Source organism: Lissotriton helveticus, chromosome 3_1 (genome assembly GCF_964261635.1).
Source record: "Lissotriton helveticus chromosome 3_1, aLisHel1.1, whole genome shotgun sequence".
In the NCBI taxonomy this organism is placed as follows: domain Eukaryota; kingdom Metazoa; phylum Chordata; class Amphibia; order Caudata; family Salamandridae; genus Lissotriton; species Lissotriton helveticus.
The window spans coordinates 1,949,161,218-1,949,305,396 of NC_136061.1; the positions used below are offsets into that span (position 1 = coordinate 1,949,161,218).

Sequence of the window (144,179 nt, forward strand, 5' to 3'; positions counted from 1 at the left end):
AATGTGAGGAAAATGTGTTTTTTTTTAATCAAAGTTTGAGGTTTGCAAGGGATTCTGAGTAAGAAAGAGCCATGCAAATTACCCCACTCTGGATTTCTCCAGGTGTTGAGTCTTCAAAAATGTGCAAGTTTTCTAGGTTTACCTAGGTGCTGGCTCAACTAGGGCCTAAAATCCACAGCTTCCCACTTTGCATAAAAGGGTCAGTTGTGATGCGTCCATGTTATGTTTTGGCCCGGTTCCTGCCATGGGCACAAGACCTACCCACACAAGTGAGTTACTATTTTTATCAGCAAACATGTGGGAGTATTTTTGCTGCACGTGTGCCTTCCAAATTTGAGCCAATGTTTAAGAAAGAAAATATTTTGAGAAATACCATCTAATTATTTTGCTATACAGGTACCCACAAATTTAGAGATGTACAAATAACCGCATTTATTTATTTATTTAAAGAGTTTTACATAGCGCTGGCTAGACCCGAAGGTATCAGAGCGCTTTACATGAGAATCAACAATGTAACAGAACAAATTCAACAAATTACACAGCACATCAAAAAATAAGCAATACAATTAGGATGGGAGAGAAGGACAGAGAGAAATAGTGGAGGGGGCAGGGGAGGTGAGAAAGGGAGGATAATGGAAGAGAAAATAAGGAGAGCCGAAAAAAAAGCCTGTCTACAGACCGACTGGGTAGGTGACGACCAACGAGGGAATCCACAGCCCATCTCCTCTATAGCTAAGTCAGGTAGCTCCATCGGGCGCCAGACAAAATAGTTCAGTCTCAATACATTGAGAGGGGAGAGAAGGAGAGACATAAAATAGAGGGAGGATGCGGGAGGAAAGGACAGGAGAGACGAGAGGAAGTGGAACAATGTGGTTCAGCAATATCATAGAAAAAGAATAACAATTAAACATTACATAAAGCAATCAGCAATACATTAGGAGAGGAGAGAAAAGAGAAAGGTAGTGGGGGGTAGGAGAGGTGAGAACGTGAGGATAAAGGAAGAACCAATAAGGAGAGACGAAAAGAAGTCTGTCTAAAGACTGACTGGGTAGGTGACGACCAAGGAGGGAATCCACGGCCCATCTCCCCTATAGCTAAACCAGGTAGCTCCATCGGGCATCAGACAAAATAGTTCAGTCTCAAAACATTGAGAGAGGAGAGAAGGAGAGACATACAATAGAAGAAGGATGGGGGAGGAAAGGACAGGAGAGACGAGAGGAAGTGGAACAATGTGGTTCAGCAATATCATAGAAAAAGAACAATAATTAAACATTACATAAAGCAATCAGTAATACATTAGGAGAGAAGAGAAAAGAGAGAGAAAAGTAGTGGGGGGGTAGGGGAGGTGAGAACGTGAGGATAAAGGAAGAGACAATAAGGAGAGAAGAAAAGAAGTCTGTCTAAAGACTGACTGGGTAGGTGACGACCAAGGAGGGAATCCACGGCCCATCTCCCCTATAGCTAAACCAGGTAGCTCCATCGGGCATCAGACAAAATAGTTCAGTCTCAATACATTGAGAGAGGAGAGAAGGAGAGAATAAAATGGAGGGAGGATGCGGGAGGAGAGGACAGGAGAGACGAAAGAAAGTGGAACCATGAGGTTCAACAATATAACAGAAAAAGATTGACATTTAAACATTAAAACAGATAATCAGCAACACATTAGGAGAGGAGAGAAAGGAGAGAGAGAAGTAGTGGGGGGTAGGGGAGGTGAGAAAGAGAGGATAAGGGAAGAGACAGCCATAGAGACGAAAGGAAGTCTGTCTAAAGACCGACTGGGTAGGTGACGACCAAGGAGGGAATCCATGGCCCATCTTCCCTATAGCTAAACAAGGTAGCTCCGTCGGGCGTCAGACAAAATAGTTCCGTCTCAAGTATCGAGGGATGAGGTTCACTCAGAAACAGGGTGGGGACAAGGGGCAGTGGCAAGTGATGGCTGAGGACAGTAGCTGGAAAGAGTAGGAGCGGAGAGAGGAGAGGGTAGGGGAAGAGAGAGGGGGAAGATAAGGTCAGGAGAGACACTGGAGCGTTTGCCCGAAGTCCGTCTAGGTAGGTGATAGTTCTCCGGGTAACTGTCCTGAATGGAGTGCAGGATCCAGGTTGGATGACGGCTAAGATCCAGTTCAGATCGATGGCCAGTTTTATGATTGACCAGGGTTCGCAGTACATCGTGATGAGGTCAACTGTGGCGGCCATCTTGTGGTCAGGCAAGTTCATTTTTATTTAATCCTCAGGCTGATCGGGTTTATCCCAGTGGGGGGAGGGGGGGTTCAGAGGCAGCTCCGGATTGCTGGTCCGATTTCCGGCGTTTCCCCCGAGCTCGCGGTGGCCTCCTGCAGAGTTTTTGGAAACAAGTGAGCGTTGGAGAATAGGGCAGGTCACAGTATAGCATCACACTATTATGGCATGTAAACTCTCTATCTTGTGCCCAATTCAGAAATACATAGGGTTCCTTTATATCCATTTTTCCCTCTACACATTTCACAATTTGAAATGGTCTATACTATGTGCACAATGAATAACCATTGTACTGTGAAGCTCAATTGTTGGCTTCGGGCACCTAAGGCATACCGCAACCAAAAGGGTCTAGCGGATATAATAGCATATTGCTTTTGTGAATTGGCCATTGTGACAAAAAGTTACAGATTAAAACTGCGTCACAAATGGCAGTTTTTTCCTACTCATTTGTTTAGTATTTCTTTATTTCAACAGTTCGTTTCTTTATGAAAACCTTAATGGATCTACACATATGACCCCTTTCTGAATCCGGAAGTTTGTCTACTTTTCAGACATTTATAGCTTTTCAGGATCACTCATGGGTTTCCCACGTGTTTCTACCCCAGACTGGAAGTAGGTTGTGAGCACAACAAAATAGGAAAAATGGGCAACTGCTTTGAAAAATGCCAAAAACAGTTGTAAAAAAATACTTTTCTTTTTATTCAGCTCTGCTTGGTTTTGAATGCTAGGAAGATGGTGACTTTAGCCCAGCAAACCATTTGTATATGCCATTTTTGGAAGAAAAGAACCCAGAGACTTATCCAGAGCACTTTTTCCTATTATTCCCAAAAAACATAAAACTTAGCTATATTTTGTCTATTTTCTCCATCCCTTCCCTTCCCTTCCCTGGAAATCCACAAACCATAGGTACATTTAGAATCCCCAGGAGGTTGGAAAAAAGGACACAAATTTGGTGTGGATACCTTATGTGGAAAAATGTTATAGAGGACTAAGAGTGAGCGACCCCAAATGGCCAAAAAGGGCTCTGCATTGGGGAGGAAAAGCCCCAGCAGTTAAGGGGTTAATGAATGTTGCAATGCTTTCATTAATAATGAATGCATTTGAATATCGCTATTTATTCCCTTGTTTTTAATGGTAAATCCTATCATGATTACCAGTTTATTAATGTGGTGACCCCTTGATAAATGCTATGTAATGAAAGGTGTTCCTACACTCCTTCAAATCAGATTCATTAATTTTGCTTTTAACCCAAGGTTAATCAATGTATTCATGCATATGCGTGCATCCTCTTTTTGAGAGGAGGCCCACCTCTCAACATTTAACAAATTCAAAAGGAGGGCTTAGGGATCACCTCAAACTAAAATGGTGCACAGCTATAGACAAATGATGTCTCGTTGAGTGTAATCAATTTAAACCAAAATGATTTGATCAATGACAAAACTTACTTAGTGGAAATTTTCTCTCATTAAATTTTATAATTGCAAATTGTTCAAAAGCATAAACAAAACAGTGTGTGTACAAGCTACTTGCTTCAAAAAATATTTCCAACTATTACATTATTCACTGCATTTCAAAATGTTGCCATCCATATACAATATATACATTTTCACAAAAAAGGACACTCCCAATGCATTTCGGGTTCGTGTCTGAACCCTTCGTCAGGGGATGGATGTGATGTCCAATACTTGTAGTAACTAATGGTAATATGGTCCTCCGTTGGAATCTACAACACAACAGGGTCATGATTACAAGGGTATATTAAGAGAATTTGCACTCTACTAACAAAAGTGAAAGTATAAAAGTGTGAAAAATGTAGAAATATAAAAAGAGAAGCTGTGTTCTGTCCTACGAGCGATGTAAACTAAACTGTGGACCAGTGAAATAAACAACTGTGGTAGCCAGTGAATGAAAGTCAATATTCAACTATGCAGAGTGTTCAGTATAAAGGTGATAACGGTATGTGAAGTCGTGTCATGATAAACTCAAGCTAAACATCCGTAGGCATGCTGCTGCGAACGTGCCCGTGAATGTGCTCTTGAAGGAATCAAACCATGCAACCTTTGTGTATAAAGCAACATAAATCTGGTATAAATGCTTACCCAGCTGGGCAAATAATCAGTCTAAAGAAACAAAGAAACAGGCTGTAAGGGGCAATGTGAATAATATAGATGCGCGTTATCAGCTATTAGGGGATTTCCCTTACCCGTATTCCAAAATAGAAGAACAACCAGGTGATATTTCAAAGGGACACCTGCTGGACCCAGTATTCAGCAACTGTGCAGAACTTTCAACCGACTCTCCTCTTCCCCTCCCATGGACGGATCATTCCTTGGTGCCCCTCACCTGGCTCACTGAGAAACCCATCCCTGCCACCCCCTCGATTAGATACGCGAGATCATGGGCACGGATACAAATAGACGAATGGACAAGCAAACTAGTGGAAAGTCTTCCTTCAAATAATGAAGACCCTTGTCTGGCAAACCAGGAATACGAAAGCTGGATTTTGCACTCTCTTGAGACCATTCTCCCCCTCAAAAAATCGTCTGCTAAACGTTCCCAAAAAACAGCCCCATGGTATACAGAAGCCCTTAGAGACAAAAAGCGACACTGCCGGAAAGCAGAAAGAAAATGGCGCGAGAACTACGCTATGGAAGACAAAACTCGATATCGGGAAGAAATAAAAACCTATAAAGAGCAGATAAAAACTGCCCAAACAGAATACTTCTCGAACAAAATCTTAACCTCATCTTCCAAACCCAGGGAAATCTTCCAAACTCTGCAGTCCCTGATTAAACCACCCCCCTCCAGTGTTCACGAAGACAAATCAATTGCCCAATGTAACGACCTGGCAGAATTCTTCTCGGCCAAAGTGAACAATATATATTCCTCCTTCCCTACCAGCACTGTGTCCACGCTGCCTCATAACAACAACGGAGGGCCAGACCCAGAGCTTGCCTCCCTCTCCACACTCGACCACTTCACTTGTATGGACCTAGAAGAAGTTAAATCCATAGCTCGGAAAGTGAAATCCGGCTCACCAACAGACCCGGCCCCCCCAGAGACAATGTTACTCGCATCCCAGACGGTTCTACCCATCATCATGAATCTAGTGAATGCGTCCATTGACTCTGCCACGGTTCCTCCGGCCTGGAAAAAGGCAATGGTTCGAGCACTAATAAAAAAGCCTCATCTGGATCCCTCGGACTTTGCCAATTACCGCCCGATTTCACTACTCCCCTGGGTAAGTAAAATTGCAGAGAAATATATCAATCTCCAATTGGTCAACTACCTGGAAAGCAATCTGCTGTTAGACCCTACACAGACAGGATTCAGGCCCAGGCATGGAACAGAGTCCGCCCTCCTTATGGTCGTTGAGGAGTCCAGAAGAATCATCGATCAAGGAGGATCAGTGGCAGTGGTCCTCCTTGATCTCAGTGCGGCGTTTGACACGGTCAGTCATAACATCTTATTGGACCGTATAGCAAACGTCGGCATTGTGGACAAGGCCTGGCTCTGGATAAAATCCTTCCTGAGTGACAGGTCGTTCCAGATATTCGACGGACAAGCCGTCTCTTCCAGCATACCGATGAAGTGTGGAGTCCCCCAGGGCTCCTCTTTAAGCCCTGCGCTTTTTAATATCTATATGAGGCCACTGGCTGATGTAGTTCGTCCGTATGGAGTTAAGATCATTTCCTATGCGGACGACACACAGCTGGTGGTCTCCTTAGCGCAGGAAGCCCAACACTCTCCATCGGGGGGTCTAACCAAATGTCTGGAGGAGGTGAAGTCCTGGATGACGCTGTCCTCACTGAAGCTGAATGGGGACAAAACGGAGCTCATGCTGCTAGGCCCGGCGGACCCGACCTTCTTCAAGTCATTATGGCCCACCTGCCTAGGCCCCCCCCCGGCCCCGAAAGATAACATCAAAAGCCTAGGGGTATGGCTGGACAAGAACCTTACTTTTAACACCCAGGCCACAAAGCTTTCCGCCACCTGCTTTGGACTCCTTCGGACACTGAAGAAGGTCCTACCCCTGCTCCCTATGGAGGCTAAACAAACAGCTATTCAGGGTATAATACAATCACGCCTGGACTCAAATAACGTCCTTTACTTGGGAGCCCCAGAGTACACATTAAATAGGTTGCAACTGGTGCAGAACTGTGCGGCTCGCACCCTACTGCAAATTCCACGAAGAATTTCAGTCAGAGAGGCACTGACCAGCCTTCACTGGCTGCCAGTACGGAAAAGAGTCACCTTTAAGGCAATGTGTACTGCCCATCAGGCCTTCTGGGACTCGGGCCCAAAACTCTTGCGTAGCCTAGTCAGCCAATACCATCCAGGCCGTGAACTACGTTCTAGCCAGGCTTTTATGGCAAAAGTTCCCAGAATCAAGAGGTCTAGAGCAGGTGGAAGAATGTTCACCTTCAATGCTTCAAAAACCTGGAACACCCTACCCCTTCACCTGAGATCTAACCCTAACCTTGCCTCCTTCCGTAAGCAACTTAAAACTCACTTATTCAAATCCCCGTAATCAATTCAGCCCCCCTTCTTCTTCCAGTTTCTGTCAGCCTCATTACACCCCCTCTTCTGGTTCCCTAGCGCTTGGACGCCCCAGGGCAGCAATCGCGCTGTATAAGTGTATTTTCATTCATTCATTTCATATTTCGGAGGTGTTCAAAATTTCACGTCTCCTGTAGTTAAAAAGGGCGTGATGTTATTAGCAGGACGTTAACCTGAGTATGCAATTCGATGCAACCCACCAAGGACCCACACCTCACCTCGCGTAACGACAATATCAGCTGTCTCCAGTATTGCTAAGTTGCCTCGTCTTCGTACAGTGAAACCGCTCTACAACCAAGAAATATCGTCAGACTTGATACCCAAGTTTTGTAAGATATAAAGTGTCCGCAAAAAGTGGTGTTTTAACTCACCAGTTTCTACGCAAAGCTGCCGTTCTGCCAACAATTCTATCGCTGGGTTGTTCCGCTCTGAATCCAAACTCCGCGTCTACCCAATGCTTCAATCGCTTCAGCCAAATTCTCAACTGGCACCAAAGGTCCTGGAACAACCATACTAAAAAATGTTTTGGGGGGAGGCGTGGATCTGAGGTTACGTCTTTGTCCTGCTGCCTTGTGGGCTAAGGGAGGAATCACAATGTATATGACTCAAAACTTCTTCAAAGAAAACTAACAAATATCTGCTATCCTTTTCTCATTGTTCCTTAACTGCTACTTCTGATCCGACATTCTACATCCTAAGACCAACCTTACCCATCTCCACTTTGAACGTTTTCAATTTCACATGCTTTTTTAACCACACCACTATCTCTGATCTCATTACCTTTCACCTACAAACTGTACATACCACTAGTTGGGTAACTCTTTCGATCAATCTGTGTTGCTCCATGCAACGTCCACACAGTTCATCTTCCTGCTTTTTCTATCCATATTTTCTAATCTTTGCTGCTGTGTTTATTTCTCCACAATGCCAGTTCATTTTCTTATGGAATTTATTATTGGTGGCTCTTCTATTCTCATGCAATTCATGTACTCTCAGATCATGTCTTCAATTTCTAACTGGGCACATACAGAACTAGAAGATAGAATGGGAGGTGGAAGAGGATTTGTTAACTTACCAAATCAGAGGTTTGATTGATCTATTCCTTTCAGAAAAGGCTGATAGTCTGCCCCTCAAATGTTAAGGAATGCCTTAAAGGATATGGTATAGAGTGTGCCAATTTCTAAAATGTACTTGAACCAATAAAACCATTAGGAAATTAAGATGCATTATCAAAATCATTGATACTATATACATATACAGGTCAAAGAGAATTCAGAACCAACCTGCATTGAACACTGGATAGAACTTATAAATCCAAAAACTTGTGTGAACTGACTAGGACTAGCTTTAGCAAATTACTTTAACTATAAGCACTCAGGGGGGCGCTAGTGAGCCCAGCTGCAAGATGGCTACACCCTGTTGAGTCTGTGCAGGCCTGAGGAGCTAATCCATGATTTATCCAGATTTTCTGGGGGTATCCTTCCACCCCAATTCACCTTACCTCTTCACTGGACTTGCTGCAACTGCACACAGCTTTGATTTACCGGGGGAAGAGTCCAGGTGGTGTCGCTGGGGTGGCCGTGTGATGGGGCTCCGGCACCACGGCTGCAGCCGTCACGATCTCGGGCAGCTCTAAGGACTATGCTGCTGCTGCTGCTGCAGCACCCGATCTTGACTGCTACCGCCTGCTGGGGTTGCCTTGAGGTGCAGAGAGCCGTGTGCGTCTGTCCTGTGCGGTCCTGCTGGTTGGGTTTCTGGCGCCCGACGACGGGCCTTGACTATGGATGCCATTTTGGATGCAGGGGTGCTGCAGCGGGCCAGCACTTCCCACCACACTGGCCCGCAACGACATTGAGGTGCATTTGCGCTTGCCTTAGCTCCTATCCTGAGCTCATGAAGTGCTGTTGCGGCTTCTCCCTGCCCCCGAACCCCCCCCTCTGCAGGGCCTGTGATCCATCCAGAGATTGCCGGTGAGTGACTGTAAACATGCATGACTGGAGCGGGCTGCTTGGGGCTGATGACATTGACTGCTCTGCTGCCAAGGGGCTACATTCTACACTGCTTGTTCTGTGATACCTATCTAAAGTCCTGGAGTGTCTAGTCAATAAACAACTTCTCACTTTCCTCAAATCCAATAATTTACTCAACACTTCTCGGACTGGTTTCAAGGCCAATAATAGTACCGAGGCCACCCTATTAACCATATCTGACGACATCAGATTACTTGACCTTACTGCGGCTTCCGACACTGTTTCCAAAACTAACCTATTACGAATCCTGAAAAAAAAGGGATCTGCTATAAAGCTCTGTCAGGGTTTGCATCTTTTTGAAAGATCGAACCCAAACAATCCAAATGGCAACTTGTTCCTCCACTGCTAAAAGCATTATATATGGGGTTCCACAGGAAGCCACTTTGAGCCTCACCCTTTCTAATGTATACGTCTCATCCTTGGCGGACATCAGCAGGAAATGGGGCATTGATATTTGCTCATTTGCTGATGACACGCAATTGGTGATTCCCCTTGCAAATAGGCTGACCAATGCTGACACCAAGAACAACTTAATAAACTGCCTCTTAGAACTTACAGGCTGAATGTCCAGGCACTGCCTAAAATTAAATGCCGTAAAATGACAATTTGGGACAACAGCTGGTGGCGCCAGACATTGGGCACCGCACCAGTACCAAAAGCGGGCTGCAAGAAACTTTAGCATAATTTTTGACGATACCCTTTCTCTTTAGGATCAAGGAAGCACTTTCTGCGGAAAAGGCTTTGCCACCCTAAAATTCTTCAGAAGACTTTTCCCCTAGATCCCTCTGAATTGCAGAAAAATGGTGACATAGGCCCTGTTTCTGAGCAGGCTGGACTACGGCAATGCGCTTCATATTGGCATGGCCGACTATCTCTTCTCCCGTCTCCAGGTGTTTCAGAACGCCACCACCAAACTAATCTGCAATAAAAAGAAATACAGTTCAGCTTCTCACTGCTTGAAAGAGCTACATTGGCAACCAGTGCGTCAAAGAGCCAGTTTTAAGCTCTCTGCTTTGCGCACAGAACCCTGCATAAAAAAGGCCCATACATCGTACTCAATAAAATAGAATTCCATGTTCCATCATGCAGCTTGAGATCGCGCCGTCAGGCCTTTGCCTCATTTAAACATACGACCAAGATCAGGATGGGCGATGGATCCTTCTCCAAAGCAGCCGCGGACCTCTGGAACAACCTCCTACTTGATCTACGTCTGACAGATGACTACTTACTGTTCAGAAAGAAGCTGAAAACCACTCTTTTCCCTAGATACTGACCCTGCTAATGGTTAATCCTAGATTAAACTGCACTGCATTGCATTCAGCCCTAGCGCCGTGATGTCCCTCTGGATGATTGATGCCCTTTACAAGTACCCAAAATACAAATACAAATTGCTTGAGCATCAGGATTAAGGGAACTCCCTCTGATAGAACCAGTGCTTCCTGACCTTGATAGGTTCTGGAGAACTGACTGCAACCTAACTTAAAAATATCAAAGATGGCCCCATTAATACCGTACACTTTGCACTCCCCTATTGAATTGGACATCCTGCCCCATACAATCCTGGGGTCGCATTTCTATTTCTTACACCCACGAGGCAGAGTGCATCTCTTTGCAACCTTGGCTGCACCTAAAAGAACGGAACATACGTTATAGACCTGCTTGTGCGCCCCTCTATTTTGGAGTGTGGTGCAGTCTGACCTTTTAGGGCTGTGAGCCCGGACGTTTGTGGAGCTCCATTGTACTAACACTCTGTGCACACGCCGAACAAGTGAGGGCAGTTGCTCCATAGTCATCCTAGACCTGCTTGTGCCCCCTGCGGTTGACAGGGCGTGGCGGGCCTGAATCCTACTTTGAACGTCCAGAGCAGCAAACAAACAACAAGAAGTTTCTTTCTTGTTATCTTCAATCTGGTGGTGATTGAGGTGACTCCATACTAGGTCACCTCAAATAAACTGCCATTTATGTGCTCACTGCTGCTGCACCTTTCACATTCAGCCTTAAGCGGTAGAAAGGCCCTTATCCTGGGCCAGTCACGCTATGAGGAGCGATGGGTAAAGGGTATGTCAAACAAACCAAACTTTCCTTCAACAATAGACACCAGACTCCTGCTAAGGAGCTGCTGGCAGATGACATTCAGGGGGGGACTTCTGGCATGGGTGGTGCCACCCCAGATCAAGACATCCGTTCCATGTTCATGGATTTAAAGCAGAGCTTAACAGCAATTGACACCAAAATTTAACTTCTGGCTGACAGATTCGATAGAATTAAGGAAAATGTGGACAAACACGATAACCGCCTGGACCAACTGGAACACTACACATCTAAAGCTGAGAATGAGCACCCCTTGGGTAGGGAGAAACTCCCTATAACAAGAATGAAGACCTGGAGGCCCGTTCAAAACAAAACAACTTAAGAGTTATTGACAAATAAGATGGACGACTAAGATGGACAAGATGGAGAACTTTGTAGAAGGCATGCTAAACACACTTTTCGGAACTGATCTTTTGCCCATGCTCACAGTTGAGAGGGCGCACAGATCACTTGGTCATATGTGGAAGAGGTGTGGTGCAGCGGCCAGGGTGACTAACTCCGGACTACGGGGTTCACGGTTCGATCCCCGGTGCTGGCGGTAGGTTAGCCCAGCACCATGTGACTCTGGGCAATAGCTCGCTTACTCTTCCCGAGGGTTCCCAGCACCAGAACATCACTTCGGAGGTAGCTGTGTGCTTTACAAATACTGGTATTTCATTTCATATTTCAACTCGCAACTCAGCACGGCACCTCACCCCATCATTACAAGATTGTTAAATTACAAAGAACGAGAAACTGCCTTGCGAGGGAGCGACGACCGCTGCACTACAAAGTGGTCGAACTCGCCATTTTCCTGGATTTTACTATAACTTTTCAGTCCTCACGCAGGGATTTCCTGCCTGTTAGGAGAGCCTTTCAGTGCACCAAAGCTTCATATTCACTCCTCTACCCTACCAAACTGCAGATCACTCACACTGGTAAGACACTTGTTTTCACCAATTCAGAAAAAAAGCCTCCAAGTTTACCAAGACAATCCCTTTGAAGGTGACAGAGTTGCTCAGAAGTGACTGAGAACAGCCTACTGCAATGCCTTAGCTAAACTGAGTAATCTACAGTTTTCACTCCACGCATATTGTTCTCTCCGAAGATTAACGCTGTCTGCAATACTTCTTCCTCTGGGACTAGATGACTGATTGCTGGGGGGTGACCATGTGCCGCCCCCACCTCTTGGCTCGCTACTTTTTACTGCTTCCCTGGGGCACAGTCTCCTGCCCACGTTTCAAAATACCTGACAAAGGGCTAGATGTAGGAAGCCTAATTCCGGTCGGTAAGGCCGAAATTACCGAATTTCCATCGTTACCGACCGGAATTAGGCTTTTTAGATGTAGGTGGCATTTTTGGAGGATTAGGTATTTTACCGAATCGGTAATTTAAGGATTCGGTAAAATACCGAATTCTTAACAAGTTACGGGCATATGCATCAACAATCGGTAATACATGTCGGTAATAGCGAAAAATAACGAATCGCTATTAAGGACATGCAAACCGCGATGCATCAAACTAATCGGTAAAAAATACCGATTCGGTAATATTCGCTATTAAATAGCGATTGTACGACAGCGAGAGTAGCAAATACCGAGTTAGCTAATACCGAATCGGTATTAGTGAATCCGGTATTAGCGAAATCGGTAATACCGAAAACGGGAAAATTACGCGACGCCTCGGAAGCAGGCCGATGACATCACAACCAGGAAGTAGGACAGCCACGCTGCATTCAGTGTTCGGAGTAGCACTGAGGAGGAGGCAGAGCACAGGAGCTGAGGACCCTGACAGAACCAGTAGCAAGCAGGACAAGGCAAGCAGGACAAGATGGAGAAGGAGGCCCCCCAGAAGGGAAAGGACACCGCCCGAAAGCGAAAACGCAAGTTTTCTGATAAGGAGCTGGAAATCCTAATAGAGTGTGTGACCAGCAACAATGACCGACTGTTTGGGAAGTTGTCGCTGAAGGTGCCAGAGGCAGAAAAACGAAAGATGTGGCTGCGCATCAAGGACAAGGTAAATGCCTGCGGAGTCACCCACCGCAGCATCGACGACCTAAAAAAACGCTGGTACGACCTGCGTAAGCGGGCCAAGGAGAAGATAGCGCAGAGGGTCAGGGATGCTGCTGGCACAGGAGGGGGCACATCCAATGTGACGCCTAACAGCCCTGGAGGATCTAGTGGAGTCCACCATAGAACCGGAAGCTGTTGTGGGGGTCACACGTCTGGACACCTCTGGTGCTGCGGAAGGAGGACAAGGTAAGAAGCATGGCAGCGTAACAATGCAGCGTGTACTAAGTCCCTGCCCAATCCCCCATGCCAGACCCAGTGCACATGTAGAGTTGCCCTAAACACATACCCTCACCACTGTGTTGCACCATGGGAGTTTAAGTCAATACATGAATGGGTGCATGCCAGAGCCCAGAGATGAATACAGCAGCCAAGGGCCAAATGTCAGTCAGAAAAAGTAATTTAATGTGAGATGCCACAGCTATTGTCACATACTATACCATGATAATAACTATGCACTGTTTCACACACAGATGCACCCCCCATCGATTCTGACGACAGTGCCCGCCTCGTCATCTCAGAGACGCCAGTGTTGTCAGATGCGGAGTGCTCACAGGGAGCTGAAGCCATGTCCTCCCCTTCACCACCACGGCGGACAACACCTCCACCATCCTCGCGGTCCAAGACACCACCACCACCATCCTCGCGGTCCAAGACACCACCACCACCACCATCCTCGCGGTCCAAGACACCACCACCACCACCACCAGTGCGGGCCACTCCACAGAGCCGCAGAGCAGATGTGCCCTCCCTGCCCGTGATGGAGTCGGATCACTGTTCAGCACACCCAAATGTTCCACGCAGGCTGTCGTCACTCCAACCAGCCAAACTGCAGCACGACAGCGCATCATCAAAGAGGGTTGTGCCCCCGGGTCGGGCTGCTGCAAGACCAGTCGATCTGTCCGAAGTGTACGGAGTTGTGGAGACCCGGATGCTGCGTGTCCAGCGCCTGCAGGGGAGACACATGGGTGCCATGAAACTCTCCATGACCAAACTTTGCAACAAACTAGGCAACATGACTGACGCTGTGCGTGAGCACACCTCTGCCGTATCTGCCGGCAACAATGACATCAAGCTTTGCCTGCAAGAACTGACACGTGCCGTAGTCGCAGGCCAACAGAGTGAGCGCCGGCGTCACAGGCAGATCATGCTGGCAGTGAATACAACTAACAAGGCCATTAATAAGCTGTGCAACAGCACGGCTGTGCTGTCCCGCAGGTCCGTGTCCCTGCAAGTGGACCTAGGTCATTATTGTGGGGATGTGGCAAAGGCCCTTGAGAGGGTGACCACTGCAGTGGAGCAACTGCAGCCTGGGTCAGCCAGTGTCAGCAGTCTGGGAGCGGAAGAGGGGAGTGAGGCAGCCTCCAGTGTCAGCAGCGTCTCCCTGTTGGAGACCAGCGTGAGGAGGCGCAGTGGCCGCAATGCAACTGCCACTGACTCCCATCGTGTAGAACCAGAGGAGTCACAGGACAAGAGACTGGGGGTACAACTAACAAGGCCATTAATAAGCTGTGCAACAGCACGGCTGTGCTGTCCCGCAGGTCTGTGTCCCTGCAAGTGGACCTAGGTCATTATTGTGGGGATGTGGCAAAGGCCCTTGAGAGGGTGACCACTGCAGTGGAGCAACTGCAGCCTGGGTCAGCCAGTGTCAGCAGTCTGGGAGCGGAAGAGGGGAGTGAGGCAGCCTCCAGTGTCAGCAGCGTCTCCCTGTCGGAGACCAGCGTGAGGAGGCGCAGTGGCCGCAATGCAACTGCCACTGACTCCCATCGTGTAGAACCCGAGGAGTCACAGGACAAGAGACTGGGGGTACGCGGCAAACGGAAGTGAACATGTGGCAAAGTCACACTGTCCTTGGTGAGGTAACCATGGCCAGACTAAAGTGCCGCACGCAACACCCGTTCTGAGAAGGGACATTTTTTGTTTTACTTGAACTGCAGCAGCAGCATGTTTGTGTTACGTATTTCTGCACCAGTCAGGTGTCCATGCCCATTAAACCCTTGCAAATCTGATACTGTTGTCAATTCACTCTCTTACCTGTCTCAGAAATGATTCCGTGTGATGTATGTCCGCCTCCTTTGCCCTTCAGCTGTGTTGGGCACATGAGCCTGTCGGTGTTGGGGGGGGGGTTGCTGTGCACGTAGTTCATCCTCTCTGTCCACCTCTATGGGTATCCCCCTGCGTGTGGCGATGTTGTGCAGGATGGCACACACAGCAATGATCTGGCAGCAGGTCACTGGGTCGTACTGCAAGGCACCTCCAGTCTTTTTTTTTTTTTTTTTGTAAACCTTTATTGGCATAGACAGGATATACAAATCTGGGCCTACAACCAAATTGGCCGGCCATAATACGTGAAAGCAGTCAAGAAGTCCAGAATGAAGTTACAGAATCAATCATAGAGGAACGTAAGCAATACAATCTTAAAAAGGGGGAAGGAGAGAGGATCCAACGGCCAGGAAACAGGAGCAAAGAAGGTTATTTTTTATAATAGGGCGATAAGGAGCATGACAGGCTCGGCGACAATATAGAGGAATCCGGATTCCCAAATCAAACCATTGGTAACAGAAAGGCTAAAGGGCAGCTATGCAGGAATGTCAACACGGTATATATCGGTATAAAAACAGGGCCGTGAACACAAGTCAGTATATAATTAAGAACAAATTTGCAACCCCACCACCCAGTAGCACATCGGAAACAGAACAAAGGGGCCGGAATAGCGACAACACCAAGACTAACCCGTCATACTGACCTTGGGAGAGAAGGAAAAAGGGGAGGGGGGAGGGGGGGGGGGAAAGAGGAAAGAAGAGAGGGAAAGGAAAATACAGACTGAAAGAGAAGAATGCCGCGCCTAAACAAGCGCCCCGTAGCAAGGAACACATAAAAGAGCGGTAATATCAGCAACGAGGAGGGCATGGGAGTCGCAATGGAAAGCAGCAGAACTACAAAAAAAGAACAGCGACATTACAGACCCCACCCCAATCATACCACGGAAGGCAAGGACAGACGCGGCACTCCAGTAAAGAGATACAAAAGGGCCATAGAACTGAGGAAAATAAAACATCAGATAAGACCCAACCCACCCATCCCACCCAGCACCCCTGCAGAAGGCTACGGCCTACCCTCCTAACAGCGCGCCTGTCGCCCTAAACCAGAACCCGAAATGTAGTAGAGACAAGAGAGAAGAAGAATATAGAGACAAAAAAAGGACATGAAAACAAAAGAAATAAATGGGAGGGAGGAGCAAAAGGGCAGAAACAAATACGGTCGGCTATAGCCCTCCACCCAACCATACGATCATATTACATGTGAACCAGAACGACACAATCACGAGCGCCAAAAAACGTACAGGGGGGTCTCCCACAGCACTAGAAATATGAGCAACTTCGCCACAGATCAATACACCAATAAACCACCGGGAGCCGTGCATCTCACCCCAGTCCCTTCCTAGCCACAATTACCACCCACCACAAGACAGTGTGAAGGAAGCAACACGATGCGAGGCAAGCACACAAATGAAAAAAATTACGAGCAAAACGTGTGCCAGGGAGGGCAATCAATAAGCAAGTGGGCAAAAGTTTAAATAGGCAGTTCAAATGTTCCAACAATAGCAACAAGGGCAATAATAGACAGGAGTTCAGTCTCGCCGTTAGGAAAAGCGGGGGATTCCCTGCAAAATAGAAACACGACCTCATCAAGGCAAAAACAGGCTGCGGTCCATCATTGTTCTCAGGCACCCGGGGAGGATCGGATCCCCGCACGATATCCAAGTCCCCAAACTCCAAACATCGAAAAGCAGGAGGTTCCAGATCCACCAGCCAGCAAACCCGTCGATGGATAGCGACAGTAACCCTCGTGGCGACCGAGGGAGGCGAGGCAGTGGCATCACTGAGACCAGAGGGGCCCATGAAGGAGCGTTCACCCAAGATGGCGGTGGAACGAATCGAGTCTCCCGGAGCACCGGGGGCCAGAGCCGCGCGTAAGGATCGTAGGGCATCAAGAACGTCTCTAATCGTAGGCTCACGCACACACGTCCAGGCCCCCGTGCAGTCCAGCAACCCAAGTCCGTCATCACGAGGAGACCCACAGCACAGGTCGTCGGCAGCCATTTTGTGAATTCAGCCTCCTCACCACCCTCCGCGATTCTCGGAACAGTTCACCAATGTGGGCCTTTACAGATTTCCGGGGGGTCCCAGCAATGGCAGCCTCGGTGAAAAAAGGAGATTCGCCCAAGGCGGGGGGCTGTCTGCAGTATCGCTGGCGCTCCTCTCAAACAGAGTCCGAGGACGAGGGTCCAGGGTCGATGGACGGAGCAGCGGCGGGGGGACCCCTTCACACGATCAGTCCACGGAGCACCGTGCCCCGCACCAGCCTCACGGCCGTCAAGGCGGGCCCGGATCAGGGTCACCGGGATGTTCTCATAACGGCTCTCACCAGTGGCGCAGTCTCCCGGCCGGGGCCGACGGTCACCACAACGCCAGGCCGGATCCGATAGGCGAGGCCCCGGTCTCAACACCACGAAGGCCCAGGTCCCTTCGGGGGGCACAACTTCGGAACCGCAGCACGCCGGAGTCTCCAGGCCAAACGGTGAGTAAGAGCGAAACGTTGCGTTGCTATTTCTTCGGAATTATGTCATCTCTGGGCAGGATATGCATCAGGATATACGAGTCAGGCCAGAGGGCTGACGGAGCCGAGCTACAAGGCGACCATTACGCTCGCGAGCTTGGCTCCTCCTCGGCACCTCCAGTCTTGTGCAGTATTCGGAAGCGGCTCTTGAGGATGCCGAATGTCCGCTCAACCACATTCCTGGTGCTGATGTGTGCCATGTTGTAGCGCTGCTCTTGCGGTGTTGCTGGGTTGAGATAGGGAGTGAGGAGATATTCACGCAATGCGTATGCGCTGTCACCTGCAGGATGGGGAGAGAATGGTAATCAGCATGATTGAAAATATACATGTGGGGATGGAGTGGATGGAGAGTACGATGCATCTATATGTACCTAGTAGGTGTCCTTCTCCGAATTCACCGTTGATCAGGCGCCTGTGGAGGCCACAGTGACGGAATATGTAGGCGTTGTGTGTGCTCCCGGGGAATTGGGCTACAAGGTCCGTAATGATGTACTTGGCATTGCACACCACCTGCACATTAATAGAATGATATGACTTCCGGTTGCGGAATATGTATTCGGTGGCTGATGGAGGACAGATGGGGACATGCGTGCAGTCAACACACCCTATGACATGGGGGAATTGTGCCACCTGGTAGAATTCCCGTTTGGTGCGGGTCAGCTGCTGGGGGGTTGTGGGGAAGGTGATATGGCGATTAATTAATGTCAGCATGGCCTCTAGGAACCGGTGGAAGAAGCGTGATAAAGCACTTTGCGACACGCCTCCTGTCTCAGCTATCACCCCCTGGAAGCTTCCAGACGCAAGCAGGTGCAGGCAGCATAGGACCTGCACATGGGCTGGTATGGCGTTGGTCCGACGGGTCTCGTGCTGCAGCAATGGTTCCAGGTCTGCTATTAGGCCCATTATCATGGCACGGTTGAGTCTATACTTGTCGTACACCTGTTCCTCAGTCTGCCCCAGCAAAGTGATGCGCACCCTGAAGATCCTGTCCTGTATCATCCTCCTGCGCTGGGCCTGGGCGTTGATCCTCCTCCTCCTAGCAAGCACGTAGAGGGCAGCCATTTTGGTAGACATGTGGGGTTTCCCAGGGCATTTATGAAGGGTTACTGATTGTCAGCACCTGCTGATGGGGTTAGATTTTTTTTTTTCTGTCCTTCAGTTAACTTTACCTCCTGATTGTGATTCCCCTTATTTTGCTCATGCTAAATAGCGATTTTAGGGATTTTCGGTCTTAGCGACTTTTCATGCATACCATTTCGATTCGTTAATAGCGATTCGGTATTTCCGAAGTCAGCTTTGGGGTTCGGTAATTCCGATTGTCTGTTTACCGATTTGGTAATTTACCGCGGGGGCTTTTAGCGGTTCTTTATTTTTTTCCGATTTTTTGTTTGATGCATAGCATTTTCTGGTTTTGCGTTCGGTATCGGCCTGTATTCGGTGTTTTACCGGGAGGTATTTTCGTTGATGCATCTGCCGGTTAGTGCATTCCTCAGTTAAGGATTCGTTATTTACCACCAAGTACAAGTTGGTGGTAAATAATGAAAACCTTTGAAAAAGCATTTTTTTTGCTTTTCCAACAGTGCCATGTATGTCTGCAACATGTGCACCCATACACAATTGAGGGGTGCAACAGGGTGTCAAAGTGACACCCTGCCACCCTTCAATGTTTTCCCCCTTTTACCGAATCGGTATTTACCGATTCGGTAATTGACATTCATTCCTATGGACCTGCAAGCCCATAGGAATGAATGGCAATTACCGGATCGGTAAATACCGATTCGGTAAATACCGAATTTTACAGATTCAGTCAAATTTACAGAAAAATTACCTACATACTATTTACCTATTCTTAAATACCGAATCGGTATGATTCAGTATTTAAGAATAGGTAAATAGTATTTACCTACATCTGGCCCAAAGTTACCATGGGGGCTCCCAGTATACTTTCTCATCTCCCCTCTGGCTATATATAGTTGATTCCCAAAATTGACTCAACTCACTATGTTTGGGGTTTCATGATTGGTGGGTTTGGTGCATTTGGTCCGATTGTGGGACCAAAGTGGGTGGTGGGGGTGCTTAGGTCACTGTGAGTTTTGATTACAGCCTTCTGGCTGCTTACAGTTCCTGTATTTGTTTGTTTCTGTGTCACTCTGCCTTTGCTCTCCTCACTTATTGCACATGATTCTAGGATGGACGGTCACAGCTTCCTTTCCTTACTGTTCCCTCATTATGTGGTCGGTTAAAGCTGTGACATGGAATGTCGAGGGCTTAACGATCATCGTAAGGCACGCCTGGTCCTTGCGTTCTTGCACAGACTTTCTATTGACATCTGTTTTTTGCAAGAACTACACCTCGCAGACTGCACATAGGCGCATTTACGATCTGGATAGATTGGGGAGAAGTACGTATCATGCTTCTCAAATTATGGCCACCAAGTTGCAATACTCTTCCGGAAGGGGGGTACCATGGCGCACAGGCAGTGCTCTCTGTGACACACAGGGCTGATTTGTCCTCCTCACTGGCATACTACATGATCTTCCAGTCAAGATCCTCTCCGTTTATGGTCCTAACTTAGATGATCCCCAGTTCTTTACTGAGGTCTGGAGACTCAATGAGTCAGTTGGCCCTAGAGCAACCTTATGAGGAGGGGATTTATTTCTACGTGGTACTCAACAGTGACTGTGGATGGCACCATCCCCGCGCTTCTGCTCAGCTTAAACAAATGATGTCAGATTTTGATTTGACTGACCTTTGGCGACTTCGTCATGCTGGAGCCAAGGAATGCACACGTATCACAATGGCCCATGCTTCTTGGTCATGCATAGTCTACTGGCTGGCGTCTTGGGATATGTTGACGTGGTTGACTCAGATATCACACTTGCCAAGAACACTCTTGGACCACGCTCCAGTTCTACTACAGCTCCAGCTACCTGGTAGTCCCGCCCGTGCATTTTCATGGAGCCTCTCTGCTGGAGCCCTGCGTGATCAGTTGTTTCAGGCAGATATCAGGACAGCGATAGTGGACTACTTCAAACGTAATGACAATGTCTCACGTTCCTCACTGTAGAAGGCCTTTAAAGTGGTCATCCATGTGTCATGTATTGCCAAACAGGCCTGCATTCTCCACACACTGCGTGGGGACCTGGAAAAAGAGATTAGGGAGCTCGAGCTCTGGTTCTTCGCTACCCACGAGGCTTACACACTGGGCACTGTTTGTGGCAAGGTATCAGAATTTGAGGAGGTCTCACAACGGGAAACTCACTACGTGGGTAGGGAGTCACAAACCAGACTAGGAAAGGCTCTCGCCTTACTACTGCGCAGGCAATGTGCCAGAGATTATATCACTGAGATACATGATAATCACTCACAGATACACACCGGCACAGAGGCCGTACAAACTGCCATGATTATGTTATGTTATGTTATATGTTATATATGATTTGTAACGCGCGCAACTACTCAGGAGTATCCTGGCGCGAATGGACATAGGCAGCAAGGGCACCGATTAAATTAACTGAGAGGGTTGAAAAGATGAGTTTTGAGGAGTTTCTTGAAGATACGGAGATCCTGTGTATGTCGCAGCACCCGGAAGCTTGTTCCATAGAATGGCCACTTTTACTGACCATGATTGGACGCCCATCCTGGAGCGGCGAAATCGATGAATGGCCAGTAGGCGACAAGAGGAGGAGCGGAGCGAGCAGCCAGGCTTGTAAAAGGCCACGCGCTTCCTAATGTACAAAGGTCCAGAGTCATGCAAGGCTTTATGAGCCATGGTCAAGATCTTAAATTGGAACCGCTGGGCCACTGGTAGCCAATCAAGGTCACGTAGCAGTAGCCTCGCACTGGAACGTTTGGCGATGTTGAATAGGAGTCTGGCCACCGCATTTTGAATCAGTTGGACTTTATTCATGAGGTAGCCATGGATGCCAATAAATAAGGCATTGGTGTAGTCAAGCCTGGAGAGGATAAGTGCCCGAGCCACCATTTCCTTTGCCTGCTGCGGTAACAGAGGGAAGAACTTCCTAAAGATCTTAAGAATGCCAAAGCAGATACCAGTCAGTTTTTTAATATGCTCAGCGAACCGGAGATCTTCCCCAAATCATACCCCCAAGTTCTTGGCCGGACTGCCCACCAACCTTGGGCATGGGAAGTACGGAGGCCACAAGGCCTCTCTAAACTGCGGGGGAAAGTTGCCACACAGCAGTATCTCAGATTTTTCTTCATTACACTTAAGATGCGCCTTGGCCAGACAGGTAAACACAGCAGACAAGCACCTCTGCACATACCCCGGTGCCCAATTCAGAACCTTTCCATGTGAATAAAAACTGGGTATCGTCGGCATATGCCATGATTTTGGCATATGCATATGATTGACTTCTTTTCTTCTCCTTATCAAACCTGACTGGGCCCAGCCCCTACAGACCTTACTGCTTACCTAAACTCCATACAGGTACTATGGCTGGAAGATGGCCCTAGGCATTTTTTAGATGAACCTTTCATGGTTGAGGAAATCATCGGGGTTATCGGAGTGATGCCTGCGAATAGGGCACATGATCTTGACAGACTCACCACAGAGTTCTATAAGTAGTATGCTCCTTTATTAGCCCCACACCTGTTTGCAAAGAATCAATAATCACTCTCTTCTGGGTTTGATTCTCTGTAATGGCCATTTCTCTTCACCCTATTGACAAGCCTCTGACTGAGTTCCACCTTTCTTAAACTTTTTGGCCTGCTCCTCTTGCTGCAGATGACTCGGATGCGCGTAAACACCAGAATCTTGGATCCCTTTGAGGTGAGGAGCGGTGCCCCTTGTCGCCTATACTCTTCGCGATAGCGGTGGAGCCACTGACTGCTAGACCCCGCTAACATCACACCCATCGCAGCCTTGCATTTACACCTCGTAGAAGCCTTGTTTCACTATACGTCGATGATGTCACATATGTTAGAGACCTGCAATTACCCCTCAACCCTTTCATTAAGAAATTCACCAGATGTGGGGGTTTGTTAGGCATTGAGATCAACTGGACGAAATCGCTTATTTTTCCACTAACAGATGTGACATTATCATTCGCCCCAGAATTCCCTCTCGTTGGGCTGATGGCCCTATCAAATATCTCAGGGTGTGGCTAAGTAGAGACATCGACGGTCTGTGGAAGCTCAGTTATGGCAATTGGCTCAATGATAGAGTAGAGGGCTGGAGGTGACGCCCTTTGTCCCTGACTGGCCCCTTCGGCCATTGCTAAAATGATTATACTCCTGAAAATGCTCTACCTTATCATCAACTTACAGGTTCCCCAGACACTACACTTCCATAATCAGCTTAGATCCCAACTTGTGTCATTTGTGTGGACGGGTGGGCAACCATGTATCTCCTGGGAAGTAATGCCATTCCCCTTTGAGCAGGGTGGATTAGGAGCCCCTGACTTGGACCTGTATTATTTGTGCGCTCAGGCTCAGTTCACCCATCATTGGCTCTTCCCCACTCAGTTCCTTGTCCAATCATGCCAAGCCAATCATGCAGCTCCCTGTTCACTCCCGATGGCATTGTTCATGGCCCCTAGACGCCCCCGAGCGCAGAATGACACTGTGCTGTACACTGTCTGGACGTGAAACAAGCTCAGACAGTTGAGCACCTCTCCGCCACTTTATTTTAAAACATTTTGTTTTTAATTTAGTGCGATTTTATATAGGTCCAACATTACCCGAAGGTGTCAGAGCGCTTTACAAAAGAACCAGTTGCGTTACATAAGGACTTTGGATTACATGAGTTACATAAGAGATACAAACTGAAAAAATTGCAAATGTACAAGGTGTAAAGTCACTCAAAGAAGAGATAAAAAACAGGAAACAACTGCACATGTACAAGTTGAAAGCCACTCAAGGAAGAGATACAAACAGATAAACTCTAAAATGACATAGGAATGGTAGTAAGTACAAAAGTCTACTACATATACTAGTTGTTAGAGTGCTATATATACAAATAGTAAATTCACACAGGATTACATTTTAACAGCAATTAGGCTTGGACAATTATATAATGCATATCGATCATCCCTCCTTTCCCATCACTGTGGATCCAGTCACTCGTAAACTGTGACTTACCAGGATGGTTGCAATATACCCAGACGGCACCTTTGTCTCTTCTCAGCTGGCTTTACAAGGTGAGGATGTCAACTTGTTAGACACCTTCACATATCAGCAACTCCTCTCTGGTACTCTGGAAATGCACTCCTTGTTTCCCGATGCCCCGCCCTCCTTCCAAATGCTTGAGTGGGCCTTCACTACTTAACACGGTTATATGCTGGGATGCAGAATACTGCGCCATCATGTTACTCGAGAGCTGAACCACGTGGGACACAGATGAACAGTGGCAATATTGCTGTGCCCACTTGCGAGCACTCTCCTCTAACTATAGACTCTGTCTCATTCACTTTAATTATGTACATCGCCTTTATCACACCCCTGAGAAGCTGTTCAGGATAGAACTGAGCAAAGCCGCTTGCTGCGTGCGCTGCTCTTTTCCCACTACGGAGCTCCTTCATCTTGCTTGGGACTCTCCGAGAATCTCGGATTATTGAGCTGAAATTTTTGACACGATTACAGGGATCACGGGATACCTCCCTGAGCGCACTCCCAGAGTAGCTACTGGACTTTGTTAGTGATGTGCCTGTAGTGTCGTGGGTAGCAGGGCTGCCTGAAGGAGACACGGGCACACGTGTACTGCAGTAGTGGCCAGCAACTAACTGAACCACGCCCAGAGCCCTGGGCTATTTATTTAACTACTTGCGTGCTGGCCAAGCGAACGCTGGGCCAGCCCATTATCTGCACACCCTCGGGGTCATCAGCCGCCGCCCCCCTCACAATGCGTGTCTGGTGGGCTAGTCCGTTTCATGGACAACATTACATTCCTCCTTTACCCAAAAGAGCAAAACATCACTAACAGAGTAAACACTTCAAAACTGTGAAACAACAATCATCAGTCTCTGACAACTAAAACATTTGTGGAACAGTCTTACTTGATTCGCCAGGGTTCTTCACTCGCCAGTTCACAGCGACCGGCAGCCGCCAACAAAGTCTTAGTACCTCTGGGACGGCCGTGGATGGGGCCGCATGTTGTACCGGCTCTGACTGTCTCTAGTTGGAGGGGTCAGAGACATGTCCGCCGAGCCATCCCCCTCGGGTATCTCCTGGCTGGCTTGCTCTTCCTGGTACAGACTCGGGGTGGTTCAGCTGTCTTCTCCGCTCGGGGCCAGGCGATGGTTGCTGTCTCTTTCGGACTCCTGCAGGCAGCTTGGCTCCTCAGGGTTAGGCCCACTGGGTGCTGGGAACTCTTCGACGTCGTCCAGGGGAACCTTCTTGAAGAATGATACGTTCCTGGTCACTCTTTCTGCTCCTCGGGATGCAGTGACCATGGTGCCTTTGATTCCAATCACTGTCCTTGGATCTAACTCAAAGGGCATCCGGAACCTCCCACCGGGTGGCGGTCCCGCACTAGCACTTGGTCGCCGACCACGATAGGGCTATCCTCCGCCCTCCTCCTCTTGGACGCGTCTTGGTTGGTCTTTGTTCGCCGGTCCATTGACTGATTTGGAGGGGTTGGAGAAGTTGCCCATGCCGGGTGGTGTGGGATGGTATCCGTCACGACTCTGCCGAAACAGAGGTGGCTTGGGGGTTGCCGGTGGTGCAGTGTGGTGTGAGACGATACTCCCGGATGAATTGATATAATGCCAGCTCCAGGGTTTGGCCATCGGCGATGGCTATTTGGATTGTCTTGTTTAGCATTCGCATCAGTCATTCCACCTCTGCGTTCGCTTGGGGCCACCTGGGGGTCACCTGGCGGTGCTTGATTAGGTGGGACAACAGGTACTCGGAGAGCTCGGTGCTGGTAAAGGGTGGTCCATTGTCCGTGCGGAGTTCTCTGATGAGACCGTGGGTGGCTATCACTTTTTCCAATTTGGGTATGACGTCCACCGCTGCTGTGGAAGCTAGAATCTCCACCTCCGGATACCGTGAGAAGCCATCTACGACTACCAGCATGTACCTTCCGCCTGGGAGACAACCAAAATCCGCGCTTTCTCTTTCCCACGGGGAGGTGGGGCCATCTTCAGTGATCACTGGCACAGGATGGTTTGGGAGGCTGGTGGCCAGACACACAGGCCACTGCTGGACAATAGATTCAACTTGTCGGTCTAATCCGGGGAACCAGACTTTACTCCGAAGGCGATTCTTTGACTTCACTATCCCTTGATGCGCACCGTGTGCTAGGAGAGCTGCATGATGAGGCAGGCATTCAGGTAAGACAATTCGAGGGCCTCTTAGGAGGCAACCTTCTGTGGAGACTGACAGTTTGTTGCGCACTTGGTACAGGGCTTTCAGTGTCGCTTGTGCTTCCGTGGTGCGAAATGGCGTCAGACTTTGGAAGGGCTTCCAATCTCCTGAGGAGAGTGCTTGGATAGCGATCTGGAGGCAGTCGTCGTCTTTCATAGCCTGTACCACTTCATCCAGGGAAATGGGGAGGGGTCTGGATCTCTCGATAATCATCCTGACGTACTCTTCTGTGGCCGTGGCTTCCGCCGCTTCTGGCTCTGAAACTGGGCAGGCATGCCGCGATAGGAAGTCGGCTGGGTTGCGGGTGCATGGTCTGTATTCCACCGTGAACTGGAATTCTTGGAGCTGTAACACCCACTTCTCTATCCAAGGGGGAGGACGTGATGAGGATCCTTGTAATAGCGGGATAAGGGGTTTGTGATCAGTTATTACTACAAACGGGTGTCCATACAGGTAGATGTGGAAATGACGGCACCCCCACAGGATCGCAATGGCTTCCTTCTCAATTTGTGAGTAGCGTTGCTCCGTGGGTGTGAGGGTTCTGCTCGCGTAGGTGACTGGGGCCCACTCACCACAGGCTTGCTGTTGAGCCAGAACAGCCTCTAGGCCAGTTGGGCTGGCATCCACCACCAGCTGCGACTTGTGCCGAGGGTCAAAGTACGCCAGGGTCGTATCGGCTGAGAGGGCGGCCTTGGTTCTCTGGAACGCCTCCTCCTGCTCCGCTTCCTACATCCTGTTGCTAGTGGACTTGGTGAGGTCACGCAGGTGACCAGTCAGATCCGACAGGTTTTTGATGAAACGCCCGCAGTACGTGACCATACCCAGGAAACTGCGGACTCCAGTCACTGATGTTGGTGCAGGGGCGTCCTGGATATCCTTAACCTTGTCCGGGTCTGGGCCTATCCCGTGGTCCGAGAACGGTATCCAAAGAAGCTGATGTCCCTGCGCAGGAATTTGCACTTCTCACGGTGGAGGGTGAGGCCGTTGTCTTGGAGCCAAGAGAACACAGCGTGGAGGCGTAGGACGTGCTCTTCGAGTGTGAGCGCATGTACGAGAATGTCATCACTGACGTTTAGGACGCCTTCTAGTCCTTGAAGAATGTTCTTGATGATGTTTTGGAACACTTCTGCAGCTCTCGATACTCCGAAATTGAGGCGAGTGTAGCGCCAGAGCCCGGCGTGTGTGGAGAATGTTGTGATGGGGCACGAATCCGGCTGGAGCGGAACTTGGTGGTACCCTGAACGAAAGTCCATTTTCGAGAACCATTTTGAGCCGTACAACTCTCCGATAATGTCGTCCACCGGAGTCAGGTGGCGCTCGCGTTTGATGGCGAGGTTGGGGATTCTCATGTCCACACAGATGCGGACAGCATCGGGTTGCTTGGGCGTCTTTGCGACGACGATGGGCGACACCCATGGGGTGGGGCCGCTCACTTTCTCAATGATTCCTGCTTGCTCCAGGAGGCGCAGTTCCACTTCTACCTTGGGCCGAAGATGGAAGTCGATTGTTGGGACGGGAAGTCTCCTGCATGTCTCTGGAGGGAGTGCTTCCCCTGCCTTATGCTAATCTCCAGGCAAGTCACTCAAAAGCTACTGTATAGTTTCTAGATCCCTAACTCAGTGAGCATGACAATCATACATGTCCACTGAGGGTCTTCCTGTTTACATGGATTGAAACCCTAGAGCTTGGCTCTGAGGTCGAGGCAGCATGCCTAGTGCACCCCTATTTTTCAGAGAGTGGCTACTGCCCTCTCTATTAAGGCTGTGGTAGACTGACAGTGGCAGCAATAAATCTATAGTCAGGAGGGGTGAGTCCCTAGGCACCCTCCTGACCAAGTCTGTGCAGTTTGCCATGCCTGTGGGCCTGTTGCCTTTGTCCGCCTGATGTATGTTTGAGAGCCCGTAGGTGTACAGGGGAAGAATGGTGATTTGAGCCAGTGTGAGGAATGCAAGCTGTTCTGCTGGACATCCCAGTTCCCCCGTGCCCTTCCCTATTTCCTTGGAAAGGCCTGGTGGGCTGGGGGAGACACTCAGCTCTTATCTGGGTTTAGCTGCACTAACTTTGTGGAGAGGACCCTCCCCTACTGGTCAGGGCCTCCTGGGCTGGAGTTAATTAAAATTCCTCTCTAGGGAGTTGCACAGCCTGATACCAGGAAGAGACCTGGTGCATGCTTTACCCATGCATTGAACACGCCGTGAATGGTTTGTGATTGGAGGTGTATTCAGGATGCAAAAGTAGCAGACTCTCTGATTGGATGAGCCTATCAATCAGAGGTGATAAAAGTCTGGCCTGAGTGGTCAGCTGTTGTTCATAGACTGGTCTATGACGGAAGAGGTGGCCAAATCAGGCCCTCTGAAGATAGCCAGGCGCAGACCCGCAGTGTGAAGGCAGGAGATAAGACTCTGTTCACTGCGTCTGGAAGGAAGGCATCAGCAACATTAAGGACCAGCTGTTCTGTGAGGCTTGGGGGAGCCTGCGCTTTGTACCAAGGAAATTACAGACAGCTGCCCAAGGTGTGGAAAGGAAGCTTGCGGCACATCACCCAAGGTGTGGAAAGAAGCTTGTGGCACATGACGAGAGCCAAAAAGGAGTAAGCTTGATTCTAGTCTTTGAAGGTGAGATCAAATCCCCTCTAGGCTCCTCCCTTGCGCTGTGGGAGCCTGTACAAGCAGTAACTGGGAATAGAGGCCAGTGAAGCAGGCCCCCACCTTTCTTTTGTGATCTCTGAGGGTATCAGGTTGAACTGGCACTCTGTCCAGCCACTACCCTCCTACATCTAGACAGTGGCTACTGGACTAGTGGGACTACAGTAAACTGTGCCAAGACATCAGGCACCTGTGATCAGATCCTTGACACCACTAGAGCGGTGTCCTCACTCACGACGGGAGGGCACTTCTGTTGCTTTGGGTGGGGGGTTATGGAGCTGATAAAGAACATTTGACTTCACATCATATGCTGAAACTATATCCTTTCTATCCAAAGTTTGGTATCAAGGCTCTAGTGAATGAGAGCAGCCCTTTGTAACATGAGCTGTAATATGCAATGCTTACTGTGTGTTTTCATGTTAACTGTGTTTTTATAGTGCTTGGCGTCTAGGCGCTATAATACTGTTTGAGGTCAGAACTCTGACCCAGAGGGTTGTAGAGACTTCTGGTTTTCACTGTTTATCCTAGTTTTATGTGTAGTATAATTATCTTGTGTGTATTAAAGTACTTTTCTTTTATAAAAAGTAAAGCACTGACTGGACATTGAGGTTATCAGCTGGTGGTACGGTTTACACTGTATTCTGAATGTCTAACCCCACCTCACCTCCTTGAGTAAGCCTTGGACTGCTCTGTCTCGCTACCCTGAGAGAGTCAAGTGCTGGAGGGGAGTACTTGGTTATCCAGTTTTGGGTCCACTAGTACTGAGGCCCCGGGACACCAGTGAGGGAACACTCCAGTTGATGCGATTGGAGCGCAGTTACCCCTGAGTGCCCTGGTGCCCAGGAAGCCGGGTCTAACAGCGATCCTCCGGTAGCGGAGGGCAACCGGGGCGACTGACTTGTCAATATGAAGCCGAATAGCAGGGCCTCTTAGGCATCCAATCCCATCAAAGACGTTCGCGAACCCTTGTAACAGGTGGTTATGGTCGTTGGCCTGGACTGTGAGAGCAAAGTGGATCAGGCTGAGGTCTTGCGGCGTCCTGCACCCTAGCAGGAATCCCAAGCCTTCTTCTGAGACATACACCTTGGCTCGCAGGTGGACTGCGTCGTGGGAGAGGTCCGCCTGGAATACCCCACACAGTCGGAACGGGCACCGGTGCCGTAGGCGTAGACTTGCACTCTGGTGGGGAGAAGTGTCGTAGGATTCGGCAGGGTTCTGTATACGCTGGCAGCCATGACGTTAATGGTGGCTCCTGTGTCGATGAGGGCTGCAACTGCTTGGTCTTGCATATTGACAGTGCACATGGGTGCCGCAGGCTGGGCAGCTGAAAGAGTTTTCAGCATCCTGACTACATGGACGGTAGTGGCGTCAGCTTCGTCGTCGTCCATGTCACTTCTAGCTGGGCTGTCGTGGGACGGTTCTATCGCTCGCACTCTCCCGGGCGGGCCGTTCTGCTTCTTTCTCGGCATTGATCGACACACCTTTAAGAAGTGGTTCACTTTCCCACAAGCACTGCAGGTTTTGCCTTGCACCGGGCAGGCTCCATCATGAGGGGTAGGGCCGCCACACCACCCAAATGGGTGGTTGCGAGACGATTGTGTGGGCCTGGAGGTCGCTTGCCGGGTAGTTCTGGGACGCGGCTCTGTGTAATCGATCCGAACGGCACACACTGGTTCCATCTTGACAGAGGTGGCAGGTTTAGGGTCCATATGCGCAGCTCTGGCCTTCGACAGTTCTTTGGAGCGGCCGAGTGTTAGGATGTCCTTCATTGGCATATTGTTTTCTTGCAGGACCCGCTCCCGTAGTTTTGAGGATGCGCAGCCCTGGATGAATTGGGCGCGGACCTCGTAGTCCACATCCGGGAGGGTGCATGTACTTGCTAGCTCCTTCAACCTGGTGTAGAACACATCTACCGACTCCTCCGGGAGTTGGCGAGCTTGGCGGAGTAGGAACCGCTCATAGTCGGGGCTGGCGAAGGGCTCAAAGTAGGCGGTGATGGCGTCACGCATTGTGGCGTAGTTTCTGGGTGGGCCTGCCTCTCTGATCCGCTTCGAGATCTTGTGAATGTCTGCCCCGCCCAAATGGAGCAGCATGGACCGTCGCCGCGGAGCCGCGATCTCGGCGGCCTTGAAGAAGTTCTCCAATCGCTCCACCCACTCTTTCCAGGGATGGCGGGGGTCCGGAGACCGCGAACGGCTCCAGCGGGGGAACCGTCATCATGGTGACGTGCAACCAGACAGGACCAGGCTGGTGGAGACAGGACGGGTAGCAGTGATCTTCAAGATCAGGCACAGGGCCAACAGGATGCCAAGTAGCAGTCAAACTGGTGGTGCAGTCACCAGAGCTGTGTCGGGCGTAGCCGCAGGGCGTGTGCCGGGAGGAGCGTGGGGCACTGCGTGGCCGCACCTAGCAGGCAAATGGTAGGGCTGGGCGAGACTTCATAGGCACCGGGGGAGGCAAAGCACCATGTACCTACACCCCTGATTGCCACGCTGCAGCAGCACTGGTGCAGAATGTGGCTCCAGCAGGAGGGTCAAGAACAGCAGTGCCTCTCAGGCTTGAGGTATCCTTGGTGGGCGTGTGGGGGCGGGGACTCACCGGCATGTAGCAGGGATGCACGGAGAAACCAGAGTTCAGACGGGGCATTCAGGCACATGTGCGCATGCGCGTCCGGCTTGAATCGGCTCAGCGGCAGCAGCGGGATACACGCGGCTCAGCTCCGCACCAGGCAGACGTGGGGGGCCTCAGCCACGGGAGCCGCCAGAAACAAAGTTGCAGTGCAAGGCACGCGTGCGGCCGCATGCTACCTCTCGACCACCACGAGGCTGTAAGCACCGAGGCCAGGCGCCGAGGACAACGTAGACCGGGCGAGAGACGTGGCTGGGGCGTTCTCCGAGGGATGAGCTGGCAGCAGGCACAGCAACAGCAGCGAGGGTCGGCGGGGTGGCGAGACCACCTCGTCGCCAGTGTAGTGTGGTGGGTAGCAGGGCTGCCTGAAGGAGACACGGGCACACGTGTACTGCAGTAGTGGCCAGCAACTAACTGAACCACGCCCAGAGCCCTGGGCTATTTATTTAACTACTTGCGTGCTGGCCGAGCGGACGCTGGGCCAGCCCATAATCTGCACGCCCTCGGTGTCATCAGCCGTCGCCCCCCTCACAATGTGTGTCTGGTGATCTAGTCCGTTTCACGGACAGCATTACAGTGCCCTCGGCATGAAGTAAACTGACGGCAATTCTCCTGCTTGCAAAGCGTAGGGTTGCGATGCAATGGAGCAGACGCACTTGCAGCTGACTTGCTTATGGATGCAGCATACTGTCATAAACAATTTACTGCCTACTGGGAACGTATTCCTGTTAAGCTGCAGACCTCAGGATATCTGGCAACCCCTTGTGAGGTACCTTCTCGCTCATGCCAATGTTGTTGATTGTGGGCAAGATGCCCCTTGAGGGGGTGAGGCGTGCTTTTTAGCCCCAACCTGCCAGCATTTGCTACCCATTCTGGTTGGCAGATCTAACAGAGTAACTCATAACTTCATTTATCTCAGCTCAACTTTGTGAGGAATAGGTATGTCAGCGACAACACTTGACTGTTTCGCCATTTTAGCCAAAGCCTAACACATTAATATACGTTGAGTGCAATAGCAGTGGATGCATGCAAGGCACTTAAGGGCTTGTGGACTTTTTTCCACTGCTGGATTATATAAAAATAAATCTGTGGATTTTGTTTTGGCCCTTTAACAACCACCAATAAGCCAGGTTCAGAATAGAATTCATTTAATCTGAGGCAAGAAACAAGACCAGACGTTCAAAGTCATAGATCTTATTCATACACACATGAACCACAGCCACTCTCCAGATGGAAATCTGGTACAACTAAAGGTACTGAAATATATAAAGCTACAGCATGAGTAGTCAATATCACTTTGAATGAAGAAGGAAAATGTCACTTACCCTGTAAGCATCTGTTTGTGGCATGTAGTGCTCTAGATTCACATTCCCTGCATACTCCTGCCATTTAGAGTTGGGCTCGGACGTGTACAACTTGTTTTTCTTTGAAGGAGTCTTTCGAGTAATGATGCATAGTGAATCCCCTGATGAACGGTAATGCGCATGAGCATTGGTTCAGTCATTAGATTGTTTTCCCAAAAGGTGGGTGAGGATGGAGATGAAGCACGGAAAGTACAGGAAGATGACCTTGCAAGTAAATTTAGAAAAGAAGAAAAGTAAAAGCAAAGACATTTGCAACAATCAAAGGCTTCAGAGGAGGGTGGTTAGCACATGTGAATCTACAGCACTGCATGCCACAAATAGATGCACACTGAGTAAGTAACATTTTCTGTTTGTGTAGCTGCATAGACTATAACAGTTTGCCTGTAAGCGGTGACTAGCCAGAGGATGTTTCAGAACACTGAAAAAGTTTACATAGTACAGTCAGGCCTACCTGAGCTTGTTGGTGAGGTAGCACATTCATACAGTAGTGTTTGGTGAATGTGTGTGATATGGACAAGGTAGCTGCCCTACAGATATCAGGTATGGGGAGGTTGCCTAGAAAGGCCATGGAGGCTGCCTGGAGGCTGCCTTCTTGTGTGTAGAGTGCGACATAGGTGGTGCAGCGATATGTTGTTTAACTTTGGCATAGCATGTTTAGATGCAGTTGACCAACCATCGTGTTATCCCTGCTTTTGAAATGGCACTAACTTTGTGCGGCTTAAGTGTGGGTGACAAAGTCGCTAAGTTTTACGAAATGTTTTGTCCTATCAACGTAATACATGAGGGCCCTTTATATGTCTAGAGTATGATAGGCTCTCTCTGGTACCGAGTTTGTGTGTGGAAAGATTACCGGGAGCTCAATGGTTTGATTGAAGTGGAAAGGAGGGACTACCTGGGGTAGGAATCTTCGGTTCGTTCTAAGAACTATGTTGTCAATGTGAACTTGGAAAAAAGGCTCTTCCAGTGTGAAAGCCAGAAGTTCGCTCACATTCCTAAGAGAGATGATAGCGACAAGAAACGCTACTTTCCAAGATAGAAACTGTAAAGGGGAAGAGTGAAGAGATACAAGAGGGGCCCCTTGAGCCTAGTGAGCACTAAGTTAAGATTCCAGGAAGGGACTGGTGGATAACCCTTTCAAGTCCTTCCATACAAGCTTTAATAACGGGCACTCTAAAAGTTAAGTGTGTTCCCTATTCTGTAGGTCTGCTGTAACTGCAGCCAAATATAAACGTATGGATGTCTAAGCTAGTCCTGAGCATTGAAACATTTAACTAACAATCTATTGTACTTTTGGATTCAGTGTATCAATGCATTTAGGTAGGTAGTAGTGAACAAACCTTTTTGACTGCCACATAGGAGGCACGAGTATTTGAGGATGGACATACATTCAGGAGGCTACTTGAGGTAGCCGAACTAGAGCCAAATTGCAAGGATGAGCTACTTGTAGTTGGGGTGCCTGGCTATGCCAAGATGTTGAGTGAGGAGATCCCACTGGTTCAGGAGCTTCTTATGAGGGGCTGCAGACAACATGAGGCTGACTGCCAGAAGTGGGGGCCACCAGGATGAGGGTGAGAGAAGTTTGTCAAAGCCACCAAATCTTATGTAGGGTTGTTCCGAAGGGGAAGCTTGTATTTCTTAGCATCCCTGGGAGTAACCACCCTAGTTTTCTCTGGGTCTTTAGACCTGTCCGCTGTAGTTTTTAACATGCCCTGGAGCATGAGGAGGTACTGAACTAAACATTGGGGGTTTGAAAGTATCTAAATAAAGAGGTCTTTCTCCTTGGGGATTGTGGGGAGATCTACCTCTTTGGGGTAATCGCTCTTTGTGTGGGAAACAGGACACTGCCTATTCATGTGTGTCAGCTACCCCTCTCTTCCTGCCCAGGAAGTACTTTCAGAATGCAGATGAGTTCTTTGTCACACCCACCCTTCCCGTGTTTGTGGCTGTCTAGAGGGAATGCACAAAGTATAGCTGTCACCCACCCGAGACATGTATTGGAGATAGGCTGCAAAGCACACAGAACAGAGCAGAGAAAAGTCCACTTTCTAAAAGTGGCATTTCTAAAACAGTAATGTTATATCCAACTTAAGCAGTAAAGAGGGTATATCATTACCATTCCAAAGATATGAAACATGATGCAGCATCTCCTTTCTAATCAGGAATTACAGCTTAAAAATGTTTTAGGGATTCCCAATGTTAGCCATTGAAAGGAGTAAGCCTCACAGTAGTGAAAAACAAATTTAGCTGGTTGTCACAGCTAAGCCAAATCAAACTTAAAAGTACATGCCCTTCCTTTTATTAGGGCTACATATGGCCTACCTCAGCGGTGACGTGTGTGTAATAAAAGGGGAGTTTAAGGCTAGGCAAGTGGTTTTAAATGCCAAATTCTGGAAGAGGTTTGGCGCCACGGCCAGGGCGACTGACACCGGATGCTGGTGATCACGGTTCGATCCCCGGGTCCGGCAGCAGGGGTCTGCCCAGCACCATGTGACTCTGGGCAATAGCTCGCTTAATCTTCCCAACGGCCCCCAGCGCCGGAATGCCTCTGGGTAGCTGTGCACTTTACAAATACTGGATTTACAAATTGAAGTGGTAGTAAACTGCACACAAAGGCATTGCAATGGCAGGCCTGAGACAGGTTTGAAAGGCTACTTGTGTGGGTGGCACAACCAGTGCTGCAGACCCACTAGTAGCATTTAGATTACGGGCCCTGGGTATATGGTATACCACTTTACAAGAGACTTGTTAGCAAACTAAATTTGCCAATTGGGTACACACCAATGTCCCCATGTTTAGGGGAGAAGCACATGCACTTTAGCACTGGTCAGCAGTGGTAAAGTGCTGAGAATCCTAAGGCCAACAAAAAGTTGCAGCAAAAAGAGGAGCAAAACATATGAGGGAAGACCACACTAAGGATGACAGGTCTGAGAGGAGGAGCCAAGATGGCGACCGGGATGGCTGCGTAAACGCTCGGCTCCGTGAGCCCTCTCACCCCGCACGTATATCCTGGCGATTATCCTGCGCAATAATTGCATGTCTGAAGTTGGCGAAAGTTACCGTCCACTTACCGTCTGCTCCTGAGGCTTCTCCGTGCGATAGACCCGAAGTTCTGTCCCCGACTGTTTGGCGGCCTTCACTGTGCCGGAGCCGCGATCTCGAGTGAGGAGAGTATCCGGCCGCGACTGCAACAACGGCGGCCTCTGGCTGCGGTGGGGAGCCGGTCGGTGGGAACCTGAGATCCGCTAGCCAAAGGCGACAGTGCCGACCTACTCCAAATAGCAGATTGCCCTGCGGGTGGTGCACTACAGCAGGACCGGTGGGAACCATGATCCTCGGCCCCCCCTCGGTGTGATGCCAGGGCATTAATAACTTCTCCCAGGAGGGACGGGTGACTCACGGGGAGCGGCAGAGACTTTGTTTAGCCCTTTGGTGACCCTCCGTTGAGATGCCTACCTTGATTTTTGGGGTCCTCCTGTGAATCCTGTTGCGTCCTGGTATGGGCCCGGCCCTGCGGTGGGATGGGGAAGGAGGAGGCCGTAACGGCTGGAATGGCGGATGGCGCCCTTTTCCGCGCCCCCCATCCAGGCAGAGAAACCGCTGTACAAGAGAGTCCCGGGGGCCGGAAACGTGAGGAAGGGCCCACGTCCAGAGATGTACTGGCTGCTTTAACAACCCTGCAAATGTCCCTGATCCGAGCGCCCGGGACCTGGGAAGGAGGATGGCCGCCATTGTTGTTCCACCGCTCCACGTCGACTTGGTTCAATCTTGTGTAGGCGCCGATCTGCCCGCCTCTGTGCCACTGACGAATGCCTCCGCTACATTTACGTCCGTAGAGCCGCTGATAGACTTGGTTCATGTGATTACTGTGGGTACACCAATTGCACGTGTGATTGACTCATCGGGCCATTGTCTGCTCGGCGAGTGACGGAACGACATCGATCTGTGTTTTGGGCTGCATCGGCGGCGTTTCATCGCTTGCCGCATTGTGTGATTCTTTTTCCATGGCTGGCGAAACTATGTTCGGATTGGAGGTTATTATCGGTGTTGATATTGACACAGGCAGATTTCCGCCATGCATCTTCGGCGGGGTTCTGGTGGTTAACTTCCCATGGAGCAACGACACTTCCAGAACCTCCTGGAACATTTGGACCCTTCATTCTATTTTGTAGGCCGGTTGAGACCGAGACGTACGTTGGTGCTATGGATAGAAGAGGCCAGGGGTGAGACCGTTTGGGACATGGTGGGACTCATTGTTGGTTGATGGTGATTTAAGGGACACTCAGCGGGGTTATAATTGATTGTGATGTAAGTGGTTACTCTTTTTCGTAGTCCTTTTTATCATTGCTGTCAGATGATTATTGCATGCGGTGGTGGGAAGGGGCCGGATGGCCGGTTCGATGGCCCTTCTCCAATAATTTTCCTCTCCTTTTTCCTTCTTCTTCTCTATATTTCAGGTTTCTTAATTAGGGCGACAGGCACGCTGCTGGGGGGGTGGGGGGGGGGGGAGGGGGTAGGCCGTAACCTTCTGCAGGGGTGCAGGGTGGGGGGTAGGGGGATGGGATTGTTATTTTGTCCTTTCTTTGTCTTTATGGCCCTTTGTCCTTTTCTTTTCGATGTCGTCGTCTTCTATGTTTCCTATAGTGTGTTTTGCTTTGTGGGCTGGGGCATAGCTTGCAACGACCTGTATGTGTTTTTATAACTGTCCTGACTCAAATGCCCTACCCCCATTACTTCGAATGCATGTGCACTGCTGGCGGGTTTTCTGCTTCTTGATTACTATTGTAGGAGCGTGTATGATTGTACGACATTGATTTTAATTTTATTTTCCTTTATTGTAAAATGAACCTTCTTGGATCCTTATTTTCACATCGTGCATTTCCTCTTATGTTATATCCTGGATGCTCATCAGACCTTGATTTCCGTGCCGCTGTATTTTTCTATAATGTGTGGTTCTCTTTTCGATTTGAATAGCGGCCGGCCGGAGTGGTTGTAGGCCCATGGATGTATTTCCTTGCTGACACAATAAAGGTTATTTAAAAAAAAAAAAAAAAAAAAAAAAAAAAAAAAGGATGACAGGTCTAACACTTGTGGAAAGTAGAAACACTATGGATGACCTCAAGATAACAGGGTGTATTGTCTGGATGGGAAGGCTTAAATGGCTACAAATCAGGGTCTGTATCCCCCAGGGGAACCACATCAAAATCGCCCAGAGATATTCCCGGGGATCAGAATCATATGGGACATCATAAGGGTCTATAGGGTTTAGGGGACTCCCTTTCCTATAGGATGAATGTGGTGAACCCTCCAGAGAAGTTGGCGGAGGAGGCGCATGTGGCGGTGGCAGAGGAGGCGGTACAGAAGGTCAAGAGGGCAGCGGACTAGTGCCTCTATCTTTCTTCAGCTTGGAGGTGCAGGAGGCTCCAATGCAAGCTGCTCCTAAAAAGGTAAACTTCGAACGTAAGCCCGGACGGGGCCTCCCAGACTCCTGTCCTGGCTTCTCAACGCCATCTCCGATTTCATCTCCCCCCTGGCCATCAACTTTAAACACTACATCTTCATCGGAGAGCTCAACTTTCACCTTGACAACCCCAACAACACCAAATCCCCCAATCTCTTGGACAGCATGAGCAACATCAGACTAACACAACTGATAACCAGTTCCACTCACAACACAGGTCACATTCTGGATCCCATCTTCACAGCCGGTGACTGAATCAAATTCTCCCACACTACTGAGTTAACCTGGACCAACCAAAGCATTGTCCATTTCACCTTCACAGGATCACCTGAAGCCACATCCACACCCCCCCATGTCCCCACACCGCAGATGGGGCAAAATCACCAAGACCCAAAGGACCACTGCCTTCAACATTACCAGGCTGGACCCCTCCAGTAACCTTGAGCATGCGTCCGCAATTTCTCTGACTGGATCCTCAACGGCACCGACACAGTCGCCCTCTATAAGAAAAAACAACACCAGCAGATCGAGCAAGCACGTCAGCTGGTTCACACCCGAACTCCCACCACTAAAGAGAGAATGCAAGTGTCATGAGAGACAATGATGCACCAGCAAAAGCCCCACCGACCTCACCACCCTCAAATCGGCCCTCAGCAAATCTCACCACCACCTTAGAGAGGCAAATAAGTATGCCCTCAACAACCACACTGAGACAAGCTCCACCTGCACCAAGGAACTTTTCAGCATCATCAGAGGGTTCTCAGGCACCTCCGCCACCGAGAACACGGTCCAACCCTCCCAGCTCCTCTGCAACACTCTGGCAGACTACTTCCATGACAAAATATCAGACATCTGCTGCAATTTCGACCCTCAGCCCACTGACCTAGACCACCTCCTGACGCCACCCACAGGCACCTGCTTACCGACTGGAAACCTCTTACCACACAGGCCACCGCAGCCATCATAAACTCAATTCCCTTAGGAGCACTTACCGACCCCTGCCCCCAAAATGTCTTCAACTTGTGACAGAAGGAAATCAGCAGCTCCCTCACGCTCATCCTCAACGCCTCCATTACCATGGCCACTGTTCCCGACGCATGGAACCACACGTGTAATACACTCCTGAAGAGACCCTCCGCTGACCCCAGCAAGCGAAAAAATGACTGCCCCCATCTCACTGCTCTCATTCCCCATCAAAGTACTGGAGAAAGCCATCAACTCCCAACTCTCTGAACACCGGGAAGAGAACAACCTACTTGACACTTCCCAATTGGATTTCTGTGCCAACCACAGCACAGAGACCGCCCTGATCGCTGCATTAGATGACATCAGATCCCTTCTTGATCAAGGAGAGAAGTCAGCCCTGAAATATTTGACCCCTCAGCAACATTTGACACTGTTTCCCATCACACCCTCATCACCATCGGCATACGGGGTGTAGTATTCTCATTAAGTGTGATTACTGCATCTTATTGTAGAATGTTATGCACATGCTTGGAATGTTATTGTTCTCTCTAGGGTGAACATTCCATGTGTGGGGAGTTGGGAGTAAAAGGATGTTCTTTATGGAATGTGGATGTACAAGCTGTTTGTTCCCATTAAACCTCATCTTCTTCATTAACCTGATGTACTAAATTACTTCATAAATTGGCGACGAGGATGGGATTTCTACGGATTTTAAGAAGATTTTGTGAAGGTTATTTATGGACAGACAGCGTTCACTTATTTCTAAGGTATTCAATTTTTTTTAAATATATTTTTTTCTCCATGTAATTTGATTGCACCTGCGGCTGTTTTATATTACGTGCTTTGATTGCACCAGCGCCTGTGTCATTTTATATGCAGTTTTCTTATATGAAAAAAATATATGCGGCAGTGGTACAGTGGCTTCTGGTATTTTTTTTTATCTTCTTTGGATGGAAAATTTTGGTAAATTCAATACACCCGATGTGTTTGCCTAGCTAATTTCATGGCTTAAGCAAGTTCGAGGTGTGTATCTGAGGAAGAAGTTCAAGAATTTTACTGGGAAATCGAGTAACTACCTGAACCACTTGTGAGTAGAAAGAAGTATTTTCATTTGAAGTGTTGTATTGAGTGACGCCGTGTGTGTTTTCGGCTGTCAATATTGGGCAGAAAAAGGGGTTTGATTCGGCTGTTATGTTCGAGCAGCGGTGCGGTTACCTACATTGCATCTTTTGTATATGGGCAATGTCCGATCCCGGCATTCTTTGAAAGTGCATCCTTCTACTTGAGCGTGATCCTCAGTGACATCGTCGATATAGACTCGATGGACGTTCAAATGCTCCTTGTGTTCTGATAGCCTCGACAGCTCTGCTCATTACGGTTCATGCGTAATATTACGCGCAACGTTATGACCACCATCTTTGTTTTGTAATCGGGTTACCTAGCAACAGGATACACGGATCGACGAAGAAGACTGCAATCCTAAATATTGGACATCGCGCAAGGAACAAAGTTGGTTTTAAAGCTTGAATATGAGCATACTTTACTGAGGAATTCACATCATTTTATTATTTTATATAAATAAGAGATTTATCAAACTTGGTGTTTGTACGTGCTAAAAGAAGAGAGAAAACATCACTCTGATACACAACATCAGACATTAGATCTTGGCAACCATTCATCGTATGTTAGTTAATTATTTTGTAACCATATAGGTTTTTAATGGGACATTTTGCTGTTTTGTATTTTATCTTATTTTAACGGTATTAACATGTCAAACATTGTTGCACCTCCACATTTCCTACCAACTGCAGGTGAACCTAAAATGGAGTGGGATCTTTGGTATCCTATGTTTTTTAGCCTATGTTAACGTGTTAGAAGAAGATGGTTGTTCGACTAAGAGAAAATTAGCTTTATTAAAAAATTGTTTGGGAGGAGCTGGTCTAAAGGAACTAGCAAATCTACCTGCCATAGAAAGTTCAGGTGATACCAATGTTTTTGAAACTACTGTTCAACAGATGAAAATTAGATTTGGTAGGAAAATTAATACTGTAATGGAGAGATTTAAATTCTACTCAGGTGCTTAAAAGGACGAAGAATCCATAGAGGATTACGTAGCAGCTCTGCGTACCTTAGCTGGATCTTGTGCTTTTGAGACCATTAATTTTGAGCAAGTATTAAGGGACCAAATTAATACTGTAATGGAGAGATTTAAATTCTACTCAGGTGCTTAAAAGGACGAAGAATCCATAGAGGATTACGGAGCAGCTCTGCGTACCTTAGCTGGATCTTGTGCTTTTGAGACCATTAATTTTGAGCAAGTATTAAGGGACCAAATCATGATGAAGACCAAAAGTAAGAAAATACAAGAACGTTTATGGATGGGTACCGAGTCTTCCCTTAGTGCTGTATTAAATATTGCTCAAGGGATTGAACAATCTGAGAAATTCGTCAGTGAAATAAGAGGTCAAGTAGTTAAATCTAAAGAAGTAATTCCTGAAGTTTCTGTAGTGAAGGATCATACTAATTTTAAAAAAGTTCCTTAATTTCCTCCCAAGAGAGACACTATGGTAAAAGACAAAAATTTCTTTGGGAAAAAATCTCAAGTAGTTTGTTACAGATGTGGTGGTTTAGATCATGTAGGAAGTTACAAAGGTTGTCCTGCATGGAATAAAATTTGCATTAAATGCAAAAGACCGGGTCATTTCAGCAAAGTTTGCAAGTCTGTCCAAAAGGTTAATTTAGTTACGTATGATGAGGACGAATATCAGAACCAAATTCCAGAGATCAACAGCATTTTGTGTGTCAATGATAACGGGTATAAAAGTTTTCCTAAGGGTATAATATCAATTGATGGTAGAGAAATTTCCATGTATATTGATTCGTGTGCCTGGTATAGTATAATTGGAAGAGATATATTTGATCAAATTTTGGAACAACAAAAACGTATTCCCATCTGATGTTCAACCAGGAGGTTATACTGGTCATAAAATTGATCTGGAGGGTTTTATGTGGGCGGATTTATTGTTTAAAAATAGGAGAACTAGAGGTAGGGTTTACATTGCTAAAAAAGGTGTGTGTATCCTTGGTTGGCCCCATCAACAGGAAATGGGCATTAAATTAGATCCTAATGCTTCTCCACCTGTGTACATTGTACCTTCAGATACTGAAGAATTTACTAGTATTCTAAAGAATAAATCTTCTGCAATCTTTTCAGACACTCTTGGGGAATTCAAAAATTTTGAGCATAAAATTGTTCTCTAAGAGGATGCTATTCCCATTAGGCACAGAGTGAGAAATGTACCCCTAGCATATCGAGATACATTAAAAATTATTTTCTCTGATTTCGTAGCAAAAAATATTATTTAGCCGGTAGAATCTTCCCCATGGGTTTCTCCGGTGGTCTTATCCCTTAAAAGCAATGGCGAACTTCGTCTATGTGTTGATCTCCGTAGTTTAAACAAGGAGATATGGGTAGATAGACATCCATTACCCCACATACATGAGCTTATTTCAACTTTGTCTGGCGCCCGTATTTTTTCAACTATTGACTTGGCTAGTGCTTATCACCAGGTAACATTACACAAAGACTCAAAATTTTTGACAACCTTTATTACACCTGAGGGTATGTTTCAATTTTGCCGCATGCCGTTCGGTTTAGCTAGTGTAGCGTCAGTCTTTCAAAGACTCATGAAAGAAGTGTTGGAAGGTTGTGGCGGTGCGGTGGCTTTTCAAGATGAAATCTTGATTTTTGGAAAAGATATCAAAGACCACGATAAAAATTTAGAATTAGTATTGAAACGGGTACAAGACAAAGGTCTAACTTTAAAATTTGCTAAATGCAAATTTAGGCAAAATAAAGTAGAGTATTTGGGACATGAGATTTCCAGCAATGGTATTAAACCAAAATGTAATCACATCCAAAGTATTTCCAATGCTCCTTCTCCGTCGACCAAAGAACAACTGGTATCATTTCTTGGTCTCACAGAATTTTACAGTAAATTTGTACAGGATTATTCTTAAGATCTATATTAAAGAAGAATGTGAAATTCACATGGAAAGACGAACATCAAACTGCTTTTGAATCACTTAAAAGAGAAATAGTAAATGCTCCTTTTCTAAGACCTTTTGAAATTGGGAAGGAATGTATTGTTGTATTGTTGCTGTTGATGCAAGTAATGTTGGTTTGGGCTCGGTTTTGATGCAAAGCAACAAAGGTGAAGAGTATGTGGTCTCATATGCGCCAAGAACTTTACATGGGGCTGAATACAATTACTCCACTATAGAAAAGGAATTGTTAGCATGCACTTGGGCTGCATAACACTTTCGACAATTTTTTTGGGGCACGAAATTTCGTTTACGTACAGATTACAAGCCTTTAGTCAACATGTTAGCTGCTGGTGGTGGCAGAACGCTTACTGCTCGGTTAGCACGTTTAGCTGCTAAATTGCAAGAGTTTCAATGTGCCGTTGAGTATGTTCCAGGTTGTTTAAATGTACATGCAGACTGTATGTCTTATTTGCCGTTACTTGATACTCATGATTCTTTTAATAGTTGTAATGATCTGGACGTTGCGTATACCATGGATGATGTTAATAATGGCGATTCTAATGCTTATTTTGATGCTATCTCTGAAGCTGAATGGAAGGCGGCTATGTGCAGTGATACTTCTCTGTCCAGTGTTGTTAAGTTTATTTAAATTGGGTGGCCTGAGGAAAGGAAATTATCTGGTGATTTGTTGTCTTTTTGTAAGATACAGGATGAACTTATGTTTTCACATGGTTTTGTCTCTAGAGGAGATAAAATTGTTCCTCCGCTTGGTATGAGAGAAAAAATTATTTCAATGGCCCATGAAGGACATATGGGTATGTCTAGTACAAAAAGACGTATCAGAGAATTTTATTGGTGGCCGGGTGTTGATGCTATGGTAGACAGATGGGTCCGTTTGTGCTCTCCTTGTGCTAGAACAGTGACAAATCTGTTAAAGCTCTGTCAACTGTGGTTTCTCCCATTGAGTATGTTTCCAGTCCTTGGATTAAACTGGGTATCAATATCATTGGCCCCCTCAATTTGTTCCCCAATAAGGAGGTATATGCGTTGGTGTTAATTGATTATTTCTCAAAATGGCCGGAGTTGAAAGTTGTGGATAAAATTGGTTCTATTCAAGTCATTGAGTTTTTAGATGAAATTTTTTGTCGTGAGGGTATTCCGGCAGAAATTGTTTCGGATAATGGTCCGCAATTTATTAGCAAAGATTTTGTTTCTTTTCTTGGTAGATGTGGCATTGTTCATAAGAGAGTGTCCAACTATAACCCAATGGCCAATGGTCAAGTAGAACGTTTCAACAGAGTAATTAAAGACTCTATACAATTAGCTATCAAGAATGGTTTGGAGTGGAATAAAGCTCTTTGTGCTACTATTTTATCGTATCGGGTTTCCCCTAATTCTGTTACTGGTGTGTCACCTTTTGAAATGTTGCGGGGAAGGAAACCTGGGTTGAAGTTGTTACCTTGGTGGTTGAAAATTAAATTACCATGTGATTCTAGCTTCGATTTATCTCGAGTTAAGGATAAGGTTCAGAGTTATCAAATGAAAATGAAAGGTAATGTTTGTTCACATGCTGGTCATGTTCCTAAAATAAGGATTGGAAACTTTGTGCATGTTAAATTTGGAGGCTCAGTTGGGAAGAAATATGCTAAATGGTCTGATCCTTGCAAAGTGATTGAAGTTTTTAGCAGAGCTGTTAGAGTTGAAGGTGGTAAAATCTGATATTTTAGACGTATATCGTTGTACAAAGGGGTGAATTTTAACAATATTTCTCAGCCTGATTTGCAAGCTTCACAGTCTGATTTGATGAAAATTCGTGAGGATGATGAATGTCTTTCTGCCTTATTTGACTCCTTTAAAAATGCTTTGCCATCCCTTATTGATAATGCATCAAGTTCTGGGAATATTAGTAATGCTGGTGAACCGTCTTCTTCCATTGGTACCATCAATAATGTGATTCAAAGTGAGATTGGTGGGGAATTGAGTAGTAATGTTGGTGATTTAAAGAAAAGTTCTCGCATCAAGTATACACCTGTCAAATTGAAAGATTTTGTTCACTGATAATTATATTTATTGTACTTATTGTTTTTTTTTTTTGATTGGGGGGAAGGTGTGTAGTATTCTCATTAGTTGTGATTACTGCATCTTATTGTAGAATGTTATGCACATGCTTGGAATGTTATTGTTCTCTCTGGAGTGAACATTCCATGTGTGGGGAGTTGGGAGTAAAAGGATGTTCTTTATGGATTGTGGATGTACAAGCTGTTTGTTCCCATTAAACCGCATCTTCTTCATGAACCTGATGTACTAAATTACTTCACGGGGCAACGCCCTCAAGAGGATCAACTCCTTCCTCACTGGACACACCCAGAGTATCCACCTACTGGGGGGTCCTCCCTCAGCCCCACCCTTTTCAATACCTACACGATGCTGCTAGCCAACATCATCTGTACCCACGGACTCCACATCATCTCCTATGCTAACGACAGACAACTTATCCTCTGCCTCTCCGAGGACCACCCCAGAACGAGGGCCAACTTCAGGAACGCCATGACCAGCATCGCCGACTGGATGCGGTCCAACTGCCTGAAGATGAGGAACATACACCCCACCATAGGAAGACACCTGGTGGCCCACCTCTCTTTGGTCAACTCCTACCGTGGCAGACTGCGCCCGCAACCTCAGCATCATCATCGAAAGCCAACTCACCATGAAGCGACAAATCAATGCAGTATCCTCCTCCTACTTCCACATCCTCCGCATGCTCCGAAAGATTTTCAGAAGGATCCCCGTCAACATCAGGAGAACGGTAACCCAAACCCTCATCTCCCGCCGACTCGACTATGGAAACGTACTCTAAGCCAGAAACACCGCACAGCTCCTCAATCGCCTTCAGATAATACAGAACATTGCAGCTATCCTCATCCTAGACCTTCCCAAATAGACCGGTGTCACCACTCACCTCAGTAGCCTCTACTGGCTCCCTGTCCAGAAAAGATACCAGTTCAAGATAATGACCTTCACAATACAAAGCCCTCCACAACATCAGACCCAACAACATCAACCACTGACTTACTTTTCACCAACCCACCAGAGAACTCCACTCGACCTTCCACGCCCTTTGCACACGTCCCATGCATTCGTCTTAGCCACTGCGAAGGTTGTTCCTTCTCCTACCTCGCTGTCAAGTCCTGAAACAACCTTCCCCTCCGCCTGCAAACTGCTCCCACCCTCACAGGCTTCAGAGAAGGGCTCAAGACCTAGCTCTTCAACTAGAGGTCATCAGAACCTCAGTGCCTGGTTCCCCCCTGTGTTAATAAGCTGCCCTTTACAAATACTGATTGATAAGCTTCTTCTTGTGAGTAATTTTTCCCTGTGTGGGAGTTAATCAACAGCCTCTTTTGCTAAGTGTCCAACTCCTCCTTAAGACATTGTAAAATCTGCAGTTCCTAACCCACGGAGTCTGCTGTGGTTAGTTGCCTGGGTGCCGAAGGCTGTTTTGACTTAGAGGGCAGTTTTGACGAAGAGCCAGTTAGTGTTGGCATGAGGACCCAGAGGGTGTCCAGCGTAGTGGTAACTGGTGCCTGAACCACTGTTTCTTCTGGCAGAAAAGGGTAGAAATGAGAGCAGCTTACAGAGAGCTTTTAGGACACCAAAACAAGTATTGGTGACCACCTGAACCTATGAAGATTTCCTCACAGATGGCGAACAGATTCAGCCGGACATGGTGATGCACCTAGTTCAGTTGGCCACCAGTCATTAATCCAGAGTTGAGGATTCGGACCACAGATCACATCCAGAGTTGAGGATTCGGACCACAGATCAATAACTCCATTTATCAGAGTTTAATCTTAGATGATATTAGAACATCCACTTAAAAATTATGCCATACATTGAATTAATGTCGGTGGCACAATTAATTGAGTGTCTTCTGTGTAGGAAAACACTTCAAAACGATATCCTTTTACAAGTCTGGCAAGGGGGGGGGCAAATAAAAATTAAAGAGGGATGGACTCAATGCCGACCCCTGTGGTACACCCCAATAAATTTACACCAAAGAGGAAGAATAAGAAAAAAGTTTGTTGACTTGGTTAAGATTATTTAAGAAATCTGTGAACCAATCCTAGGCGATGCACCTAACACTAATTTCCTGCATGCATTGCATAAGGATCTCCCCCCAGATGCATCAAGCATCCATTTTGCGATTCCTTATTAGCGAAAAATAAGGAATCGCTAATAAGGAATAGCAAAATGGTATGCATGAAGAAATCACATTAAAAATAGCGATTTCATAAAATTCCTTAATTGCGATTCGCAAATTGCGAGTCGCAATTAAGGAATACCTCCCCATTCACTCCTATGGGCCTAGATGCCCATAGGAATGAATGGGAAGAATTTTCAATTTGCGAATCGCAATTAGCGAATCGCAAAATGAGAATGCGATTGCAAGGGTGCAGGGTTGTCCAAAGGACACCCTGTTGCACCCCTGAAATTGATCTGTGCACATATGTTACGCACACACATGCCCTTAGGGCATGTGTGTGCGCACAAGAAACTTTGAAAAATGCACTTTAGTGCATTTTCAAAGTTTTTGCAAATTATCATGAAGTTGTACTTCATGGTAATTTGCGAGCCCTATTAGCGAAATCACTATTTTTTAAACTTTAATGCATTGCATCTAAGGAATCTCAATTTGAGATTCCTTAAATGCAAGTAATCGCAATTTAGCGAATTCTCAATTTGCGATTTTTGCATTTGGGATGATGCATCCCAAATGCATAAATACCGGTCGCAAAGGGGCAGATTCTGAGAATCTGCCCCTTTGCGGCGAACGGTTTTTAGCTTCATGCATCTGGGCCCTTGTTGGAAATGGTGTCGAAGGCAGCTGAAAGATCAAGCAGTATAAGCGCTGTCATACCCTTTATATCCAGTTGACAGTTCTCTGTCACCATGAGCAGAAGTGATTCAGTAGAATGTGCCGCACGGCATCCACATTGTGTGCGATCCAAAGATTATTGGTGTCGAAATACTGAGTAAGATAGGAGTTTATGTGAGATTCTCAAATCTTAGTTGGTGCAGGTAGTAAAGAGATCCGCCTGTAATTTGCCAAATTTGAAGGCTCAACTTTAGATTTCTTTAGGATGGGAGTTCAAGACTTTAGTTTTATCTGTGTTGAGCTCAAGGAAGTTCTGTTTCATCCAGTTTGCTATGCCAGACATGCAGGTGTTCAAATTGGTACTTTAGTGTGGTTGTTGTCTGTGAGGGAAAGGAAGAGCTAGGTGTAGTCTGCGTAGGATACAATGTTGATTCAGTGGGATCTTAAAATAGGGGTGAGCGGCGTCATATAGATGCTGAAGAAGGCGGAGCTCAGCAGTGATCCTTGAGGGACTTTGCAGAAGAGGTGCTTGGGTTTGGAGGTGTAGAGCAGGACCCTGAGTGTTAGGTCTGCTCAGAGAGGAAGGGGGTAAACCAGCTCAGAGTGGAACCATGTATTTCAGAGGTGTGGAGTAGTATGAGTGAGGCGGGTTCTCCTTTGTCCATGATGGTCCAGATGCCATTGGTTGCTGCTATGAGAGCAGTTTCTGTGCTGTGGTTTTTACGGAAACCAGACTGTGAGATGTCTAGTTAGGTGGTGTTGTTCAAGATGGTTGGAGAGTTGTTTGTTGATAGCCCTTTCAGGCAAGTAAGTCACTAAAGATTTCCATTTGCAGCATGCAGAGTACATCACATGCTCTGCTTTGACTAAAAAGCCGTACACCACCCAACCAATCCGGAAAGCAGATGCTTGCACGCAAAACAGATGAACAGTGTTTAGTACAGTTTAGCCCACTTGGGTTTCTGGTTGTACCCAAATGTTCACACAATAACGCTTAGCAAGTTTGTGGTTAAATACCCAGGTAGCAGCTTTAAATTTACCTGTTAATGTATTGGTACTAAAGAAAGGGAATTGTATTTTTTTGTTTGCGAATGGAACATGCCCCAGGTACCAAATATAGCGTGCGTTTGGCTTTTCTATATAGAACAAACATTAATGCTTTTAATCAACCTAGGTAGCCCTGCTTTTGAAATAGACTTATTGTGTGGCTTTGCAACTGCAATGAATGAAGTACGATTGACATAGTACTTAGCAGGAAGCCTGGGCGGTGAACTCCGCTCAGCTCGTGGAGTTTGCGGAGTTTTCAACACTCCGCGTTACGCGGAGCTCGTGGAGTTTTTTCCTTGCTCATGCTCGTCAACATCAAGTTGGTGAGCGCAACCGAGGAAAATCCACCTCCTGGCAAGATTTCTCAACGTGGGCGGTCGGATTTCTCTAAGCGGGTGGCCGCTTATGCTCGCGACTGCTCACGTTGTGAAACCATCGGTTCGTGTTGAGAAAACTGCTGCTCAAGTAGAAAATCTGCTCGAGCGGCAGAAAGGAAGCAGCACCCGCTTGCGCTGTGCATTGCACCATTCTCGATAATTTCACAGCTTGGACAAACACCCGGCGCTGAAATTAGAGCGAACTGCATTCTTCCAATGCACTTTGCCACTTGCAGAGCTCCGTGTAGTGGGGCACAGTTTTTTTTGCACTTCGCACGGAACTCCGCAAACTCCACCCAGGTTTACTTAACAGTTCTCCTGATGCCTAATGTGTGTACTGCCTTTGCCAACACACTCAATGTGTTTGGGGGTGGGGATGTGGAGAGAGACTAGAAGTCAATGGATTGACTGATGTGAAAGGTCAAGACAACCTTTGGGGGAAAAAGAGTATCCTAACAACAAGTTTGAGTACCTGCAAAAAAGGGTTCTTCCACCGTTTCAGCTTGTAGTTCACTTACTCTTCAAAGAGAGGCAATAACTACTAGGAATACCATCTTCAATTAGAGGAGCTGTAGGGAACACACATTAAGTTATTCAAACTGAGGTTCCCTAAGGCTAATAAGGAGAATATTCAGATCCCTTGAGGGATGGGCAGGACAGTAGGGAGAATTGTTCTCTTAAGAACATTAATAAAGGCTTTGAATACAAGCATTCAGAAAAAAGTCTAATTGAGATCCAGTCACTTAGTGTACCCATACAGGTGAGTAGGTGAAATCTGCTTTTAGAAGGTGTAAGTATGAAATATTTTGTACTGCATCTGCTGCATAGGGTTGTATGTTCAGGCAGGACTACAACAGTGTACACCTCTTTCATTTAGCTGCATAAGAAGCTCACATAGTAGGCTACCTAGCATCTTAAATTAGCAAACGTTCCTCGGGTACTGGTCAGTACCCAGGATCTCAAATGCTAAATCACAAGGTTGAGCGCGTTGAGGTTTTGATGTACTGTCACTGATATTGATGCAAACATGGGTGAAGCTTTAACTTCTCTTAAAAGGGGACATCTAAAAGTAGTATAGGAAACAAAATCACTGTAGTTTGTTAGATCTTCCCCATTATGTACATTATCAGTAGAAAGGGGGGGGGTAAGTTTGGAGTGGGTGGAAATGGGAAGTGTAAACACATTTTCTAGCTAGCTGGTCTACAGGGCATTCGAGGCATATTGGGTTAAAATACATGGAGGCAACGTTTTGGCATTTTGCCTTTTCAAGAGTGGCTAACAGGTCGACTATTGCTGTTTCCAACACTGGAAGTACTGTTTGAAGACGCGCGTTTTGATCTCCCATTCACAGATTTGCAAATGGTTCCTGCTGAGCTCTGCAAAATATTGATCCTCCTCTGCAGATGTTCCACCAACAATGATACCTGATGATCAATTGCTCAATGCCAGAATATCTGAGTGTCGACAACTGCATTGAACATAAACTCCTTCGTTTCTGAATGCAAGTCATTTTTTACAAACCTTTATTTTTCAAGAAAAGGGCAACAACATATAAAGCAGCATGACATTCAGTACAACACCTCACGGCAATCGAGTACATGTGAACAGTTTCACTATCATATATACAGTTGGCAGCAACATGACCCGAGTTAGACTTCAAAGTTAAGTGCAAGATCATAGGTTTAGGTTACATCGCAATGATCCCATCAGGGCTACAGAAATCACCATAAATATCAGCACTGGCTAGCACTGCTGGGAAGGTATTCCCAGATGAGCCATAAATGTCCCTCCGCCAAGGGGCCCTTGGGATAAGGGACACACATAATTGAAAGTTCACAACACAGAGATCCCCCAGTTCTCAAATTACGGAGGACTGCCTCAACATCAGGGCAACTGCAACATAGTCTCGGTATGTTTTAGGAATGTCTTTCACATAGCCCAGGAGAGCCACATGGAAAGGATACCAGGTCAGAGCCAATTCTCAACCTCACCACCACAAGGGTCTTCTGTCAATATGAATAAATCTGCAGGCAGAGCCTGCCAGATGTAAAAAGTCAGCCCTTGACATGCTCCAGCAGTCCAAGTTCGCAACTAGATGCACCATGCTGACTGGAGTATAGTATACTACGGATATATTTCCGCAGTATTAATCAGAACTTGCCATTGATAGAGACCTCTTATTTGCTGACTACTATAGGACCACTGTACAGGAGATATGCCATGGCCGAGTGCCTGGTCCTGTTTCATTAGTGTGCAGGTCCACAGCAGTCATGAGGTTGATGACAACTATACATAATTTATGTCTAATATTTTCAGTTTGATGAGAACTACTTTGATGTGACTTTCTGTTGGAATATTTATGAGCTAACTGTAATGCAATGAGGTCCAACACATTGATGTGTAGCAGGTGCACTTAGGGGACCACTGTCCCTGGATCGTGAGCTTGCAAGTGTGAGCTCTCCATCCCAGTAGAGGCATCTGGTTGATGGTCACTTGCAAATGCAAGTCTAGAAACTGCCTCCCATTAATAAGTTGTTTAATCCACCACTAGTTTGCGCTTAACACTGTTCTCCATGAAGACTAGATCTTCCCAATCCAAGTCACCCTTAACCATTCTCTGGAAAGTGATTTTTGCAGCAAACATATGTATAACCTTGTATTTGGAACTAGGGCAAGACAGGATGCCATCATTACCAAACGTTTGAGTCCCACTCTTATGACATTGTGAGGTAAAGGTGAAGCTGCCTTTGAAATACTACCACTCTTCGTGTTTGGATGAGCTTTGCCTGTGATTATTCAGTGTGGCCCTCAGAAAAGCCTGTTTGTTGGGGACTCCGCTATTACTTTCACATGTACCATGAAGTCCAATTTGTCAAGTGGTGTAGTTTATTGAGTGCGGGCTAGACACTGCACACTACTTGTGCCCTTTATTAGCCAGGTATGGAAAAACATTGATTCACTCCCACCACAACTTAGTATTTGGTGAAAATTCTGGGAGTAATAGTGACCCCCAAAAGGCAATACTTTGAGCTGGTAATGAACTCCACTTACCACTAACCTGAAATACTGTTGGTGAGACAGATGTATTAGAATTTGGAAGTAGGCATCCCTGAGGTCGAAGATTGCCATGGAGTCTCTCACGCTCATCAGTAAAATGACATTCTGCACAATCACCATTTTGAAGCGAATGGTCATATTGTAGTCAAGGAGCGAGATAAGGGCCTGGCCACAAGATTTTATCTTTTTTGGGGAGAGGACAGAGAATTTACACCGCCCCCTTTGATGCGCTGTACAATTTCTATTGCTCATTGGCCAAAAGCATGTACCTCATCCAACCCTAGCTTTCAGGATTCCTTGAGGACGTGTGGACATTAGATTTGTAGGTGTAGGTTGGAATTCCAACTACTTGCCTTGGACAATAAGAAAGCACTCACTGACCTAAGGTTATGTTCACCAAAAGTAGGATATATAACCACTAGTCTTCTGCCCTAACAGTTGCTTGTGGCATTGCGCTTGGCATGACCAAATAACTTTGAAGCTGCCTTTTGTCCTGTTGCAGTATTTCCTGGAAAGCCTGCCTAGATTGATATTGTCTGGAAAGTGGATTCTGCTTTAAATGCTGCAAAGGTTTGCAGTCTGCAAAACCCAGCTTTCTACTGCTAATGCAGCAAGGTGCCCATGGGGGTATCTGTCCTCGTCAGATTTCTCAAGAATCATCTCCACCTGCGAGCCAAACAGGTGTTGTCCATCAAACAGCAGACCTAAAAGGTATTTTTGCACCTGAGGATGACAACATAAGACCCTGACCCACACATGGAGACATGGGATAGTAGTATTTGATTGTCTCACAGCAGTATCACCTGCATCTAGGACAAACAAAGTGATGGCATTTTCCCCTCCTGCACAATCTCCTTCACCTTCTGTGTCTCCTGGAAGTTTTGTCATTGTATTTATTGTATTTATATAGCCCATAACACCCCATGTGAGGCGTTGAGGTGCTTTCCGGTGGATAGCACACTCCTCCGGCACCCAAAATGGATTAGTGGTGAATTAGTGTAGGGAAATACAAGTTGTTAATTCAAGGAGTGGTCGTGTGGGTCTGTTAGTTTGGTTTAATAGGATAAAGGAGGCATAGTGAATGGAAGAATCTAGAAAGTGTTATTTGGGTTATCATAGTAGTAAAAGGAGGTTTGAGATTCATCAAAGAAAGGAGACAAGAGAGAAGAGTCCAGGAAGGGGTATTATGGAGATAATAGTAAAATGAGGTTTGGGATTAGTCAAAGGAGGGATAGAGGAGGGAAGAGTCTAGAAAAGGTTATTAGGGAGATAATGGAATTATAATGATGTTTCGGATGAGTCAGGTACAGGATATATTGTGAGTGGTATATGGTGAGACATAGAGTAGTGCATTCAAGAGAGTTGGAGGCTTTTTTATTTCCACATAGGACTAAAGGGATAAATATATAGATACACAACTACATAGAAAGGTATACATATATATGGAAAATAATAAATATAAACAAATCCATCTTTCTTCCCATTGATCTCCATCACACCTTAACAACAGAGCTAACAAGCTGGCTATAAGCCACTGCATTGCTGCCCCTGTTGTGCTTTTTTGGAGACGGTCTCAATGTAGAAGGCTTCCACACCATCATCTACATGGATACAATGTGGTGTTCTGCTACCTAGACTATAAATGTGAGAGAAGTGGCTGTGCCTTCAGGCATGACGGCTTTCAGGAAACACTCTAAAGTCATCCTGAAGGTCTGATCTGTAATCACACCAAGAGTTATCCTGCTATTCAGTCAGTCCTGGGCAATCATACAGATCGACTGGAGTTTGCAGCCACCTCTGACTCGGTATGTACAGAGTGCGGCGGTGACACCTCAGGTAACAACTTCAGAGCCTTTTCTGGCAAAAGGTGTTCAGTAAAGGCATGCATTATGGGGGTGAGATAAAAAGAGTGGGAGAGATCTTCTTGTGGATGAGCAGTTTTGGTTCAACGCCACAAGAGCAGTGTACAGTACTTTGTGTCTGGCCATACCACCCAAGGTGTTGGCCTAATCCTGTGTGCAGATTTCTGTGAGGGTCTTGGATAAGCGCAGAGTACTTTGAGAGGAATCATGTTGGGCTCTGCTCCTAGATTACTAGTTGGACCCCTATTACATAGTAAACTTCTTCATATCCTCATCAACTGCAGCAGGTCGAGACTCAGTATAGGTGCTGCCTCATGAAGTAACACGCTTGTCCACCTACTGTCCACTCAATGCTGAGTGGTACATTTGAATCACAAGGCAAACAAACCAAGCAGGCACTTTTATTGTGGCTTCTCAGTAAGGATAAGGTTAAAAACTGAATTTTGCACAAAAGGCAAAATTTAAATAGTGTATGCTCCATACCCTTTTATCCCCCTAAACAAGTCATTAGATGATCTGGCCCCAGGCTCATTACATGATCCAAGTTCCAAAGTAGTCAATAAAACAAAATGAAATGTTCTTGACGTCTTCTGGATATCGGTTGTCTTGCATCAAAAATATTGTTCTTCAGTGTGCAGCGGTAGCAAAGCAGCCATAACACATTTGAGCTGGAAAATGGGGCGTGGGGGTAAGAAATCTGATGTGGAGTCTGAATCTTGATGTGTTAAGGGGTTAAGGGGAATTAACAGAAGTTACTTTGAAACCCCTTCTTCAAAGAAAAAATATATAACATTCCAAGACAAACGCTAGACCGGTGTGGGCATAGCACCTGATGTTAACCCTTTTGGTGCAGCCATTGGCCAATAGCAATAGCTGACGGCTGCACTCCTTCCCTAGTGCAGATGTTGGCAATTGTCTGACACTGGAGAGAGCTACAAGGAATCCTCCAGTGCAAACACCAGAGCATTCCTTTTTTGTTTGCACTGAGTGACCTAAACCCCTGCCCCACCTTCGCCACTCGCCCCTCCCCCAACCCTACCTTTTTTCTTCCTCTTTTTAGGTCTCGACTATTAATCCCGCAAGGGATAATAGGCGAGAGTATAGTGAGCAAACCAAGGTTCAAACCATCGCGGATTTCGCCCAGTTCGTGTGGTGCACTCGGGTGGAACGCGCGTCCACATCAAAGCAATCAGCCTCCCTCCCACAGGCATCTGAAGCTTCCCCCAGCATGCGCTTGGCCTCAGGCATTTCTCCTCCCCCCTAATTACTTTCACTTTCACGGCCGCCAGGCCGTGTCTCGCATTTCTCCCCCTGCTTTCACTTTTTTTTTCGCTCTCCTCCTCTCCTTTCGGACCATGCCTCCCTCCTCTCCTTCCGCACCGCAACCTCTCATCCTTTTCAGCCCCACTCCTCCACTCTGTTTTCCTAAACCCTCCCTGCTCAGCTTTCTTATTATTATTATTATTATTCTGAGTTTTGTATAGCGCCTGGTTACCTATAGGCATCCCAGCGCTTACCAGAACATAACACTACTAAAGAATGAAGGGATTAACCAGAAAACAGAAAAGTTTTAAAAAGTTTTCGAAACCGAAGCAGGCTAGCTTTCGAGCGCAGTTGTAGGGGCAACGAGTTCCACAAAGAGGCCACATTTATTGAAAACCTTCTGCCACCCGTTCTTGCCTTCTTCACCCTGCCAACCCGAAGGAGATGTTGATCGTCAGAGCGAAGAGAGCGAGGGGCCTTGTAGGGCTGGACCATCTCCCCCAGAATAGGTGGACCTACCCCGTGCAGGACTTTGTGAGCGATACAAAGTGACTTAAATTTCACCCTGTCTCTCACAGGGAGCCAGTGCAGTGCCCTCAGCGCCGGGCGAGCAGATTGACGCCTAGGGAGACCCGTCAAAAGTCTGGCTGCCGCGTTCTGCACTTGCTGCAGTTTATTCAGGGTAGATTCGGGTGCACCCAGGAATAACGCATTGCTGAAGTCCAGCCGCGAGATGATAAGTCCCTGGATGAGAAGCCTTCGGGTGGTCACTGGGAGCAGAGGCAAAATCTTCTGGGCTGCGCGGAGCAGGCCAAAGCACACGCCAGCAGTCTTTTTGGCATGAGTTTTAAACGATAGGTCCTGCTCCAGCCATACCCCCAAGCTCTTGATCTCCCGTTTAGGGGGGGGGGACCGGTCCCAGACAGTCTGGCCAGCTGCTGGGGGACAAAGATGGAGAGGAGTTCCCCAGCAGCATCAGTTCCGTCTTGGAGCCATTTAACTTTAGGGCTGAGCTGCACATCCACGTGTAGATCTTCTCAAGACATGTGTGCAGCCGGTCGGGATGGAACGCCGACTGGGAAAGGCCTACCACCAGCTGAGTATCATCAGCATAACTGATGATTTTAATACCCAGCGGCAGTACCACACTCTCCAGGGGGGCCATGTAAACGTTGAATAAAGTAGGGCTCAATGAAGAGCCCTGTGGCACACCACACTGGAGAGGGGTTGAAGATGATTTTTCATGGCCTTCCCACACCTCAAATGAACGATCTTCCAAAAAGGAAGCGAACCATTTGAGGGCCAGACCCGTAACCCCCACCCCTGACAGCCGTTGGAGAAGCACCTGATGGTCCACGGTATCAAAAGCAGCGCTGAGGTCCAGGAGGATCACTGCCACTGATCCCCCCGCATCCAGCATGCTCCTAGCATTCTCCACGACCGCCAACAGGGCAGTGTCAGTCCCCTGACCGGGACGGAAGCCCGTTTGGGAATCGCCCAGGAGGGAATTGGCTTCCAAGAAGTCCGAGAGGCGTCTGTTCGCCAGCTTCTCAGCCACCTTACTGATACCCGGCAGCAAGGAGATAGGCCGAAAGTTGGCGAGGTCAACGGGATCAAGGTTCTCTCTTTCTCCTCGTCTCCGCTTCCCCACCAGCTTCTCCTGTTCGTAAACAAGCTCAGCACACACAACTCAGCTGCCCCGGACTGGCGCGAAGTAACGCACAGCATTGCTTCAAGTTACTTCCTTTTCAAACTCCTGTGGGCATGATGCGGCCGCCAGGCCGTGTCTCGCATTTCTCCCCCTGCTTTCACTTTTTTTTCCCGCTCTTCTCCTCTCCTGTCGGACCATGCCTCCCTCCTCTCCTTCCGTACCGCAAGCTCTCGTCCTTTTCAGCCCCACTCCTCCACTCTGTTTTCCTAAACCCTCCCTGCTCAGCTTTCTTCTCTCTTTCTCCCCGTCTCCGCTTCCCCCACCAGCTTCTCCTGTTCGTAAACAAGCTCGGCACACACAACTCAGCTGCCCCGGACTGGCGCGAAGTAACGCACAGCATTGCTTCAAGTTACTTCCTTTTCAAACTCCCGTGGGCATCATGCAAAAGTGCGCAAAGCCACCCAAGCAACCCTTAGCAATAAAACCTACACTGTCTCAGAGTGCTTTGAAGTGGCCATCAGGCACCACGACAGCACTATATACAACAAACAATATTGGCCATTATCTCTGTCCAACGCTCCCATCATTTTCACTATGTCATTAAGATGCTACTGTACTGTTTTCACTCATGTTGTTATTTTAATACTGTTTGCATGTCTAATTTGATTAAAGATGGGCGCATCATCTTTGAAGTCATTTGCACAATTTGTTTAGCAAACTGCATTTCGTGAATGGGCCGTCTGCACTCCAGCCATCTGGTCTCCGCTTCCCTCCTTTCTCCGCGCAGCTTCCCTTCGCACTCCCATCCTTTTCACCCACTCTCTGACTTTCCTTCGACAATTCGCGCTCCCCACCCGCCTTTCCGCTCTCGTTTTCCACCGTTGCCTGGGGTTTATATAATCCCCGTCACACTTTCTCCATCTGCTGGTTCTGGTTCACTAGTCCCACAAAAATAGAGAACTAGTCCTAACTCCTGGATGGTTTAGTAAATAATAAAGCCGTTTTCCCTTCACTATGGATAGTTTTAAAAATGAATCTGAGCCAAAAGTGCCGACGATGAACATGTCGTTCTCGTACTTGCCTCGGCATCTGTTCCAGGCGTTGTTTTCAGTTCTCAGATTGCTGGGAGGCCCTGGGGTCAGAGCTACATATGGTATGAATTAAGACACATTTCTCCTGAACTTTCTTTCACACCCGCTAATATTTACGTTATGTGCCCTGGATTCTCGCGCTGCAGTGGCTGCGATGAACCCTTCTGTTCACCCCACCCCAGAGCGCCCCTTTATTGTAAATTCATCTCAATCCCAACTTTTCTTTGCAGCCACCCATGGTCGATTCCACGGCCCCTCCACAGGCAATGTTCAATATGTAAAAGGGTCCGAAACGAGCTTCGTAAATCGAGTTTATAGGCTGAAATACCGCTTCAGGCACTGGTGAATTTAGGCACTCAACTCATCATACAATGCCCTCTGTCATTCATCCTTGCACTCATACACCCATTCATCTGCCCACTGACGCATTGTTGCCTCAGCTTACTCACCCATTAACAACACATACAAACTCAATAAGTGAATACACACACACATATCTATAAATTAAAAGGAAAAAAAATAAAAAAATGGCACCTAAACTTGGCATGGGTATGCTTGCTATCAAATAATAAAGTTAAAAAGTTAAACACTGCAAAGAGTTACCATCCTGGAATGAAATTATATGTGTAATAATAAGCTGCCAACTCTTCCTGCATCCTGATTGTTGCTGCCAGTGGGGGAGTGAGCCCTGCCGCACCGCTGGGTACTTTACTTCCCATGTTTGTGCCGTTCTGCCCTCTGCATCACCACATCATTACTCAGCGCTAACCCAGCATCACACAGCACCACCACATTATCACTAAGCACCACCACATTATCACTCAGCACCACCACATTATCACTCAGCACCACTCAGCACCACCACCACAGCACCACTCAGCATCACCACAACATCACTCAGCAGCACCACTCAGCACCACCACAGCACCACCACATTATCACTCAGCACCACCACATTATCACTCAGTACCACCACATTATCACTCAGCACCACCACATTATCACTCAGCACCACCACATTATCACTCTGCACCACCACTCTGCACCACCACAGCATCATTCAGCACCACCACAGCACCACTCAGCACCACCACAGCACCACTCAGCACCACCACATTATCACTCAGCACCACCACATTATCACTCAGCACCACCACAGCACCACTCACCACCACCACAGCATCACTCAGCACCACCACAGCACCACTCAGCACCACCACAGCACCACTCAGCACCACCACAGCATCACTCAGCACCACCACAGCACCACCACAGCTCCACCACAGCACCACCACAGCTCCACCACAGCACCACTCAGCACCACCACAGCATCACTCAGCACCACCACAGCACCACCACAGCACCACCACAGCACCACCACAGCACCACTCAGCACCACCACAGCACCACTCAGCACCACCACAGCACCACTCAGCGCAACCACAGCATCACTCAGCGCAACCACAGCATCACTCAGCACAACCACAGCATCACTCAGCACAACCACAGCATCACTCAGCGCAACCACAGCATAACTCAGCGCAACCACAGCATCACTCAGCGCAACCACAGCATCACTCAGCGCAACCACAGCATCACTCAGCGCAACCACAGCATCACTCAGCATGACCACAGCATCACTCAGCACCACCACAGCATCACTCAGCACGACCACAGCATCACTGGTTCAAATATATTCTCTCAATGTTTCAAGCTTTATTACAAATGTCACAAAAAGATGTTAATATTTCACTTCTGTTCTTGGATTTTCGTCACAATAAAATACACTGAACATAATCTTCACAAAAGTTATTTACAAAAGTTTAAGCTATTGCCATTATAAATTACAATCACTTTTATTTAAGTATTAATTATTTAAAAAAATTAAAAGCCATTGTTATTTGTAATATCAATACATCTAAGTCACGTAAATACAAAACATGTTGCATTACAAATGCTATAGGTGTCACATTTGCGAAAGTTATAACTATTGGCATTGTAAATGACAAAGCTATTAATGTAGCTATTTTCAAAAACAACACATAAATAAAAAAAATGTCATTTACAAGACCAATAGCTCAAACTTTCCTAATGCGAGACCTATTGCATTGCAAATGCTTGTTTTCCTTTCTCCCCTCCCCACTGTAATGAGTATTCTGTCCAAACTGTGCCTATGTAACATGGTTTTGTTCTCAATAAAGAATTACAACACAAAAACCAAGGACTGGGGCAAGGCAGATTCTTTTCTGCGTTAGCCCCTGCCCCTTCCCACCCATCTGTGAGGTCAGCGCTCTGGAAGGCGTGCTGACGTCACAGGTTCCCCACGGGAGCAGCAGTAAGGAGTAGGTGAGTGCTACCTCTCCTGTGAGAGACAAATGGTGAAAACAGCCTCTCCAGGTTTCAGGGAGGCCTCTTTTGAAAGGGGAGAGTCTCCCCTTTCAAACGAGACCTTCCTTAAAATGGTTTCTGATTGTGGATCGCGGTCATGCTGTGACCAACAGGATGTTTGTTGGGGGGTCAACCCTCGTGGAACAGGCCTACTCCCCTCCCTCAACGGGGGGACAATAAAAAAATAAAAAGGGTTTTCTCCCTTGGGGGTGCAATCACGCCCTCAGGGGAATCTACAGCAAAGGTTTTAGAACAAAATGAAATTGACAGGGGTTCGGCCCTCCTTGTTTATGGGTTGACCCATGTGGGCCTCACATCAATTGTTTGGGACGTGTGGTTCCCATTTAAAAATGTAAAAAAAGTTAAAAGCAGATAGGGGACCCTCAGCAAATGGATCGACAGCCATTGGTGGCCAGTATATTGGATGTTTTGAAATGTGTGTTTTTCCCTGGGGCAGATAGTGCCCCAAGGAGAAACACACATTTCTAAACAAAATATATTTATATACTGCATATGCCACAAAAGTCTACCATGTGCAGGTTATGCAGTAAATGGTAGATTTATGTGGCATATGCAGCATATATGTGTTGGCGCGCAGAGAAAAGGACTGCTGAAAGGTTGACTGGTCATCTTTCAGTTGATTATTTTTGTATTTGATTGCTAAACCGGTACAAATGAGGTGAAATGTTTGGCCAAACAGCATTACCATGTTTACAAATGAAAAAGATAATGATGTAATACTATTAAAAAATGTGCCGCATTATGCCATAGAATTTAGTAAACCCTGTCTCATAATTTGGTGCATTTACACATAATTCCAGTGACTTTGGTGATAGCAGTGTGAGATTTCACAAGGAGCACCCCAGCGCTCAAATTTGCATCGGTTATTATGTGAATGTGTGCTTCCTGAGATCAGAGGGAGTTTTGTAGTTTCAGGAAATGATTTATATACTGGAAATGGCCCAGCATATTCCCCAACAATAAAGTTTTGCATAAGCCATGAAAAAAGTGGCAAGGCAAAGTAATACTGTGTCTTTTTTTGTGTCTTTAGGGAACCTGCAGAATTATCATAAAAGTTTGTTTTTGTTTATTTAGTGTTGCACATATCTCACTGACACACACACCCATGGATTGATTTAGAACAATACTTCTGCCTTCTACATATGACAGAGTTTTAGAAGGGAGGTTTTAGTCAGTCAGCTGAGATGGCGTATCGGAGGATGACTGCCACAAAGACCCTAACTTGGATTATGGAGGACAGCTGTAAGGCAGGATCAAAGACTGATACAACAGATACTGAGGTAGCATCCGAGGGAGAGGAAAATGAAGCAGAATCTGGAAGTGATTTTTCAGTTGGCAGAGTTCCATCGGAGGACTCATCTTCCAGTGATTCTGAGGGACATGATGATGGCAGTTGTGCTGTCCCTTCCAACATGACTGCAGATCATGCTGCGGCATGGCACAATGCAAAGGTGTGCTTTTCCGGAGTAATCCATGCATCCCTAAAGGACCGTCTAAGGAACCGAGCAGCTAGTTTTGCATTGTTGGCTTTGTCTAGGAATACTCTTGTATGTGTAGTTGTGACCACCTTCTCCACACAATAGAAAGGTGTACATCTCCTAAATAATTTCTTTACCCGACCGGAACTGTCCAACCAACCGAGTAGACATTGCAGACTCTGTCTTGAAGTATTCTTTGACGTATTGCTTACAGGATGCCTTATTGAAGGTCCCAAGATTCCACGGTTTCTAAGGAACTTTATGTGGAGAAGGTATTGGTGCACCACAGTTGGGACAATTATAAAATAAATCTAGGCAAGCAGGTACTTTGACTCCAGGCGTATTTATTTCCAGGACGTTATATAGCAGGTCCGGGGTCCCAGCAATGAATGCCAGTAACCGCCGATCCCGACACATATATGCACGCAGGCATAATTTGAAAGGCGCAAGATGACCTGGCCTGAGCCATGCCGTTCACCTATCAACTCAATACAATCATACACAAACTCCCCCAACTCCAGGCAATGCCGCTGACACAATGGGAGTGACACGGGCGACAGAAGAACACGCTCGTCTCTCTCTTATGGCGAAAGTGACCTGCCAGAGATGCGCCTGTTTAAAAGGTGCTCATACATAAAATGTGCAGCCCACATGTAACACTTTAGTCAAATGACTAAAGTCAAATGACTAAATGACCGAATTTTGTTCGGATGAGACCCGAAGACTAACTCAAAACTTTGACATCCCCTCCCTAAGTTGCTTTCAAAGCATGTTACCAGGAGATATCATTAATGAGCACACAGGATCTCCACTTACGTTTGTTTGATGTAAAATCCTATGCAACCTTGGGATCAGTTCAGTGTTTTTTTCTATGTTGTTGTATATATATATATATATATATATATATATATATATATATATATATATATATATATGTGTGTTCACTGTCTGAGTGCGGCCTTGTCTTCACTGATTTGGAAACATAACGAAATGTATATTGTCCTTATACTACAAATGTGAAAATCATCATCATACAAGATATTGTGTCTGTACCCTTTTTCAATAGCATTTATTATGATACAAGTTACTAATTGACTTTTCACACTTTCAAAGCAAAAGTAGAAGTATCAGTGAATGAGTCCCACAGGACATTTATTTGGCGTAGTACTTTAGGGAACTTAGGCAGCATTCCCCAGCACGTTTGCCTTAGTTTCAAAGCTAGAGATGTTCACTGAGTTTGAGATATGTAGGCCTGCAAGGCATTCTCGGATACCCCCCAACATGACTTATGCTACATTTTCACTGACTACCCTGTGTGTCAAAAACGAACGTTATTCATAGTTTATGATGTGCTCTTTAGGGAACTTAGGCAGTATTCCCCAGCATGTGTGCCTATGTTTTTTTATTTTTATTATTGATTAGCTTTAAACCAATCATTGGAGCATCACAAACTAATATATACAAATATTTCATCATAAATAAAATATACTTTCCTTTAACTTTTTATTACAGAAGAGGGCATTAGCACAATAAAAATTAATACATACTTCGGGCATCAAACAAAAAATAGTAAATAAGCACAATAAAAATTAATACATACTTCGGGCATCAAACAAAAAATAGTAAATAAGACTTTACCAGAACACGGCCTAATCCCTGCTGATGAGGGGTAAATACCCCGAAACACGTGTCCAGGGATGGCGAAGATAGCAGAAAATCGAAAGAAGATGCATCGCGGAACACGAACTACACTTATCACAGTCCTTAGGGGCGATCCCGCTGGTGTGGGAGTAGTGTGCGACCCCACCCCCATTGTAATGTTAAAGCTCCCTCGAGCAGTTGGCTGACGAGCCTGGGACCCCGCACCTGCACGCCTGAGTGGTACTAAACCTGGCAATATTTGGCAGCCACCGGCAACCCCAGAACACGGCCTAATCCCTGCTGATGAGGGGTAAATACCCCGAAACACGTGTCCAGGGATGGCGATATCTTCACTATGGCGAAGATAGTGAAGATAGCAGAGAATCGAAAGAAGATGCATCGCGGAACACGAACTACACTTACCACAGTCCATAGGGGCGATCCCGCTGGTGTGTGAGTAGTGTGCGACCCCACCCCCATTGTAATGTTAAAGCTCCCTCGAGCAGTTGGCTGACGAGCCTGGGACCCCGCACCTGCGCGGTACTAAACCTGGCAATATTTGGCAGCCACCGGCAACCCCAGAACACAGCCTAATCCCTGCTGATGAGGGATAAATACCCCAAAACACGTGTCAAGGGATGGCAAAGATAGCGAAGATAGCAGAGAATCAAAAGAAGATGCATCGCGGAACACGTACTACACTTACCACAGACCTTAGGGGCGATCCTGCTGGTGTGTGAGTAGTGTGCGACCCCACCCCCATTGTAATGTTAAAGCTCCCTCGAGCAGTTGGCTGACGAGCCTGGGACCCCGCACCTGCGCGCCTGAGTGGTACTAAACCTGGCAATATTTGGCAGCCACCGGCAACCCCAGAACACGGCCTAATCCCTGCTGATGAGGGGTAAATACCCCGAAACACGTGTCCAGGGATGGCAAAGATAGCGAAGATAGCAGAGAATCGAAAGAAGATGCATCGCGGAACACAAACTACACTTACCACAGTCGTTAGGGGCGATCCCGCTGGTGTGTGAGTAGTGTGCGACCCCACCCCCATTGTAATGTTAAAGCTCCCTCGAGCAGTTGGCTGACGAGCCTGGGACCCCGCACCTGCGCGCCTGAGTGGTACTAAACCTGGCAATATTTGGCAGCCACCGGCAACCCCAGAACACGGCCTAATCCCTGCTGATGAGGGGTAAATACCCCGAAACATGTGTCCAGGGATGGCGAAGATAGCGAAGCTAGCAGAGAATCGAAAGAAGATGCATCGCGGAACACAAACTACACTTACCACAGTCGTTAGGGGCGATCCCGCTGGTGTGTGAGTAGTGTGCGACCCCACCCCCATTGTAATGTTAAAGCTCCCTCGAGCAGTTGGCTGACGAGCCTGGGACCCCGCACCTGCGCGCCTGAGTGGTACTAAACCTGGCAATATTTGGCAGCCACCGGCAACCCCAGAACACGGCCTAATCCCTGCTGATGAGGGGTAAATACCCCGAAACATGTGTCCAGGGATGGCGAAGATAGCGAAGATAGCAGAGAATCGAAAGAAGATGCATCGCGGAACACGAACTACACTTACCACAGTCCTTAGGGGCGATCCCGCTGGTGTGTGAGTGGTGTGCGGCCCCACCCCCATTGTAATGTTAAAGCTCCTTTGAGCAGTTGGCTGAAGAGCCTGGGACCCCGCACATGCGCGCCTGAGTGGTACTAAACCTGGCAATATTTGGCAGCCATCGGCAACCCCAGAACACGGCCTAATCCCTGCTGATGAGGGGTAAATACCCCGAAACACGTGTCCAGGGATGGTGAAGATAGCGAAGATAGCAGAGAATCGAAAGAAGATGCATCGCGGAACACGAACTACACTTACCACAGTCCTTGGGGGCGATCCCGCTGGTGTGTGAGTAGTGTGCGACCCCACCCACATTGTAAAGTAAATAGGACTTTCCCACCAAGACTAATACCTCCCCAGCCCGCCCCATCATTCTGGGTCAATCAGCCCTCTCTTACAAAACTCTTCTAGCCAGTCGCCACCACCCCTGCGCCTTCTAACCCATTTGAACATTGGTGCCCATATCTGACGTCCTTTCTTACTAAATCAGCTACTCTTACAATTATATAATGTTTGTTGTAGATTGTGAATGGCTAACAAACGGCCTAGCCAAGCCTGGTACGTTAGGTTCCACATCTTTCCATAAGCAGCAGAGCAACAGCGAGCAATATGAATGTAAAATTCACCTGATGTTGATCCAATTGCAAACTACTATCATAACCCAATATCATCAATAAAGGGGTTATGAGAACTCTCCTGCCCAATGTTTCATACGCAAACAAATTGATCCATTTCATTATGTGTATCAGTTTCCCACACTCACAATACATATGGATCAGGTCAGCTGGTCCCTGAACACATCTAGGGCATAGATCATCCTCCCTCCTACCCCAACTAAAAAGTGTAGCCGGGGTAAAATAAAGATTACAAATTGTTTGATAACATTGGGCTTTTAGATTAGCAGCTAAAATAAATTCTGAGACCAATGCAATTGACCTATCGGGCTCGACAAATCTAAAAAATCTTACTTGACCTGCAGGTCGAGTGAGTAGACTTTTCTACTCGACCTAACAGCAATGCACTCGGCCCACAAATTGATCGCATAATGGACTTTTTTCAAAACATTTGCAGCGCCAACAACCCAGGAAAACGTTGGCCAACCAAATTAACAGCAAATTTTATTAAGTTATCACCCATTTACCTCCCTATGTGTGTATCAAAGTGCCGTGGTGAACGTTTCTGCGAACATACATGGCAAAAAAATACCTCATAAACTTTAACATGTCAGACAACATATCAGGCTGGTACTTACTTGTTAGTGAGGAAGATGATGCTCTGAGCTAAGGGTTGCGTTCTTCAGATTGCTGCCTTCTGTCCTCCCTTTTGCTATTCTGTCTTGAAATAACTTTGTGTAACAGGACCAATGTACTTGTATCAATCAAGGTTGAAACAGACGGAGCCATCGGTATTTATGGCCAGAGATCAAGTGCTTGTTCTTTCAAAATAGGGACAGTTTTGCATATTCATGGACCGGGAAGGCTGTGTCAAGATTGTCATTGTCCAGTGTTTCCTCTCAGCGAAAGCGCTACTGTTGGGGTTGGATGAAAGTGTCAACTTTCGAGCTGTCCACTTGTATTTGCATTAGCGCTCCGTCAGCTTTGAGGTAGAATGTAGCTCATTTTGTAATCTGTTTATGCTGCCAAGTCCTCAAAGTTTCGTTTATATTGCTGTAAAAAAAAAGTGCCAAGGCCCGTGTCAGGAGTCCATCGGCTTGGCAGTTCGGGCTGGACTGTTCCCATGAGGCACAGGGGTCAAGACTAATTTCCATATAGCCAGTCCTGAACTGGGGTGGCGAACAGTGAGCTAAAGAATAATGATGGATTCAACCCAGGTCTGTGACTGGGGTGAGTGTCTCCAAAGGAGACAAACAGCTGCTCCATCATGGCAAATTGTCAGAAGTATTGGTCAAGACTGATTTGCATAGCCAGTCCAGAACTGGGGTGGTGAACAGTGAACTAAAGAACGATGATGGATTCAACCCAGGTCTGTGACTGGGGGTGAGTGTCTCCAAAGGAGACAAACAGCTGCTCCACCATGGCAAATTGTCAGAAGTATTGACAGACACCAAACAGTGAATGGTAAAACACAAATGCACACTTGTTAAGGAAAATGGTGCTGATTTGAACATAGAGAGTAGCATTAAACTCAGTCGCTATCTTCTGAGTCAGTAACAGTGTTGTTTTGACAAGGATGTTTGTGGCCCATAATATGTCTTGTTCCTGGATTTGCTGAAAGCCAATGCAAAACGCCTGGGTTTGGATCAAATGTGTCTAACTCCGGCCCATCTACTTGGATTCCCATTAAAGCAGACATGGTGTCACTTTTAAGGGACGTGCGGAGCTCATTTTTTATTCGGTTCATGCTGCTAAACCCCCGTTCACATATTGCTGTTGTTGGACTGATGGAAAGCATGATTTCTAAAATTGGAAGGACATGTTTAACTTCTTCTGGGCGTTTTTTCAATAGCTGAGTGAAGAGGGATACAGGCTTATGCGACGTCATCCGATGAAAGACGTACAGTTTAAAATCTAGCCACTCTCCAGGGGCAGACTGAATTTCTTCATCAGTAAGTACCTTTTTGTAGTACGTAACAAGGTCCTCAAATTCCTGATCCCCAAAACCTCTAATCTTTTCAACAGAGTCTGGCCACAAAGTAAAATCAAAAATGTTAAACAAAGAATGCGGCTTGCCCGAGATGTGCTTCAGAAAGCGGTCACTTATAAAAGAAAGAGCATTCTCTATTAACTCAGTAGGGTCTTCTTTGACACTAGTTTCATCAGAGCTGCCTTTTCTAGCAGGCTTTGCCTGTGTTAGTAACGGGACCCCTGCGAAATTTCCATCTTTAAAAAACAATTGAAATTGTGTTAGTGCTTTTCCTGGCTTGGTTTTCAGCAGTATTAGCTTCTGTTGAAGCACCTCGATCCTTCTTGCAACTTCAGAAATAATACTGTCTTCTTGTTGAAATGCTTTAGACACTTGCTGAAGCAGCTCTGTGAAGTCTATCATGAAGTGCAAGAAATAAATAAACTTCTCCGATTTCATGTCATGAAGCAATCCTTTGGCTTTGTTTGAATATTCATCACTACCAGTAGCAAGGTGCTCAAGATGAAGTACTGTAGATTCCCAGTTTGTCTTAAGCGCTGTTACTGCCCTGTGCTGACTTGCTACCCCTCTGATTTGCTGCAAGCCACCAAAATGTTGTAACTGCTCTTTCAGAATATCAGCTATCTCTTTAAGTTCCCTTCTCCGCTTAGGTGAATAATAATATAGTTTGAAACATCCTTTGAGCACCTCTTCAAATTTGGATATGTATGAACTCTTTTTTTTTTAACATCACACACAGCAAGCTCTAGATTGTGAGCTATACAGTGCACAACTGCAATGTGATTGCAATTGTCCCATCCTTGATGCTTCGTCCAGTAGCTGCTTCACAGCACCAGATTTAGTACCGAGGTTCACAGCAGCTCCATCTGTATTCAGACCAATGCATTTCTGGCTCAGAATATCCAGAGATATGCCCATGCTTTCCAGGCCAATCATTATAGCATTTTTCACTCCGGATGCAGTGGAGTGTTTCATGCTGACAATGTCACACAGATGGGTAACAAGGGTGCCTTCACAAACAAATTGTACATAAAGCAGTTCCTGTTCCTGAATTCCTTTGTCAGTTGACCCATCTGACAGAACACTGAGGAACCTAGCATTTTCTATTTGGGATCGAATGGTCATTTTTAGGGTCTCGGAAATTGCTATTACAAAGTTACGGCATGCATGATCATTCATATAATTTTTCGAAATTCCAGTCAGGATTGTTCTTTTTCTGCAGTGTGCAGAGTTTTGGAAACTTAATAAAAGCCTCACCTTCTTTTGCAAGATAATAGGCTGTATTAAATAAAATGTTTAAGTGCCTGATATTTTTTTCATGCATTTTTGTGATCGATTTGGCTATGCAGGTCTCCTGTGGCTTTTGAATTGCAGCTTCATGTAATATGCATTTTTCATGTGATTTGCTCTTGTGGTGCCATTCCAACGTCTCCCTTTTTAATTTTTCTGTCACACCAACATATAGGGAAGACTTAGAGCCAGATGTAGGTAGCCAAATACCGGTAGGTAACGGCCGATTTCGGCCGTTACCGACCGGTATTTGGCTTTTGACATGTAGGTTGCTCGGATTTTACAGAATCGGTATATTTACCGATTCGGTGAATTTACCACTTCGGTATTTTTCCGAATCTGTAAATATACCGATTCTGTTAATCCATATGTAGGTGGCACAGTTTGCAGTGCCACAGGCCCTTAGGAATTCTTATTTTACCAACCAATCCTATTGGGTGGTAAAATACCGAATTCCAGTGTACATGCACATCTGTGCATGTACACCTATGCCATGTGACACACATACATGCCATTAGGGCATGTATGTGTGCCACATGGCACACAAGCCTGCAAATGGGGTGCTACAGGGTGTCAAAGTGACACCCCGTTCCCCCTGCCAGGATTCGGTATTTACCGATTCGGTATTTACCGAATCGGTATTTCCCATTGATTCCTATGGGCTTCAAGGCCCATAGGAATCAATGGGAAATACCGATTCGGTAATTACCGAATCTTACCGATTCGGTAATTGAAAAATAAAAATTACCTACATCTGCCTACTTCCTATTTACCTACTCTTAAATACCGATTCGGTATGATTCGGTATTTAAGAGTAGGTACTTCGGAATTACCTACATCTGGCCCTTAGTATCTGCGAGATGAGGAAATTTCCTGCAAACTCCACAATAGAAAACTTGAGATTTTTTAAAACTGGTCTCGACTAGGACAGCTCCGTTACTTTCCTGTTCTTCAATCACTGCCCACTTGAAATCTTCAAGCCATTTCTGTTGTACACCTCTCTGTCTTTTTGTTTGATCATACTCCCTTTGCTTTTGGTGGATTTCTTCTAATGACTTCCTTATCCCAACTGCTGAACTCTCTCCTGCATTATTCATTGGAGTTTTAGCTCCAGTGGTTTTTCCCAACCACAACCTGATGTCTGCCATTGCAGCTGCACTCTCTGATGCCTGTTGTCTGCCTTGTCCTCACTAGTTTGTTAGCCAGCACTGCTTATGTCCACTTTGAGCTAGAATCAATAACAATAACTGTAACTAATTTAAAATAACATGAAGTTTGTACAAACTACTAAAGGCTTAACATTTGCTTTCAATAATTAATTAAAGATCATGGCTCCAATATTACTTAACTGCATGATCAGATCTGTAACTCACTGGCACTCTCAGGTTCGCACAAAAGCACCCCAATTTGAAATGCACTCTAATCAATCATTGGTACTGAATGATGTGCAACACCAGTGCAGCTTTCAACTGAAATAACTCACTATCGAGACTAGTCTGCTCTTGAGAATTGCGGGTTCTAATATGTATACAGATGGGGGCAGGGTTATACCTTTTCAGTAAAACTAAAAGGTCTGCCTGACGCTTCATCTAAAGTCAGAACTGAAAAAAAATCCACTCAGTTTAAAATTATTAGCTCTCGCATCAAAAAACACGCCAACTGCACTGGCTCCCTTACCCACTGAGAATGAGTAACTTACAAACAGGATCCCCGAGACAGGAGTGACGCTTGACATTTTTTCTAATCGCTACCCTAATGATGAATGGATGCAAAGCAGTGGTGCAAACCTTAAGCAAACACAAAAGTTCTCAGTACAATTTTTAGATGGTCTAAGCATTGGCATAGGCAATAGGTCTCATCTTTGGGACCTTATAAGTGTTTAACGAAATGGCAGTTGATGTTGTTGCACCACAGATATTTATGCTGCAAATAATATGTTTCCAAAGGCAAGACTATGCTGCAGGGGCACTGTTTGTTGGCCAGTGGGCAGCGAGTGAGCAAGCTCAAACCACCCGGGGTCTCTGCAAGAAAAACAGTAAAATAAATGGGGCCAAATTGTGCATTTGCAGCCCTTTATGTCAGAGAAACGAACTAATTTCTGAACATCTGCTACTCATGAGTTGCTTTGTGCAAGCTCACTCCTCTCAGTTAAGTCACGTTTATGGAAATTTCCCAGCCCTCTCAACAAAACTCTGCTAAGCCAGGCAGGTACGCACATGGCAGTTAAAAAGTCTCCGAACAGGGGCGTGGCTTCGCGGGCGAAGATGGTGGACGCAGCCTTCTAGAGCTCCCACCAGCCCGACATCCATCCGCTGAATTATCCTGGCTCCTGGCCCCGACCTGCAGCCCACACTTGGGGTACTTGTGCCTGACAGTGGGGGGCATCATCCGGTGCGAAGCGTGAAGTTCCCGGGCCCTCTGAGGCGGTGCTGGTGGCGGAAGCGACCTGCGGCCTAGTCCCGGCGGGTGAAGCCGGGGCCTCCATTTTGGCGCCTCCCGGACGGGTGTTCTTCGTGCGGGCCGGCCGCACCGCCGTATGCTCCTAGCCCGGAGCCCCTGATCGGCGGCGGAGCTGTGGGGGTTACATCTGGGCCGTCCCCTGCTACACTTGTGCCGGCTCGTGAAGCTGGGTTGCCTGCAGAGGGCTGCGGCCTATCCAGAGACCGAGAGACGGGGCCTCGAGTTTGGCGGCCCCCGGCTACGAAGAGGGGAGTCCGGTGGCGACCCCGCCTGGTGTGATCGACGGGGCGCTGCGGCATTTCCTTGGACCACAGGCCAGCTGAAGACCAGAGGATCCAGCAGGTGTGCCACCCGAGCCCTGGGGGTCCCTGAGAGTCCCTGCAGCAGTGTGGCCGGCGACGACGTGAGGGAAGTGAGTGATCCCTGAGGTCCATATCGTATGTGCGGACAGAGGTGCGGGGGAGACCGCGACCCGCAGCTGCGGCGCCAAGGGGCTCACCAGTGTGCTTGGACTGTGCGGAGAGGGGTCCCCCAGTGGTTTTGGGCTGGCGGCCGGTTGCTGAGTGGCCTGGAGTGAAGCCGTGAGACCCCCTGTGGAACAGCATCCAGTCCAGGGATCCCGCAGCGCAGAGACGAAACCCGGCCGCGGCCGCGGTGAGCACCTTCCCCGGTGAGCTTCTTGCCCCGGGGGCCCCCCAGCTACCGACGACGACAGAGTGGAGGAGCTGTACACCCGGGGGCAGGAGAGACATTCGCATAGGGCTCCCTGGGTCACTACAGGTGGTGTAGGGTGTCTGTGCTATAGCGCCTCTCTACCACCCTGCAGACAGCCTCCCAGTGCGCCTCAGTCATGACCAGGGGCGGAGGAGGCAGCGGGACAACCAAACAGGGGCCCATAGATAAATTCACCGGGCCGAGTGGGGGTTCCGGAGCATCTGGAGGCGGTCAAGGGACGGGGCCGGACAATGCAGCGCTCATGGCAGCGATTACTCAGTCCAGGGACATGCTGGACGCCAAAATCGGGGCGGTTGGAGCGGACGTGACCCTGCTGCGCCAGGACCTGCGCAATGCAGTGGCACGTATCACGGAGACAGAATCCAGAATCTCGGTGGTGGAAGACGACATGGGGGCCCTGAAGCAGAAGCTGGCAGCGATGGAAAAAGTCCAGAGAGGCCTGGCGCTCCGCGTCGAGGACGTTGAAGGGCGGGCGCGCAGGAATAACCTTCGCTTTGTGGGCTTTCCCGAAGGATGTGAGAAGGGGAATATGGAACGCTTCTTGTCCCAATGGCTGGAGAGCTGGCTCCCTCCGGATGTTCTATCACGCTGTTTCGTGATAGAGCGCGCACATAGAGCCCTGACGCAGAAGCCACCTGCGGGGGAGCGGCCGCGGCCGGTGATAGCAAAAATCCTGAACTTTCACGATAGGGACACTATTCTACGAGAAGCGAGGGCGAAGGACTCACTCCTATTTGAGAATCAGAGGATCATGATCTTCCCAGACTACACTAGGATTGTGCAACAACAACGACACTCATTTCTGGCTGCCAAGGCGAAATTGCGTGGTCTGAAAATCCAGTACTCCCTACTTTATCCGGCCCGCCTCCGGGTGGTGTTCCAGTCGCAGACCCACTTCTTCGATACCCCGGAGGCGGTCTTTGAATGGACGGATGAGACAGTGAGAGTCCGGCTGCATGGCCAGCCTGGCTTGAACCCGGGTCAGTCGAGGGAGCCGTCGCAGGAGCGGGATGGACAGAGTGTAAGGGGCAAGAGACACTGGCGATCTAGATTGCGGAAGCGCTACTCTTCTCGCAGCGGGAACCAAGACGGCGCACCTGCTGACTCTGCCCAGTCCGGAACTGATAATTGAGGAACTTTGGGGAGTGGGGTTGTCCGCCGCTACTACAGGCTCCCGCTGGGAGAAATTGCATAACTGTGCCTTGCTGAGCTGACAGTTGAACACTTGGCATATGGCCACCGCTCGCTTTACATACTGCAGATGTGTGGGGCGGCTGGTTGGGGTTTGGGGAGCTACCATGCAGGGGCTCCTTGCCCCTCTGCGGGTGGGATTGGCGGGAGGGGGGTTTCTTTGAGTGAGTGGGTAGTTGGGATCCATTGGTATGGTTGGCCTTGGGCGCTCTGTTCTGGGCCCGAGGTTGCCCATGCCGCGACAGATACTTCAGAGTTCTATGAGGTATAGGGGTGGGGGACGGGGGTTTGAGAGTTGAAGGGAATGTTCTGGGGGGGTATGGGTAGGGGGGGTTGGGGTGGTTGGTGGGGGGTGCACGTGATCTCTAATGCCTTGCTACTGACTATGCTGTGCACCGGGGCCTGGTGCGGGATGCGTCTGTGTTGTGTCCCATTGGATTATGGCTGATGCGTCCCTTCAGGGGCTCCCCAAGGAGTCCATGCGTATACGGAGTTGGAATGTTAGAGGGATGCTGGATAAAATCAAGAGGGGGGCGATTTTGAGGTGGGGGAAAAGGGAGGCAGCAGATGTCCTACTGTTGCAAGAGATGCACATGATGGGGTCGAAAGTACTTAGCCTACAGCGATTTGGTTACCAGCATATTTTCCACGCTGGGTTTTCCAGGGGCTCCAGGGGGGTTGCCATCTTGGTCCATCGTAGGTTGGCATACATACATGAGCGTCAGTGGATAGACCCGCAGGGCCGATACGTTTTTGTGAAGGGGATGGTGGGTGCGGAGTCCGTTGTGTTCGGAAGTATCTATGCCCCCCCCCTTTGCAGTGGTCCCTGGCTGAGAAGTTGTTTGCGGTGTGGGCGGAAATCCCTGAGTCCCTGGCAGTGTTGGGTGGTGATTGGAATGACGTGATGGACGTTTGCATGGATCGTCAGCGACCGAGTGATACGCAGACTGTTGCTGCCCCTACCCGACTGAGTGCGATGGTGGAGGGGTTGGGCTGGGTGGATGTCTGGCGCCACTTGCATGCTAAGGCCCGGGAGTATACCTATGTTTCTGCTGTGCATGGCTCCTTTTCGCGACTGGATTATCTTTTTGTGCCCTGTGCGTGTTTGAGTAGAGTGAGGGAGGCGGGCATCCTGCCCAGGGGGCTGTCTGATCATTCCCCGGTGGCCGTGGAGGTAGAATTACATAGGCAGAGACAACCGTTCAGATGGAGGATGTCTTCGTGGCACCTTCAGCAACCTGACTATATCCAGCACATGCGTGGTGCGATCGCCCATTATTGGCGGGAGAACCTAGTGGTGAACATGGACGTGACGGTGGTCTGGGAAGCCATGAAGCCTACCTTGAGGGGTATCGACATAGCGTGGTGCGCAGCGGCCCGTCGCCAACGTCGAGAGGCCATAGTTGCGGAAGCGGTGCAGGTGGAAATTCTGGAGCGGCAGTGTCGGGGAGAGGGTGATGATGTGGCGGTGCGGCTGCTCCTGCAGGCGCAGCGGTCCTATGCGTCGGTGCTGCTCGATGAGGCCAGACAGGCATGGCTGGCTACGCGAAGTAGAGTATATCAGTGGGGGGACAAGTCCTGTACCATGCTTCATAGGTTTTGTCAACGTACCCTGCAGCCGCTTACTCTACCTGGACTCACAGATGGGGAAGGTGTTACTATGACGGACCCGGCTGCATTGGCGGCGAGTTTTGCCGAATATTATATGGGGCAATATGCGCCGCAGGACTACCTTCCGGCCGACGCGGTCGATAAATTTATTGCCGACCTACCCCCGAGGGCCGTCTCTGCTGAGGCGAGAGCGGCGCTAGACCTCCCTCTCACGGCCGAGGAACTGGGAGACGCGCTGGGGCAGCTCAACACCGCGAAGGCGCCCGGTCCGAGCGGATTCCCGTGTGAATTCTATAAGAAATTCCAACTCCAACTGGGGTCCCATTACAGGGCGACACTAGAGGCGGCACGGGACCTTGGTCGGCTGCCAGCTGACTGGCGCCATGCTGAGGTGGTGGTGTTTCAGAAGCCGGGCAGGCCCCCTGACCGGCACGACTCATACCGCCCTATCTCTCTGCTCAATATCGAGGCTAAACTGCTGGCCAAGGCGTTGGCGAACCGCCTTCTCCCATATGTGGCTGCTCTGGTCCATCCGGATCAGGCTGGCTTTATGCCGCGCAGGGCAACGCGGCACAACATTAGACGGGCACAGACAGCTGTGGATGCAATGGGGGCCACCGGGGAGCGGGCGGCTTTGCTGTTAGCGGATATAGATAGGGCCTTTGATTCTGTGAGTTGGACCTATTTATTTGCGCTCCTGCCTCATCTTAATCTTTGCCCGGTGTTTATATCATACATCAAACTGCTATATACTGATATAACGGCGTCCGTGCGTGTTTCCGGAGCGGTGTCGGAGAGGTTTCCGATCGGTCGGGGGACCCGTCAGGGGTGCCTGCTGTCCCCGTATTTATTTGCATTAGCCATGGAGCCCCTGGCCTCTTGGGTACACATCGATGCGCAGCTACGGGGCTTCGAGTAGGATGGGGGACACACTGACAGGATTGCACAGTCCTTAGGGGCGATCCCGCTGGTGTGCGAGTAGTGTGCGACCCCACCCCCATTGTAATGTTAAAGCTCCCTCGAGCAGTTGGCTGACGAGCCTGGGACCCCGCACCTGCGCGCCTGAGTGGTACTAAACCTGGCAATATTTGGCAGCCACCGGCAACCCCAGAACACGGCCTAATCCCTGCTGATGAGGGGTAAATACCCTGAAACACGTGTCAAGGGATGGCAAAGATAGCGAAGATAGCAGAGAATCGAAAGAAGATGCATCGCGGAACACGAACTACACTTACCACAGTCCTTAGGGGAGATCCCGCTGGTGTGTGAGTAGTGTGCGACCCCACCCCCATTGTAATGTTAAAGCTCCCTCGAGCAGTTGGCTGACGAGCCTGGGACCCCGCACCTGCGCGCCTGAGTGGTACTAAACCTGGCAATATTTGGCAGCCACCGGCAACCCCAGAACACGGCCTAATCCCTGCTGATGAGGGGTAAATACCCCGAAACATGTGTCCAGGGATGGCGAAGATAGCGAAGATAGCAGAGAATCGAAAGAAGATGCATCGCGGAACACGAACTACACTTACCACAGTCCTTAGGGGCGATCCCGCTGGTGTGTGAGTGGTGTGCGGCCCCACCCCCATTGTAATGTTAAAGCTCCTTTGAGCAGTTGGCTGAAGAGCCTGGGACCCCGCACCTGCGCGCCTGAGTGGTACTAAACCTGGCAATATTTGGCAGCCACCGGCAACCCCAGAACACGGCCTAATCCCTGCTGATGAGGGGTAAATACCGCGAAACACGTGTCCAGGGATGGCGAAGATAGCAGAGAATCGAAAGAAGATGCATCGCGGAACACGAACTACACTTACCACAGTCCTTAGGGGCGATCCCGCTGGTGTGTGAGTAGTGTGCGACCCCACCCCCAATGTAAAGTAAATAGGACTTTCCCACCAAGACTAATACCTCCCCAGCCCGCCCCATCATTCTGGGTCAATCAGCCCTCTCTTACAAAACTCTTCTAGCCAGTCGCCACCACCCCTGCGCCTTCTAACCCATTTGAACATTGGTGCCCATATCTGACGTCCTTTCTTACTAAATCAGCTACTCTTACAATTATATAATGTTTGTTGTAGATTGTGAATGGCTAACAAACGGCCTAGCCAAGCCTGGTACGTTAGGTTCCACATCTTTCCACTGAGTGGCGATAAGCAGCAGAGCAACAGCGAGCAATATGAATGTAAAATTCACCTGATGTTGATCCAATTGCAAACTACTATCATAACCCAATATCATCAATAAAGGGGTTATGAGAACTCTCCTGCCCAATGTTTCATACGCAAACAAATTGATCCATTTCATTATGTGTATCAGTTTCCCACACACACAATACATATGGATCAGGTCAGCTGGTCCCTGAACACATCTAGGGCATAGATCATCCTCCCTCCTACCCCAACTAAAAAGTGTAGCCGGGGTAAAATAAAGATTACAAATTGTTTGATAACATTGGGCTTTTAGATTAGCAGCTAAAATAAATTCTGATCCCAATGCAATTGACCTATCGGGCTCGACAAATCTAAAAAATCTTACTTGACCTGCAGGTCGAGTGAGTAGACTTTTCTACTCGACCTAACAGCAATGCACTCGGCCCACAAATTGATCGCATAATGGACTTTTTTCAAAACATTTGCAGCGCCAACAACCCAGGAAAACGTTGGCCAACCAAATTACAGCAAATTTTATTAAGTTATCACCCATTTACCTCCCTATGTGTGTATCAAAGTGCCGTGGTGAACGTTTCTGCGAACATACATGGCAAAAAAATACCTCATAAACTTTAACATGTCAGACAACATATCAGGCTGGTACTTACTTGTTAGTGAGGAAGATGAAGCTCTGAGCTAAGGGTTGCGTTCTTCAGATTGCTGCCTTCTGTCCTTCCTTTTGCTATTCTGTCTTGAAATAACTTTGTGTAACAGGACCAATGTACTTGTATCAATCAAGGTTGAAACAGACGGAGCCATCGGTATTTATGGCCAGAGATCAAGTGCTTGTTCTTTCAAAATAGGGACAGTTTTGCATATTCATGGACCGGGAAGGCTGTGTCAAGATTGTCATTGTCCAGTGTTTCCTCTCAGCAAAAGCACTACTGTTGGGGTTGGATGAAAGTGTCAACTTTCGAGCTGTCCACTTGTATTTGCATTAGCGCTCCGTCAGCTTTGAGGCAGAATGTAGCTCATTTTGTAATCTGTTTATGCTGCCAAGTCCTCAAAGTTTCGTTTATATTGCTGTAAAAAATAAAGTGCCAAGGCCCGTGTCAGGAGTCCATCGGCTTTGCAGTTCGGGCTGGACTGTTCCCATGAGGCACAGGGGTCAAGACTAATTTCCATATAGCCAGTCCTGAACTGGGGTGGCGAACAGTGAGCTAAAGAATAATGATGGATTCAACCCAGGTCTGTGACTGGGGTGAGTGTCTCCAAAGGAGACAAACAGCTGCTCCATCATGGCAAATTGTCAGAAGTATTGGTCAAGACTGATTTGCATAGCCAGTCCAGAACTGGGGTGGTGAACAGTGAACTAAAGAACGATGATGGATTCAACCCAGGTCTGTGACTGGGGGTGAGTGTCTCCAAAGGAGACAAACAGCTGCTCCACCATGGCAAATTGTCAGAAGTATTGACAGACACCAAACAGTGAATGGTAAAACACAAATGCACACTTGTTAAGGAAAATGGTGCTGATTTGAACATAGAGAGTAGCATTAAACTCAGTCGCTATCTTCTGAGTCAGTAACAGTGTTGTTTTGACAAGGATGTTTGTGGCCCATAATATGTCTTGTTCCTGGATTTGCTGAAAGCCAATGCAAAACGCCTGGGTTTGGATCAAATGTGTCTAACTCCGGCCCATCTACTTGGATTCCCATTAAAGCAGACATGGTGTCACTTTTAAGGGACGTGCGGAGCTCATTTTTTATTCGGTTCATGCTGCTAAACCCCCGTTCACATATTGCTGTTGTTGGACTGATGGAAAGCATGATTTCTAAAATTGGAAGGACATGTTTAACTTCTTCTGGGCGTTTTTTCAATAGCTGAGTGAAGAGGGATACAGGCTTATGCGACGTCATCCGATGAAAGACGTACAGTTTAAAATCTAGCCACTCTCCAGGGGCAGACTGAATTTCTTCATCAGTAAGTACCTTTTTGTAGTACGTAACAAGGTCCTCAAATTCTTGATCCCCAAAACCTCTAATTTTTTCAAGAGAGTCTGGCCACAAAGTAAAATCAAAAATGTTAAACAAAGAATGCGGCTTGCCCGAGATGTGCTTCAGAAAGCGGTCACTTATAAAAGAAAGAGCATTCTCTATTAACTCAGTAGTGTCTTCTTTGACACTAGTTTCATCAGAGCTGCCTCTTCTAGCAGGCTTTGCCTGTGTTAGTAACGGGACCCCTGCGAAATTTCCATATTTAAAAACCAATTGAAATTGTGTTAGTGCTTTTCCTGGCTTGGTTTTCAGCAGTATTAGCTTCTGTTGAAGCACCTCGATCCTTCTTGCAACTTCAGAAATAAGACTGTCTTCTTGTTGAAATGCTTTAGACACTTGCTGAAGCAGCTCTGTGAAGTCTATCATGAAGTGCAAGAAATAAAGAAACTTCTCCGATTTCATGTCATGAAGCACTCCTTTGGCTTTGTTTGAATATTCATCACTACCAGTAGCAAGGTGCTCAAGATGAAGTACTGTAGATTCCCAGTTTGTCTTAAGCGCTGTTACTGCCCTGTGCTGACTTGCTACCCATCTGATTTGCTGCAAGCCACCAAAATGTTGTAACTGCTCTTTCAGAATATCAGCTATCTCTTTAAGTTCCCTTCTCCGCTTAGGTGAATAATAATATAGTTTGAAACATCCTTTGAGCACCTCTTCAAATTTGGATATGTATGAACTCTTTTTTTTTAACATCACACACAGCAAGCTCTAGATTGTGAGCTACACAGTGCACAACTGCAATGTGATTGCAATTGTCCCATCCTTGATGCTTCGTCCAGTAGCTGCTTCACAGCACCAGATTTAGTACCGAGGTTCACAGCAGCTCCATCTGTATTCAGACCAATGCATTTCTGGCTCAGAATATCCAGAGATATGCCCATGCTTTCCAGGCCAATCATTATAGCATTTTTCACTCCGGATGCAGTGGAGTTTTTCATGCTGACAATGTCACACAGATGGGTAGCAAGGGTGCCTTCACAAACAAATTGTATATAAAGCAGTTCCTGTTCCTGAATTCCTTTGTCAGTTGACCCATCTGACAGAACACTGAGGAACCTAGCATTTTCTATTTGGGATCGAATTGTCATTTTTAGGGTTTCGGAAATTGCTATTACAAAGTTACGGCATGCATGATCATTCATATAATTTTCGAAATTCCAGTCAGGATTGTTCTTTTTCTTAAGTGTGCAGAGTTTTGGAAACTTAATAAAAGCCTCACCTTGTTTTGCAAGATAATAGGCTGTATTAAATAAAATGTTTAAGTGCCTGATATTTTTTTCATGCATTTTTGTGATCGATTTGGCTATGCAGGTCTCCTGTGGCTTTTGAATTGCAGCTTCATGTAATATGCATTTTTCATGTGATTTGCTCTTGTGGTGCCATTCCAACGTCTCCCTTTTTAATTTTTCTGTCACACCAACATATAGGGAAGACTTAGGGCCAGATGTAGGTAGCCAAATACCGGTCGGTAACGGCCGATTTCGGCCGTTACCGACCGGTATTTGGCTTTTGACATGTAGGTTGCTCGGATTTTACAGAATCGGTATATTTACCGATTCGGTAAATTTACCGCTTCGGTATTTTTCCGAATCTGTAAATATACCGATTCTGTTAATCCATATGTAGGTGGCACAGTTTGCAGTGCCACAGGCCCTTAGGAATTCTTATTTTACCAACCAATCCTATTGGGTGGTAAAATACCGAATTCCAGTGTACATGCCCTTAGGGCATGTATGTGTGCCACATGGCACACAAGCCTGCAAATGGGGTGCTACAGGGTGTCAAAGTGACACCCCGTTACCCCTGCCAGGATTCGGTATTTACCGATTCGGTATTTACCGAATCGGTATTTCCCATTGATTCCTAGGGGCTTCAAGGCCCACAGGAATCAATAGGAAATACCGATTCGGTAATTGCAAAATAAAAATTACCTACATCTGCCTACTTTCTATTTACCTACTCTTAAATACCAATTCGGTATGATTCGGTATTTAAGAGTGGGTAAATCAGAATTACCTACATCTGGCCCTTAGTATCTGCGAGATGAGGAAATTTCCTGCAAACTCCACAATAGAAAACTTGAGATTTTTTAAAACTGGTCTCGACTAGGACAGCTCCGTTACTTTCCTGTTCTTCAATCACTGCCCACTTGAAATCTTCAAGCCATTTCTGTTGTACAACTCTCTGTCTTTTTGTTTGATCATACTCCCTTTGCTTTTGGTGGATTTCTTCTAATGACTTCCTTATCCCAACTGCTGAACTCTCTCCTGCATTATTCATTGGAGTTTTAGCTCCAGTGGTTTTTCCCAACCACAACCTGATGTCTGCCATTGCAGCTGCACTCTCTGATGCCTGTTGTCTGCCTTGTCCTCACTAGTTTGTTAGCCAGCACTGCTTCTGTCCGCTTTGAGCTAGAATCAATAACAATAACTGTAACTAATTTAAAATAACATGAAGTTTGTACAAACTACTAAAGGCTTAACATTTGCTTTCAATAATTAATTAAAGATCATGGCTCCAATATTACTTAACTGCATGATCAGATCTGTAACTCACTGGCACTCTCAGGTTCGCACAAAAGCACCCCAATTTGGAATGCGCTCTAATCAATCATTGGTACTGAACGATGTGCAACACCAGTGCAGCTTTCAACTGAAATAACTCACTATCAAGACTAGTCTGCTCTTGAGAATTGCGGGTTCTAATATGTATACAGATGGGGGCAGGGTTATACCTTTTCAGTAAAACTAAAAGGTCTGCCTGACGCTTCATCTAAAGTCAGAACTGAAAAAAAATCCACTCAGTTTAAACTTATTAGCTCTCGCATCAAAAAACACGCCAACTGCACTGGCTCCCTTACCCACTGAGAATGAGTAACTTACAGTCAGGATCCCCGAGACAGGAGTGACGCTTGACATTTTTTCTAATCGCTACCCTAATGATGAATGGATGCAAAGCGGTGGTGCAAACCTTAAGCAAACACAAAAGTTCTCAGTACAATTTTTAGATGGTCTAAGCATTGGCATAGGCAATAGGTCTCGTCTTTGGGACCTTATAAGTGTTTAACGAAATGGCAGTTGATGTTGTTGCACCAAGGATATTTATGCTGCAAATAATAAGGTTCCAAAGGCAAGACTATGCTGCAGGGGCACTGTTTGTTGGCCAGTGGGCAGTGAGTGAGCAAGCTCAAACCACCCGGGGTCTCTGCAAGAAAAACAGTAAAATAAATGGGGCCAAATTGTGCATTTGCAGCCCTTTATGTCAGAGAAACGAACTAATTTCTGAACATCTGCTACTCATGAGTTGCTTTGTGCAAGCTCACTCCTCTCAGTTAAGTCACGTTTATGGAAACTTCCCAGCCCTCTCAACAAAACTCTGCTAAGCCAGGCAGGTACGCACATGGCAGTTAAAAAGTCTCCGAACAGGGGCGTGGCTTCGCGGGCGAAGATGGTGGACGCAGCCTTCTAGAGCTCCCACCAGCCCGACATCCATCCGCTGAATTATCCTGGCTCCTGGCCCCGACCTGCAGCCCACACTTGGGGTACTTGTGCCTGACAGTGGGGGGCATCATCCGGTGCGAAGCGTGAAGTTCCCGGGCCCTCTGAGGCGGTGCTGGTGGCAGAAGCGACCTGCGGCCTAGTCCCGGCGGGTGAAGCCGGGGCCTCAATTTTGGCGCCTCCCGGACGGGTGTTCTTCGTGCGGGCCGGCCGCACCGCCGTATGCTCCTAGCCCGGAGCCCCTGATCGGCGGCGGAGCTGTGGGGGTTACATCTGGGCCATCCCCTGCTACACTTGTGCCGGCTCGTGAGGCTGGGTCGCCTGCGGAGAGGGGAGTCCGGTGGCGACCCCGCCTGGTGTGATCGACGGGGCGCTGCGGCATTTCCTTGGACCACAGGCCAGCTGAAGACCGGAGGATCCAGCAGGTGTGCCACCCGAGCCCTGGGGGTCCCTGAGAGTCCCTGCAGCAGTGTGGCCGGCGACGACGTGAGGGAAGTGAGTGATCCCTGAGGTCCATATCGTATGTGCGGACAGAGGTGCGGGGGAGACCGCGACCCGCAGCTGCGGCGCCAAGGGGCTCACCAGTGTGCTTGGACTGTGCGGAGAGGGGTCCCCCAGTGGTTTTGGGCTGGCGGCCGGTTGCTGAGTGGCCTGGAGTGAAGCCGTGAGACCCCCTGTGGAACAGCATCCAGTCCAGGGATCCCGGAGCGCAGAGACGAAACCCGGCCGCGGCCGCGGTGAGCACCTTCCCCGGTGAGCTTCTTGCCCCAAGGGCCCCCCAGCGACCGACGACGACAGAGTGGAGGAGCTGTACACCCGGGGGCAGGAGAGACATTCGCATAGGGCTCCCTGGGTCACTACAGGTGGTGTAGGGTGTCTGTGCTATAGCGCCTCTCTACCACCCTGCAGACAGCCTCCCAGTGCGCCTCAGTCATGACCAGGGGAGGAGGAGGCAGCGGGACAACCAAACAGGGGCCCATAGATAAATTCACCGGGCTGAGTGGGGGTTCCGGAGCATCTGGAGGCGGTCAAGGGACGGGGCCGGACAATGCAGCGCTCATGGCAGCGATTACTCAGTCCAGGGACATGCTGGACACCAAAATCGGGGCGGTTGGAGCGGACGTGACCCTGCTGCGCCAGGACCTGCGCAATGCAGTGGCACGTATCACGGAGACAGAATCCAGAATCTCGGTGGTGGAAGACGACATGGGGGCCCTGAAGCAGAAGCTGGCAGCGATGGAAAAAGTCCAGAGAGGCCTGGCGCTCCGCGTCGAGGACGCTGAAGGGCGGGCGCGCAGGAATAACCTTCGCTTTGTGGGCTTTCCTGAAGGATGTGAGAAGGGGAATATGGAACGCTTCTTGTCCCAATGGCTGGAGAGCTGGCTCCCTCCGGATGTTCTATCACGCTGTTTCGTGATAGAGCGCGCACATAGAGCCCTGACGCAGAAGCCACCTGCGGGGGAGCGGCCGCGGCCGGTGATAGCAAAAATCCTGAACTTTCACGATAGGGACACTATTCTACGAGAAGCCAGGGCGAAGGACTCACTCCTATTTGAGAATCAGAGGATCATGATCTTCCCAGACTACACTAGGATTGTGCAACACAACGACACTCATTTCTGGCTGCCAAGGCGAAATTGCGTGGTCTGAAAATCCAGTACTCCCTACTTTATCCGGCCCGCCTCCGGGTGGTGTTCCAGTCGCGGACCCACTTCTTCGATACCCCGGAGGCGGTCTTTGAATGGACGGATGAGACAGTGAGAGTCTGGCCGCATGCCCAGCCTGGCTTGAACCCGGGTCAGTTGAGGGAGCCGTCGCAGGAGCGGGATGGACAGAGTGCACGGGGCAAGAGACACTGGCGATCTAGATCGCGGAAGCGCTCCTCTTCTCGCAGCGGGAACCAAGACGGCGCACCTGCTGACTCTGCCCAGTCCGGAACTGATAATTGAGGAACTTCGGGGAGTGGGGTTGTCCTCCGCTACTACAGGCTCCCGCTGGGAGAAATTGCATAACTGTGCCTTGCTGGGCTGACAGTTGAACACTTGGCATATGGCCACCGCTCGCTTTACATACTGCAGATGTGTGGGGCGGCTGGTTGGGGTTTGGGGAGCTACTATGCAGGGGCTCCTTGCCCCTCTGCGGGTGGGATGGGCGGGCGGGGGGTTTCTTTGAGTGAGTGGGTAGTTGGGATCCATTGGTATGGTTGGCCTTGGGCGCTCTGTTCTGGGCCCGAGGTTGCCCATGCCGCGACAGATACTTCAAAGGTCTATGAGGTATAGGAGTGGGGGGTGGGGGACGGGGTTTTGGAGTTGAAGGGCATGTTCTGGGGCGTATGGGTAGGGGGGTTGGGGTGGTTGGTGGGGGGTGCACGTGATCTCTAATGCCTTGCTACTGACTATGCTGTGCACCGGGGCCTGGTGCGGGATGCGTCTGTGTTGTGTCCCATTAGATTATGGCTGATGCGTCCCTTCAGGGGCTCCCCAAGGAACACATGCGTATACGGAGTTGGAATGTTAGAGGGATGCTGGATAAAATCAAGAGGGGGGCGATTTTGAGGTGGGGGAAAAGGGAGGCAGCAGATGTCCTACTGTTGCAAGAGACGCACATGATAGGGACGAAAGTAATTAGCCTACAGCGATTTGGTTACCAGCAGATTTTCCACGCTGGGTTTTCCAGGGGCTCCAGGGGGGTTGCCATCTTGGTCCATCGTAGGTTGGCATACGTACATGAGCGTCAGTGGATAGACTCGCAGGGCCGATACGTTTTTGTGAAGGGGATGGTGGGTGCGGAGTCCGCTGTGTTCGGAAGTATCTGTGCCCCCCCCCCCTTTGCAGTGGTCCCTGGCTGAGAAGTTGTTTGCGGTGTGGGCGGAAATCCCTGAGTCCCTGGCAGTGTTGGGTGGTGATTGGAATGACGTGATGGACGTTTGCATGGATCGTCAGCGACCGAGTGATACGCAGACTGTTGCTGCCCCTACCCGACTGAGTGCGATGGTGGAGGGGTTGGGCTGGGTGGATGTCTGGCGCCACTTGCATGGTAATGCCCGGGAGTATACCTATGTTTCTGCTGTGCATGGCTCCTTTTCGCGACTGGATTATCTTTTTGTGCCCTGTGCGTGTTTGAGTAGAGTGAGGGAGGCGGGCATCCTGCCCAGGGGGCTGTCTGATCATTCCCCGGTGGCCGTGGAGGTAGAATTACATAGGCAGAGACAACCGTTCAGATGGAGGATGTCTTCGTGGCACCTTCAGCAACCTGACTATATCCAGCACATGCGGGGTGCGATCGCCCATTATTGGCGGGAGAACCTAGTGGCGAACATGGACGTGACGGTGGTCTGGGAAGCCATGAAGCCTACCTTGAAGGGTATCGACATAGCGTGGTGCGCAGCGGCCCGTCGCCAACGTCGAGAGGCCATAGTTGCGGCAGCGGCGCAGGTGGAAATTCTGGAGCGGCAGTGTCGGGGAGAGGGTGATGATGTGGCGGTGCGGCTGCTCCTGCAGGCGCAGCGGTCCTATGCATCGGTGCTGCTCGATGAGGCCAGACAGGCATGGCTGGCTACGCGAAGTAGAGTATATCAGTGGGGGGACAAGTCCTGTACCATGCTTCATAGGTTATGTCAACGTACCCTGCAGCCACTTACTCTACCTGGACTCACAGATGGGGAAGGTGTTACTATGACGGACCCGGCTGCATTGGCGGCGAGTTTTGCCGAATATTATATGGGGCAATATGCGCCGCAGGACTACCTTCCGGCCGACGCGGTCGATAAATCTATTGCCGACCTACCCCTGAGGACCGTCTCTGCTGAGGCGAGAGCGGCGCTAGACCTCCCTCTCACGGCCGAGGAACTGGGAGACGCGCTGGGGCAGCTCAACACCGGGAAGGCGCCCGGTCCGAGCGGATTCCCGTGTGAATTCTATAAGAAATTCCAACTCCAACTGGGGTCCCATTACAGGGCACACTAGAGGCGGCACGGGACCTTGGTCGGCTGCCAGCTGACTGGCGACATGCTGAGGTGGTGGTGTTTCAGAAGCCGGGCAGGCCCCCTGACCGGCACGACTCGTACCACCCTATCTCTCTGCTCAATATCGAGGCTAAACTGCTGGCCAAGGCGTTGGCGAACCGCCTTCTCCCATATGTGGCTGCTCTGGTCCATCCGGATCAGGCTGGCTTTATGCCGCGCAGGGCAACGCGGCACAACATTAGACGGGCACAGACAGCTGTGGATGCAATGGGGGCCACCGGGGAGCGGGCGGCTTTGCTGTTAGCGGATATAGATAGGGCCTTTGATTCTGTGAGTTGGACCTATTTATTTGCGCTCCTGCCTCATCTTAATCTTGGCCCGGTGTTTATATCATACATCAAACTGCTATATACTGATATCACGGCGTCCGTGCGTGTTTCCGGAGCGGTGTCGGAGAGGTTTCCGATCCGTCGGGGTGAGGAAAATCGAATTTTGCCCTGTCATGTGTCCCTACGTGTTCCCCATCATATGTTATATGTGCATGATTAATATGCATATTTACCCCCTTGACCGAATAAAGACGCATTTATAGTTGTGTCCAACGTTAGTATGCCAGTTATCCAGTCCTCCTGAAAGCAACGTGAATTAGGCTTTTAGGCCTATGTTGCCAACGTCTTTACATTATGCACGATAAATCATCGAGTTGCACCCGTTTCTAGGCCTCACAGGGCCCGGACACCAGATTCGAGCCTTCAGTCTCCTGAACCACTCCGAGGAGAGATGCAGCCCCGCCCGCATCCCTGACCCTTCACTTACTTCCTGCCAAGCAGCGCGGTGCCCGGCTCGGCTTAGTCTGCCTGCCTGCCAAGAATATGTTATGCCTATAGTTATCAGTTCAGCTCCCCGGCTTCACATTCCTAGCTAACGAACCGTATAAACATCTTCATCTATAGTCTAGTCTTCCTGTCTCCATGCAAGTGAATTACTGAATTAGTATCCATAGAAGATTCATAGCACACGCAATACATGAAGAAATATATGCATGCACTAGCTTTAGTGACAAGTAGCCTTTGCCCTGATGACTTTTAGATTCAAGCAACATGTACTCCAAACACAAGATATCAGATATGCTATAGGTACAGGTCGTTCTGACATCCCAGACTTTAGTCTCCTCTTCTAGTGCTAGAAGTCAGAGCCCCCAGCTCTCCTCAGTTACACGTCATGACCCGTTTGCGCGCACCAGTAGGTTAAAGGTTCCAGCTGCCCATGAAGCCCCCTCCATGTATCCACCCACTTATGACACTTCTGTGACGTTTACATCACATGCCTCCATGCACGCCCTGTGCACGCCTTCTTTCTACGCCCATATGTTCTTATCTTCCGTTTGTCACTTGTTACGCCTACTGTATTCAATGCAATTGTACTGTTTTACTATATATACTGTATGATGTTAATGAGATATTAGCTGTCCCGCCTGTCCCTCTTTTCCTGTGTCTGTCCCTTCCTGAACCTTAGCAGGTGATGGAACCCGATGGTCCATTGGCTCGAGCCACTTAATTAAAGCCCGTATGACTCAGATACCACGGATTCTGCCTCTTATTTATTGAGCTATCCTTTTCAGTTAATGCATAGAAAAATAGTACCGGTAATTATTTATTTATTTACCACATAAATGGCGCCTGAACAGGGACGAGCCCCTTCCCCACGCGCCGGCGATGTAACGCAGGCCCCCTGACCCTTCTACAGCCGTGACGGACCTCTACTGCGCACCTGCAGGTATTCCTGCTCAAGTCTCCCTCAGGCCCACGGAGGAGACGGAGACTGCGGTCCGGCATCCAGACGAGGCGGTGAGGAAGGCGGATCGTCCCGACCAGAGCCCAAGCCGAGAGAGCAAGGTCCGAGGTATCCTGAGGCCCACCTGTTTCCGAAGCCCGAGGCGTAGTGCGTAGCAGTAACCAGACGTCGTAGCAGTCCAGTCCAGTCCGAGGCCTTCAGTTTTGCTTCCCGGTGAGTACCGTTGCTGGGAACGTATCTAGACGGGTTCATTAATTTGTGCCCGGTCCGACGGGTTTGGGTACACAGATCCGGTCCGACGTGTTCACCTAGGTGGATACGGTATGACGTGTCTCTTTAGGAGACCGGTATGTTCTGTACTGTTTTAGCAGTGCATCCAGTAATTCTAGTAAGTCTGTTCTCTGGTATAGCTTCTCAAGAAGTTCCAGTATTATGTTTTCGATGTATTAGGTAGTGTCTGTTCGAACTGTTTTTAATGTGATTTTGATGTCGTGGTATGAGTGATTTGTTTCGCTATTGCATTATTGTGTTCATTGTGTATTGTGTTCAAGTACAAGTACGTTCAAATATGCCTCTGTTTTCTAAGTTACGTCAGATAAAAACCAGAAAAGCGTTACTCGAAGAATCAGTTCCTGTCCCTCCCAGGGACAGTCCTGGACATTTCATGTATCATAAACATGGCTTAGATGCCATACTGTATCTAGACTTATGGGTAAACTATACCAAAGATCTCGAAGAGAAATATAGATGGCCTGTTTCAGGAACATGGGATGCCGAGTGCATCATGAGAGTAGAGGAAGCATTATGGAAAAAGAAAGCCAGACAATCCCAGAAAGATGCCATAGAATTGTGGCGTAAAGAATCGCATAAAAGAACAGAAAAAGAATTCAGAAAAGCAGAACTAAGTAGGGAATCCTCAGAAAAAGCCCAAGAAAGGGAATTACTAGAAGAAGGTGAACGAGTTAGAGCAGAACAGTCAGACAGACAAAGAAATGCCCTTATTAAAGGTATGTATCCCCTTCTCGCCGAGGGTTTGCCTAAGGCGACCCCGGAAACACCTTGTAATTTACCGCCACCATTGGTCCCGACTAAGCTACGTCATAAACCGACCGCAGCTGAAATTTTCCTTTCTTCCTATTTAGACGACACTGTCCCAGAATATGCTAATACGAATCCTACTCCGCCTGTTCAACTTCAACACCCTGTTAATAACGTAATTACTGTGCCTCCAGCTGTTGGTCCCGGGAATCCTGTTAATGTGCCAGTACCCCAGGACCAACCCACATTACGTACGCCTACTTTACCAGTCACATTACCAGCAGCCGCACATTCAGTATTAATTGACGATTCTAGTTCAGGAGGAGCAGGGGGAGGTATTCCTATCACCCCGCCTCAAGCCAAACGACTGACGCTGAGAGACGCAGCATTACAGCGCACGCCAAAAGTGGCTACGTACGAAGCCCTCAAAAGGTACCTTACTGATTGTAGATATGACCCAGTGCCAGGCGAAGATCACATGATATTGTATTCCGTACGTTTACGACGAGTTGCAAACTTTTTGATTACCATATCAGATATGGAAGAACATTTAGACAGAATATATCATTTCATCCGAACAGGGGAGAAACCAGAAAGTATTCACGAAGCTATGACACAAAGGAAAGTTGAGATTCAAGGCATGATTTTGCAATTTTTAATAAATTGTTTAATAAGAGAACAGGATCATCCTGATAAAGACAAAGATGAGATGAAAGTCCTGACAAGATGGAGTGACAATATAGCAGAAGGAAAACACAAGACACAAAATTGTATAGAAACCATGTACAGAAAGATTCGTAAAGAAATTATAAGCATACACGAAAGGGAGAAAGCAATGAGAGTAGCCGAGAAAGAGAATGACTCTTCAGACGAAGATGTAGACACTGAGAATCCCACCAGAATAGCGTATGTAGGTAGGACGAGACCTTTTGATAGACACACACGCCTAGACTACAAGAAAGCTTTTTCTCCTCCCGTACCAGAACAGTGTTCTCTTGAACATTTATTCCAGGCTACCGATAAAGTTCTGAAACTACGAATAGGTTACAGTGAGCTTAGTACCAGGCATGAACAGGAACTAGCCCGATCAGCAGTTCGATGGACTAGTGATTCTACCACGTTTTCAGACGAAGTAGTGGCTCGAATGTTTCTGAAGCTGCCCCCAGACGAACAGCGACTGGTGGGTATGTACATGATCCAGCATCTCATTACACTGTACGAGGATCAGCATTCTGATCCAGGTCCTTTATATAATGTATTGAACGAGTTACTCCTAAACAGATGGAAAGGTCTAGGTACCGATTTGATTAGTGTCATTTTAGAACAGCGCCACAAATACAGAACGTTCCTGACTCCACATTTTGTTCCTGTTCCACCCCCATTCTACATAGATAGACAGAATCCCTTGCGAGAAGTGCATCCTGTTAAGGGAACGGGGGTGCCCTCGAACGAGTATTTGTTTACACCCCTTTAACAAAAATAGAACTACTAGAAATGAAAAAGTTAGTGCCCTGTCACGATAAAGATCCGGCAGGATTCCACCGTGAATTAAAAGACATGCTCCGTATGGGAGAATACACGTATCCCGATATCATCAAAATGTTAAAGGTCCTGTTGCCTGCGGGCATATATGAAAAACTCAAAGAAAAAGAATGGGAGGTGGGAGAGAAAAAGATTGACTGGACAGCGTTAGAGAACGAAGATAACACACGAGTTCCTGGTACTGGTCTCGGGGAAAAAGCCAAGGAATTGCCCGAACTGTTAATACAAGTCTTGCCAAGATTACTAGCCACGAAAAAGGAAGATTGGGATGCCATCTCAGCCTGTAAACAGAAACAAGACGAAGACACTAGTGATTTCTATTCCAGATTTGAGAAATGTTTCATTATTAATAGCGGCTTGAAAACAAGTAGTGAGTCGTATCCACATCTTTTTGTTACCAAACTAGTTGAGAATTCTTTACCACAAGTTAAAAATCGCGTACTAAAAGTCGAGAGTACCTGGCAAGCTAATACCCCGTCCCAAATGCTACAGATGTTACAGTATCACTAGAACCGAATCAGGGAAGAACAAGAACACGAAAGGAGACGTGTGAAAGACACGAAAATGAAAGTACTAGTTGCACAGTCTGTTCCAGCAGATGGTCAAAAGAGGGGTACGAATCAAACTAGTCATTCTGCAGCTCCCGTTAAAGGGACATGCAATTACTGTAAACAGCCAGGTCATTATATAAACGAATGTGCAGTTCTGAAACACAACATAGCTACTGGTAAGACGAAAGAGAGACCGCGTCCTCCTAGACAGGAACAGGTTCCGCAAAATTCGCAACCACCGCAGAACGCACAACAGACAGTTACAGTACCGCAGCCTATAGCTGCCACACAACACGTTACACAACAGATGTACCAGTACGCACAGTCAGATTATCCAGAATATCAGCAGTATTCATGAAACAGCATAGAGAGGGAGGTTGGCTTGCCTCTCATCGAGGTTCCTGTAGATCAAGAGGGTCCCTATGTACACAGTCAAGTATTAGGGAAAGACAGAAAATTTCTGATTGATGCAGGGGCAAATAGGACTACCATCAGTCATGACGAGGTTCCAGGGGCTCCACTCTCAGGCTCAAGAAATGTTTCCCTGGGATTTTCAGGAAAGCCTATTGTTAACGAAATATCGAAACCAGTTTCCCTAGAAGTTGGTCCATTGTCCCGAACTACAGACTTGTTACTTACGAAATCATGTCCTGAAAATTTACTTGGTATTAAAACACTGAAAGAATTAGGTGCTGTGATATGCTGTTCTCCGGAAGGAGTGAGATTGTTTTTACGTGATTTTAAAGGACATTATGTGTTAAGAGATTTTGATCCAAGATTACTGAATGTACCACAGCATTTATGGGCGCAAGGTCCAACTGATGTAGGTTGTATGCACATTACACCCTATCGTGTCACTCTGAAACAAGGAGTTGTGTTACCACGAATCCGACAGTACAAATTGCCACCTGAGGCTGTAGCAGCCTTATCGAAAATCATTGACGAGCTCATTGCTCAAGGAGTAGTTGTAGAAACTGACTCCAATGTATGTAATTCTCCTATCATTCCGATTCTTAAACGTACAGACCCAAATGCACCTCCAGTTTATCGATTAGTGATTGACCTTCGAGAACTTAATAAATGTATCATACCCCAGTACCCAGTGGTTCCAGATATCTCTTCCCTATTGACTGCCATTGATTCTGAAGCTACGTTCTTTACTGTTATTGATCTCAAGAACGCTTTCTTTAGTGTTCCCATTCATCCAGACAGCCAGTTCCTTTTCGGATTCTGTTTAAATGGAAGAAGCTATAAATTCACACGTGCACCTCAAGGTTTTACAGAAAGTCCTAGTATTTACAGTCAAGCACTTAAACGTCAAATAGATAGTATTCACATGCCAACTGACACTGCCCTGCTCCAGTATGTCGATGATCTATTGATCACAGCCCGTACAGAACGTGACTGTGAACGTGCGTCACTGACAGTCTTGTATTTTCTGGCAGAAATGGGGCACAAGGTGTCCCCTTCGAAACTGCAATTCTGTGTCCAGCAAGTGGTATACCTTGGACACTTGCTGTCCAAGAGGGGGAGACAGTTGACACCTGACCGTATCCAGTTAATTGCACATCTTCCACAGCCCAAGACACAGAAGGAGGTACGAGCTTTTATCGGCCTCACTTCTTACTGCAGACAATGGATTCCTCAGTATGCATATCTAGCCAAGCCACTGATACAGTTGACAACACAGGAGGCAGCCACATCGACTGTCCTCCCTTGGACCCAGGAACATACACTTGTTTTCAACGAATTAAAGAAAGCTTTATGTAATGCACCTGTGTTAGCGACACCAAACTACAGTAAGCCTTTTACACTTTTTGTCACTGAACGTGATGGTACAGCATTATCTGTTCTCACGCAAGATCAAGCAGGACATCACAAGCCTTGTGCTTATTTTTCTAGCACATTAGATCCAGTAGCCCAGGCTTTGCCTGCGTGCCTCAAGTCAGTTGCAGCCACAGCTCTAGCTATCAGACAAAGTGATTCCATAGTGTTAGGACACTCCCTGACAGTACAAGTTCCACACTCCGTGGAAGTTCTTTTAAACCGAACACAGACTCAGCATTTGACAATTGCACGATTAACAGGATATGAACTGACACTGTTTCAGCCACACATAGAAATCAGACGCTGCAACATATTAAATCCTGCTACACTGTTACCCTCGATTACATCAAACCCTGCCACACATGACTGTGTGGAAGTTATTACCACCATGACAAAGCCAAGACAAGACTTGACGGACATTGCATTACCTGATCCCGACCTGACACTTTATGTGGATGGTTCATGTATGAGAACGAGTACAGGAGAGTTAGTAGCCGCGTATGCAGTGACTACTGAAACTGAAGTTATAGAAACACATCGTATTGACACCCTGTCTGCTCAAGCAGCAGAGCTCATCGCTCTGACCCAAGCCTGCATACGAGCCAAGAACCTGAAAGTAAACATATATACAGATTCACGTTATGCATTCGGAGTCGTACACGACTTTGGAGTCCTCTGGCAAGAAAGAGGTTTCATGACCTCTCATGGAGCCAAGATTCAGCATGGCCCCCCTCATTCAAGCTCTGTTAGAAGCAATACATTTGCCGACAGCCATTGCCATTATGAAGTGCAAAGCACATACGAAAGCCACTGACACCATTTCCCAGGGTAACGATCTAGCAGATCGAACAGCCAAGCTTACAGTTCAGACTCCAGACATTCCAGTTAACACGACAAAGACAGACGTTCCAGTCCAGACGACTTGTATGACAGTTAAGGACCCTACACAGGACGTCCAAGACATACAGACACATGCTACCCCAGACGAAATCAAGAAATGGTCTGAACAAGGAGGGGTCCAGACAGATCAGGGATGGTTGACGAAGGGAAAAGCCACATGGTTTCTCCTCGACTCTATGGTTCAAGTCATCATTAATACAGCACATAGTCCAGCACATTTAGGAGAAAAAGCCATGTTAGATAGCATCCAGAACCTCTGGTTTAACAAGCATTTACGAGCAGCAGCGAAGCAGAAAGTGCGTACCTGCATGATCTGTTGTCAGTTCAATCCAGGTAAAGGTGTTCCTGTGGAACAAGGTGGATTCCATCCTCCTGACCACCCTTTTGAAGTCCTCCAGATGGATTATATCCAGATGGATCGATGCCGAGGTTTCAAGTATGTCCTCGTAGTTGTATGCGCTTTGTCCAGATGGACAGAACCATATCCAGTCCCAGATTACACTGCCGCGACCACTGCCAGGCAGTTGGTTCGTGAGTTCTTCCCACGCTATGGTTTGCCCAGGGTCGTGTATTCGGACAACGGACAGCCATTCTCATCCGAACTCATGAAACAAGTATCACTTTTGTTAGGGTACCAGTGGAAGTTCCACTGTGTGCGACACCCCGAGGCAGCTGGCCTCGTCGAGAGACACAATCAAACTCTGAAAATACGAATAGCGAAGGTCTGTGCAGAGAAAGGTGTAGATTGGATGGTAGCCCTGCCGGTTGCCCTCTTCTACATGAGAATGGTCGCTCACTCCCGATCGGGTTTGTCACCGTATGAAGTAGTGTTTGGTCGTCCCCCAAACATGTGGGGTACACCAATGCCACGTAAAATCACCGATGTTGACAGTAATATGCTGACAGATTACCTAGCTTCCTTGATGTCTGCACTACTCTCTTGTCGTTCACAGGTCGCGGCTGCCTTTCCAGACAACACCCAGGTGAAACCGCACAAGGTCGTTCCAGGCGATCTTGTTCTCATCCGAAACTTCGATCGTTCAAGCCCGCTGGAGCCCCGCTGGAAGGAGCCGAAACTTGTTCTGATGACCACAAGGACCGCCGTGAAGCTGGAAGGACGAAAGGGTTGGCTTCACTCCAGCCACATCAAGCGTTTCCATGGACTGCGTCCAAAGACTTTTTTCAAGGACTGCCCCGATACTGACTCTAAACTTCCCCTGTTAGAGAAAACTCCGCAGCAGGAGTATAAGCTCAAGTTAAGGTCTAGCAAGTCAGACAGCGTCTAATTGTTTAAGTCCCTCTCGGGTGAAGCGGTTAGACAGGTTCCTGACATGTATAAGATAGACCCACATAGTGAGAGAGATAGACGTAACTCCAAGAAAATAAGATACTGTAAAAGTCTGCGAAGCAGATGTGTTGTTACATTATTGTTTATGTTATTTCTGAGTCTTACGATCACATGTATAAGTTATATGCTACATGTATTCTTTCCTCCTCTTGATTCGCATGTACATCTTTCCTCTAATGATACAGTAGAACACACTTTCAGTGAACTACCCCCTCACGAGTTATCCTACCGACTTGCAATGCGCAACAATACTTTTATTCGTATGTAACACTATTCACACCAGACCAGCAATGCCACTAATTGCTGGGTGTGTGGTCGACTCCCCCCTTACCAGACACCGAAGGGAGTTCTGCCACTCTTTCCCTATCCGTTTTCACACAATGGTTCGTGTGGAGCATGGTTTACATTAACATCATCTTTAGACGATAAGTCCCTTCTGAATAGAACATGTTTCCCAGACAAGGAAGGTCTTTCCCATAGGACAGGGTTAGATCTAGAAAATGAAGTATATGATCTAGGTAATTTTTCCTCCAACTTCATGGTTTTGAATGTTCAGTCCGAGACCACTCCAGACTTGCCTTCTATAACAGTTCTACCAGTGAAAGGCGAATTATGTGTTAGAAAGAATGGTTCAGTACATCTAGGACACAGTGATTGTAATACTGTGGTCGAGTATAGTGACAGTGGGAAATCTACTTTCAAAGCCTCACGTCATTCATATTTTATATGTGGTCAGACCGCATATGTACGTCTGCCCCTAGATTGGGATGGAACATGTTACATTGCCTTCCTACTGCCACCAGTTTTACTGGCCCCATCCGATTATCACAGAAATACACATCTAGTACACGTCAGACATAGAAGGGAGATCGAGTCCCCAATTGTTGATCAAACTGAAACCGCATTAGAACAATATACAGATTTCAATAAAGGTTTCTTCTTCTTCATAGGTCCTGTCCAGAATAGTAAATTAATACGCAGGTTAACCAGAACCCTTGAAGCAGTAGTGAATGAGACTACTTCCGCCCTAGGTAACTTAACAGAAGAGCAGTCTGCTATGAGATTTGTTGTTCTTCAGAACCGCCTTGTTCTTGACGTCATACTGGCCGATAGGGGCGGAGCTTGTAGAGTCATCGGATCTAGTTGTTGCGTTTTCATTCCTAATAACGCACCGTCTGTATATTCAGCAATAACAAGACTTCATAAAATAGCCCATCAGCTACACCAGAATCCAGGCACCTGGACATGGTCCGGTTGGCTCTGGAGTGTAATATCTGCCTGGGGATGGAAAGTACTGTCATTCCTAGGAGTAGTAGTAATGATCATATTCAGTTGTTGTCTCTGTTTACAATGTGGCCCTGCGATTTGCGGCTTGTGCGCTACCTCTTGTATTCCACGTCCAAAGTCCTATTCCCAAAGGATAAAAGACGAGCAAATGATGCTGTATGAACAGATAGATGGTATCATGAATATTGATGTTTCCTGAAGGAAACGTAGGGAACAAGGAGGGAATGAGGAAAATCGAATTTTGCCCTGTCATGTGTCCCTACGTGTTCCCCATCATATGTTATATGTGCATGATTAATATGCATATTTACCCCCTTGACCGAATAAAGACGCATTTATAGTTGTGTCCAACGTTAGTATGCCAGTTATCCAGTCCTCCTGAAAGCAACGTGAATTAGGCTTTTAGGCCTATGTTGCCAACGTCTTTACATTATGCACGATAAATCATCGAGTTGCACCCGTTTCTAGGCCTCACAGGGCCCGGACACCAGATTCGAGCCTTCAGTCTCCTGAACCACTCCGAGGAGAGATGCAGCCCCGCCCGCATCCCTGACCCTTCACTTACTTCCTGCCAAGCAGCGCGGTGCCCGGCTCGGCTTAGTCTGCCTGCCTGCCAAGAATATGTTATGCCTATAGTTATCAGTTCAGCTCCCCGGCTTCACATTCCTAGCTAACGAACCGTATAAACATCTTCATCTATAGTCTAGTCTTCCTGTCTCAATGCAAGTGAATTACTGAATTAGTATCCATAGAAGATTCATAGCACACGCAATACATGAAGAAATATATGCATGCACTAGCTTTAGTGACAAGTAGCCTTTGCCCTGATGACTTTTAGATTCAAGCAACATGTACTCCAAACACAAGATATCAGATATGCTATAGGTACAGGTCGTTCTGACATCCCAGACTTTAGTCTCCTCTTCTAGTGCTAGAAGTCAGAGCCCCCAGCTCTCCTCAGTTACACGTCATGACCCGTTTGCGCGCACCAGTAGGTTAAAGGTTCCAGCTGCCCATGAAGCCCCCTCCATGTATCCACCCACTTATGACACTTCTGTGACGTTTACATCACATGCCTCCATGCACGCCCTGTGCACGCCTTCTTTCTACGCCCATATGTTCTTATCTTCCGTTTGTCACTTGTTACGCCTACTGTATTCAATGCAATTGTACTGTTTTACTATATATACTGTATGATGTTAATGAGATATTAGCTGTCCCGCCTGTCCCTCTTTTCCTGTGTCTGTCCCTTCCTGAACCTTAGCAGGTGATGGAACCCGATGGTCCATTGGCTCGAGCCACTTAATTAAAGCCCGTATGACTCAGATACCACGGATTCTGCCTCTTATTTATTGAGCTATCCTTTTCAGTTAATGCATAGAAAAATAGTACCGGTAATTATTTATTTATTTACCACAGGGGGACCCGTCAGGGGGACCCGTCAGGGGTGCCCGCTGTCCCCGTATTTATTTGCATTAGCCATGGAGCCCCTGGCCTCTTGGGTACGCATCGATGCGCAGCTACGGGGCTTCGAGTGGGATGGGGGACACACTGACAGGATCGCGCTTTATGCAGACGATGTCCTCTTCTTCCTTACGGACCTAGATAGATCGGGGCCCCGAGTGTTGGAAATCATGCGCATCTTTGGCGAAGTGTCGGGCCTCTATCTTAACCCGCGTAAGTCCACCCTCTGGGTGTTGGGTACCGGGGCGGCTGCAGGATCTTGGGCGTCGGCCTTACAGGTTGCGGCCGGGGGTTTGATGTATCTCGGAGTGTTCCTGTCCGAGTCAGCAGTGATCGCATGGGAGCGTAACGTGATGCCGGTTTGGGAGAAGGTACAGACGGATATTAAAACTTGGTCCCGGATGCCTCTTACCATATATGGTAAGTCAGCGATGTTTAAAATGGTCGCACTTCCGCACCTTCTATATCAGCTGCAGAATCATCCACATCAGATCGCGTCTCGGTGGTTCCGGCAGGTCAACTCTGTCCTAGGCCGCTTTTTGTGGGCCAGGGGTGCGGCTAGGGTGGCGCTGCGCACTTGCTTCTTGTCCACGTACTGTGGTGGTCTTGCTACATCGGACTTACTGTCCTATTACCTGGCCTCCCATTTGCTCGTGCTTAATGAATGGTGGTATGGGGACTGTAGAGACCCGGCATATGCTCTAGAACGTTCGCTGATGGGGGACAATACGCTGCACACCATCCTTTACTCGGCCGGATTGAGGAGGCGGCTGCCGTGTGCCACGCAGGTGGTGTTCGCGGTTTGGCGTCAAGCGCTGCGTCTCATGGGCTGGTGGGGTAGGATGACGGCGGAGACCCCGTTGTGGCACAATGGGCGGCTCCCCGCGCTGGCCTCCCTGGTGGGGTTTGGCGGCTGGGATTCTATCGGGATCTCTTCGCTTGGAGATGTTATGTCCGGAGTGACTCTCAAGTCGTTCCAAGAGCTTAGGGACGAATTCCATATGCCCAAGACCCAATTTTTCAGGTACTTGCAGCTTCGCAACGCGCTTGCGCCTAGTCTAGTTGGTTTGGAGTCGCTGCCGGAATTTAGCCCGGTGGAAGCAAAGGTTTTCATGGGCGATCTCGGAGATAAGAAGGTCTCCCGCATCTACCAAGCACTGGTCACTCATTGCTCATCCTCCCTGCTCCCGTTGAAGGAAACCTGGGAAAAGGATATCGGACCCTTAGATGAAGATGACTGGAGGGAGGCCCTGGAGTCCCCGCGTGGGACAGCGATTGCGGTGCGACTCCGATTGATACAATTCAAATATTTGCATAGGGCTTACTATACATGGGAGCGGCTGTGGAAAGCGGGGCTGATTGCGTCCCCGGAGTGCTTGCGGTGTGGAGTTGAGAGGGGTACTCTGCTGCATACAGTATGGTCTTGCGCTGGCCTAACGAGGTTCTGGAATGGTGTGTGGAGCTGCCTGTCGGAGGTTCTGGGATGGGATCTTCCCCGCACCCCTCGCTTGGGCCTTCTCCATGTGCTGGAGGGTGTGGGCGGGAATATCTACAAACGTCACCTTTTGTTACTGGGTCTGGTTGTGGCCAAGCGGGACTTGGCACGTGCATGGAAGGATGAGCAAGCCCCCCCACTGTGTGCTTGGAAGGCTGGCCTGGACTATTTCATGGGGTTAGAGCGCCCAGTGTTTGAAGCCAGGGGATGCCCCCGCAAACACTACAAAATTTGGAAAAGGTGGGCCGAATATAGGGATTTGGTTCTGGAGCCCCCGGCAGTGCCTGACGATGATCCGGTCTTGGACAATGAATAACAGGCCTCGAGAGGCGCATGGCGCCTAGAATGACATTAACGGTTACTGGAGGCTTATTGTGATCACGTGCACTGGGTTAGGGAGGGATAAGGGGTGGGTAGATGGGTTGTTGGGTGGCTGTGGGTGGTGGGGGTAGTTGGGGGGGTTGTTCTTTTTTATTGATTGGGTATACAAGATGCTGAACCATGTCTTGCTTTTTGGCAGTGATCTCCTGACTGTGGAGAGCTGTGCTATGCCTTGACCTGATCAATCAATAAAATCTGTTTTGAAAAAAAAAAAAGTCTCCGAACAGGCACAGTCACGTCACATATTAAAAAATCCTGATCCCTAATAACCAACACACGCAGCAAAAATAAAAGCTACCACAGCTCTCTGATCTGGACACAACCTTAATCATTCCTAAAACGTACTCCTGGCATTTAGAAACAGGCACTGACAAAACAAATACTCTAGTTTTAATGTGACATTGGGGGGTCTGCCCTGTGGATTCTAGCAGCACAGCTGAGGCTGTGTTGCGCTATCTTTTTACAGAAACAACATCTACGATCATGTCTCTGAAGCTCACTCCCCCCTCCCAAAGCCTTCTGGGCCTAAACTTACTTTTTTGGGGGGGGAAACTGGGGGTGTGGTAATTAGCGGTCACACAATCTGCACAATTATCCGCACCTTAGAGGTGATGGTGACACTTTCTTGCAAGCAAAATCAAGCAATGAAGGTGAGGAAACATACAAATATTCACAAACTACAGCATAGTACATTCACCACACAATGTTCTAATGCAACTTGCATAGCAGTATTATAAACTCTGGGAAGACATTTAATTTCCTTTGTACCTCAGATATTGACAGAAGTTTGGACGTTTATAAGTGCAAGTATACTACGGTGCAACACAAACAGCCAAAACAAACTCTCCACATGCGCTTCATCCGGGAAAAGCGAACCTTTTTAAAACAGTTTATATGGGCACAGCACGGACTGTAAACAAATTGCACATGGTCTGGCTTGACAACGTAGCTGTCACCAGGCAATTAGAGTGAGCATTGCTCTGCCCACATGTTGGGAGCCATGAGTACATGTTTTCATTAGGTAGAACATGTGTGCATCCACAAAAAAGTGCTTTTGCTCTACAGTGGTGATCATTTTGTTTTCTTATGCAGCAGCCTGAGATTGCATTTTCAAGGGCACAGTTTAGGACTTGCTTCACAGTGCAACTGTCATTTGACCTTACTACACCAATGTCATTCTAATTCTTTGCTTCCACAATAATGCATATAATTCTTTCCCATGCTAATTTGCACGTAACGCTTTACATTGTCATACAACATTCAGTTATTTATTTTCAACTGTTTCATGCACAATATCGAATCTTATTAAGACCAAACGGGATCAAATTCAGTTGCAGCGTACTAAGCTAAGATTACCAAATCAAATGTGGATGAGGCAATGCCTCGGTTTAAGCATAACCCAAAACCAGAGAGGTTGGTACATCTAATAAAGACAACGAAACAAACCAACTGAAAGGAAAAAACGCGCACCGGTCCCCTTTTAAGGCAGCGCCAAGTGCAGCCTCACTTGGCGCTAAATGAATACCCAGAGGAAAACAGCGAACAAAGCATTTTGAAAGGGTTGCACAAACAACATGTCAGCTTTTATTATTTTCTATTCGGTTCTCACTCTCAAGCTAAGGTGTCCACGTCTTCTAAAGAGAATCTATAAAACCAAATATGTTTGTGTACATTTGTGTATGTATGCCTCTTTTTTTATTCTACGTGTACACTGATATGGCAAAGGGCGAGGGACACGGGGCAGCAGGGGGAAGGTGGTGGGGGCTGGGGAGCGCGGAGAGGGGGGGGGCGCCCTCCTGAATAAGCAGGGGTCCTGTTTGGTGACGGTGCGGATGAAAGAGTAGAGGGAAGGAACGCTCGTAGATGGTGCAATGCAAGTAGATGTAGGAGTGGGTGGGACAGCAAGGATCTATGGCGGAGGAAGGTATAGGAAAGTATTCGTCACTCCCCCCCCCCAATTTCAGCCGATCATGGACGGCGCAAGGGGTGTCGGAGGATAGGGGGAGTAGCTGGGGTTCTTAGTGCTGGCTTCACTGGCTCGGGACTGTGGGGGTCGGGACTGGGCTAGTTTGGGGGTCGGTTGCTGGGCGGATTAGGGGCAAGAGGTCTTGTGCCGCACGCAGGCCAGGACATCGCGGAGTGGCAAGTAATTGTGAAAGTTATCGTATAAAGGGAAGGACGAGGCGGTGTCTTGCGGGCAGTGGCACGCGTCAGAATGGGATTGTTGTCAACTGACCATGGTGTATACAAAAGACTACAAGTCCCAGCATTCTTGGTGTTATTAGTTACCCCTAGAAGTACCCATAGAGCTCCACATTGCAAACCACTATCTCTCTTCAAACACTGCCCCGTCCCTGCTGCCAGTCTCGTCCCTTTCACCTTTGTCGTGTTGCAGCGCACGGAGAAGACCACACACCGCCCGCAACTTCAGCCCGGGAGGACTTGTGCACAGGGAGGGGTGTCGGGAAGGGTTGGCTGGTTGTTTGGAGATTGATGAGGGCTCAGGGGAAGTTCGCGGATGCTTGGTTGGGGTCGGGAGCGCAAGGGTGGCTCGGCAGGACAGTGGGGAGGGGTGTTCGGTGGGGGTGCTGGTGGTGGCCTATGCGGAACTGCCGACAGTAGGGTGATGGGAGCGGGGGTGCCGCACAGACAGTTGCCCTAAAAAATAAGTGGAAGAAAATGGATAAAGGCGCGGAGGGTTCGAGGCAGGGGGACCAGGAGAAGGGGTGTGCTCTGCACTGGGCTGGCTGGGGTAGAGGCTCATGGACAATAAGGGGGTGGGCGGGGATGCGGGCCAGGTGGTGGAAGTTTGCTGGCCAGTTTGGGGCATGCCGGACACGGAGGGCGTGAGGTCTGTTGGAGAGGTGTTGAGAGGTGCGCATCCGTCGGCGGGGGGGCGGCTCTCTAATTGGTGGGGGCTCTGTTTGCGGAGGGAAGTCGTGGCATTATTAATGGGCAGGATGCCCATACAGCGACCAACCTCAAATTATTCATAGCGTCGAGGAGCAGACCATTCTCGTAGGCCTTGGGGAGTGGTAATTACAGGAGGGAGGGAGCTGGAGCAAGGCCGGGGAAAGGGTGACACATGACGGATCAGTCAGCTCAGGTCAGCCTCGTTTGACGAAATGTAAACGCAAGTTGTCGAAACTGACTCACCTTTGCAGGCCAAATCACCCTGCACTCTGTCCCGAGTCCCGACTCCACCGAGGAGAGCGCGTGGTGGCGTGCTACGTCACTGCTGCACTTTAAGCAGCACAGCGCGGGGGCAGGCCAGGGCCGTCATTGGTAGCGCTTTCGGGCGCTACAAGATTGACGGCCCTGGCACCCAAACAATAGGCAGCGCACCACAACACCACCACCACCACTAAGTTAGGTGGTGCGTGCATGCTGCCCCTAGAGCCTTTTACCGCGCACCGTGCCACCTGCACTCGTATCATGCTGCCCCCTAGACCCTTCACATGCTACTGCACCACTGCCAGATAGCACTCGCCAGGCCGGTCAAGTAGGCCTTGAAACTGACTCGACCTTCACAAAATTCACTCGCATTTGCGAGCGGGCGAGTACATTTTTCGACCCCTGCCTATATAAATGAGCATCCCCGTCACCCGGCTTCCGAGCCCAGTTGGCTTCAACCTGCTCTAGATCATCAGGCACTGTTTCCAATGGGATTTTATAAATGTGTTTGATCCTAAGGCCGGGACACATAACTGCCTCTAATAATGGAATTGTTATTAAAGAGAGTTGTTTATTCCGGGCCGAGGAAAAATAGCTGTAATCTGGATATATTTAAAATAAGATCCGCCCGTAACACCATAGCCCTGCTGAAGGTCAATAAATGATCAAATTCGATTAGCGTGACATAAATCTCCACTTCTGATAATACCTTTTTGTTCCCACTGCGTCATAAGACACTGCTGGAAACAAAGGGGACCTCCAAAGCGGCGGGTATCTATTATAAGCAGGTATCTTCATACGTTTTACCACTTTGGACCACACTTTCCATGCTGCAATCACACACTTATATTGTGTTCTCTTATAATAGCTGGCTTCAAGTTGTCTAAGAAACATACCGCGGGCCGTTCCACCCTAACCAACTCATAAATAGAGGGAATCCTTGTATCATGCACCTGGCCCCTGTTGTTAACCCCAGCATTATCCCTTAAAAGCAGCTCCGCCATCTGTTGTATAAAGGTAGCATAATAATAACAGAGCATATTTGGAACCGCCCATCCTCCACGATCTTGTGGTTGCCTTAAAAAATTCTTGTAGCATCAAATAAAGTAATTAAAAAGAGAATCTAACTTCTTTAACACATGCCCTTCAACCTCCAAACGAATAGAACGGAATAGATACAGAATCTTAGGGAAAATCATCATTTTAAGTATGTTACATCTGCCAATTATTGTAGATGTAACCTATTCAAGCGTTTTTAAATCTATACTAATCTTGCTGACGATAGGGCATAGATTTATTTGCCGCACTTCACTAACCCTACTGCTGACTTTGACCCCAAGATAAAATGCTATATCCAACCTGCGAATATCCGTGCACAAAGTATTAGGGTTGCAGACTATCTGCATTTTCCCAGCATTTAGAAGATATCCTGAGGTCTTACCATATTCCTCAGCCAGCCTTTCTATTTCTGATATCCCCATCTCAGGGTCTACAGTCACAATGGCGATATCATCAGCATTCGCCATTACCTATAGTATCAAAATTATTTATGGATATTTGCTTTATACTCTGATTCTGAAGTAATTGCTGGATTAATTGGTCAATGTATAAGGAAAACAGGATTGGGGAACAAGGACAACCCTGCCTTGTTCCCCGGGCGACCTCAATAAAGTAAGACTCTTCCCCCATGATCTGTAACTTAGTGTAAAGTCTAAAATACATTGCTTGTATTGCTGTAATAAAATCTGGACCAAACCCATTATACTCCAGAATTCTCCATAGATACTGCCAGGCCACACGGTTAAAGGCCTTTTCTGCATCCAAAAGGATCAAGGCCATCTTCTCCCCTAATACACAATGCGGGCTATAATCTTACTCAACCGTGACGCAAAATTGTTTGAATAGAGCTTGGCATCAGCGTTAATGAGCGAAATAGGCAGATACGAAGCAAGATTATCTGGAGGTTTATCTTTTTTCCAAAAAACAACGATATCCGTCCCTTGCCATGAAGGCGGTGGAAAACCACTATGTTGTACCCCTATAAACAAATCTAAAAGTAAGGGCGCAAGCTCCATCTGGAACACCTTGTATACTTCTAAGGGAATTCTATCCGGAACCGCCGCTTTCCCTGAGGCCATAGATTGTAGGGCATTTATCACTTCCTGCATTGTAATCTCTGCCTGTAACTCCTGTTGCGTCTCATCTTTAATCCCTTGAGGGTAACCCCTACTATTAATCCCATTAGGGGAGGAGGGGGATATATCCTCCTGCTGGTATAGATCCTTATAAAAACATTCAAATAATTTAATTATGTCTTTTAAACCTGTAGCGTGTCGCCCATCCTGCCCTTTAATTCCCTGAATATTATTCCTTGCAATCTTCTGTGTAGTACAGAGAGCCAGTAATTTGCCCACTGATTCTCCGTATTCATAGCTATCTCCTAAATGCGCCGCATTTCGCTACTGTACACACTCTTGTTATAATAGCTAGTGATTTCAGCTTTAATCATTGCAATTTCTTGCTGCAGGGGTAATACTATTGCCTGTTGCTTTTGGCTGATCTCTAAAGTGTGGTCCTTTTCTAAAGCCGTTAATCTACTGATCAGACCCTCTATTTTCTCCTTTTCCAGACGTCTATTCATCCCAACGAAACTAATAACTTCCCCACGAAGTCCAGCCTTAAAGGTGTCCCAGGCCATACCTCGAGAGGTACTATAGCAGCTCGCATCAAAATATTGTAGAATCCATTGCCTGACATGTTGTATAAAGGAGGTATTATAAATCAGCTTCCTATCGAATGTCCACTTGGACTGTACTTGTGCACCCAACTGTATTATACACTCCAAAATTAACGGGTTATGATCAGATAGTAATTTAGGCAACTTCTTAATTTTTACATCATTACCCATAGATGACGATATAAAAAAATAATCTAATCTAGCAAATTTACTGAGGGGATATGAAAAGTATGTATAGCCTGGATCTGAGAAGCACTTCACAACCCACACATCCACTAAATCATAAATTGTTTTCAGTGCAACCAGGGCTTTATATACTAGTGGCTTCCTTCCATTATATTTTGATCTAAAGTCCCAGCGCGCACCCAGATGGAATTTCAGATCCCCACAGATAACTAATGGTTCTGGCCAGGATGCCAGCTCAACTTCAAGGCCGTTCAAGATTTTTGGGTCATCCTGGTTCGATCCATAAATAGTACAAATTGTCAATCCCATCGGTAATAACGCAATCGCCCATCTGCCCCACTTATCTTCCGATACCCGAATAGCAGGGCCCAAACCATTTCTAACATGAATAGCAACCCCCCCCTTATATTGGGAAGTTTGTGTTGAGCTTGCAGCCAAGGTATAGCCACTGATTGAAAAAATATCCCGCCTCCACCAAGGGATATGTGTCTCTTGCTGACAGATTATATCAAGCCCTTGCAATCTCAGGACCGCAGCAACCCTTGCTCGTTTAACCCTATCATTCAGGCCCGCTACATTGATAGTACATATATTTAGCTTGCCCAATCCCAAAAGAGAGACAGTCCCTCCAAGTTCTCTCTAGTCCCCTCTCCATCTGAACCTTCTCAACCACCATACAGCAAAATGTCTCTAAATTTCCATCCTCTCTCCGTACTCAATGATTATGTGATGCTCCTCCTTTTTCCAAAGTATTTCTTTTTTATTCTTTTTTATGCCTCCCTACTCCATCCCCAGGCCCCACCCTCCCACCTCTTCCCCCACCCTCCCACCTCTTCCCTCACCCACCCTCCACCCCACACCCTCTGTGCCACCCGTCCCTTCCTCCCCACTTCATGAGGCAAAAGGACCAGGGTCCTCAGTGATGAAAAGCTGGCAGGCCCCACACCCCCCGGTACCCTCTCCCTGGAAAAGGCAGAGAGGAGAAAAAAAGAAAAAACACTTGACCCTCCGAAATACATGTCAATTTATCCAACTAGCCAATCCTAATTCATATGCTGGCCCAACATTATATATACATTTCCTATCTGTTCTAGATTGACTGCAAAAATTATTTTGCTAAAATTTCGGAAGTGGAAAACTGTGTCTGGCCCTTGCAAATAACATTAAGTTTGGCTGGGTTGTGCAAAAAAACCTGAGCTCCCTTTGCCTGAAACAATGGGATCAACTGCCACAACTGCCATCTTTTCTCCACTGTCAAATGATAGAAATCGGGCCGTACAAAAAATTTGACTCCCTTTCCTGCTCTTTTTAGATCTGGTCTGGCTAAATCATAAATCGCCTCTCTGGCTAGAAAATTATTCAGGCTTATCAAAACTGCTCTGGCCTGAGTTGCAGTCTGTCCCAATATTTTATGCTGATTGAAGGGTAATCTGTGGGCCCTCTGTATCTCCACCTTCCAGTCCCACTGTGTGAGTTCTGGGAATGCTTCCTTAAAAAGTTCTATCATAAAGTTCCGGACATCCTTTGCCTCCACACCTTTCAGGAACACCCAGGACTCGCAGGTTATTTCTTCTCGCTCGATTTTCCAAGTCGGTTAACTTCCAGATAGTGTCATCTTTTTGCGCTTAAAGGGAATCCGTTAGGGTTCTTTGAGTGACGAGTTCGTCCTCCAGTGTTGAAATCCGGGCCTCTGCCTCCCCAATCCTTACTGCGAACTCCGAGCAGGACTTAGCAACTCTGCGAATAGAATTCTGTAATTTCCGACAGGCACTTTGGGTCCTTAGGCGCTCCGTCCGAGTCTCCTTCCTATGGGCCATGATACTCTGATAGATAATAGAGAGCAAAATTTCACCCGGGTTTTCCAGCATTGTGGTCCCGGTGGCTATACCTCCAGTAGCCTCATCCCTACTTTCTCCTAGATTGGGGAAAAATAATAATCCCATACTAATGACCCAACAGGCTCCTTAGTCTTTGTCATATGGATCTCCCTGTGCTCTTTCAGCTTACGAACCGTTGATGGAGCATCTGTAGAGTTACCCCCTACATCCACATGTAAGCTACTTGTATTGTTCTCATCGTCATGACTTAATTCTTCAGCCCAGTCGATCTCCAGGCTCTCCTCCCCAGAGGAATTAGAAGGGTCCGACATCGAGTAAAACTTGTCCCCGGAGTCCCCCTTCTTTATTGGTCCTGAGGTATCCCATCCTCCATCTTTATCCCCCGACAAGGGATTCATGCCCCCTGTTTTACCTCTCCCCCTAGATCCATTAATAACCTCCTTTTCTCGCCGGTAATTGTGCGGGCATTAAACTTCCTTAGAGGTCTTTTGGGGGATTTCTGGCGTTGCACCCCCTCCAGCATGTGGTCCCACATTCATATCAGGGCTTTTCCCACTCTCTGAACTCCCCCTGCCAATGCCGCCAACACTCACCTCTGTTCCATAGGCAGAATTAGGAGAAGTGACCTGGGCTGTTGCTTCCTGATGCAGCGAGGAATTCCCGGTCAAGGAAGTTTTGGCTGCAGTCAGCTACCATCTCGCTGACCTGCTTTGTTTTTGCTGACTGTGCCTTGAATAATGCAGGCACCTTTTGTCTACAGCGGGCGGGGGCGCCCACTTTCAGAGTCGGCTAGCCAACATCAGGAGACACACCACCGGCCACACTCCAACCTCCAGTTCTTCTTCCTGTATCACCGCCAGCAACCGTCGAGGAACTCATGGAATTTGCTCGTATGGGCGGTCCAAGTGGTCCGCGGCTCTTTGCGCCTCTTGTCGTCTTCGGAGGCATCGGACATGCTATGCAGACTGACCGAATCCAAAAGAGAAGGGGACCAGCGTTAGCGAGTCATGACGGTGCCTGCAACTCACAGCCCTGTCGCCAGAGCCTCCAGATCGTGCCTGAAGGATGAAAAAACACCATCTGGACCAAGGTGGGAGGGGGACACTCAGGCGGTGCCAGCCAACTTACTCGACCGCGCGCGCAGCCGCCATCTTGCCCCGGGGTATCGTTTGCCTTTGTTTCAAACGTAGATATGCTCAACTGTCCGAGCAATGTAGGCCTCAGAAGGCATTCTAAGACACCCCCAAATTGCATCCACAAACTGGAAGGAGTTGGATTTTCCACAGTGAGTGCACTAAAAACACATTTAATACAAGGCTTACGGATCCTCATGTGGCTGTCATGGGAGTCCTTAGTAAAGGTTCACTACACGTGTTCTGTAATGTTCCGAATGGAGGCGGTTACTTGATAGGTGGTAAAAATTTAATCAAACTTTATTTATTTGTGAAGGTTGTGGATGCACCAACTTTGAACATGTCTGCACCAACTTTGAACATGTCTGGACATATGTATTTTTTTGTGGTTTGGTGTGGGTGAGTTTGTGTGCAATATGGTTGCTGACTGGTTGAGAGGCTGCCTTCAATGGAGATTCCGTCCTGTACCATATGAATGTGATGGGCCCTTGAATGGCGGCACTATGTTGTTGTGGGTGCAGAGGTCTGTTAGATTGAGCCCGTGGCCGGCAGTATGAAAGTCTTGTCTGTGGTGTGTGAATGGTATGTGAATAGACCATAAAGCGGTTGGTGCCTTGACGTGCCCTTATGGCTCACCTTCAGTAATCTTGGTTTCAATATTCAGATACTTTGATAAGTATTGGTGCTTTGAAGCTAGCATTTCTGGATGGGTTAAAACAAACGAGTGTAAGTGATGGATTAACTTTAAAAAATAGCACCCGATTTATATCTGTGGCAGTAAGGATAATCTGTAGCAATGGCGATAGAGTATCCTTACCGTGAAGATAATGGTCTTCCTGCCTGATATATATGCGGACGGATCACTGGTATAGCCTTGGGAAAGACTACTCCATCTCTGGCATGGTTTCCCCCTCCCATGTTCCGACGGAGTAAGGGTCATCTGCGGCTGACCACTATCTCCACCTGAATTTGATGTGCAGACATACAGATCAGTTTTCACTGCCCGTCAGCAGCTGGAAAACCATGGTGGTAAGGGGTAGTGAAAACTGTCTAATGCCGCCCTTGCCAAGGGAGATGACTCCCTTGGTGAGAGGGGCATTTTTTTCTCTCCCAAAAGAATATATATATAGCTTCTGGATTTTGTTTTTGAAAGAAAGAAAAGAAAATTGAAGTACAGCTCTATCATATTGATGGAAGAGTTCATTTAACATAAAAAATGCATTGACAGTAATCGCTGTGACTGCAGAGATTCTCTGGGCACACAGAAATCCGAAAGTTGAGGTTGCGGTTTCAATAGTTCTTTATTGTGATATTAGTTCATCATCTGCCCTTAACAAAACACATGTTTCGTCTGTTGCTGTTACAGTCACATCAGACTTCATCAGTGTGAGAAGTTGGCCTGATGTGCAGTGCTCACTATTCTAGTGATCACTATATATCAGTCCAAACAACCCTTATTGATGATTGGTTGTAAGTCAACCTTATAGACCAGCTATCCTAGTAGCATGGATACGAGCAGTCTAAGGCTAAGACTCTAGAGGGCGTGTTAAGCCAGCTGTTTTACCATCACATTACCCCTTGAACACCCAGTGAAAGGACACCACACAAGTGTTATGAAAATAAACAATGTATTTATTAGAATCACAACAACCCTGTACTCTTTATGAGGACAGGGTGCTAAGCACACAACAAAACTCTTACGAAAATACTTTTAAGTTAGCACGTTACACAAATGCCCGAGGGGCACGAAAAACCATATACGCTAAAAGTGGAATGCGAATTACTAGCAGGTAAGTAACGATTCTCAGAGGCTTTGGGATCGCTAGGACTGGACTACTGAACCTTTAGATTACTAGCAGGAGGCCTAGGGAACTCGGGTGCAGAGTGTGCACTCTCACGCGGGATGCGGGACAAAGTCTATGGAAGCTAGAATTCACAAAGTTAGTGTTCACGGGCGAACCCGACCTGGTGGGAAGAAAACGACAGTGGATCCTGACCCTAGGATAGTGAGGCTATGCTGGGACACCGAAGTGCCGAAGTTACCTAGCCCAGGGGCTGCAGCTGCATAGGTCTGAAAAGACGTCGGGGATCTCGTTACCGGACCAGGAGCCTGGAAGAAGGAAGTTGCTGGCAGGCGACCAGTGAAGGAAAGTTCGTTGGATCCAAGCCTGGATCAAGGAAGAAGAAAACCTGAAAGCAGAGGGGACCAAGTTCTTGAATCACTAGCCAGTGATTAAGTGGGCACCAGGATGGCACCGGGCGAAGTCACCGCAGTCAGGTGAGTGGGCGCTGCTGGGCTCTGCAGTCTCTCGGACCAGGAGGCGTTGTCGGCGACCAGGATGGAGGTGCGAGCTGTCCCACGAAGGATGAAGTCGTTGGCGTCGAAGTTACCCAGGATTGGGCAACAAGCCTTGGCTAATTCAAGCCCACGCGGTGGACTCAAAATGGCGTCTTGAGTGGACCAGGAGGGTCCAGGGTGCTCCTCTTCTGGGAGGGAGCAAGGGCCAGTCTGGAGCAACCAGACCAGCAGCAGAAATGTCGTCGGGCGTCGTCAGGAAGGCCACAAGCCAACGGGCTAGTAGCCAAACAACGCGGTGAGCAGCGGAAAGCAGAAGGGCCCCACGCAGATCGTGGAGATGCTGGGGGGCTGCACTTCGGAGCTGGAGCTGCTCAGAGTCGGGGCTTCTCGGACCCCAAAGCACTCACCAGGAATTCACTCGGTGGGCTTGCTGAAAAGAAGTCGTGCAGTCTTGCAGATGGCCGGTCCCTTGAGGTCTCGTCGCACCCACGGTTCTCAGCTGGGCTGTAGAGGTGGGTAGAGGTCAGAGGTGCCAGGGAAGCCGGTTCTCGTCGAGCTGGGCAGTCGGATTCCGGAGGAAGGACTTGCAGCAGACCGCAGTGTTCTTAGATGGTGCCTGCGGATGCAGGGTGACTACTCCTTAGTCACAAGGGAGAAATCTTAGGAAGAAGTCTTGAGTTCCTTTCGCAGAAAGTAGTTTCAGGATTCAAAGATGATCTGATTTGGAAGGGGGCCAGTCTCTACCTTTATCCTGTAAAAAGGGGCTGGCACGCGACTAAGTCCTGCCCTATGGGTGGGACTAGGAGGGGGGTGGTTACACCCACTTCCTTGGCGGGCTTTTCCCCAGCACAGGGTCTGGAGTGACCCTGGAACTGGTTCAAGCCGGCCTATGCACAGTGAGCACCGGGGTGCTACTTGCAGTCACCTTCCTCTAAAGCCCTGCCTACCTACAATACACAAAACCCTGTCTGGGACGGTGCTGGCACCGCCCCTGGCAGGAAACCCTTTGTCCTTATCTCCTGCTCTGGGAGGACTCCCAGCAGCAGGAGGGCAGACTTGTGTCTCGGTGGCAGCATCCATTTTGTGGATGCTAAGGCTCTGTCTGACTTTTAACCGGGTTATAGGTTACAGGCATGTCGTGTCCCTCTAGAAGGGTGGAATGCTAACCCCGTCGCCAGAATTGGCGAGGGGTTAGTATTCCAATTCGTATGACACCTTACTCGACATGTTTTGATAAAGCGATACCAGAGTTGGCACATAACCGCGAGGATTATAATGCACTTAAGAGTATATGGTATGCGATATCATGGAAACGGCTAAGGGATGGATCCCGAAAGCCGCAGACAGGCTCAGCTCATGCTAGAGCACCATCTCACACGATTCCAAGCACTCTGCCTTCAGGATTGTTAAGGCCTGCCATAGGAGTGACTGATAGGAGATCTGTGTGTCCATTTTTAGGGTTAGATATAGGTATACTATATCTAAAGCAAAGGGTGATTACACCACCTTGCCCCAGCTGTCAAGCAGCCAGTTGTGTCAGATTTGGATGGCCAGCCAGGGGTGGCATAATACATGCTGCAGCCCCTGGTAGGCCCTGGGTACACCTATGCCCTGGGTACCTAAGGTACACTGTACAGGGACTGGTAAGGTGACTCAGTATCCAATTTAGATATGTACCTAAGGTACATGGAATCTATTTTACAGAGAGAGCAGTAGGCCTGGGGTCCTGAATAGCAGGGCCCCAGGTCAACTAAGTCAGAAAACCAGCAAAACACCAGGCAAAAAGTTGGGGGCAACCATAGTCAGGGGTCAACCTTCCTACATAACCCCCCCCCAAACGAAAGGAGATAAGGCTATCCTTGTCCAGGTAAGCCTATATTGCCTAAGTGGCCATTTAAGGAAGTACCAGCACTGGCATGGTTACCCCCTATGTCATGGTCCACCAAGCAATCCCTCACCCTAAGGGTGTCTGAGGGTCTCCACCATAGGGAATCTCTACCTGTGGTGTGTTTTGTCAAAGAAAAAGGCTGGTGCTGAAATGGAGTACTGAAGTGAGGCTCCACTAATTGTGGGCTCAGCTTCCTCCAATCATTTTCCACCATATAGGCCTTTCTTTCCAAGACTGAGTTGTTTTGGGCTCTCAGGGTCAACCTCTGGCTACCTACAGCTGGAGGTTGGGTCCCTCTGTTTGGCTTATTGGAGGGACAGGTCAGGTCTGGGGCCCTCAGGTCCCAAGTTTGGCTGTGCCCAACAGTGTCCATCTGTGGGAGGTCCCTAACTAATTTTAAGGGGGATCCCTCAGGAGTATGTTTTATTTTCACTTGGCTAGGACTACTAGCTTCAGTGCCCTTAATCTGCTGATTGGGAAATTCTTTTGGACAGGGGGCCCTTTGGGGTCCAACACTGGCCTCCCTGACCTCTACAGCCCTGGGCTGACTGAGGCAGGGTAGAGAGGGGCAGGTTACCTGCTCCAGACTGGGTCCCACCTTGGAAGGGTCCACTGACATCAGGGGTTCTGCCAGGCTAGGCCTGACTACCTCTGTGGCAGTTGCTTCACAAGGGGTCAGATCAGTTCCCTGAGGAGGCTGATCTGTTCCTAAAGTCTGGTGGGAGGGAGATTTCTCTTCCTCCTCAATGCTCTCTGTCTGAGTGGAGTGATCCATAGTTTCAGGCTTCACAACACTATCATCTGTCTGAGTTTGAGCTGTGGCCATCACAACTCTCCCAACCTTTTCAGGAGGGGGCTCAGTTTGGGTGTGGGCTGTTACCATTACAGCCTTGACAACCTGTTCTGGGAAGGAAGTTGTCTGAGATGGGGTGGTGACTGGCACAACCCTCCTGACCTGTTCAGGGAGGACATCTTGGACTGGGGCTGTGGCTACCACTGCCCCACTAACCTTACCATGGGTGTTTACCATTTTAGAATGGGTTTCTTGCTCTACTTCAGCCCAGGCTGAGAGCTCTAAATCATTCCCCAGTAGGCAATCTACAGGCAAGTTTGGTGACACTGCCACTCTCTTGTGGCCAGTGACACCTCCCCAGCTGAGATTGACCACTGCCATGGGATGATCTCTCTGTACTCCATCAATATTGGTCACCTGGTATGTGGCACCAGGTAAAAGTTGCCTTGAGGGGACTAGACTCTCAGTCACCATAGTGATGCTAGCCCCTGTATCTCTATAGGCCTCAACTTTTATACCATTGATGAGGGGCTCCTGTCTGTACTTGCCCAAAGTGTTGGGACAAGTTGTGAAGTTGGCAAACCCCATGCCAGTCTCACAGACAAGAGTATCTAAGTTTGGGGACCTGGTTAGGCCAGAGTCCCCAGGAACTCCCAAAGTAAATGCACCCAAATTCTTGGGGGCACTCCCACCACCTGGGGGATTACTACTAGTAGTAACAGGAGGTTTGGGAATGTTACTTGGGGGTATGTTTTCCTTATTGTTATTCTTTGGGCAACTGCTGTCAGTTTTTAAGTGACCCACCTGTTTACAGGGATAACAATAAGGTTTCTTCTGGTTATTGGAAGGATTCTGGGACCCACCCCCCTCAGAGGATTTTTGGGGCCCTGATGTGGTTTGATCTGTAGATTTATTCCCACCCTTCTCTTGAGGCTTGGTTGATTCCTTTTTCTGGTCACCACCTTGGTTCTTGGGCCTAATCCTGGTTCTGACCCATTTGTCTGCCCTCTTACCCAATTCTTCTGGAGAGGTCAGATCAGAGTCTACCAGGTGCTGGTGTAATAACTGGTTCTGACAATTATTTAAGACTTGCTCTCTCATAATTAGATTATACAATCCCTTGAAATCAGTAACCTTACTACCCAGTAGCCAGCCTTCCAAAGCCTTAGTGGCACAATCAACAAAGTCAGACCAGTCCTGAGACTGAGTTTTCTGGGTGTCTCTGAACAGCAACCTGTACTGCTCAGTGGTTAAACCAAACCCATCAACCAGTGCATTTTTCAGGACCTGGTAATTGTTAGCATCCTCCACTCTTGTAGTGAGGAGCTTATCTCTACCTTTACCATCAAAGGAGAGCCACAGTATAGCTGCCCACTGACTCTGGGGAATGTTCTGCACAGTGCAGGCCCTCTCCAGAGCAGCCATCCATTTCTGGATGTCATCCCCTTGCTTAAAGGGGGGCACTATTTTAGTCAGGTGTTTAGTATCTAAACCCTTCTCTCTATCTCTTGGGAGATTGCTGCCACCAGTGGGAGCTAGCCCACTCATCTGCTGCTCTCTTGCCAGGGCAAGCTTCTCTTTGGCCAGGGCAATTTCTTCCCTTTCAATCCTCAGTTCAGCTTGTCTCATCCTAGCCTCATGCTCCCTTCTCTGAGGGGAAGTAAATCTCCTCTGTGGAGGATTCCTTCTCCCCTGAGAAGAGGCATTAGAGTGCAGAGATCTATTGGAGTCCCTAGAAAGAGATCTATCTCTCCTAACTCCAAGGTTAGGCCCACTTCGGGTTAGTACTGGGGGGCCCCCAGATCCTAGCCCAAGTAAGTCTAAGTTGGTCCTAGTTAGCCTTCTGACTACCTCAAGACCTTTGTCTACCTCATCCCCAGAGAGTACCTCCTGATCCTCCTCCTCAACTGCTGAATCAGTGTTGGGGAGGTCTGGATCCCCAGAGGTTCCCTCTAAGGCTGGCATGCTCTCATGTAACTGAGAGAGCTTTCTGGCATCATATGTCTCTAAGAGACCTATCAGAAAGGGAAGGGTGGGGTTAGACCCCTGCTTCAGTTTCCTGGAGACACAGAGTTGCCTCATCTCCTGAAAATTGAGAGCTGCATATCTTGAAGCGACCTGTGGAGGGTCAAAGCTGACCAGGGGAGTCTCAGTAGAGTCCCCCTGAGTCGACATGCTTTTCTAGTGAGGTGTAAGTGGTGCACTTACCTACACTATATGTTTGCCTACTGATCCCTTGCTAGAGTTGTAGTTTAGGGTGTGCTAGGCCCTAGGAGCTACAACAGCTGGTTCAGTAGAACTCAGAGTATTCTAAGCTAAGTTATATGTACCTTTAGTACTTATGTGATCTTTCACAAGATATTCTTAGGGCATGTGTGGCAAAACAACAGCAAGCTCAAATCCCAACCGCTGCTCACCAATGTGAGAAGTTGGCCTGATGTGCAGTGCTCACTATTCTAGTGATCACTATATATCAGTCCAAACAACCCTTATTGATGATTGGTTGTAAGTCAACCTTATAGACCAGCTATCCTAGTAGCATGGATACGAGCAGTCTAAGGCTAAGACTCTAGAGGGCGTGTTAAGCCAGCTGTTTTACCATCACATTACCCCTTGAACACCCAGTGAAAGGACACCACACAAGTGTTATGAAAATAAACAATGTATTTATTAGAATCACAACAACCCTGTACTCTTTATGAGGACAGGGTGCTAAGCACACAACAAAACTCTTACGAAAATACTTTTAAGTTAGCACGTTACACAAATGCCCGAGGGGCACGAAAAACCATATACGCTAAAAGTGGAATGCGAATTACTAGCAGGTAAGTAACGATTCTCAGAGGCTTTGGGATCGCTAGGACTGGACTACTGAACCTTTAGATTACTAGCAGGAGGCCTAGGGAACTCGGGTGCAGAGTGTGCACTCTCACGCGGGATGCGGGACAAAGTCTATGGAAGCTAGAATTCACAAAGTTAGTGTTCACGGGCGAACCCGACCTGGTGGGAAGAAAACGACAGTGGATCCTGACCCTAGGATAGTGAGGCTATGCTGGGACACCGAAGTGCCGAAGTTACCTAGCCCAGGGGCTGCAGCTGCATAGGTCTGAAAAGACGTCGGGGATCTCGTTGCCGGACCAGGAGCCTGGAAGAAGGAAGTTGCTGGCAGGCGACCAGTGAAGGAAAGTTCGTTGGATCCAAGCCTGGATCAAGGAAGAAGAAAACCTGAAAGCAGAGGGGACCAAGTTCTTGAATCACTAGCCAGTGATTAAGTGGGCACCAGGATGGCACCGGGCGAAGTCACCGCAGTCAGGTGAGTGGGCGCTGCTGGGCTCTGCAGTCTCTCGGACCAGGAGGCGTTGTCGGCGACCAGGATGGAGGTGCGAGCTGTCCCACGAAGGATGAAGTCGTTGGCGTCGAAGTTACCCAGGATTGGGCAACAAGCCTTGGCTAATTCAAGCCCACGCGGTGGACTCAAAATGGCGTCTTGAGTGGACCAGGAGGGTCCAGGGTGCTCCTCTTCTGGGAGGGAGCAAGGGCCAGTCTGGAGCAACCAGACCAGCAGCAGAAATGTCGTCGGGCGTCGTCAGGAAGGCCACAAGCCAACGGGCTAGTAGCCAAACAACGCGGTGAGCAGCGGAAAGCAGAAGGGCCCCACGCAGATCGTGGAGATGCTGGGGGGCTGCACTTCGGAGCTGGAGCTGCTCAGAGTCGGGGCTTCTCGGACCCCAAAGCACTCACCAGGAATTCACTCGGTGGGCTTGCTGAAAAGAAGTCGTGCAGTCTTGCAGATGGCCGGTCCCTTGAGGTCTCGTCGCACCCACGGTTCTCAGCTGGGCTGTAGAGGTGGGTAGAGGTCAGAGGTGCCAGGGAAGCCGGTTCTCGTCGAGCTGGGCAGTCGGATTCCGGAGGAAGGACTTGCAGCAGACCGCAGTGTTCTTAGATGGTGCCTGCGGATGCAGGGTGACTACTCCTTAGTCACAAGGGAGAAATCTTAGGAAGAAGTCTTGAGTTCCTTTCGCAGAAAGTAGTTTCAGGATTCAAAGATGATCTGATTTGGAAGGGGGCCAGTCTCTACCTTTATCCTGTAAAAAGGGGCTGGCACGCGACTAAGTCCTGCCCTATGGGTGGGACTAGGAGGGGGGTGGTTACACCCACTTCCTTGGCGGGCTTTTCCCCAGCACAGGGTCTGGAGTGACCCTGGAACTGGTTCAAGCCGGCCTATGCACAGTGAGCACCGGGGTGCTACTTGCAGTCACCTTCCTCTAAAGCCCTGCCTACCTACAATACACAAAACCCTGTCTGGGACAGTGCTGGCACCGCCCCTGGCAGGAAACCCTTTGTCCTTATCTCCTGCTCTGGGAGGACTCCCAGCAGCAGGAGGGCAGACTTGTGTCTCGGTGGCAGCATCCATTTTGTGGATGCTAAGGCTCTGTCTGACTTTTAACCGGGTTATAGGTTACAGGCATGTCGTGTCCCTCTAGAAGGGTGGAATGCTAACCCCGTCGCCAGAATTGGCGAGGGGTTAGTATTCCAATTCGTATGACACCTTACTCGACATGTTTTGATAAAGCGATACCAGAGTTGGCACATAACCGCGAGGATTATAATGCACTTAAGAGTATATGGTATGCGATATCATGGAAACGGCTAAGGGATGGATCCCGAAAGCCGCAGACAGGCTCAGCTCATGCTAGAGCACCATCTCACACGATTCCAAGCACTCTGCCTTCAGGATTGTTAAGGCCTGCCATAGGAGTGACTGATAGGAGATCTGTGTGTCCATTTTTAGGGTTAGATATAGGTATACTATATCTAAAGCAAAGGGTGATTACACCACCTTGCCCCAGCTGTCAAGCAGCCAGTTGTGTCAGATTTGGATGGCCAGCCAGGGGTGGCATAATACATGCTGCAGCCCCTGGTAGGCCCTGGGTACACCTATGCCCTGGGTACCTAAGGTACACTGTACAGGGACTGGTAAGGTGACTCAGTATCCAATTTAGATATGTACCTAAGGTACATGGAATCCATTTTACAGAGAGAGCAGTAGGCCTGGGGTCCTGAATAGCAGGGCCCCAGGTCAACTAAGTCAGAAAACCAGCAAAACACCAGGCAAAAAGTTGGGGGCAACCATAGTCAGGGGTCAACCTTCCTACAATCAGGGTTATAGAAAAGGAAGCCAAATTCGATATTAGGAGGAGAATCTTATGTATCTCAGATGCCGTCACCTGGGTCAATGACCATAAAGGCACCATGTGTGCTTTGGTGATGTTCAGCTGTTATAACTATATTCTTTTCATGCAACGTCATGATTAGTCGCAGAAAGCATGCAACCACACTTTAAAAAAGGCTGTGATATTGTTAAGTGGTCCCAAGTGCAGTCATTACGACCCAGTACCTCAGTATCATGCGTATTATTTCTCCAAGTTATTATTATTAGTCGCTGTAATGGCGTGTAGCTAGTCATGTGGATACTCACTCAATAGCCAGTCACAATTTTTTTTATTTTACGGAGTTTTATATAGCGCAAACTTGACCCGGTATCGGGTAGCAGAGTGCTTTACATAGCACCAGTTGCGTTACATGAGGACACATTCATTTTGTTTGTTAGGCACGGGGAAATTAAGTGATTTGCCCAGAATCACAGGATGTTCAGCGTCATTGTTGAGACTCTTACCCGGTTCCCCAGATTCGAGGTAGACAGCCCTAGCCATTAGGCCAACTCCTCTCTATGATCGGTATGTGTATTCTCAGGTGTAATGAACCCCGACGAGTACGTCACATACATTCTGAAAATGAATATAAACACTCTATCTCGATGCACAGCATAAATGATCACCGGTTATGTATTTTTAAGGGGAATCGTATCTTACCTCAAGCCGTCCCACTCACTGATTCCGAGTATGGTGCTCCATATGTATAGAGGGTAGTGTTCTGCAATTGAGATTTAAGCAGAGTATTACACATCACCACATTGTTATTTTTCAGTTAATTTGTCCCTGGTGCATGCTATGGCGGAGTTCCATGCCTCCACGTTGCACCTGAGATCCCTGCTCCTCCCCACTCCACCTTGTTCCTACTCCCTCCACGAGGTTGATGGCGGTGAGCAGCCGGCGTCGTTGGAGCTCCCGGTTCCCTCATTATTTTGGCGGCTCAGAGCTCGGCGTTTCGAAGTTTTTTTGATGTGGCGGCAATACTTTATGAGTCAGCGATAAATTGAATTTCGGAGCCCAAGCTCCTGCCGTGCCTGACCTGCGGACCTATGCCTTGCTGGCAAGCACCCTGAACCCTTTGCCATATCGGTTCTCAGCTGCGGAGGCAGTGGGTGAGTCTACACAGTCACACACGATCAGCGTTTATGGCGGCAGGTGCAGGGTTCGGGCAGTGGGCGGCTCAAGAAAGTGCCACTTCAATTTGAGACTTTTTTGAGACTTTATGAGCAAAAAAACACCGTGAATAATACTTTCTAGGCAGTGTGTTTCTAGCTGCGGCACTGTTACAGGGGGTTAAAGGAAGTACCGGTTTCTGCTAATCTGACTGGTGGTATTTTCCCCCTCCCTTTTGGGACTACAATATCCAGCATCCTTTGCATCCTCGTTATTTTTGTTGCCAAGTGGAGTAATAGTCTCAAAGCAGCTTGAAGTCCTTGTAAAAACTACAAAGAGCTACGGTATATCGAAGTAGGACTGACTGCCACTGAGGAAAAAAAAGCTATAAAAAATGGGCAAACTCCTCAATGCGCGGAATAAGGCAAAAGCTCGTCGACAGCAGGCTAAAGAGGCAGAGAATGCCACTAAGCTAGCAAATAAAGGCGAATGCAAGGAGGATGCGTCCTCTGAAAGCTCAGATGAGTTGGAGGTTTCTATTACGGAATTGCCTAATGAAATTGGCCCAGGAGAAAATTTGGGGCGAGCTCCAGCAGGGAAGGAGAACTTTTGCTCAGAGGTACCCCAATTCACTCAATCTGCTCAAGACGGCCAAAATGAATTAAAAAAGGTTCAGACACCTGTGGCATTCAAAGGTTCAAAGCAATTCCCTTTATTTGAGAAAAAATCCAGCATTCATCCTATCAACAGCCCAGCTCCGTCGGCTGCTCTCATAGCATCAAGCCAGCCTATGGTAGCACCGGCCGTCACTTTGTTCTCAGGGAACTTGGACCCAGTGTTAAATGTGGCAGTCAATACTATCGTAATACCTCCTATGACTTTACCTCAAGGTAAAAAGACATCGATTTCAGTTTACGGAGGAAATGAATCGAATGCCGTAGTGTTACAAGATGGAATTAAATTGATTCCTGGGAATACTATCATTTCCAATACCGGTCATACAATAATCAGCGCGCCATTTTTACCCTCCATAGACATTCCGTCTACAAGTTTAGCTGACCCATTTAGCCCTATCTTAGATATGGCCACTGAGACTGTGGGTGAAATTCAGATGTCAGTAAAAGATATGTTGAATTTAATCCTTAATGAGGTGCGGGAGATGAAAAGATTTCAAAAAGCAGAACTGGATTCAATCCATCAGCGGTTGGAAAAAATCGAAGATTTAGCCTCCACCTTCCAGTTCACCTTCAAGAGGCTGAGAATAGAATCTCAAACTTGGAGGACCAAATGACGGAGGCCAAAAAAGATTTTAAAGTAATGTCTAAGACTACACGGGCACTGGAGATAATACTGGACGATCTCGAAAATTACAACAGAAGATCTAATCTTCGAAGAGTGGGAGTCCCGGAAGGAATAGAGGGGTCCAACATGGTCCAGTGGGTTACCTTGTTTTTACAACAGAAAGTGATCCCAGAATATGAGGGAGATCTAACGATTACTAGAGCTCATCGGGTGCCTGCCCACCCTTTCCCCAATTCCAAACTCCCCCGCACAATTTTGTTAAACTTTGCAGATGTACGGATAAAAGAGACCATTCTATCTAGGGCTATCCAGCAGAGATAATTTGCTGTCAATGAGACAATTAAATGCCGAATTTTTTCTGATATGTCTGCAGCTGCTGCACGCAGAAGAAAGGAGTTCGTCAAAATTCTTCATCTGTTTAAAGCAAAGGGAGCCCAAGCTATGATTGCACAGCAGTCTAAGTTGAAAGTATTGGTCAAGGGCAAATTGTATATGCTATCAGATGTCGATGAAGCACAGGATTTGCTTAAAGAGATTTCACACGGTCAGAAAGGCTAGATGTTTCTATGTTATGTTAATTGCTTTAATTGGAGTATTATCACTAAGTTTAAGAGGTGTTTTTGAAGTTTTGGGGAGAGGAGGGAGGTGTGGGGGGTGAGGCAATGGGGTCCTTGGGGTTAAGGGGTGTAACAACACGACACTCCAATGTTAGGGGGTTGGGTGGGGGAGGGAAGAAGGAGTAGGGCCACAGGATGGGAGGGTTGGTGGAGTTGGTTCCACAGGTGGGGGGGGGGAGGAATGGAAAAATGAGGTCCTTGGTGCTATTTTTTTTTTATTATCCATTTTGTGGTTGATAAGTTTTTGGCTGCTCGTTAAAAGGCAAACAGAGACTCTAGGACGGTCAGAAAATGTGCAATGTTTATGTAATGTCCATATAATTTTGAATGCCTACTAATGTCAATGGCGTAAATAATAAGAAAATGCGTGCTATAGAAATGTGGATAAAGACTGAAAACCCCTCTGTAATACTGCTACAGGAGACACACATTCCTTGTTCTAAAATTGCAGATTTTTTAATGTTTAAAACATGGACTTCATATTGAGGTTTTTCTTCGTTTTCCGAGTCCCAGCGGGGGGTTGCGCTTTTCCTAAATAAGAATATATTTGCTGAAATTATAAAGAGGGCGGCTCTGGACGTTGGTGCTGGGCTACATGTAAAAACAAAAATAGACAGAGACCAATTACTTTTGTAAGTCTTTACGCACCTGTAGACGATAATTCTAGAGTCTATGAAGATCTGTTTCAATCTTTATTGATGGTTGTCGGTGACATTGTCATAGGGGGTGATTTCAATATTCTCATGAATTTAAAGTTGGATTCCACCACTCATTCAAGAAAGCAGCTAAAACCTAAATCATTGAAAACTATTTTTAACTATACAACAACACTTGACCTTTGTGACCCATGGCATATGCAAAATCCATTAAATAAAGAATATACATGTTGGTCAGGGAGATTTAAGTCCTCCTCCCGTATTGATTTTTTTTTCTTGCTTCCAGAGAGCTCAATTTGTGTCACCAGAGAACTCTGCATAATGGGTTCTCTGATCACGCAATGCTAGTTATTGAGTTCATGTTGGGGGAAAACTTGAAAACTCCCAAACGTTGGGTGTTTAACAAAACATATTTGAATGATGAAACGTGGGTAGCTTCATTACATTCAGAGATTAAAGATTTTGTTGCGCGTAATACTGAAACAGCTCCTCTTAATATCGTTTGGGATTCCCTAAAGGCTTTTATTCGCGGTATAGTTATAGGGAAAGACGCAGCGGTCTTGACCGCCGCTAGGTCTATTAAGAATTCGCTGCAACAAAGAATACAGGTTTTAACTGACTTAAGGCAACGGAACCCCTTCAGCAGTATTCAAAATCAATTAAATGAAGCCAAACGGGAACTCAGCGCAAACTTTTATGCTCAGAGCGAGGAGATTTTTCGTAGGCTATCGCAAAAAATCTATGAAGAAAGTAATTTTACGGGGAAGTTCTTAGCCTGGCAGGTTAGAGAACAATCTGCTGCAAATTTGATCCGAGGCAAAAAAAAAAAAGTTCATTTGTCCCTATATGCGCGCTTAATCATTATTTGTAATTACCAAAGTAACTATGGAGGAGCAGAGTACTTTTGAAAGATAAGCTAAACCGGTAAATACATTGGGCCTCATTTATGAAAAGTGACGCATCGCTGCGTGAAAACAGCGATGCGTCACTTTTCACTGCCCCCTCCTTGTGACATCAATGATGCATCATATTTACAGTATGACGCATCATGGCGCAAGGAGTTACAGATACGTCAGTATTTCTGACGTATCTGTATGGCGCAAAAGTGACGCATTGCTGGAGTGTGTCACAAAAGTGATGCAACTCCAGCAATGTGTCCTTTCACATGGGGCAAGCCCCATGTGAAAGGGTCTGCGTCAGTCTTACGCCTGCTGTGAGGCAGGCGTAAGAATTTGACGCATTTGTGTCCTAGAAGTGGTGCAGTGAACTCTAGTAGATTTCACTGCGTCACTTCTATGACCCTTTCTTGCGTCAGAACACCCCCCCCCCTGCATACATTATACCTGGCGTAGGTATAATGTAGCGCAGGGGTTTACAAAGTGACGCATCTACCTAGATGTGTCACTTTGTAAGTATGGCGCAAAAAGGCACATTTTTTACGCTGCTGGTGCGTCACAAAAAGTGACGCACCGGCGGCGTAAAAGTGACACACAGCCTCATAAATGAGGCCCATTGTGTCAGTTACATGTCTGAATGAACGGTACAATATAGGCTTAGTACATCTGATAATGCTCATATTGCCCAAATAAACTATATATATATATATCAGTTTATTAATGTAAGACCCTATAACTTGGTATTTATCTGTGCATGGACAGTCTTTTAAATGGGAATTAACAACTTGTGACAGACATAAATGTGGCATCAATAGTGTTCATAATGCCCAAAAAGGCTTTATATATCCATTAGTTAATGTAAAGCCTGAAATCCTGTTACTTATCTACCCGTAGGTAATCTAGTGAGCGGAATTAATTAACTCGCGACATTTGAATAAGGCATCAGTAAATCAAAATTTAAATTGAGAGCCTGAGTGATGCAGTGGTGTCCCTGAGTGATGCGGTGGTGTCCCTGAGTGATGCGGTGGTGTCCCTGAGTGATGCGGTGGTGTCCCTGAGTGATGTGGTGGTGTCCCTGAGTGATGTGGTGGTTTTCCAGAGTGATGTGGTGGTGTCCCAGAGTGATGTGGTGGTGTCCCTGAGTGATGTGGTGGTGTTCCCGAGTGATGTGGTGGTGTTCCCGAGTGATGTGGTGGTGTCCGTGGTGGTGTCCCCGAGTGATGTGGTGTTGTCCCTGAGTGATGTGGTGTTGTCCCTGAGTGATGTGGTGGTGTTCCTGAGTGATGTGGTGGTGTTCCCGAGTGATGTGGTGGTGTCACCGAGTGATGCGGTGGTGCCCCTGAGTGATGTGGTGGTGTCACCGAGTGATGTGGTGGTCCCTGAGTGATGTGGTGGTGTCACCGAGTGATGCGGTGGTGCCCCTGAGTGATGTGGTGGTGTCCCTGAGTGATGTGGTGGTGTTCCCGAGTGATGTGGTGGTGTTCCCGAGTGATGTGGAGGTGTCCCCGAGTGATGTGGAGGTGTCCCCGAGTGATGTGGTGGTGTCCCCGAGTGATGTGGTGGTGTCCCCGAGTGATGTGGTGGTGTCCCCGAGTGATGTGGTGGTGTCCCCGAGTGATGTGGTGGTTTCCCTGAGTGATGTGGTGGTGTCCCTGGGAGATGTGGTGGTGTCCCTGAGTGGTGCCCCTGAGTGATGTGGTGGTGTTCCTGAGTGATGTGGTGGTGTTCCTGAGTGATGTGGTGGTGTCCCTGAGTGATGTGGTGGTGTCCCTGTGTGATGTGGTAGTGTCCCTGAGTGATGTGGCGGTGTCCCTGAGTGATGTAGTGGTACCCCTGAGTGGTGTCCCCGAGTGATGTGGTGGTGTCCCCGAGTGATGTGGTGGTGTCCCCAAATGATGTGGTGGTGACCCTGAGTGACGTGGTGGTGTCCCTGAGTGACGTGGTGGTGTCCCTGAGTGACGTGGTGGTGTCCCTGAGTGACGTGGTGGTGCCCCTGAGTGACGTGGTGGTGTCCCTGAGTGACGTGGTGGTGTCCCTGAGTGATGTGGTGGTGTCCCTGTGTAATGTGGTAGTGTCCCTGAGTGATGTGGCGGTGTCCCTGAGTGATGTAGTGGTACCCCTGAGTGGTGTCCCTGAGTGATGTGGTGGTGTCCCTGAGTGATGTGGTGGTGTTCCTGAGTGATGTGGTGGTGTTCCTGAGTGATGTGGTGCTGTCCCCGAGTGATGTGGTGCTGTCCCCGAGTGATGTGTTGGTGTTCCTGAGTGATGTGGTGGTGTCCCTGAGTGATGTGGCGGTGCCCCTGAGTGATGTTGCGGTGCCCCCGAGTGATGTTGCGGTGCCCCCGAGTGATGTTGCGGTGTCCCCGAGTGATGTGATGGTGTCCCCTAGTGATGTGGTGGTGTCCCTGAGTGATGTGGTGGTGTTCCCGAGTGATGTGGTTGTGTCCGTAGTGGTGTCTCCGAGTGATGTGGTGGTGTCCCTGAGTGATGTGGTGGTGTCCCTGAGTGATGTGGTGGTGTTCCCGAGTGATGTGGTGGTGTCCCTGAGTGATGTGGTGGTGTCCCTGAGTGATGTGGTGGTGTTCCCGAGTGATGTGGTTGTGTCCGTAGTGGTGTCTCCGAGTGATGTGGTGGTGTCCCTGAGTGATGTGGTGGTGTCCCTGAGTGATGTGGTGGTGTTCCCGAGTGATGTGGTGGTGTCCCTGAGTGATGTGGTGGTGTCCCTGAGTGATGTGGTGGTGTCCCTGAGTGATGTGGTGGTGTTCCTGAGTGATGTGGTGGTGTCCCTGACTGATGTGGTGGTGCCCCTGAGTGGTGCCCCTGAGTGATGTGGTGGTGTTCCGGAGTGATGTGGTGGTGTCCCTGAGTGATGTGGTGGTGTCCCTGAGTGATGTGGTGGTTTCCCTGAGTGATGTGGTGGTGTCCCTGGGAGATGTGAACACCTATCTCTCTCAACATCTTGAAGCGACGGAAGGCCTGGACTATTCTCAATCCGGGTTCAGGCCGAACCACAGCACAGAATCAGCACTTCAAACAGTGACCAACAACATCAAAATGGCACTGGATGATGGTTGCTCTATGATTCTGGTGCTGTTGGATCTTTCCGCCGCTTTTGATACGGTGTCTCACAAGGTGCTTCTCCATCGCCTAAGGGAGGTGGGAATAGAAGGAGAGGCTTTGGCGTGGTTGGAGAGTTTTCTGTCCGGGCGTTCCCAAGAGGTTAGGCTGGGCTCCCATAAATCCACCCACAGGGAGCTCAATAAGGGAGTGCCACAGGGCTCTTGTCTGAGCCCCACACTCTTCAATATATATGTGGCCCCCCTAGCCAACCTAGCAAGATCTTTCGGGTTCACCCCCGTGTCGTATGCTGACGACACCCAACTCCTTTTTCCTTTTAAAAATCTTACACCTGCAATAAAAAAATCTTTTGCAGATGGCATGAGAGCCATTGCAGACTGGATGTCATCAAACTGTCTGCAGTGTAATGTCGGGAAAACCGAAGTTATGTTGTTCGGTCAAGCGACGGCACTTTGGTCATCGGATTGGTGGCCCCAAGAACTAGGTCCTGTCCCCACCCCCAATAGCAAGGTCAAAAACTTAGGAGTATTATTTGACCAACAACTCACTTTCAAGGATCACATCAATCAAGTAGCTGGCATCTGCTTCCGGGCTATCGGGATGTTAAGACGTGTCTTCCCCTATCTACCGGACCACCACAGAAAAACTTTGGTGCAGGCTCTTGTTATCAGTAGGGTAGACTACTGCAATGGTTTGCTCCTTGGAGCCAACGAGGAGCAAATCAAGAAACTGCAGGTTATTCAAAATACTGCAGCAAGGATTGTCATGAATGTCCCACCAAGGGCACCTTCCTGCCCCCTACTGACTCATCTACACTGGCTTCCTGTGAAGAAGCGAGTTCAGTTCAAGACCCTATGTACCATACATAAGAGCCTAACAGGGATGGGCCCCAAATATTTCACTGACATCTTTCAGCCCTATATCCCAGGACGCTCTCTGCGTTCAAGCAATCAGCAATTACTGAAGGTACCTAGAGTTAGGAAAGCCAGGCAAGGTGGCCGTGCATTGGCTTACACTGGACCCACACTCTGGAACACACTGCCGCCGGAACTAAGGTCCATTACCAACCATACGAACTTTAGAAGAAATCTAAAAACTTACCTGTTTCCTAGCAACTAATGGTCATATTACATCTGGCTACACTTCTTATTCTCACTCCCATCTGCAGTTATAGCGCGGAGATACCCCTTCGGGAGTCTAGTCTGGCGCTTTATAAGCATATAAAATAAAATAAAAATAAAAAATAAATGTGGTGGTGTCCCTGAGTGATGTGGTCGTGTCCCTGAGTGGTGCCCCTGAGTGATGTGGTGGTGTCCCCGAGTGATGTGGTGGTGTCCCCGAGTGATGTGTTGGTGTTCCTGAGTGATGTGGTGGTGTTCCCGAGTGATGTGGTTGTGTCCGTAGTGGTGTCTCCGAGTGATGTGGTGGTGTTCCGGAGTGATGTGGTGGTGTTCCGGAGTGATGTGGTGGTGCCCCTGTGTGATGTGGTGGTTTCCCTGAGTGATGTGGTGGTGCCACCGAGTGATGTGGTGGTGTCCCTGAGTGATGTGGTGCAGCAGCACAGAGACTGAAGCTAAGAACACGCAGGGTTGAGTGCTACATATCGCGTTCAGTTTATCAAAGCACAGAATGATGGAGCCGGAAAAAAGCAAGGGGAAACAGGAAAACACAGTTAGAGTGTCTAATGATAGAGGCAGCGAGGGCTGGGGCTTGGACAGCAATCAAGTACGGGGTCGAGAAGGCAATGAATGGGAGAGCACGGAAAGCACCCAGGGCCAAGGAAGCAAGATGCAAGCACACGGGAGAGCAGGCGGAGACAAGCTCTCGGCATTGCTGTGGTGAGGGGAGCGCATTCCTTTGAAGTCTGATGCAGGGGGCGGGGAGTGGCAGCCTTTGAAGTCTGATTGGGGGGGAGCGGCAGCCTTTGAAGTCTGATGTGAGGCACAGACAAATGGTGGTGTGTGACGTGGCTGGCGTTGTGCACGCGCATAGATCATATGAACTGTGTCTAATCCGCCGTTTTGGTAGGCTGTTCTTTTCCCCTTACTATAATCTCGCCGGAGTAATGCGCAAGCGCATTGGCTCAGACGAGACCTAAAAAAGTGTTTGGGTCTGATTTGCAAGAGCCACTATATGGCTCAAGTAACTACGAGTAGAGGGATTAATCCTCTATGTCTAATGTACATAAAATTAGTGGAGGTGGTGCACGATATAGACTAAATAGGTTGTATCGCTAGTAAATAGTGATGTCCGAACCCAGTATATGTTAATTATAGCGTGTCTCAACCAGTCAGAGTCCGATTATATTGGCAATGTCGGTAAGTGCAACATTCAGATGTTAGTAATGTTTTATTTTTAGTCTGTAACGATCAGTTACAGTTGTCTTCATGTATATATCCTCGATGTGTTGGTGTCAGTTAGTAGAGAATTGGGGGGAAGTGAAAGAGAAAAAGTTGCTACAGAGTCAATGGTAAGGCTCCTTCAAGATAGTTATGATGTGGCTCAACCAGACAGAGTCCGATCATATTGGCAGTGCTGGTACGTGCAACATTCAGATGTTAGTTATGTTTTATTTGTAGTCTGAAATGATTAATTGCAGTTGTCTTCATTTATATATCTTCGATGTATTGATGTCAGTAAGGGGGGAAGTGAAAGAGAGAAAGTTGCCTCAGAGTTAAGGGTAAAGCTCCTTCAAATATAGTCTGGCAGGTTAGGTATATATTACAATCCAAACTGCTTCTGGATGCATCAGGAAAAGTTCCCAATTACCACCTCTCTCATTTTGTTGTACCATCTCTAAACCATGAAATTAGAATGTCCTATGATGGACTTTTGGAGTTCCATGTCAGTGTATGTATAGCAAAGGGGTACATAGCGTCACCCTGTTTCACAGCTCTGAAGTGTTCCAAGATTCTCTCTTTAAGCATCCTGATTGTACTTCCCACATAGATCTTAACCCACACTTACAGATCAGCACATATATTACAAAATGTGTGGTACAGAAGATGTTATGGTTAAAGTGGTATATAGGGTTTTGGTTATGCCAGAAGCTCATAATGTCTTTTGCCAATCTGCACATAGAACAATGTCCACCCTTGTGTGAACTTTCCTGTGTGGTGTGAGCCAATGTGTTTAGGTCTTGGTGTTGGGGTAGCTTGGACTAATTAGACCTTGTCCTTTCAAGGTCGTTCACCTTCGAAAAATAATGCTTGCATTCCTAGCTATGTACTTTGTAATATTACTATCTCCCCTCAATATGTGCCAGTGTTGGTTCAAGACCCTACTGTTGTTACCACTTTCATTTCCATAACATAATCTTGGTTTGATAGTCTCTATAAAGTCCTTTTTCTTGGATTTCTCATGGGTGAGTGTGATGTGCCCTATCTAGTTTCATCGCTCTACTATGTGCCTCATCAACAATTCTCTTGTCATAACCTCTAGTGAGGAACCTTTCTTAATGTCAGCCAGGTTTTTTTATATATTCAACTTTGGAACTACAATTTCTTCTGGCTCTTACCATTTCACCATATGGTATAGCATTGATCTGATGTCTAGGGTGAGCACTGCCAGCGTGTAATACAGCATTACATGACGTTTCCTTTCTGTACATTTTGCTCATTAGTTTCGAACCCCAGGTGTATAGTTCGATATCAAGGAAGGAGTAGTTTCTTACCTGTAACTCCAGTTCTCTTGTAGGGGTATTTTCGTGATAGTCATAATCATGTGGATAGACCCGCCCATCTGTGTAGACCCCTGAGCACTTCATCAGATATATCTTCTTAAGTTGTCATCTTCTGCCTTTTTCCAGAAAGGCCTGCATAGACACTTAAGAGATAATGAGACAATAATGCAGCCTAACTAACTAGGCTACACTGGCCATTACTTCATCTTGAAGTGAAAAAAGACAGTCAGTTACCTTTTAAATTTAGCAATTTTACTGAGTTTCAACACATAGAAAAATTCCCTTCACAAAACTCCTTTTTTTCATGATAGAGATGAAAGGGTTGGACAGAGAAGCCCCCATAGGCTGCCATTATGTGTCCGTGCCTTTAAGAATCTCCAGAGACCCCGGTATCCCATGATGCATAGCCAGAGGCAATTACTTTCAGTTCTTTTTGAAGGCGTAGAGTAGCAATGCCTGCTGAATCTTGGGTACATCTGTTTCTGCCACCAGGGAGGCGGGCGGGTTGCTTATGACTATCACGGAAATACCCCTACAAGAGAACTGGTGTTACAGGTAAGAAAATACTCCTTCTCTTGTAGGGGATTTCCGTGTATAGTCATAATCATGTGAATAGATTAGCAAGCCTACCCCAAAAAACAACTCCTCAGCGGTGGAAGAAACCGAAATTAACCTCACTATTGTGCAAATAGATTCCGAAGTGAAGGCTGAACAACTTGAGCATCTGCCCTAGCATCAGTGTCTAGGCAGTAGTGCTTAGTAAATGTATGGACTGACTTCCAAGTGGCAGCCTTTCAGATTTCCGAAATAGGTATGTTACAAAGTAAAGCAGCTGTAGCAGCTTTACTTCTGGTAGAGTGAGCCCTAGGCTTACTGACAAGCGTCTTGTTGGCTTTTTGGTAACACAACTGAATACAGGAAACAATCCACCTAGAAATGGATTGTTTGGAGGTAGCTAGACCAGTCTGGACCGAGCCATAGTTTATAAATAACTGGTCTGATCTATGAATATCCTTAGTCTTGTCCTTATAGAACTTCAAGACACTCCTGACATCAAGAGAATGAAGTGACCTCTCAGCAGGAGAAGAGGGATTCTGAAGAAATGCAGGAAATGTAATAGTTTGATTCACATGAAACCCTGAAACTACTTTAGGAAGGAATTTAGGCTGAGTCCTCATAACTACCTTAGAGGAATGAAAAACTGTATATGGCTCTTGACAACAGAGTGCCTTAAGTTCGCTAACCCTGCGGGCAGAAGTAATGGCCACAAGGAAAGCCGACTTCCAAGACAGATGCTGGAGAGAAGCCGTATGAATGGGTTCAAACGGTTCCCTCATCAGTCGAGAAAGAACCACATTGAGCTCCCAAGGAGGAGAAGGACGCCTAATGGGCGGAAACACTTTCTTCAATCCTGCTAGAAAATCTCTGATGACTGGGATTTAAAAAAAGGAAGTTTGTGAAGGACATTTCCTAACAGCAGTTAAAGCTGCCAGGTGAACTTTAATCGAATGAAACTGAAGGCCAGATTGAGCAAAGTGTAGCAAGTAAGGAGGGATGACATCTTCCTTGCAGGAGGTAGGATCCACATTCTTAGATGCACATCAGATGCAAAATCTCTTCCATTTATACGCATAGGAAATGTGTGTAGATGGCCATTTGGCCTCCTTCAATATCTCCATGCAGTCCTGTAGGAGAGTCAAATGTCCATGCCGTACTAACTCATGAGCCATGCCGCCAAATTCAACGACTAGAGGTTGGGGTGCACCATCTGTCTGTCGAACTGCGTTAGAAGGTCCGGCTGCCTGACCAGTTGATCCACAGTGCATTCCTGTCACAGTTAGGCACAGATAGGGAGTTAGGGTACATACCTGAACAGAAAGTGTGTGTTTGAAAGCTTTTGGACCACATCACCCATAATCCTGTGTGATTGGTCATGTGGGCTCTGCACTCTGAGTTCTATATAAGCTCTGCCTCCCCCTAACACCGGTGCTTGTCAATCAAGTTCAGACAACCTTGGATCGTTGGTGGATGGACGTCCTGCTTTTACCTTCCTGAGAAGGGAGAATTCCTCACCCTCGCTGTCCCTCATTTCTTTGTCATGCTATGCTGCGCAGCGCTCTGGGACTTGTCAGGAAAGCTGGAAGGAGCCTACTCTGACGTTCCGAATACACTGAAGCGTGTCTTTTGAGCCTCTCGCTGGGTTCGCCTTGATCTCAGGGAATAACGCGCTAGAGCACGAGCTCGAGCCTTCCATGGCTCGCGTTGATGTCCTCTCTTCATTTCGCCTGGGTTTGAAGAAGAAGAATTACGAACGCACTGAAGCTCGTCCTGAACCAGTCCTTGGGGCGAAAAACCATTTCTTGTTTTGGCTGAAGGCAATCAGGAACTTTTTGTGAACGCGCTGTAGCGTGGAAGTTTTGAATCCCTTTTTGTTTTTTGGTGGCATTCTGGTGAATTACCTTCGTTCTATGTGCTGGATTGCACCATAAAAGTAGTTAAGAGGCTGGGATAAACGTGTCTGTTTATTGCACAATAGGCACACAGGAACAGCTTGCCTTTTTCAGTTTATGGATATTGCCAGTACCTTGGATACCCCTGCAGCACACAAAGAGGACTCTTATTTTGAGGAGTACAAGTCCAGCTAAGTGCAATTTATTTTTCTTGATTCCCGGGATGCTGCAATACCATTTGGTGGAGAACTTATTTATGTTTATGCTTTATTTTTGGATTTTGGATTTCATATAGTTGAACGAGTGTGGCAAGCTTTAAACGTAGGTGCAAACACATAGCCCTATTGTGCCTTACTTTGTTCTACATGCGGTGGATGTTATATATGTGTTGTGCTTGTGTCTTGTTACAGGGTACACGGGGCTAGACAGCAAGAGTGACAGGACTAGGAGTGATGCCTACAACTCTAGGTGCCTTCCCCATCGTGTGATGTCGCAGCCGCATCTTTTTGTTTCCTTTGTCCCTTTTTCCCTTTCCCCTACCATGGTGTTGTCTGCTGAGTGATACTTATGTACTCACAGGTCGCTCCCTATTGGGGATAGGGTTACGCAGCATCATCCATCGCTCCCGCTGTATCCGGTTTTGAAGGTTAGTGGTTGCCTGTCAGTGACCTGACAATTCCCCGAGTCCCCAGTTGGTAAAACCTGGAGGCGAAGTCGTGGCATTCGCTGTTTTCCGCAGTAGCCGACAGATCGACCTTTGGAGTAACCCATCTTTAAAAGATGTCTCCTACTACGTTGTTGTTTAAGACCTATTCGTGATTTTCTTGAATGAGTCTGCTGAAAGCGTCCACCTGAGCATTTCGAACACCTGGGAGGTGAGTTGCTGTGATGATCAGGTTTCTGGCCAATAGCCATTTCCAGATGGCCTGGGCTTCCCGACATAACGCTCGAGATCTCGAGCCCCCCTGCTTGTTGAGATAGAACATCGTTGTCGTATTGTCCGTCTGGTCGAGCAGGGAAGTGATGTGAAATGACGGCTGGAAGGCTTTCAGCGCCAAATAAACTGCGCTAAGTGCCAGGAAGTTGATGTGGTACATGGACTCCTTCCGGAACCACGTGCTCTGTATCTGAAGGTGATCAGAATGCGCACCCCAGCCGTGGAGAGACGCATCCATTACTATGGTTTGCGTTGGTATCTCCTTGTGGAAGAGAATCCCCCTTCAGGAGCTTGCGGGGAGAACACCACCATCGGATGGACTGGAGGGCCTGCTGCGACAGCTGAATCCTGTCTTCAAAAATTCCCTAGTTTCTGGACCCATTGATCCTCCAGACATTCTTGCAAGGGTCTCATATGGAGGCGAGCATTTGGAGTGAGAAAGATGCAGGAGGCCATGGAGCCCAGGAGAGAAGATACCTTCCTCACCGTCGGGAAGGGCATGGTCATGAGAGCCTGAGCCTTCCGAAGGACACACGTTTGCCTTGTGAGTATTGATGGTGGCTCCCAGGTACTGTAGACATTGGACAGGAGTTGAGACAGACTTCGTGAGGTTGATGTGGATGCTCAAATGAAGTAGAAGATTGGAAGTCCAGTCGAAATGCAGTTGGGCTTCCTGAGACGTAGCTGCCTTGATCAGCCAGTCATCTAGATATGGGTAGACAAACACCTTGTTCTTCCTTAGATGTTCAGCAACCACGGCTATTCATTTGAAAAATGTCCGAGGTGCTGACTTCAGGCTGAAGGGAAGCACAGAGTATTGATAGTGGCTGTTGCCTACGATGAATCGCAGGAACTTGCGATGTTTCCTCGCTATGGGCACGTGATAATATGCGTCCTGTAGATGTATTGTGCATAGCCAGTCTCCCTGATGAAGCTGAGGGTAGATTTGATGCAAGAACAACATTCAAAACTTTTCTCTGCGAATCCATTTGCTTGCCTGTCGCAAGTCGAGGATGGGTCTAAACTCGTTCTTGTCTTTCTTGCAGACTAGAAAGAACCAAGAATACAGTCCTGTTCCTCTCTGTGCAAGAGGAACCGGTTCTATTACCCTTTTCTGCAAGGTGATGTTGGCCTCCCCCTGCAACTCGCGTAGCATGTAACGTGAGCGAGTTGCAGGAATCGACGGAGGAGGGCTTGTGAAACGTAGCGAGTATCCATTGTCATCAATATTCAGCACCCAATTGTCCTGAGTTATTTTCTGCCATGCTGACAGGTAATTTTGAATGCTTCCCCCCACCGGAGTGGGTAACAGAAGAGGGGGAAGTAACCCTTCAGGGCTTGGAACCAGCAGGGCCCTTATTCCTTTGTGCAGACTGCTGGTTGGACCGTACTCACGACTGGCGTTTCTGAAACAGCTGAAAAGAACTCTGAAACTGCTGTTGCTGACTGGACTGACAGCCTTGAAATCGTTGGAACCGCTGGGAGGAATAACGCCATTGGAATGGGCAGAAGGTTTTGTGCTGTTCGTTAGGCATCTCTAGACCCACAGCCTTTAAAGTCTCAATTTTCATCTTCATGCGGGCCATCTCTTCATCTGCATGGGAATGAAAGAGGGTCGTCCCAGAAAATGGTAGATTAGAGATACGCTGTTGCGCCTCCGGTTTCAATGAGGTAAGACACAGCCAGGCATGCCTCCGGAGAGCCACTCCTTGGCAATACCCGTAGGCTGACAGGAGCGATGTATCCACTGCAGCACTGATGATTTAATTCAAAACCATCAGTCCTTTGTTCAATATCTCATGAAAATCCTCTCGCTTGTCCCTGGGCAGGAGGTCCGCAAACTGTTGAAGCGACTCCCACAGGGATCGGTTATACCGGCCCAGCAAGGCAGTAGAGCTGGCCGCCTTCATGGATGTATCTGCGGTGTTGCAAACTTTTTTCCCCACCGAATCCAGCTTACGGCTTTCCTTGTCAGGTGGTACCGAGGAAGTTGGAGCCGTAGCATGCTGTTTCTTTGCCACCACCCCGATGACGGAGTCCGGGGTAGGGTCCATACGGCGGAAGGCAAGATCCGACCCAGGTGGGCGGTATTTCTTATGTAGCCTAAAAAGGTGCAGATTTTATAGAAGACGGTGTCGAACAGCTCTATAGCAGGTTCCAATAAACCAGGCACCAACGGAAGCAAGGGACGAGATTCTTGTCTGTGCTGGAGCGTTTCAAATATAACTGAAGTCGATGACAAAGGAGCAGACAAGGGAATGTTAAGTTTTGACGCCCCTCTGACCAGAACCTCCTGAAAGGTGGTGATATCATCAATGGGAGACACTCTTTGAGGAGGAGAGTCCATTAGAAAAGGCGAGTACCTCCCCGTACTCGTGGAAGACATGTCCCTGGTATGCCGGCAGCGAGTTCTCTCGTAGCGATGGTGATGAGATCGCGGGGTAGACTGGTGGTGGCTATAGGCACGATGCCTCGGCCGAGACCGTGACCTTGGTCTTCGAGGCTCTGCAGGATGCGTGGGTTGAGGAGCTGTGGGCCCAGGCTGAGGCAGAGAAGGAGGCGGAGGAGGAGAATGAACCGGAGAAGGAGGTGGTGGCGGTGGAGGAGTTGAAGACAGGTCCACCGGTTGACAAGGAGCAGGAGGCGTCCTGGGCGGTTAATAGGTACGGTGGTACTCCAAATCTGCAGACGAGACCACCCTCCTCTGTTTTCGAGCTGGCCGCGAAGAAGGTGCCCTGGACTCAATGATAAGGCCACCTCCTCGACGTCGATCTACTGCTCGATGGCGAACAGCGACGTCGTCTGGACTGTGACCTCCATGTCGACATAGAGAGGCTCGCTACGGAGTAAGTCCCAGACCGGTACCTCAACGCCGTACGTCAATGTGGACTCCTCGACGTCGACCTTCTCTTCGACATCGATCGCGACCGCCGGTGCCTCTGTGACTCCGATCAATGATGCCTTGACGGTGATCTGCGTTGATGAGTCAACGTTGAACGAGGAGACCTCCTCAACGACGATCTCAGCCAAGATCTCACCGTCCTGCACTTCGACTTTGAGCGTCAACGTCACTTCAACCCAGAGCCCTGGGTCGACGTAGAGCGTATCGTTGTCATACATGCTCTCGACGTCGTCATCATCGTCGTCTTCGACGTCGACTTGGGCAGGTGTCGTTTATCCACTGTTTTTCGACTGGGGAGACCCCAGAGGTCAAAGCATGGGTTTTGGAAGAGGACTTACCTTCTCATTGCCCAGAGGTTGTAGATGCTGCCTTCTGTCTTTGCTGCTCCAACCCTTGGAGTCGGAGCTTCTCCTTGTAACGCAGGGTGCTTCTAGAAAAGGTTGTGCAGGTAAAGCTGGAGTCACGCACAAGAGAGACAGGCAGACACAGAATACAGACTCTGTGTGCATCCAATTTGGCCTTCTTTCTACCACAGTCAGGACACTTGTCGCACAGAGAAGTGAAGTAGCAAAAATTCCAGTACTTTAGTAAATTCTGAAGAAAATTCCAAAAATAGCTAGAGCTCAATGCTCCAGGGTCCTGCAAGCAGGAGCCGGAAAAAAGAACAGAAAGTAACTGCCTCTGGCTGTGCATCATGGGATACCAGGGGTCTCTGGAGGTTCTTTAAGGCATGGTATCCATTTGCAGGCACATAATGACAGCTTATGGGGGCTTCTCTGTCCAACCCTTTCATCTCTATCATGAAAAAAGGAGTTTTGTGAAGGGGAGTTTTCTATGTGTTGAAACTCAGTAAAATTTCTAAATTTAAAAGTTAATTGGCTATCTTTTTTCACTTCAAGATGAAGTAATGACCAGTGTAGCCTAGTTAGTTAGGCTGCATTATTGTCTCTTTATCTCTTAGGTGTCTATGCAGGCCTTCTGAAGAAAGGCAGAAGATGACAACTTAAGAAGATATATCTAATGAAGTTCTCCGGGGTCCACGCACATGGGCTGGACTATTCACATGATTATGACTATACACGGAATTCCCCTAAAAGAGAAGTGAATCAGTCAAAGTTCATAGTGAATGACATATTATAAGGATTATCATCCAGATACTCTTTGGAGTCATATAGTTCTTTATTTGTTCCTGTCTGTATTTTCAACATATCATCAATATACTTTACCCAGTAGTGTATATATTCTATCCAGTGTCAACTAATATGGACCCTGATCCACTCCTCCTCAAACCACCCCATAAAGAGGTTGGCATAGGACGGAGCAAACCTGGAGCCCATAGCATTCCCACTGATCTGGTGGTACCATTTACCTTCAAATAGGAATGTGTTGTTATCCAATATCAGTTGTACCATTTGAAGTATCATTTCTGAATGTGATAACAATTGTAAAGATCTCTTATTCATGAAGTGTGTGACTGCCATCATTCCAAACTATACTAAGATGTTAGTGTACAAAGAGACTACATCTAGTGTAACCAGAGTCATGCCTTCTTCCCATACAATATCACTTATCAAGTTAAGGACATGTTTAGTGTCCTTGATATGTGAGGGTACATTGGAAACCATAGGTTGGAGGAAGATATCTGCAAATTGTGATAACCTTTCTGGTGATCCACCGATCCCAGACACAATAGGTCTGCCTGGGGGAAAGGCGGCATTTTTGTGGATTTTTGGTAGTATGTAAAGACATGGGAATCTGGGTTTGTCAAGTTTTAAGAACATATATTCTTCAAATGTTAATAGTCCTTGTTCATGCTAGATCTTGACATTTTGGTTGATGTTAGCTGTTATGTGGATTGGAGTCTATGGGATAGTATCCGTTATGATTATTTAGTTGTGAGTAAATCTCATTGTTGTAGTCAATTCTATTCATTACTATAACACCCCCCTTTGTCTGCCTCTCTAATGATTAGTGTATTATCATTTTGTAAACATTTAAGTGCTTTTCTCACTACTGGTGTTAGGTTATCAGGGGTCCACCACCTCCTGGTCATTAAACTGTTATAGGTATTATCCAGGTCTTTACATACATACTTAAAAAACATGTCACAGCAATTTGTCAATAGGGAGGTTAACTTCCTGACGCTAGTTACCCCTTCATCTTCTGACGTGAGAGTAACATTGTGGTATCTATGGCATCTTGTATCGTAAAGTTGCTCAGTGTAGTTGTACTTTCTTTAGGTTCATTTAGTGTGACCTGAGTAGAGAAATACTTTTTAAGTTTTAGTCTACGTACAAATTTGTATATTTCGATTTTAACCAGATCAAGACTCACATTTGCAAATGGACACAAACTGAGGCCTTTTTTAAGGAGTTTATTCATGTCATCTGATAACATTTTATCAGATAAGTTCACAACAGTCACATCCATTTTCATGTCATTCACATCACCAGTTCTCACTTCTTCCTAGTCCAGGATCTTGTGCACACTCCTGCCCTGTCTCCTGATCCCACCCTTTGATCTTTTACCTCGTCTAGTCTTGCTATGTGGCTGGCACATATATTGGCCTTGCGATTGCCCACCCTTATGCATCTTATTTCCTCTCAAAAAATGTATTCTTCCTTTGGTCAGATGTACCCTCACCTGGGTCCTGGTTGCTTTAAAAGTCAGTTGATGGTACACTAGATGAGCTAACATTAGCCCTTTCTACTGTGGAACTCATGCTGTCTGGAGAGTGTATATTTGATAAGTAATCAAATTTGCTTGTGAATGTAAATACTCAACTCCCCAGGTAGACATTCTAGTCTGTCTTTAATAGTCTGTCTTTAATTTTCTTGCCTTCTTGGTGTTTCCTCAGTACCTCTTGAAAGATTTCATAATTCTTTTTTGTGGGTTCTGATAAATTCATTTCTTTCATTTCCTTTTCAATTTCTTTAATCTCTGTTTGTAACCTGCTCACTTTTCTTTCTAAGTTAATAATCAATATTTCCATTCGATTCATGGAGCTATTAGTTAACTTTCTCCCATATTATCAAAATATTTTGTTTTAGATCATCAGATGTAGAAAATATCTGGGCGCGTAATCCCCTAGGGACTCTGTTAAGCTTCATGTATTGTTTTAAAGTAAAAGCATCCCACCATTTTGACTGCTCACTCAGTTCAGTTTTTCTTATTTCTTAAACTTATCCTTAAGACCCGCATTTCTAGTCGTTCTAGTTGGTACTATTATTCCTGCAATTGTGTTGATGAAGAGCTCCTCTGCCATTTTTTCTCTGTCTTGTAATTCTGACACAACTATAAATAAGTATCACTTATTTATTATGACCCAATCAGTGGTGCAGCCCACCCATATATACCAGAGAGCAATGATTAGCGAGGCTGGGGGAACAGGCTCACACAACCCCAGGTCAGGTTACAGAACTCAATGTCAATTGTATTTATGTCCAAAATCAACTCGTTTTGGACATAAATACAATTGACGTAGAGTTCTGTAACCTGACCTGTGATTTACAGTGGTTGTTTAAGCCCGCTCCCCCAGCCACGCTAATTGTTGTTCTCTAGTAATTGCTGTGACGGCGGCTCCTGTCAATGTTTTTGAATTGACTACCAGCTTGGCGGTCATTTCAAAAGGTGTCAGGTGGAGTAGTCTAATCATGGAAGACGTTAAATCCTCCGTCAGGGCGTGGGAGTCTTCTTCGTCAGCCAAAATGTATATATGGCCCTTACTAAGAACTAATCGTTTAATTTTATTTTTGCAATTTAAGCACCCAGAGGTATAACTTGCATTCCCTCTGTTCACTTTCCCACGATGCCATACAAAACTTGAAAGTGCCTACAAACAAGCGGAGAGGATGTAGCCTAACGGCTAGGGCGGTCGACCTAAAATCTGGAGAACTGGGTTCGAGTCTCTGCAACGACGCTCAACATCCTGTGATTCTGGGCAAATCACTTAGGGCTAGATGTAGGTAAATCTTATTTACGATTCATAAATACTGAATTTTACCGATTCGGTATTTATGAATCGGTAAATAAGATGTAGGTAAAAATTCGGTAATTTTTACCGAATTGGTAGGATTCGGTATTTACCGATTCAGTAATTACCGAATCGGTATTTGCCATTGATTCCTATGGGCCTTGAAGCCCATAGGAATCAATAGCAAATACCGATTCGGTAATTACCGAATCGGTAAAAATACCGAATTGCCAAGGGGGACAGGGTGTCACTTTGACACCCTGTTGCACCCCTGTTTCTGGCTTGTGTGCCATGTGACACACATACATGCCCTTGGGGCATGTCTGTGTGCCACATAGCAGAGGTGTACAAGCACACATGTGCATGTACACTGGAATTCGTTATTTACCATGTAATAGTATTACATGGTAAATAACGAATCGGTAATGGCCTGTGGCACTGTTTTCAGTGCCACCTACATCTGTATTTACCGATTCGGTAAATTTACTGATTCTGTATTTTACAGAATCGGTAAATTTACCGAATCGGTAAATATACCGATTCTGTATGTTTTGAGGCCCCTACATTCCAATGTCCAAATACCGGTCGGAAACGGCCGTAAATCGGTATTTTCGTCCGTTTCCGACCGGTATTTTGAGGAAAAACAGCCCAAATTACAACCGATGCCCAGGCTGCTGGCACAAGACGCCTCTTAGTTCCCATTTTGAACAGTTACCAAATAAAGAGACGGGCGCTGGAAGCGGGAGTGCAAGAACAGATTTTTATTTCTCATGAGGAGAGCCTGTCATTTCGGACACGCGCACAATGTCTTCAAGAGGTGCTCTAACAAGTTTCTCTGAGGCTCCGTCTTTTATACACAGGTTTATGATGCACAAACATTCCTTATTGCAATAAAGGCACTTTGAAGTACGAAAAGGCACGTTTGGAATCCCAGCTTCAGGCCTATTCCCATACCTGTCGCTCGGATGTCGTTTCCCCTCCCAAATGTAACAAGTGATTGTAATCTTGCAGCCGGACATTCCAACAGGACACGAGGGCAAGAGGGGGTGGTCAGATCTAAGGTTGGGCAGGCGATAAGATCGGGCACTTCGGTTGGTGTATCACGTTTTGCTATGCGGGGCCAGGGGGGGTGAGGTACATCCATGAGGCTTTGTTTTATGACTTGGGACCGGGTCGAGAGGCCAGGTGTAGCCGGGGGGGGTCATCAGAAGAGGGGAAGGGTGTTCCTGGGAGGAATGCAGGGGGTGTCGGTCAGGCAGGGGTGTCACTTTTAGAGCAGGGTCGCGCAGAGGGAGAGGGTTTTATGGCCTATGCATGAGAGAGCGGGGGTGTTCAACGGGGGTGGACGTGCTGGGGATTTAACAAACGGGCAGAGAGGCCTTGGTGCCTAAAATGGCTGTCGTGTACGTGCGTGCATGGGCCTATGCTGGCGGGATGATGCGGTCAATGCTTCGCGGTATTCGTTCTGCTTACAGCGAGGGGTATGGTGAACACAAATGAACGCCGCTTATGTACATATACATTGTCATTTTCCACAGTCGCCGCTTTTTAACATAAGTTAGTTCATTTCCGTGTTTATCATAACTGACGGAGTGTACATATAGCCATGTGTGGTCAATGAAATAGCGTTTGTCAATACTGGCGGATTGCATATAACCATGTGCAGTCGATGCGATAGACGAGGTGCAATACATATGAATTTACATTTGTCGTGTTATATATGCGAGTCTAGAGATCGGTATACTACTCAGTCGGAGTCAATCAAGGAAATGTTCCGACACATTATGGAACCATGTTCTGACTCTCTCTCCGGCGGTATCAATGTACAGTTAAAAGTGACCGATGAAACATTTTGAAAGCAATACAAAGTGGTTGAGGGAGGAATTCAGTCCAATACAAGCAATTAGTCAGGGGGGGGGGGTAGAAAGTTCAGAAAGGGGAGGGGGGGTCTTCGCCACAGTGTCTTTTTAGCAGCGAGCCATCACTGGTAGGCTCTAGTAGTTCGTTTTCTTCCGTTGGCGCTGTTGAGCACCGGCGGTGGAGCTATAGGTCCAGCTCGGATCCATCCTTACACGTCGCAGGGTGCGATCTGTCCTCTGCTGTTAGACCACAGTCCTGTTTCCTAACTAATCTTTTTAAGGGTGCCTCATGCTGGGCACCTGCATTTCTTTCTCCTTCCGTGGCAAACCCTATTCTACCTAAATGCTGTTCTTCTTCTCTGAGTCAAAATCCATGTGAAAAAAGGGGGGGGTTGTCGGATAATCGAGGGAAGAGAGGGCGGAGTGGGATCAGATCTTTGAGACAAACCAAGGGAGCAAAGGATAACGAGCAGGCAGGCCCATCAATCGGGCTCAAAGGGGCGGGGACTTCTGGCACGCGTGGGTCAGCAAGCAGAGGGCTTCAAGGCAGCCCTCCATCCTTTCATTTTATGTGTTTGAGAGTGGTGCCTCGTCCCGCGTCTCGTTGCTCTGCGGCTCCACCTTTGGTCGAGGTCACATGTGCTTCATGATCTGCGGCCAGGCTGTGCGTCACGTCCGGCCCCTCTCCTCCGGTGATTGTGTATCTTTGAATGGGTACAAAACAAGCTTTAGAGAACTGGCAGGAGAAGACATTTATACATTTCAATTCCGCCCCCAATCTTAAGTAGTTGGGGATACGTTCATCGGTCACAGTCAGAAGTTATCACTATGGAGTATGTATGCGGGCATTTCTACTGAGTTTGTACTAAGTCTATTTGGCGTTCATTCA

General features: G+C 47.6%; 1 long non-coding RNA gene across 2 annotated transcripts; it reads right to left on the minus strand.

The window, feature by feature from the left end:
• Nucleotides 1-432: 432 nt before the first annotated feature.
• LOC144824011 (uncharacterized) lies at nt 433-103,775 on the minus strand. 2 transcript variants are annotated; one of them, XR_013608873.1, is made up of 3 exons: nt 103,721-103,775; nt 7,170-7,375; nt 433-2,333 (listed from the first exon to the last, which is right to left on the minus strand). It is a non-coding gene; the product is annotated as an uncharacterized LOC144824011 (long non-coding RNA). The 2 variants fall into 2 exon arrangements; XR_013608874.1 differs by lacking the exon at nt 433-2,333 and adding an exon at nt 7,016-7,086.
• Nucleotides 103,776-144,179: the final 40,404 nt, after the last annotated feature.